Genomic DNA, 143,715 nt, shown 5'->3' with positions numbered 1-143,715 from the left:
GCCACCTGACATGTGACCTCTTTGGGGAACTGCCGGAACTGTGTTCCTGTGTGTTCCCCCTCGAAATGAGCCCTGATGCTGATACATCCCTGAGTACCCCGGGCGGGGGGCATAGTTGGGAGAGGCTAACTCCTCCCCCGCTCCCCAGTCTGGTCTTAGAAATACATGCCAGATCAGCCCTTTCATTCAGAATTATATCCTGGATGGCTGCTGTTTTGCTGGTAACTCACATACCATTTGAAAGCAAGATATATAACCCAGTGGGATGTTGATATGGTCACCAACATCATCCTAGCTGGAAGAAGAACCAGAAGGGGCAAGCACACCCCCAAGCTCTGAACCTGCTCCTTCCCAGGGAGCACAGCCCCCTTTAGAACAGGTTGACTCCATAGTCCTTGAGTAGTTTCTCGATTGACCAGCAGTACCTCAGTTTTGTTTGGATTGAGCTTTAATTTATTGGCCTTTGTCCGTTTCATTACCTTATCCAAGCCCCTGTTCAGAACTTCTGCAGACCCACCTGGCTCAGCTATTAAGGAGAAATAGGGCTGGGTGTCATCTGTATATTGGTGGCACCTCACTCCAGATCTTTGGACAATCTCTCCCATTGTTTTCATGTAGTCATACCAGTATCCAGAAACATGATATAAAATCCCACCACCAGCAGCCTGCTACCACTGGTCAGTCACAGGGGAATATTGTCTGCCCAGGAGCTCTTGTCCACATATGTAGAATAGAATGTCTCCTTCTGAGCTGTCTGTTGTCCACTCCCAGTCTTTTGGACTCCAAGTACTGCTCCTACCGATTGCACTGTATTGCAGAGATGGCTCTGTTCAAGCACCTGTCAGGGTTTGGAAGAGGTGACCCCACCAGTTCAAGAAAGAAGCAGATGGGTGTCTCATTGGATTAACTGGGACATACTTCTGAGTAAACATGCATGAAATTAGGCTGCCTGGATCTATCTTTAGAGAGGGGAACCTGTGTTCTAATTGACTCTGATATGAATCATAGGGCAGTAAGCAAGGCGTTGCAATTTTGTATGTTTCTATTTCCTTATTCTTAATGGAAATAATTGCAGTTACTTATGTCCTAGAAAGCTACAAGTATTAGTTGTAGGCATGGGGCAAAGCAACAAGCTATTGCCTACTCCCCATTTAACCTAAGCTGCATTTGAAGTATGGCTTCTTTTGGAGGGGGGGGGGGGGTAGAGCTGCAAGAGTGACTATGGAGTTCAGACATGCTGGTTTCCCCATCCTCTGCCATTATAATGCCTGAAAATTATATAATCTATAATGCAAAATCAAGATAATATGTTCAATCAGTCTGAAATTTGGTACAGAGATTCTGCCTGGAGAGAGTAATTCCACTGGGATTGCTGTGTTACAGCGCCATCCTAGAGTTGCACTGTTCTTAATCCATTGAAGTTAATGGGTATAGAAAAATGAAATGCTGCTTAGTGCTTAAGATAGCACACGTCCGGTGGTACTTTAAAAGCTAACAAGATTTATCCCAGCATGAGGTGAGTTTTGACTCACAAAAATTTATGATGGAATAAATGGTTTTAGCCTTCAAGGTGCCACTGGAGTTCTGTTTCATTGTATCTGGAACGAGTGTGATGTGGATACATTTCAGAAATATCCAGTGGATTGCATTCTCCTACCTTTTTCATTCAGTCTCACCTGATTCCCCTCCTTAATACAATCCTCACTCCACATATTCATATTATTTTAAAAAATTAAATTCTAAGTTAAGGCTGATACCGTAACTTCAGTACCGTATGAGCATTATAGATATGTACAATCTAATATTTCTTGTTCACTTACTACTTAGGCTTCATGTAACTACATTTCTCCACTTCTTTCATCTCAGTTCCCTTCCATAGCAAGTTGAGGGGTGCAAGATATTCAGTGCTGAATATGGGGTCACTGCTATATAAATATTTAAGAAGGAATAGAATTTAGACTGTTTCAAAATGATTAATATAGAACCATCATTTGATGTAATCAGGAATTCCAGTTTTGAGGACCAAACTAATTGTTATGGAGAATTCGAAAATATTTACACATGTGCCCACCTGGGAAATATAATAAAAAAAACTTTCCATGCAGTTAAAGGGAGCTAAAAGTGAGTCAGACTGGAAGAAAGTGCTCAAACCACTGCAACATGCCAAGGTAAGACAGGGGAGGAGGCAGGATTTAACTTTCCTTTCTTGCATGCTATTTTCTGTATTTAAGAATAGAACCTCACATGCGCTTTAGAAGCAAATGTCTGGATGTGGATTCCCTTTCCCTTCAGGTGAAATCTAGTCTGGCCCACAAAGAGCCAGGAATAGCATAACTTCATGAATCCTGAATCGCGAAACACCTGACTGTACAATGTCTGTACTGCTCACGTGGTGCGAATGTTACAACAGCCTTCACTTACAGTTTCTTTTCTTTTTCTTTTTTCTTGTGGATCCTAGAGGAGTTTTAGAAGTGCATTAACTCTTTGATTAAATCAAATTTGTTGCTTTTTAAATTATATATTGCTCTAGCTTTTGGCAGCCAAGGTACGTATTAAAAGTCACTAGCACAATCCAGAAGGTCCCCCACGCTTCTACCATTCCACAGAATGTGAAAAATAGAACCATTTAGAAGGACATTTTTATAAAGGGATTATAGCAGTCCATGATACTGCAATTATAAGGGGAAAGGATAGGAGGCTGCAGCAACGATTATTCTAGGTATCATCTCGCTTTTACTGCATTGTGTTCTATCCTTGTAATTCCACTACATCTTGCCTAGGCAGCTGTGGTTCACGTTGTCTAATAATTCTGTAATCCTAGTCCAATTGCATTGTTTTCTGCATGTCTTATTCTGTATGACTGCTTTGTATTTTACTATGTTTTCCACCTTGAGTCTCAGTAAGAAAGATGCATGAATAAATGAATGAATGATATCAGAGGTGCCTCTCCAGCCTCTTAAGATCACAGAAATTTCTATCGGTTAATCACTGTAATAAGACTCACATGATTGCTCCACTTGGATATGACTGGGATCAACTGTATTAAGCAAAAAATATATTCTAGTAGAGGATCGAGTGTTCTGTCTGCAGTCTAATGTTTTGAGGATGTTGGAGCTTCTACCGTTCTACCGCTCTATTATTTCCCTCACTGTCAGTTTCAGAGTGTAAAGGTCTTGGGGCAGGAACTTTTTACACTTTGCTTATGAAACTCTATAAAAGATATATACTTTGACAGTGGTGTATGAATATATAACAATAAACAATGATAAATTATTGCATAACTTGCAATACCAATTTCTACTTTCCGCAATAACGTATTTGGTTAAAATGAAATGAAATATTTGGGGTTTTTTTCCTAATTATAGTTTCCCAACATATAATACAGAACAGGGCATTTCTAAAATGTGAGCAAACCTATTTTACTTGTGACATGTTACAGAGAAAAAATAACAGATTGACAAAAGGGTTGCTTGAAGCAAAATGTGGCTATGCACAATAATGGATGACCTATTTCCCCAGCAGTCAGACACAAGAGGCAGCACAACATGAGCAACAACCATTCCCCCACTCCCCTGCAGTGTGCTTCCATGGTGAATAGAAGTTAGGAGCCAGTCATGACCGCCCTGTAGAAAGGGTCTTTCCAGGCACCTTGACATTGTGCCATGGTAGGTCTGCATTTGCAGGAGTGGCGTTCTCTGGAGCAGGAGTGCCTTGTGGTTGGTGGGGCCAAGACAAGGGCAAGCTACAAGGGCAGGGCCCGTGGTTGGGGAGAGCCACCTGGCAGCATAGTTGGCAAGTGGTTGGGGTCAGAGGAGAAAGAAACCTAAACCACTTAACTGTGAGGCTGTGAAGTGTAACTCAGAGCCAAGCTACAAGTGACACCTGACACAGGTTGGACACTTGTCAGCTTCCCTCAAGTTTTGATGGGAAATGTAGGCGTCCTGGTTTTACAGCTTGGCTCTCCATTACAGCTGCAAGACCAGGATGCCTACATTTCCCATCAAAACTTGAGGGAAGCTGGCAAGTGTCCAACCTGTGTCAGGTGTCACTTGTAGCTTGGCTCTCATTCTGCTGCCACCCACAATAAAGGTTGACTGTTACTGGACCTCTGGCTTGAGTGTTCTGTGGAAAGAGGTTGTTATGGAGATCACAGGTGATTCCGCACGAATGGTTTTCCCTGCTTCAGCTTCTAAATGACCTCAATTTTTTCTTGTGTTTCCACACGTGGGAAGGCAATCCTAGCAGCAGATTCGAAGTCACTGCATGTTTTGTCCGTTTTTTTTCCATCCTGCTTTCCCCCGACTTATTTGTCCATGCGCAGCAGATTAGGGATTTTAATCATGCGGAATTCTTTATCCGATGTTCTCCCCACCCTTGCCCTTTTCTCTTGCCCTTCGAATCAACTTAATTTGATTGGCCAATCATGTTTTCTAAGCTACACCCACTACCCTTTCCCTTTCCCTCTTTTTTTTTAAAAAAAGTAAAAAAACGTTGCAACGTTTCTACAAATCTATGCAGAAACATATCCTGTGTCACATGACAACAGCTGACCAATAACGGGTCCATTTTACAACATGCCAAATTTGTTACTTGTTGCTTGCTGACAGCTGACAGCTTCTGAGGTAGAGTGAAAGTGTGATGGAGGGACTTCAGCGTTCAACTAGTGGTCTAGGCATTTCATGGAGGGAGAAAGAGATCGTCCTCAACACAACACCTATCACTAAACCACACTGCTCACGAAGAAAGCGGGAAAGATAGACGCGGGGTCATTGGTAACAATTTTCCCTCCAAATGTCAATAGCCAATACTCTTCCACAATATCGGCGGGAAGTGCTCTAGCCTATCCAATATGTTTATTTGATGCAACGTTTATGTGTAGCAACGTTTTTTTGTGAGAAATGTTTTTCTAATGTGTTGGTTTGATGCAACGTTTATGTGTAGCAATGTTTTTTGGGGGGGGGAGTAAAAAAAAATGAAGATGTGCATCATTCGACACTTCCCCCGGAAAAAGCGATGAGGAATCGATTTTTATCCTGTCAAAAATTCCGCATGATGGACTTTGAGCCGATGAAATGTGCAAAACAAAAGCCTAATGTGGAATCGGGGAGAAGTGGATTCGTAGGACTCCACCGCAGCATGACTGCTCAGAAAGTCCGATCAAAACTGATCATGCGGAATCCCCCCTAGTAAAAAATAAGCCTGTTACGGAACACCACATTATTGGCTCCATGTAGGATGCCCTCTGCACTGGACACCCCACCAGTAACTACACAAAAGCTGCAAGATCATGAACTACTTCCTGTTGCAAACAATCTTGTTCACATTCTACCGTATCCATCTGAAGCTGAATAAATATTGTTTGTCATAGGGAAAGCAAACAGGGTGGGGGAAATAGTTTTAGGGTTATTACTAGGGGTGTGCAGGGGTTTCCTGCTTCAGGTTTCCCACTTTGGGCAAGCCGCTTTGGGATTCAGGTATTTAAACTGCTTTGGTATGCTCCATAAAGATTCAGAGCTCATCGAAGTGAAAAAGTCAGGGGAAACTTTGTCCTGGCACAGCCCCCCACCCCCTTGCTCCAGCTGACTGCTGGTGCCCGCCAGTCAGCTGGAGCAACTGGCGAACTTAAAGCGCCCTCCATGCCTCTCAAGATCCCGCCCCCCCACAGGCCAGCTGAAGTGCAGAAAGGGCCCTTTAAACTTCAGCTGGCCCACAGTGGGAGGAGATCCTCCTCTGTGGGTTAGCTGGAGCCAGCCAGGGTTTGAAAGTGCCCCAAAACTTCCCAAAGTGACCCAAATTGCTTCAGGAAGCTTTGATTCAGCATTTCCAAATCAGGGCCAGCATGCTGGACTTATCTTGAATTGGAAACTCGAATTGCACACCCCTAATTATTACAGTACCATCCTAAGGTACTTATATACTTCTAATACCACTGACATCAATAGGTGCTTAGGCTGGCACTTAGTATATGCACTCATAAATGTGTAACCTTGCTAAAACCGTTAAACAGAGATCAGATACAATGAGAGTAAATTTTAATCAAGTGATATTTTCTACAGCAAAAACACAGACAAAATTTGGAAAGTAGGAAAAGGCAAAAGTAACTCTCACTTTCTAAATGATCTGTACCCATAGTTTAAAAGTAGATACTTTTTTTTGAATGTTCCTTTTCTGTGCTAAAGCATGTATGTGAATCTGAGTTGTTAATACAGCTTGACAATATTCAGATTTCACATAGGAGGGATGTCTTCTTAAGACCTTTCTAGATGATGACAAATGTCCACCCAAGCATCTGTATAGTACCAGCTCAGTCTAGCACCAGTGGCAGAACAATCTAACTGGCATGAATTAACAGCATGATTGGGGTGGGGGTGGGGGTAATTAGCTTATTTATTTTATTTTACAAAATGTATACCTCACCTTTCTGCACTCTTAAGGGCCACCAATGTGGTTAATACATTAAAAACATACGTAATAATATCACATCTTAAAAAATACTAAAACAATAAAAACAAATCATTAAAACAATTAAAACCAGGTCTAAAATTCATACAAAAACAATTAACACATAGGGCATGAAGACAGGATCACTGAGGGAATGCCAAATGAACCAAAAAGTCTTCATCTGTTTGCCACCCATCTAATCTCAGAAGGCAAGGGCACCCAAAACAGAACCTCAAAAGATTATTGTAGCAGTCTGGTAGGTTTGTAGGGGAGTAGCTGGTCCTTCAAGAATGCTGATTCCGAGCCATATATGGCTTTAAAGGTCAACACCAGCACCTTGAATTGTGCTGAGAAACAGACTGAAAGCCAGTGTGGATGAGCCAAGACTGCAGTGATATGGTCCCTATTACTCATTCAAGTCAATATCCTGGCTGTAGTATCCTACACCAACCAAAGTTTCTGCACTTTTCAAGAACAACCTCATGTAGAGTGCATTGCAGTAATCTAATCTAGATGTAACCAGAGAATCTGGTTGGCTGGCAAGATCTTTTATCTCCAGGAAAGGTTGCAGCTGGCTAATCAGTCAAAGCTGGTAAAAGGCAGTCCTGGTCACAGCTGCCACCTGCTTATGAAGCAGTAGCCCTGGGTCCAAGAGCGCTTCCAAATTATGTACCTGCTCTTCCATTCACCAGTAGCACTTCCATCTTATCAGGATTATGTAGGAAAACAGCCTTGGTACTGTTTTGTTGTACTGGGCATGGAGAAGGAACAGCCTGCAAATAACTATTTTTAAGGCAGGATAAAAAAAGTCTACAAAATGGTAGAGTATAAGTGCATGGTTCAGATGAAGCAGCCTTTGCCTAGTTCAACTTCATTTTAAAAAAGGCTTTGTCAGCTGACTCCAGCATCTCTCTGGCATGAGTGTTAATAAAACCCATTCCACTCTTATAATAACACATTTGTTTTATTCCACAGAACTTCATAACTGTTACATGTGTATGATCTAGATGGCTGCACTTTTACATTATGTTCACAAGGGAATTAAAGAACAACTAACACAGGTTACACGCTCTTTTACAAAACTCTCTAATGGACTGATGTTGTCTTAATTCTCCTCAAAATGTATTTATTTATTTATTTAATTCAGCATATATCCTCCCCCCCCCCTTCTTGCAAGCGGGCTCAGGTGGCTTCCAACAAGAATATACAATTAAAACATAAAATAAAACCTCATAATAAGGTAATTTGTGCTAATATGTTTATTGCGCTATAAATATATTGTTACAGGCTCTACACTTCTCTGAGAAGTTCCAGGGCAGCACTACCCCATTTTATAGTCACATCATTGGCTTCCCATCAGGTACTGGGCTCAATTCAGGGTCCTGATTATCACATTCAAAACCCTTCATGGTCTTGGCCTTTCATATCTGTGCAACTGCCTCTCTCCTTATGTTCTGCCATGGCATCTTTGCTCCTCTGAACAGGGCCTTCTACAGATACCACCCTGCAGTTGGACAAAATCACCAGCTGCCTGCACATGTGCTTTCTCTGTGGTGGCCCCCACCTTATAGCTGCTTGAGGAGGTCAGGAAAGCTCCCATTTTCCTGGCTTTCTGCAAACTATGCAAAACTGATTTATTCAGGAGGGCTTTCTACCCAGATTATAGGGTTATGTCATAAGAAATAGTTCTGAGATATGCTCTGGTAGGGACAGGGAGTATATGCTATGCTATTGGATACTGTATGCTGATGCAGATATCTGCCACTAGGGAGTTTCCACATTGCCTGACGTGCCAAGTAAATTAGTTACAAGTTGTTTCAGAAAAATCTCATCTCTATGCTTGACTTTATGCTTATTTTTGAATTTTCTGCTACTGTATCCTATTGTATCTGTTTCACTGATTGTCCTCTGTTCATTATTGTACTTAGTCAGTGAATGTCCTACCTGCTGATTGTATTGTATTTCACTTGCACTGTGAAATCCACATTGGGTGACAGTGAGAAAGGCAGGCAATAAACAAACAAACAACCTGGGTTGGTGCCTTTAAAGGCAAGCAATAGGGTCTTGTATTTGTTTTATTTCCAAATATACAGGTGAAAGTACAGAGGCACTCCTAGAGGGCAGAGATAACAACAACAACACAACAACATTCTATTTATATACCACCCTTCAGGACAACTTAATGCCCACTCAGAGTGGTTTACCAAGTATGTCATTATTATCCCTACAACAAAACACCCTGTGAGGTGGGTGGGGCTGAGAGAGCTCCAGAGAACTGTGACTAGCCCAAGGTCACCCAGCTGGCTTCAAGTGGAGGAGTGGGGAATCAAACCTGGTTCTCCAGATTAGAGTCCAGCACTATTAACCACTACACTAAACTGGCTCTCCACTATGCCACATCAAATCCACGTAGATCTACTATGCCACATCAGATCCCCAGAAAAAGAGATTATGTGCCCCAGCGTAGGTCCTTCTGCAAGCTTTCTTCCATACTCAAGAAAAAAAGAAAGAGGGTCATGAAAAAAGTGAATACATTAAATATAATCCAAAAGGTATGCACTTTTATAAGCAAAGATATACAAATATACACAAAAATTGGTGGAATTAGTTATAAAGGGTAAGATCAAACTACACACACAAGCTTACAAATGACAAAACTGGGTTATTACTAGGGGTGTGCAATTCGGTAATCTGATTACCGAAAAATTACCGAAACATACCTGTTTCGGCTTGTTTAGGCATTACCGAAATGTTTTCTGATTACCAAAATTTTTCGGTAATGCCGAAACAGCTATTACCGAAACGTTTCAGTGTGTTTCGGTAATCGTTTCGGCAATCATAGAATCGCCATTTTGCTAGCCGTTTGCATTTGCAAGCAGCTAGCAAAATCCTGCACGAAGCTACAGCTTCCTGCAGGCTCTTTGAAGAGGAGAGGGTGGGGAGAAGGAGTGAGTGACTCACTACCTCCTCTTCACCCCTCATCCCTCTTGCTAGGAAAGGAGGGAATCCTTGCTTTGCAAGGTGCTTGCTTGCTAGCATTGCACTTTGCAATGCAATGCAAAGCAAGCAGCAAAAGATTCCTGCCAAAATTCCCAGGTAGGGGAGGGGGGAGCAGGAAGGAGTGATAGAATAGGAGTGTGGGGGGGGTAAGGCAAGGGAGAGGGGACTTAGGAGTGACCAATCCCACTGCTGCATCCTTCTTCCAGCCAATAGATTCAAATCTTTGGCAGAAGCTGCAGCAGGGGATTTAAATTTGAGGCAGGACTGGGTTAGCCTTTGTTGCTGCTGAGAGAAGAGAGAGAGACTGCTTCTTCGCTGCTTGCCTTCGTGGACTTCTGGACTGCACCTGGTGGACATCTGCCTGCGGAGTGGACTTCTGCCTGTGGAGGATCGACTCGGCTAGACATTCATCAGGAGAGGACTGGTAGGATATCTTTTTTTTTTTTTTTAGGGGAGAGATGGGAGTAAGGGAGGGCACAGAGTAGAGTTTGGTTAAATTGATGCTGGGCCAATTTGCTGGCCTCTGCTAAAAAATGTTTCACTGTGACACTGGCTTTGCCTTGCAGGGTGGGCCTTTAGTTTTCTCATGGGCGGCTTGGATTATTTTTTTAGGGTGTGAAACAGGATTATTTTTACTGGGGGGTGGGTGGGTTTCACCACTGCTTGCTTGCATGGTTCCTGCCTTTAACTCTCTTGCCTGGCTCTGCACACTGGCTTTGGCCCTGTGGGCCTCCTCTGTAGGGTGGGCCTTGGTTTTCTTATGGCTTGCCTTACCTTTTCAGGTTGAGAAACAGGATTATTTTTACGGGGGGGGGGTGTTCACCACTGCTTACTGGAACGTTTTCTGCCTTTAAAGTCTCTGGCCTGGCTCTGCACCATGGCTGTGGCCTGTGGGCCTGGCTAGGCCGGAACCAGGCCTGGCTCTGCACTGCAGGATAGGCCTTGCCTTTCTCATGGCTTGGATCACTGTTCCGTTTCATCTTTCTGGGCCAGCACAGTGGAACCGAACTGGGAGCGTGTTTACTGGGGGGGGGGACGGTTTACACAACTGCTTGCATGTTTCCTGCCTTTTAACTCTCCGGCCTGGCTCTCCACTGTGGATGTGGGCCTGGCCAGGCCCAAAACAGACCTGGGCCTTGACTTTTGGGGGTTGTTCAGTTTATGAATCTCTGTTAACATCCCACCTTTCTGTTCCCAGCCTCGAGGAGGAGAGGAAGTTGCTGCACGCCTGTCTGTCTGAACATCGCTGGACTGCAGGACTGGTGAGTCTGTGGGTTTACATTTGGGTGGGCATAGGGGTGGGTTTTTGCTTGCCTGGGAGGGGGGAGGTACATTTTCAGAACACCGCATCCACACCCCACACAGACACACCACAGAAAATTTTTTTCTGTTAAATAGTGTCTTAAGAAGGTAGGCCAGTTTGTAGGCGTTCAGTGGCTAATTGCCCTCAAGTTAATCGATAGGGAACCAAGCGTAGCTTGTTTAAAACAGTAAATAGGGATCAGTAGGACAAGCAGTAGTTAGAGTTAGGTTATATTTGATTTCTATTCATATTGGTATAGCTGTTAATAGGCTTCCCGTTAGTGCCCCCATAACTAGGGTTCCACTGCCCATCTCTGGCACCCGTGGTGGAGCCAGGCCGGCCCAGGCATACTAGTCTTGTAAGTGTCTAAGGCTTTCACTTGTTATTGGGGTTTAGGGCCAGCTCAATTCCAGAGGAATTCAGCTGTTTGGCAGGCTGAGGTCCCCCACCATAAATAGGGTTGTTTAAAAAGACATTAGATGGACCGTCTCCAAGACAAGTTACAGAGCCACAAGAACAGATTTAGAAGTAGGTAGATAGGTCTTGAAAACAAAGTTTAGCTTTGTTTTCCCTTGATTACAGAATAGTCAGAGTAGCTTCCGCATAGGGAAAACATGGCAGAAAGGAAAGCAGAGAGGGGCCCCGGGGGAAAGGCCAGAGATAAATCTAGACGGGAGGAGGGGAGGGAGAGGGGGACTGCTGCGGCAGCCCTCCCATCTGAGCGGAGGAGGCCCTCCCCTGCGCTGCTGCCGTTCACCAGCTTGGCTTCTGGTGACAGGAAGAGGGTTCGCAAGGCTGTCTTTCCTGAGGCAGCTGCTGGAGGGCCACCCCCAACCCAGGTGTCTCAGGCAGGGGCTGGAACTTGGCAGGGGCCTGCTGCTGAGGCTCATCCTCCTCCAGTGGTTGCGAGCCAGCTGCTGGAGGAGGGGCAGCATGTGGTGTCTCCTGGGATAAGCACGGGGCACATGACTTTCCCTGCGCTCCCGCTCACCCAAGGAACCTGGAGGATGTTGGAGGAACTGCCCGTGAGACCCCCTGTGGGGCGGTCCACTCCAGTTTCCTCTGAGGCCAGCAGCAGGCCTCTCGCGGCTATGCAGGAGGAGAGGGTGCAGGAGGAAGAGGAAGAGACTGTGGTGGAAGAGCCCACATCTCTGCCCCTTCAGCCTCGTCCATCCCCGACTGCCCGGCCGAGAGTGGGACACGGTGTGTCCAGCCAGAGCACCTCACAGAAGGTGTCTCAGGGTGGGCCCGTGAGCGCTTCTCCTGTGAAGCGTGGGCAACCCTTTAGCTCCGAACTCTGGAATCACTTCCAGAGAACGGAGGACCCCCGAGTTGCCCAGTGCCTGCATTGTAGGCAGCGCGTCAGCCGTGTCAGAGATGTGAACCATCTCTCCACGTCTGGGATGAGGACCCACATGAAGAGGCACCACCAGGCGGTGCTTCTTTGGGGGGAGAGTTTGAGTGGTACCACACGGCTGCCAGCTAGCCGGAAGGAGGCAGGCTCCTCTGGTGCTCTCCCCCCAAGGGTTCCTGTAGGGCAGGGACGCCAAGCCTCTCTGCCGGAGATGCTTGGTAAGCAGGGCCCTAGTGTGCCCAGAGAGGGGATCCAGAGGGCGAGCCGGTGCGTCACGCGCCACATCGTCAATATGGTAGCTGTGGATGGAAGACCGTTCTCCATAAATGAAGACTTTGGCTTCTCAGGGCTGCTCCACGATTTCTTTCCCTGGTATGCCGTCCCTGCTCGCACGACGTTGAGCAGATCGGTGTGGCCCTCATTTTACAGGGCTGCCAGGGACCATGTGAAGGCACAGCTGTCCTGGGTTGCCGGAAGAACTGTGCACTTCACATCCGACATCTGGACCTGCCCAAGTGTGCAGCAAGCATACCTGTCACTTACTGCTCACTGGTGGGAACCCGAGGCGGATCTGGGTGGGGGGGAGGTACCTACAGCTAGCCAGGGAAGGATGGGAGACCGCCAGGCCGGCTACTGCAAGGCCTTGCTTCACGTCAAGGTTCTCAACGTGTCGCACACGGCGGAGAACATCGCTGCCACCCTGAGGAGACAGTTGGAGGAGTGGATAGGCCAGGGACCCGCCACTGTGGGATGCATGGTGACGGACGGTGACAGCAACATGAGGGCAGCAGCGGATCTAGTGAGCCAAGGGCGAATGTACTGTGCGGCCCACAAGCTTCACCTAGTGGTGAGAGATGCGCTTGGGGCGGGCTCCTCAAAGGAACCCCATGATCCCCGGACTTGTGAATTCCAGTTACTGCTCCAGAAATGTCAGAGGCTCACGAGTCACTTCTCGCGCAGCGTGACAGCCACTCACGAACTGCGCCAGAAGCAGGTCAGGACAGGTGTGCCGGAGCACGCACTGTTCGCTAACATCAGCACTCGCTGGAACTCTACCTGTGCCATGCTTGAGCACTTGGTGGAGTAGCAGGCCGCACTCCATGCATGGCTCTCCGAGAGCCACAGTGCGAGTCAGGTGGGTGAGTTCAGCCGGGAGGATTGGCTCACCATCACCCAGACAGTGGAGGTCCTGAAGCCCTTCAAGGACTTCACTGTGGCGGTCTCATCAGACACGGCGACCCTGGGTCTGGTCATTCCCCTGGTGCACACTCTCCAGAGGAATCTGGCCACCCTTGTAGATCCAGACGCACCTTGTGCTGACCTCGTTCCAGCAGTGCACGCACTAGTGAGAAGGCTGCAGCATGGCATAGTTGCCAGGCTAACTCCTCTCACTCAGAACAAGTCATACATGTTGGCGACTATGTATGACCTGCGCATTAAGGGCACTTTCGCCGAGCGGGACGGGAACCTCACCCAAGCCAGAGACGCCCTCTGTACTTGGGTGAGGTGCAGGCAGGCCAAGAGGGGACGCCTGTCACCAGAGGAGACGGGAGAGGGGCCCTGCCGTGCGGGTCCCTCTCATGCCCCCTCTGAGCAGGCTCTCCCTGTGGCCACCACTGGAGTGCCGATGGAGATGGAGATGCTCCGGTGGGCCCTCGGCCCCTTTGGGATCGTGAGAAACGTGAGAGAGGATTCAGCGGAGGCAGTGGTCAGGGACTACCTTGCGGAGCCCTGCGAGTTGCTCTCCACCAATCCGCTCAGCTACTGGGCCAAGAAGAAGTTGGTCTGGCCGGACCTCTCCCTCGAGGCGCAGCAGCTGCTCTCATGCCCTCCAACGAGCGTGGAGAGCGAGCGCATCTTTTCTCATGCGAGCGACATTGTCAGCCCACATCGCTATCGCCTTCTCCCATGGAGAGTCGAGCAGTTGACCTTCCTGGAGGTCAATTCTCGCCTCTTTGATTTCTCAGGACTGGACTACCAGAGTGACTGAGGTGAGCCTGACTTGTGGCCTGCATCCTCTGCAAGTCCAGTCCTTTGGAATCGTGCTCTCCCCTGCATAAAACTCTGTAGACGCAGTTAAAACCGGCCAGCAGAAGGAGGGTGGTTAGGTACCAGTGGCAAAGGGAATCCACCCTGCAATTTGAACACCCCCCCAAAGGGAATTTAAAACATCTCCCAGTACTGTGACAGACCCTGTGGGACCAAATTTATTCTGAAACATAATGACATGCCCCAGTAATGTTGATTGCCGCTGGAGGGAGAAATAGTTTAAGATAGGGACTGCTTAGGTAGGGATGCTGATGTGCAGTGTTAAAATGTTAAATGGTTTTTGAATGTTTTAAATGTTTTTTCAAAGTTAAAATGTTTAAAAAAACAAAAAAAAGTTGAAATGTTAATGTTGGGTGTGCTTGGTGAGGTTGGGGGACAGTTGGGGGAGAGTTGGGGATGGGCGCCAGCTGATGATGATGTCTCACAGATGTTTCCAGGTAGATGCTGAGGCTGATGGGGGGGGAAACCTTTGCAACACTGCTCCGGAAATGCCACTGTGTAGTGCCCGTGGCAGTGCCTGCCCGGTCCAGCTTTGTGTGGCTGAACTGAAAGCATAGCTGCAGGAAATGACAATGGTTCTGCTGGACCTTGTTGCAATGGTTTCCCCCTATTGAGTTTGGTTTGGGAGGGATGGGAGATGGCCTCACGCGCCAAGAAATAAAGAGATTTTGGGAAAAAAATATGTGTGTGTGGTTTTTGTTATTCTGTCCTTGTTTTCTGAAAAGGAGGATGTGTTATCTAGAGGGGTTGGTTAAGCTAATAAGTTGTATTTTCAGGAATTGTGTTGTGCTTACTTGATGTGAAGTGAGTTGTGTTATTTTTTGGCTAGGATAATGCTGGCATGCCCTTTGGTGTGCCCTACTACTGTGTAACCTAAATCTGTTCAAGAAATAAAGTGTTTTTGACAGGAATTGTGTTTTTGGTGATTCTCTGCTCTGAATAGAGTTGTGTTACTTTTGTGTGGTGAACTGCTTTTGTGCCCTATTGTGGCCTCCCGCTGTGTAACCCACATCTTTTCCAGAAATAAAGTGTTTATAATGGTTATTGTGTTTTTGGTGATTCTATGATATGAACTGAGTTGTGTTATTTTTGTGTAATGAGCTGCTATCATGCCCTATTGTGCCCTACTGCTGTGTAAATTAAAGCTGTTCAAGAAATAAAGTGTTTTTGAAAGGTCTTGTGTTTTTGGTGATTCTCTGATTTGAGGTTAGTTGTGTTAATTTTGTCTAGTAGACTGCTTTTTTCATGCCCTGTTGTTCCCTCCCACTGTGTAACCTAAAGTGTTAAAAAAATTAAGTGTTTACAAAAGTTTTTTGGGGGGGGGATTATTTGATGTGAAGTGAATTGTGTTAGTCTTTTGTGTGGGGGACTGCTAGTGTGATGTGCCATGATGCTTTGCCTAATTGTACTTTGAAAGTGAGAAAATAAATTTTTTAAAACTTGATTCAGTGTGTGTTCGTGGTTCATTCTTTGTTGTGAGGCTGGTTCCCATCATAGGGAACAATGGGGCTGGCTGGCCAGCCATCTCTGTAGGAGGTGGGGGAATTTGGGGGAGGTGTCTGTGGTTCAGGTGCTCTTTCACAGGGACAAGCTGGCACTCAGGAGTGTGCCCACCATGTGGCACCCCTGGGCTGTGCAGAATTGCCTTGGGAAAGAGAGTTTAAAAGTTCCCAGCATAGGGAACAATGGGGGACGGCTGGCCAGCCTGCTCCTGGGGTTCGGGCGGGTGTGGGGCTGCTGGGGGTGGATTTGGGTCTGTGTGTGGCTGCTGGGGGATTTGGGTCTGTGTGTGGCTGCTGGGGGGGATTTGGGTCTGTGTGGGTCTGTGTGGGGTGGATTTGGGGGGCTGAGAGCACCTACTTGGGGAGGCCATAAAATGGCCCCCCAAAGTGGGAGCAGGCTGAGCCTTGGTGGAGGGTGGGAGGACAGGTGGGAGAAGGGCCCCTGAAGGTTGGGGGCATTTTGCATGCAAAATGCCAACCCTAGTAAGACAAGCCTCTCCTTTCTTTCTCCATAGGAAAAAAAGAAGAAAAGGAGGGGCGTTAAGGGCAATTTCTTTGGGAGGCCATAAAGTGGCCCCCCAAAGTGGGAGCAGGCTGAGCCTTGGTGGCGGGTTGGAGGACAGGTGGGAGAAGGGCCCCTGAGGGTTGGGGACATTTTGCATGCAAAATGCCACCCCACGCCACCTAGCAAGATGAGGACGTTTTTTTCCCCATAGAGAACAATGGGAAGTGTAGGAGGATGGGGGCACCTTGTTTGGGGGGGCATAACATGCCCCCCCAAAGTCCAATCGTTCTGAAACTTGGGGGGTAGTTAGAGAGGAGTTAGGTGAAGGTCCACACCAAGTTTGGCCTGATTCGGTGGGAAAATGCCCGGAAAGCCGGGAGAGGGTTTTCCCATTGAAATCTATTACCGAAACAAGCCGAAATACTGAACGGCTTGCCGTTTTGGTATTCGCGATTACCGAAACGGTTTGCTGTTTTAGTAATAACCGAAACAGGAATACCGAATCTCTCTGGCCTTGCACACCCCTAGTTATTACAACCTAATGCAAGGGTCCTCAGCCTTTGTGGGGATGTGAGCGCATTTGGAACCCTGACAGAGGGTGATGGGCACAAGCACAAATGGCCACCGTTAGAGGTGAAGCCAACCACAAAAAGGCAGCCGGAAGAGGAAGAACTAGAGTTTATAAATACTGTGATGCTGGTATGTGCCTGATATTATTGTGACTGCATGAGTCCATTAATTATTCCCCTCAGTAAAGCTCTGTTTTACCATCCTCAGGTCTGCTTCTTCCAGACTTATACTAGGAGCGTTTTCACTTTATCAAATGATCCCTTGGCTGCTGTTTCTCATTGCCCAGAGTGCGTGCATTTCTTTACACTGAGCATACAACTCATGCCAGCAGCTTTTTGGAGGGAGATGTGACAGGACGGAAGGTTTCTTTCTTTATTCCTAGGCCTCATACTGTGAAGTTTGGACTAAATTAGAAAATGGACCCATTAATTGGGATATGCGTTTACGGCATACGTTTTCCAAACTACACACAGTCATTCCTATTTCAACAATAAGCCTTAATCATGAACCAAACATGATGTTTTCATAACGTATCAGTACACAATCCTATCTGAGGTTTCCAAATGAATCCTAGTAAACTATTATTGCATAATTCCATGCTCACTACAATCTCCTTAGTACCTAACAGCTCCTTCCCCCATAGGGACTGTCTTGCCTTTTCATTACATGCATACTCCTGTCCCCTTAACCTGGGAGAGGTCATTTCCTGCAAGCTGTGATTGGTACTTGGCTGTTCTATCACTGAGCACTCACTGCAGAACATTAACATTAAACAGGAGTCTAGCGGCAACTGAAAGATTAGCAAGTTCCAGCAAAGTTTTCATGGACTAAAGCCTACTCTGTCATTTGCATTGTTTTGTAATAAGCCTGGATTCCTCTCGGTATGCCATTTTAGGCCAAGCCCATAGCAACAGGCCCATTAACAGTACTCAGACAACATACAGGCACAGATTTTTAAAAAGTATTATTTTATTTATTTCATTTATCATCTGCTTTTCTTACTGAGATTCAAGGCAAATTACAATAAAACTGCATCATGCCATTAGTAGTAGTAGTAATAAACAAGGGGATCAAAAGCCAGTGAAATGTAAGAGGTAATGCCTGTAACATTCTTCACACAAATTTCAAATGTATACAAGAGAATGTGATCATTCAGGGGCAGTGATAGGGGATGACACAATCTAGATAGCCTTGCTAACCTAATTTAACACTTGTAGTGAACAAAGAACTAACAAATATTACTCAGTCTTAACTGAAGAGTATCAAGCTTCCTGATAAATTCATCAAGATTGTGTTATCACTTATTACTACTAGCGTGATTAGTCTTTAACATTCATGCATATATTATAACTTGTATACATAAAATACCACAGGCTGAAACAATTAAACATTTATGGGCGTTTGTTTACTACCTTTCCCCTTCTATACTCGTTGGGTTTGTAAGCACACAATGCATCTGATCAATTGGGCTCTTGTCCACACACACACTCATGTCAGATACCCCAAGAATCCCGGTTTTGTTTGCAACAGTCGAACATTGTTCCGACTCCCCACTTTTTACAATCAGGGCACGGCACGCTGCATTGATAGCCAATGAAGAGCAAAAAGCGAACAATCCAGGCATTTCAATAATGAGAAATAAACACCACTGAAATCAACGGGCTTCCAAATAAATACCTTCAAAACCGGGTTGCCTATCCATGGTGAGATCCTTATCCTACCCACATGACCTGTAAGTAAACCTCATTGAAATCAAAGGGATTCACTTCCAAGGAAACATGGCCGGGATCGGCTTGCGAGACCCCCCGAGCCGGACCACCGCACCTCCCTTACGAGCAACCCCCAAAGAGCCCAGCAGGCCGCAGGCGCTTCCAGGCTCCCCACCCCGTCGGCACGCGTTTGCGTCACTGCGCAGAGTGCGTCTCGTGACCGGAAGGGGGCGAGCAAGAGGCGGAAGTGAAAGCTGGGAGGGTGTTTGGCCCCATTAAAGCGGAGCCGGACGGAGCTGAGCGGAGGTGGCAGTGATTCTTACCAGAAGTGGTGCCTCGGCGGCGTCTGGCCTTTTCTTCGGTGAGCGCTGTGGGCGTTGGCGGGGTTATGTGGCCTCTGTAGTTGCCGGACCCGGCGCCGGCTTTGCGGCCCTGGATGTGGGGGAGGCCGGGCCGGGGCGCGGTGGTAGCTGACTCGTTCCCTGTGGGAGAGGAGGGTACGGTAGGAGGCCCCCTAGGCTGCTTTTGCCCACCCGCCGTTCCTTCGCGACTGGGAAGCGGTTGCCTGTCTTGGCCTGGCCCCTTGGAGAGATGCCCGGAGGCGCTTCCCTTTGGGGAGAGGAGGGGCGGGGGCCACTGATTCTCCCTTTCTTTCCCGTGCGAAGAGAAGCGGGCCTCTCGAAGAGCGCCGGCGAGTGTTTCCGAGAGAGAAAGCCCGCAGGAGAAATCCTTGTGCTGCTTCCTCTTTCTCCTCCTCCCTCCCCTCCCTTTCCTGGGACAAAGAAATGCGAGATCCGTAGTCTAACGCCCATCTCTCGATCGCAGTGTGTATAAGTAACGCTCCGTGACGGGCCCGCTGGACCTGCTGAAGGTGACCAGGACGCTAAGTACCCAAAAGCCCACCCCAGGTTCAGTCCTCCTCGCTGCTCAGAGCTAAACAATAAGGATTCCTGTAGCCCTCGTCTGAACCGTTCGGAGATAGAGACACACGCCTGGGCTCACCTGCCCCTCACAGGTGTTTCATAGGATCTTTGTGCTTTTTGTATTGAATGCTTAAGTACTTCAGTGTTTCTACGTAGTACTTTACTAATGAGTGTGGTTGTAGTAGGGTCTAGAGTTGCCTAATGGAACTCATTGGTTTGTTTGCTCTCTAGTGACATGTGGCAATCTCCTGAAATGCGTCTGCTGCGTGAATAATGGGGTGAGAGAGTGGGTGGTTGCAGGACAGCTTTTCTTAGTGGGAAAAGCTATATACTTGAATCTGTCTTTCAATTGTGAATTCTATGCAATCTTAGTGCAAGAGGCTTAATGCATGGATGTTAGATTGGGATACTAAGCTGCCTCATTCTGTCATCTTAATGGTTAAATGTGAGCTCACTGCTTAAACTGAGTAGGTTTAAGATGTCATGCTGTCTTCTCGAATGTTGCCTATAACTTTGTTTTAAAGCCACCATAGACTAAGCAAGACTTTAGATGGTTCCAAGAGTACTAGTACTAAACACTGAGCTAAGACTCGGTGTCAGATGTCCTTGAGTAAGAACTCTACGTGTTACCAGTGTTGTTATAGGTATGCAATAAAACAGATGAACTCTGCTTCTTTTTAAGGCTTGGTGTCTTAAATATCTTAAGCATGACACAACAATCAGACAATAGAAGTGATAAACAAAAATTTCTAAACTGACTGGCTAATATTTAACAACTATGCTCAAAATGTTGTACAAGACAAGCAACATTGTTATCAACAATGAAGTCACAGAATTTAAAGTCAGCCAGCTTTCTGTGTGGCTGTAACTGTCAGTTTTATTATCAGAGATTAATCCAAACGCTTCTGTCTTTGGGTAATCCAGCAACTGCTAGTATCTCCTGCAAAGTATTTTGATGGATGGCATAAGCTCTCAGAAAATAGGTATTATTTTTTGTTAGTGTTTATCAGCTGCTAGGGAGTGAATTTGACTCCCAGTAGGTGGAGTCTACTTCCATATTATAAACCATGCCCTTTTAGTTGTGGAATAACAAGCATACTGTCTTCTCTTGTGATTGTAGCAGCTGATGAAGCACATGATGCTACTAGGTATAGAGATTAAGTGCCAAAAACCTGAGATGTGAAGGAACTATCAAATGCTGCTTGTCCCATTCTACTTTAGATATCCTGGCATGTTAACTATGGGGGGTGGGGGCGGATTCTGTAAATGATTAAAGGACTGTGTCCTCTGAATGAAGGATTTAGTTTGTCTTTTTTCCTCTTCTAATCTGTACAGTTGAAAACTACAAATACTAGGTTATACCTTCTGTATCTTAAGTAATACAAAAGCTTTAGAATGACTATAGCAGTAGGTATTTCTACAGTATTTAAGTAGTGGAAACATGCTCTTTGCTGTACTTTTGTGCTTGGTTATAAAAAATCCCACCAAAAATTGTTCTTGGTATTTTGAGTTCCTCCTAATATCTATAATTCTGTAACCCAGAAATATCTTTTCTTCTGAATTTCTGGTGGTTAAACTTCCAATTGATAGAGATAACTTCAATTAATTGCTAACTTATTAAATCCATTTCTTCTTGTATCCCAAACAGAGAAAAAGTATGTGGAACTCGATGTTTTTTCATGTATTAAGTATTGGTGTTGGCAATTCGATGGAAAAGATGGGTTTCCGCTTGAGCTGGCCCCCATGAAAGGGAAAGCAAACATTGCTCTAAAACTGTTTTTGGACTTAAGCTGTGTTCAACTCAAAACAATATATACTGTGAACTACATACATTCTTAGTATCTATCTACATTTTAGAGCCAGTTTTGTGGTTAACAGGTAATGGATTATACAATTCCTAGTTTGTATCTGACTCGGAGTAGGTACTCAGTAGGTACCCTTGAGCAAACCGCTTTCTTGGCCTCAAGTCACCCATGCCTAGTCTGCAATTTGGGGGGCATTCAGACATTCCTTACATTGGGCAGTGTACATGGTTTTCCATTTCTCATTTTATTCTCACAACAACCCTGTGATTCTTCAAAGGTCACCCAGCAAGTTTTCATAGCACAGAGGGGAATTGAACATGGGGATCCCTAATCCTAGTCTGAACTGCTAACCAAAACACCAGGCCTGACTAGCTCTTCAGTGTGCATTGCACATTCCAAAGCACTGTATAAGGCTAAGTGTTGAGATTGCTCCCTTGAAATTGGTTGGCTTAGTAAAACTTTTTTAGCTGTAGGAAAGGTTTTCTGGAGTTCTTCCAACATAATCTGGAGCTATGTGCTGAAATTTCGGGAGGTGATACAAGTTTTTTTCTGGAAGGAAGAATATACTTGGATACAGTTGTTAATCAAGCATCTGATTCTTAGCCAGGATTGGCTCATACTTTCCTGGTAAGATTGGCAAAACCATGCCTAGCATGTCTCCAGAATCCTCCATGATCGCACAGAACTTCCAGTTTGCAGGGAACTAGCAATGTCATGCTTGTTAGCTATGTCATACTATAGAGTTGTTTTGACCCGAATGATCTAACCAGACTGTTTTGTCTTAACAGCTTTAAGATCTGGATGCTTGTTGTGTTTGGCTGTTAAGGGACAAGAGACTATTTTGGTAAGGGTGGGGCTTTTAAGTGACCTCTTAATATCCATGCTCACTTGTAGTTTCCTTTACTCCAAAGGTCATTGGGTATATGTTCATTTAGTGTCTGAGTATACTGTTGACTCTTAATTGCCCTTCACCAAACAGAATGCAACAACTTGATGGCAATTCTGTGAGAATGCATAGCAGCCAAACTCTGGCGTCACTGAAATGGATATATTTGGCATGGCTGTCACTATATTCAGCCTTTCTTGGCCCCTTCAGTTTAGCCTTGGAGTGCTTATGAGTCATGGTTGTGCCTAGATGCCAGAGTTCCAGGAACGCTGTGCACATGACCCAGTCCTTGCTATCATATGCAGAACTAATGACATTCATTGCTTGTAAGCTTGAGACTTCTGGTGTAGATTTGAGTGCAAGAACATACACTACTGCAGGTCATTGTGGCTTGCCATCTGTAGGGTGAAGTATTTGGGAGCGTATTGGACCAATAATGTTGTCCTAGTGTATTTTATCACACTAGAGTTCCCTCACTTGGGCTCAAACATCTTGAATAGCATACCAGAACAATTTTTAATTTAAATAGCTTATTCATTTAAAGTTAGTAGTAAAGAGTTTATTTGAATAAAGTTTTCTATTGACACTTTGCATTTCTTAAACAATAATTAATGGGTTAGATTACTTGCAATATTTATAAATCCTTTAAGAGGGAGTACTTTTCTATATTGCTGCTTTTGCTTTCTGTTTCACTTTTATTCCTAGATGTTGTGACGTTTCCCTGCCTTGTCTCAATCCCTCAGAAGCCCCATGTAGCCAACAATCTAGCCTTGGCTCACTGTTGCCCATATGACTTCATTTGCATATTCCTTGCTGAGGCTAGACACCAATAGAAAGTCACACCTTTCCAAAAGCAAGTCTTGGTAACTAAGAACTGTTCTGGCTAGAAATTTATCAAATTGTAAGGAAATATCCATGTTTCATGGAGTTCATAGTAGGAAAACTGAACAAATTGTAGAACTTGAGTGGTGGTGGTGGTGGAGGAAAGTCCTGACTTACAGTGACCCCTATTGATATTTTCAAGGCAAGAGACTAACAGAGGTGGTTTGTCATTGGATGTGTCCCATCCAGTTGCTTAGCTTCTGAGATCAAGTTTGCCTGGGCTGTCCAAGCAGAGCAGAACCTGAATAACTAGCATTAAAAATAGGCTTATCAATGTAGACAAGCAAGTGATCTTCCAGTTCATATGCAGAGGGGTATCTCATGGAGGCAGGGGCTAGATACAGTGCCTATGAGTTGTTGGTCTCTGATTCCTAGAATCTAGCCAAAAATATGACCCATTAAGTTACAGTAGTTGACCCTTTTCCCCATGTTTCATTTACATAGAGAAGCAATCTGTAAGTAGCTTAGACATCACACCAAAGTATAGCAAGCAAGCTTAATTATAATTCTGTATGAACAGAAAAAAAACATAGTTACAGCTGTAGCTTTGCCTCCAGAGGCTGCTGTACTATAGAGACAAGTATGACTGTATGAAGCTGAGTGCTGAGAAGGAAACTAAAGTAGTTGTGCCTTGTCCCTGATTTCTTAGTTTTGCCAATTATATTTATTTGGATAGCTGGATATCTGGACATCTGGATATATGTCCACTCTTTTAATGTCCACGTCTTTAGAAGTTAAACAGCTGTCAAAATTGAAAGAAGAAAAAAGAACTGGTGAATTTTTGTGGATGGTACACTCTTATTTATTTATTCACTTACCTTCATGTAGATTTTTTCTGCATCCTTTAAAGGAATAGTGACATGGACTGTGATATTATATAAGGACATAGAATTGCTGGTTGTTCTGGAAGTAATTTATGTAACGGATACTACATTTTTGCTAATATTTATGGCTACTACGAGCCCCGTGGCGCAGAGTGGTAAGGTGCAGTACTGCAGCCCAAGCTCTGCTCACGACCTGAGTTCGATCCCGGCGGAAGCTGGGTTCCGGTAGCCGGCTCAAGGTTGACTCAGCCTTCCATCCTTCCGAGGTCAGTAAAATGAGTACTCAGTTTCCTGGGGGTAAAGTGTAGGTGACTGGGGAAGACAATGGCAAAACCACCCTGTAACAAAAAGTCTGCCAGGAAAACGTCGTGATGCGACGTCCCCCCATGGGTCAGTAATGACTCAGTGCTTGCACAGGGGACTACCTTTACCTAGTCTATATACTTATACCATCCATTGTATTTATTGACCTGTATATGGTAGGCACTTTAGCACTGTTGCACTTTGATCATATTAATAGGCACTATTATATTTATTATAATGATTGGTTGCTTTATTGTGTAGCTCCCCAGTTGGTTTGTTCTCTTTGTTTCGTTAGATTGCGTTCCTGGAGAGCCCCCTCTTTGGAGTACTTATTGCTGCATTGGCAACTGCAATCCCTCTCACCCTTGGACTTCTCAGTCTAACATTCAGAAGTGGGCTTTCAGGATTGTGGGTAGAGAATCAGTTGAGAGATTGATAGTTCAGTTTAAACTCATGTTTTCTTATGAAGTTGTTATGAGCATTTGACAGAGACCAGGCTGAGTCAAGACTAGATTGCGTCTTGAACACATTGTACTAAGATGGAAGCAATAATTTGATCCAGTCCATAGCTTTATCATAATTTAGTTATTTATTTTTAGCTGTTAAATGTATGGAGTGAAGACCTGCAATATAGCATGTGTTACTCATGCAGGTATTTCTTGGCCAGTCCTCTTATCTGTGATTATCTTCCAGGCACATCCTATACTGCAAGCATATCTGCTGATAGATATTGTGATTTGCTTAGCAAGGTTGCAATATCTGTTCTTGCTCACTGCCCTGCCCTGGTCTGCCCTGGGTGATGTCATTGTTGCTGTTAAGGTCTCCCATCTATAAAGTCTCTTTATAGAAACGCAACCTATAGATGCTGTAAGTAAATAAATGGCTTGCTATTAAAGCTGAGCAGAATTTGCAAAGCAAATAGCAAGCTTAGCTGTTAATGCACCATGTCAAAAGTGGTGAGACCAATTCTTGCCAAGGCCTTTGATAATTAGTAGCTAATCAAAGGCATTGTTTTGCCCCCTGTAAATGTATTACAAAAGGCAGATTATTTTGAATCTCTTGTGGAGGCTTCTGCAAGATGATAAAATTACTGAGTGTTGTAAAACTTGTAGGAAGGAAGTATTGAGTGCATGAGCGACTGTGCTGGCTACCATGACAAAATTAGTGGTTTGGAATTTTTAAGTTGAATGTAGAGTTTATCAAAGTGAATTACTTAAATTTGAGGTATAATAGTTATTAAGGCAGCGTTGCTATATCATGCAAGATCTACTATTGCTAAATGGTGTCTAATCCTTCAATAATCACATAAAATGACATTTAATCCCGGTGTCTGGTAACACATCATCCAAAGGAAAAACTCCTATGAAATATTTTTTCTTAGAATGCATAAAATCTTCATAAGGCACTCTTGTGAAAAACCTAATTTTCAATAACTTCTTTGTTTTAATGTAAATTGTGCCAACAATTAATATGCTTTAATGTGTTTAATGGTAATATATTAAAGAGTTCAGTATTTTTAGTGTTGCTTAGCTTAATATCCTACTTAATGTGACTGAGAAATTTTCTATCTAAATATTTCTTAACTACAGTACTTTCTACTTTCAGCTTTTATTGTTTCCTGCCTCTCAGATAACAACGATCAAAGCTACGTTTCCTATGGTAACGTAGGATAGCAACTTTCAACTCTTTTGCAAGTAATGGGTATACATGCAATTTTTCTTATAGAAAATGAAGATGTTTATATTTTTAAATTCCATAATTATGCCAAATAATATAATGTATATGCTAATGAAGTTCTAAATGTGTTTTATGATGTTCAATCAGTAAAATAAGTCTGGGATTGATAGGGTATTGCATATATTTGAGTTTCCTCCCAAATTTCTATTTCAGGTTTCCCCCCAACTTTTATCTTTTCCTGGAATTTTTTTGCCAAAACTTCCCAGAATTTCTACATCTATATTTGTTACTGGTTCTGTATCTTGTGCAACCATGCCACATAAGATATTCACAAGCCAAGGTTCACTAAGAAGCAGCATTTTTAGACCGCTTACTTCAAGTTACTACTTCCAGACTTGTTTCCTTTGCTCGCTTTCCTGGCTTTGCATTGTGATTTTCCTAAACGCTGATAGGATTCAAAATGCATACCTTGTTTAATTTCTATAAAGAGGCAGCACAGAAAACCAGATCAATGTGTTGGAGACCTTCCTTCCTACTTTGTTTGCTGCATTGAGTCTATTTTATGCTTGGCACAAATTGCCTGTACTGCCTAGCTTCTAGTCAGTCATGATATATTGCTTTCACACATGTTGAATAAAGCACTTTCAATGCCCTTTAGTGACTGTTCGCAAAGTGGATTTTCCTGTTTCATACAGGAAAATCCTCTTGCAAACAATTGCTAAGTGTATTGAAACTGTGCATTGTTCAACATGTGTGAAAGCAGCTAGTGGTTAAGCATCAACTAGAAGTGTGCATAACAAATTGTCCTCTTTCTTGTTTAGTGTAACTGAATACATGATTGGGAAATAACCCTAAACCCTTCATGCAACAGTTGGCTGTGGCAGCACAATACTGTGAAGTCCAATCAGTGGACAGGATTGCTATTCCCAGTTGCTAGGGAACATTTGGGAGGCTTTCCATTTTGACACTCATCTGTTTTAAGAGAGTTAGGATAATGAAGTACTGCTTGCTTTGGGATAATGTACCCCATGACACTCGGTATAAGTTTACACCGTTTTGAAACTTGGCTGTTCTGTAGCCGCCTCCAACATTACTTTTGGAAGAAATGCTAGCTGGTTAGGAACTTAACTGGTTCTTTTAGAAGCCATAACAGTTATGTTTAGTTTATAGTACACAGATTTTAAAAAGGCAATTAAAGAGAAGCAAGATTTGATTCTTGTGTAGGTAAAAGCAGTCATGGAGCACTTTCCTTGTGAGGGAGGGCAAGTGATTAAGTACCCTGAGCCCACACATGATGCTGTAATCTGACTGTGCAGCCTTGAGCCAAGTACTGTTCCTATGGACACCACAGGGAGGGAACTGAAGGGGAAATCTAAGAAGCCAAGAAGAGTTAGTAGTAGGAATATGCTTAATATGTGCCGAGACTGGTCTGCAGTTCTATGAATCCATATTTTATTTTTTTCAAATAGCATAACCAGCTCCATGTAGCTTCTACATCAGATCCTTCCCCTCAGTTCTTCTCACTACCAGTTCAAACAGCACAATCCTACTAATGATGCAATAGGTTTCCTGACAAGTAACCCACCCCTCAGTGGAAAGGGGAGCTTTTGATCAGCAATACACCTGAAAAATTGCAAAGCCATGGGGAAACTTCTTTGGAGAAAAACAAACTTGGGGGAAAATTGAAATATATGCAGTACTTTCCTATCTAAACATTTTGGTGCGTTGACAAACTGTATTATTTATAACAACATATGCACTTGTATTAAATGACATTTGTGCAGTTAAAAATAGAAATGGTTTGGTTTTTTATAATCAAAATTGCAGATATACCTAATACGTGAGGGACCTGTAAACTGCAGCACCCCTGTATTATGAGCACATGTTTTTGTTTTTGCTGCCTTAAGAGGTAGGAAAAATAACGGTTGACATTAGAATACAAACTTTGTATTAAAAAAGCAGACAGAAATTGTCTCTCCTTGTCACAATGGGAAAGACTACCAGCATATTTGTGCATCACATTAAACTTCATAACATTGATCTCTTTAATTTATTGTCACACTAGCCTATTGTTGTCAGAACAAGTTCCACTTACACAAAATATCCTTGGAAATGTTGTCTCCAGTATACATTGAAGTTATCATCTAACTAGCAACCAAGGCTTTTTTTTTTAAGGGCTCTAGAAAATGGAGCGCCCTCTGGAGGGACAAGCAGCCTTGCCTTGCCTTCCTGCCACAGCAACGCCCTCTGGAGGTGCGCCAGGATAAAAAGTGATTCATCACCAATAGGGCTTGCCTTTTATATAATAGGATGCTGTAGATTTTGTATAACATTTTCCATGTTATACATTTTGAGTTGGTAAAACTCCTCTTCTAAAGCATTTAAATAATTCAGAAACAAAAAAACAGGAGTTCCTTCAGTGGTCCCCTGAATTTCCCACTAGAAAAAATTAAGTCCAGGAGGGTAGGGTCATGGTCACAGCCCCCACCCCTTCCTGGCCTTCTCTAATTACCTTGAAGGAAAAAATGGTGTTTTTTTTCACATGGTAGCAGAAATGAAGGAAATGAAAGCAATGAGTATCAATAACATAGAATCCATTAGAGAACTCTTATTTGAGGATGGGAACAAAAGCTCTGAGTGTGTATAGTAAGATGAATGCTTTGTAGACACACATAGGCTAAGACTTTCTGTGGGAACATAAGCAAGGGATCTCTAGCAAATGTAAATCAACATCTGGCAGAAGGGCCATATTTACTGGAGCCAAGCTTGCCATGCACCATAGGCAGGATTGCTGCTGGACAAATGTGTGCTAGTTCTCCCCCCCACCCCACCCCGAGTTTCAGTCTAGAATGCAGAGTTGAAAGGCCTGACATGTAGGTTTTTAAGCAGCAAATTGGCAGCAGTATAAAGAATGGTTAAATGCAAGGAAGCGCCAAAGTAAGACTTGTTGCATTGCTTTCGTGAACACTTGAGCATGGTACAATTCCTTCTAAACAGTTTGAATTGTTCCATACTAATGTATCATTTGGCTTGGGAGTAATTCTGTAAGTTCATTTACTCTTGTGAACATATGGATCAAGTATGTAGCCTCAGGTCTCTTTGGATCTTACATGAAGGAAGCAGAACTTTAGAGGCGATGGAAGTGTCAAATGACAACCAACCCAATATAGATTTTCACAGCCAAACCCAATAGATGTCCCCAAATATTTACCTTCTCCCCCTGCCCCCAAACTCAGTGCTGATCCATGTAACACAAGCATGTGACAAGGTATGTGTACAAACAGCATGAAGTAAAGTGTACTTGTTTCAAAATAGGCTGAGGTGCTTGATAAGAAACTTGAGTATCCACATCCATTGCTCAACTTACTTTAGGGGTGTTCTAAAGTTTGTGCTTGATACTCATTCAAGATTTTGTCAACCCAAACTGCCTTGCCTGAAGGCCAACTTGCATAACCTTTAGCTTTTATAAAAGCCTGAATGTAAGCTTGGACCACACCTGGGATTTCCGAAGGCCAATGGAGGGGGAGACCATGCAAATTCTGTCCTCCTGTAGCAGCTCAAAAATCCCCTTAAAATGTTCCTGGGGATGGAGGACCCCCAGGAATTGCTAGGAAGGGGGAATTTCAAGTCTCCTGCAGAATGGGCAGATTGGTGAAATCTCCCTTGTGTCCACCAAAATTCTAGGCAGGACCCAAGTCGTAGTTCTTAAAGATAGCCGAACGTTCTAACTCATGACTGTTTATGGTCTTTGTGATGTGCATTTGGTATTTAAAGAAAATCAGATATAAGGCTTTAAGGTACCCATGCCAATCTGTCCTAGAGAAGAGCTGTAATCTTAAATCTGGCTAGCCAAGCCCCTTGCATCTTAAAAATGAAAGTTGCCACCTGAGGAGAGGAAAATAAGCGTTTTTGTAGCCCCGCATTCCCTGAAATTGTCATCTTCATGCCTATATATATATCCATGAATGCTAGAAGCTCTTTGGTTGTGATTTAAAAAGCTGCTTTGGCAGTAGGTTCAGTAATAGAACATCTGTCTTGCATGCAGAAAATCCAACTTCAGTCACCAGCATTTTACATCTGATCCTTTTAAATGGAAAAACCTCTGCCTGAGATCTGGAGAGCTGCTGCCAGAAAGTCAGTACTGACCTTGGCAGACCAATGGTCTAAGTCAAACACGCATTATTGTGTGTTCTCTAACAAGTGTCTGTAGATTATGCTGCCCTGCCATATTCCTGTAAATTTGTCAACTTAAAGTGGATTGAAGGTGCCCATATATACCATTGATCACTGGTGCAGGTCTAAACCTTTTCTGAAGTACGTTGTTTAAATTGGAAGCTGCAGTGGAAGAAACTGTCTTAGCTAATCAAACCCTTTATGAAATAGAAGAAATGTGGTTATAATTTTGACTAATGAGGAAAATAATTTGGAACTACAGAATATGGAGTGCAGTTAATTGAGCAGGAAATAGGACCAAGTGTCAGTAGAGATCAGTAGTTTGCAAGTTGTTGCAACTCCTTTCTCTCTACTTAAGAGGCACCTCCCATTCCATCCAAAGCAGCTATTCTTTTTGGCACTACATGTCTATGTTTGACTTCAACAAAATAACTACAGTTGATAGAGGAAGAAGTGATAGGGAATTTATTCCTTACAATAGCCCAATATTTAGGAAAGTGTCTAGACATGCCGCTTAATAATGTCTTAATCTCTTGATGGCAGTTTGGATGTGAATTCAAGGCATTCCTGAACTGATGATGCATTAGAAAGCTTAACTCTTGGTATTCTACAAATAGATTACATATCTTTTGAAGATTTAATATAAAATTGACATATTAAACATTCTCATCTTTAATTTAATACTGATGGATGGCCTTCCTGTGCAGATAAAAAATAAGGACGAGATGACTAGAACGTAAAAATCTGCAAACCTTGATCACCCCTATTTTCACAGAAAAGCACAAACTTGCAATAAAGTTTGCATCTGATGAAGAGAACTTGATTCTCGAAAGCTTATGCTACAATAAAATTGGTTAGTCTTAAAGGTGCTACTGAACTCTTTTTGATTTTGCAATAAAGAGTTAACCCTCCAAAAGTAATCTGCCTCATCTATGATGTACAGAACGTGTGTACATAAAACTATGGGGAAAAGAAATCAGGAATGGCTGGGGAGGGGAGAGAGGGGATGAAGCAGGGAAATGAGATTTTTTTCCCCTCATGAATTCTCATGCGTCTGTTGCTTGTTCCTTATTAAAAGGCGTATGTCAAGTACAAAGCTGTGTTTTTCTGTGTAGTCTTCATAATATGCTAGCTAAGTTTGATGGCCAAGGTAGTAGGTGTGTCATAGAAATATGGATTAGAACACATTATACTTAGTAATACACATGTATTCTAGTGAACTCTGTATGAACTTTCTGGTAACTTTTTCTAGCATGTTGTATAGCTACCCAGGTGCTTTCATTTTTGACAGCCAATTAAAAATAGTGGACAGTATCAGATAAATGTTATCTCTAATTGTTCAAATAGACCAATGATGATCTGCTCATTTAACTTTTCCTGTCATCTTTACTGATTTATATCTCTTACCTTGCAGCTCACATAGTGTCATTTTTGGCTAGGTAGAATGTCACACAATTGGTTTCAGATTTAAGTAATTACTCATGTTTTCAGTCATAGCTTATTTATGCCAGCACATGAAAAATTATTTGACATCAAGTCGCCTTCGACCTGTGGTGACCCTATGCATGAAAGACCTCCAAAACATGCTACCAGTGACAGACTTGTTCAGATGCTGCAAACTGGAGGATGTGACTTCTTTTATTGAGTCAAGCCATCTTGTTTTAAGTCTTTCTCTTTTCTTACTGCCTTCCACTTTTATTGCATTATTGACTTTTCCAGAGAACCTTGACTTCTCATGATATGACCAAAGTACAATAGCCTCGGTTTTGTCCTTTTAGCTTCAGGCTTAATTTGTAGTTCCCACTTATTTGGCTTTTTGGCCATCCATGGTATCCGCAAAACTCTCCTCCAGCACCACATTTCAAATGAATCAATTTTCTTCCTGTCAGCTTTCTTCTATCCAACTTTCACATCCGTACATAGTAATGGGGAATACCATAGTTTGGATTATTTTGATATTGGTTCCCAGAGAGACACCTTTATCTTTAAGGATCTTATCTAGCTCCCTCACAGCTCAAGTCTCAATCTTCTGATTTCTTGGTTGCAGTCTTCTTTTTGGTTGATGATTGAACCAAGGAATAGAAATACAGAACCATTTCAAATTCCTCACTGTCAACTTTAAAATTGTGTAATTCCTCAATAGTCGTTACTTTTGTCATCTTGATGTTCAGCTGTAATCCTGCGTTGGTGCTTTCTCCTTTAACCTTCGTCAGTAGTCATTTCAAGTCTTCATGATTTTCTGCCAGTAACGTGGTGCGATCTGCCCATCTCACATTGTTAATGTTCCTTCCACCGATTTTCGCTCCACCTTCTTCTAGATCTAATCCAGCTTTCCCTATGATATACTCTGCATAGAGGCTGAACAGGTAGGGAAATAATATGCATCTTTGTCTGATACCATTGCCAATTGGAAACCATTCTGTTTCCCCATATTCTGTCCTGACAGTCTCTTTTCCAGAGTACAGGTTGTGCATCAAAACAATCAGAAGTTGTAGCACCTCCATTTCTTTTAACACTCTCCCTAGCTTTCTATGATTCACATAGTCAAAAGCTTTTCTGTAAATCTATAAAACTCAGGCTGATTTTCTTTTGAAATTCCCTGGTATGTTCCATTAGCCATCGTAAATTTGTAATGTGGTCTCTAGTGCCTCTTCCTTTTCTGAATCCAGCTTGAACATCTGGCGTTTCTCGTTCCATATATGGTAAGGGTCTTTGCTGTAGAATTTTGAGCATCATTTTGCTTGCATGGGAAATTACCGCGTTAGTCTGATAGTTGCTGAACTCTTTGACATCCCTTTTTTTGGAATTGAAATGTAGACTAATCATTTCCAGTCCATGAGCCATTGTTTTGTTTTCTGTATTTGTTGACAGATGTTTGTTCAGATTTTGATAGACTCTGTTTTTGTAGCTTGAAATAGCTCTATTGGTATTCCATCTACTCCAGGTGCTTTGTTTCTCCCAATTGCGTTGAGTGCAACTTTTATTTCACTTTCTAAGATTTCTGGTTCTTCATCAAAAGATTCTTCAATTTCTGCATAAGATAAATGAAAGCGCTAACCCAGATAGCAGGTCAGGATTTTGACTGAAAGAAATCTCATGAAGATGTAGGTGAGAAACTTTTGTGACGTATGTTATGGGAACTTTTACTTTTACTATGCATTTCATAGTAAATCTGATTGATTTAAACTTAAATTTTAATTGAGAAATGTTAGACTTAAATCTTGTTGCCTTTATCTGTTCCGTCTTTGTAGATTTTATCTTAATAAACCTTTATATTTTGATATTTAGCTTTATTAAAAAGACTAGAGTTATAGGCATCTGATGAAGAGAACTTGATTCTCGAAAGCTTATGCTATAATAAAATTGGTTAGTCTTAAAGGTGCTACTGGACTCTTTTTGATTTTGCTACTACAGACTAACACGGCTAACTCCTCTGGATCTATTTTAATAAAAGAAATCGTTAAACTTTGTTTCTCTGTGGGGAGAGTACTGCAAGAAAAACACTATAAATTATTTTGTACTGACAAGCAATATCTCTAAGAGAAGCGAACGCTGTTTTCAGGTCTCACTTCAACATCTGAACGCTGCTCAGAATATAAGGTAAAATCTTTAATCTGAACAGTTGGAAGCCTTAATGAGATGCAGATAAGCATTCCGTTACAGTTGCCATATCTAACTCCAAACACTGTTCCCTTCTGTTCAGAAACTGGAATCCATAGTTGTAAACTAAATCATGAAAATAGTAAATTGAAAGCATGAGGGAATGTCTAATAATGCTCAGAAAAATTGACCACTGATAGTTGGAAACTTGAAGCAGTTTAGTCAGTTTTAAATGAGCCAGTCTTTAAGAACCAGAAACTGCAGTGCTTCTTTAGCATATTACTGAGAATCGCCTTGCTCAGAGGGTGGTGTTTCCAAGACATGTGACTCTCTATGTGTCACTTTTCAGTGCTAGGAATGCTTGAATTACTGAGTAAGGCTAAGTCTAGCATGAGGCAACTACTTAATTTCAGGAAAGCAACCAAAATGATAGGGTCCAAATTCTGGTGTCATGTAAACCTGACTTTAAAACATTTTGGGCCGTTTAGGCCTCAATTGGGGTCAAAACAGCCACAATCGGGGCCAAAACAGCATGGATCGGGTCGGTGCCAGGTGGGGGAAGTGTCCCCTGCCCAGCACCAACCTGATTCCAGCCATCTTGGCCCCGATGTGGGCTGCAACGGGCCTAAAATGGCCATTTTTCGCCATTTTGGACCTGTTTCGGCCTGTATAAGGCCGAAACAGCCGGAATCGGGTTGGTGCGGGGCAGGGGGAGCCTGGATTGGCCTGGATTGGGGCTGTTTTGGCCCAGATCATGTCAGTGCTGGTGCCCAGCACCGACCCGGTCCTGGCCTTTTAGGCCCCAATTTGGGATCAAATGGCCATTTTGTCACTTTTAGGCCTGGATCTGGACCGAAACAGCCTGGACTGGGTCAGTGCTGGGTAGTGGAAGGTTCCCCTGCTCGGCTCCGACCAGCTCCGGTCCTTTTCGGCCCTTATTCTGGCCCCAAATGGCCTCTTTCGGCCATTTGGGCCATTTTCTGCTAGGATCGGGGCCAGAACTGCCAAGATCTGGTTGGTGCCAGGTGGGGGAACCCTCCCATGCCCAGCACTGATCTGGTCCAGGCTGTTTTGGCTGTGATCCGGGCCCAAACGGGGCCCAAAAGGCCATTTTTGGTTTTGGTCCTGATCCTGGCCAAAGAGGGCCCCAAATGGCCTATGTTGGCCATTTGGGGCCCTTTTCAGCCAGGATCAGGACCAAAACTACCAGGATTGGGTCAGTGCCTGGTGGGGGACCCCTCCCCTTCCCGGCACCAACCCAATCCGGGCCATTTGGGGCCTGATCCAGGCCAAAATGTGCCCAAAATGGCCATTTTGGGCCTGGTTTGGCCTGGATTGGGGGCAAAATGGCCCTGATTGGGCCACTGCCTGGTGGGGGAATACTCCCCTGTCTGGCAGCAGCCGTATCCTGGCCATTTTGGCCCGATCAAGGGGTGTGGCATATGCTAATAAGTTCCTGCAGTTCTTTTTCTAAGAAATGACCCCTGGTCTTAACACAAGTAATTTTCAAAACCATATTTCTCATTGCTAGTTTAGCATTATTCATCCTCTCTGAATGATATATTTGATCACCACTTACTGTTTACTCCTGGGGTTATGGGCCCCATGTAGACTAACAGCCCACATAAGTCTGGAGATTGCAGTGGGGAGGGGATGGAATCTCGCTTTCCAATTTCAGTATAGTTCTACTAAGGTAAGAGGCAGAGATGCAATCTGTTCCCCTCCTCACTGGAGCCTCCCAACCTATATGCCTGTTAATCCATATGGATTTACCATCTGGAGAATAAATTTTTCTAAGGTAAGAAAGGACTGCTGAGGGAAGGGAAGGTCTGTAATCCTTGTATCCATGGATCATTGGATCTAGTCTCTTCAGATAAGTTTGTTGTGCTTGAAAAGACAAATGGGCCAATACCAGAAGCTGCCATAAACGGTGTGTCTAATGGACCTAGAAACAGACACACATCCAGTCTTGAGTGTTCTGCATACCTGGTACTCAAGAGTATAGTTCTGGTGCTTATGGTATTTGCATTTAAGAAGTCTGAGATTTACTTTGTGTGTTCTACATACTTGACTTCTTTCTCATATCTGATCATTACAAGGCAAGCAGTACATTTTGGTAATATGCTAAGTCAGGATGTTACAACTTGGATAAACTGGCAACAGACAGTATAGGTAGCAAAGCATAGGAGCACAAAACTATCATTAGCTGTTGGCATGAAAATGGTGGTTGGCCTTATCACAATAATTCTGCTATCTGTGTAGCTCATCTGATAAAATAACAGTCCTCCTCATTCCTTTCTCATCAATATGTTGATTTCTTTAAATAATCAGTTCTCCTAACCTAGCCACCCATGAACCTCTATTTTGATTAACTTATTTCTTTCATGCCTTTTTTCTTCCTACTCGTTTGCCTAGACAACACATTGAAACAATAGCTTGGATTTCTGTGGACAGAAGGGATTTTGTCTAGGTTTGAAACTGCTAATAAAAATAGAAATGACTGGTATCTCACACAGTCTCAGTTTCCAGTATTCAGTTGAAAATAGCCATTGGATATTGAATATATGTGGAAAGTAAAGTCTAGAGGTGTAGCATTTCCAGGAATTTTTGAAACAATAGAAACTCATTTTTTCTATAGAATAAATATTACCAAAAACTTGGAGAATATTGAAATCTAGACAATACCTAACCTACTTAAAAAGTTTCAATATAAATGTATTTATACTTTAGCATAACATTGTATAGCTATATTTATGAAGTTTAAAAATATAAAAGCAAAACTATTAAAATTATACCTTTTATTTTAAATGGTGAAATATTTTACTGTTTTGATGTTTACAGCCTTGGATGCCCATATTTGAGTGGAAAGGCAGCATAAAATTTTAAAAATAAAATAAAATATATGCCCTGCATACTAATTATGATAAAATTAGTCACACTTAAAAAACTCAATATACCCTTAAGTTCTATATTATAGACATAAAGAATTTCTCATCGTCACATAGATTGTTTTAAATATCTTCATGCCACCCAACATGCGTAACAAATGGTCTTAAAGTTATGGTCATTCCAAAAGAATATTTCATAGGAGTCTTCGGTTCTCTCCAGGCTTCTAACTTCTGCATTAGTTTTCTGGACCCTTGCATCTCTGGTGCCATCTTTCTATCTGAAATCCTTTGCATTGGGAAATAGAATGAAAGGCCGTGTAATTTTATATCAGAAATAACCCTTAGCACTGTACATCCTTAATGTCATGCAACCAATTAGTTCTTTGAGTTGAAATGATGGTTCCCAGCAACCAATCAATATGTTTTTTGGCTAGTACTCAAAGGTGGTCTGGAAGCTAGGGGATTGTAGGCAGTGCTTCTCCATGAGCGCTCTCTTTTGCAAGACCGGGGAGTGGGGTAGTTAGTGGTCCCTGCCCCCATTCTTAGAGAACTGAGAAGGATCTATTTTCATGATAGCCAAATAGATGCAGGAAAGGCTTGCTCTCTGTCCTTACAATGGACATAAAGGCCTTCTGGAGTACACTTGCAGACCTTCAGGGATCTGAGTACCACGGCTTAAGAGAAGATAGTAAAAACTGGACTCTAAATATAACAAATTTGCATGAATATAAAGTTGGTAAGGTGTTTTCTTCCTGCCATTAAGTTGTTGAAGTTTTTCTTGCAGATAATAGTTTATAGTGGCTGAAATTAAATGCTGCCAAGTCCAGAAGGGCTAGAGAGCCATGTGTGCAACTTCCATAGCACAGCCTGTGCAAACATAACCCTTTCCCTATGGGGATGTGCACGGAGGCAGTTCTTGACTTGCCCCTATAGTGGCTTGAATTATTGAATGGCATAATTCCAGCATTTACACAAGTGTTAAGCAGTAGTAGATGGCTACCTTATTAGTAGTGAAGGCAGTCTTTTTGAAACAGAATGTTCCTGGATGTTGCACTGTACATTTTTGCAACTAAAGTGCCTCTTGTTGTCTTGGGTTTGCCACTTGTAGCAGTATTCAACCAAAAACAAGTCTTATTTAACAGGCTGCAGTATGCCCACAGAACACTACTAATTGTTGATATTGTCTCACTCTGCAGACTTAGGAAGCTTGCGGAACTTACTTTTCATTAGCAGAAAATTAGTAGCAAATTAAGCTTGCTTTCCAATACAGATTTGGAATCTTTAAAAATTAACCCATTATTGGACTAGCCATTTCTGAGATCCCTTACCTTCAGCCCTGTAAAAGCTTTCCCATCTTGTTGTTCTAGAATTAGCTGGCTCAGATGCTAGGATGCTGTGTAAATAGTGAGCAAGAGGCAGATTACTACTGGACTTGATTCTCCATTTTGAAATCGGTGGAGATACTAAAAGTGCCTGGTGTTAGGTTCAAACAAGTATGTTCTGTGCCTAGGTTTAAAATGCTTTTTGCAATATGACTATCTAGTTTACTGTTAATTTAACATTTTTTGTTTGAGGCCTGTTTCCAGCTGTCTGGAGCATGGTAACAATTGTACTGTAGTCTGACAAGAACCTAGATCTGAGAGCTGTCTTAAATCTGTCTTGCTAAAATAACACTGAGGAATAAGGTGATAGTGGCGAAAAAAAGGTAACCTTCATTGCTCATCTGTAGATTAAAGCTATAAAGCACACTTGCATACGGAAATGTTACAGAAATTACTGGATTGGTGTATGGTGTGATGCCATGCTAAGGGTCGTACTGCAATATTGTGCTATCTGCAGTTCTTGATTTCTATCTCACCAAGCAAGATGGCAGTGAGTTCAGTTACTTACTGCTTGAGATACTTATACAGTATTCCTGATTGGCCATGCATTCTCCATTCTAGCAAGCCTGGTAGTTAACTTTCTTTAAAAACTTGTTTAAATGAAACTGGTATGCTGCAAGAGGCTGCTGTCAAAAGCTGGATACACCTTCTAGCAGTGGATGGAATAGTTAGACTGCAAGTTTAATTGCCTGCTTTGCTTTACAGTAACTTTTCCCCATTTTTTTTGCTGCCCATTAAGTAGTAGTACCTAGATAAGAATACTTATTCTTATGGATCATATAGCATCTTCCTATATACTTGCAGATTATACTATCCTAGCTGTAGATAACTGGCCAGGTTCCAAAGTGTACTTCAGTCAAACTGTCAGCTCTCAGCTTTCATTCTGCTGCCTTAATGTGCCTCCCCCACCCAGCTTGGCATGCTTTACTGCCCAGCACTTGTCTCTGTGCCCCCCCCCCAACAATATACAACTTCTCCTGTTACTCTGACCAGCATGTGACTTTAGTTCCTTCATGACTACTTCATTTGGCTTCCTAGCAATGATTCCTTGCTGCCCATTTCTATTCACAAACATTATGAAACATTAATTGCATTAACGTGGCCAATAGGCCCAAGCGCTTTCCCTGCCATTGAGACATTGACAAAACTGGTTGAGGCGTTTTATCATAGATTATGTATACTCCTCTCGGTCAACCCTGAATTTTGCTGACATCTTCCTTCCTGCCCCTGGGTTTTAAAAGCTAAACTGTTTGCTAAACATGGGATAATGGGCCCTAGTCATTGCAGGAATCGCCATTGCTGGAGCACAGGAACAGATATGACTGTCCAAGTAACATCCAGTTTAAACCGGACTAAAGTTAAGATGACTATTACTTAGTCTGTCACAAAGAGCACTTCAGATGACTATGGCTGATGTTCTAAACTTTTAAGCTATTAATAGTTATTGTGAAACTAGCAACAAAGCCTGTTGTGTGAAAAAATACAACAGGCTTTAGAAAACTGTTGGTCATTTTTTTATTTTTCATGAAATATAACATTGGTTATCAGCGGTGGAAGATTTATTTATATGCAGTGTTTTTTGTAAAGATTTTATTGGAATTAGGAAGTAACTTGCCACACTCTGGTCCATGGACAATTTGAGCTTTCACATCATCAAAGTGTTGCACTCTTGACAATGCATCATAAAGTTGTCCATTGGTGATAAATTTCTAAGAATGATAGACACGATTTACTCACAAAATACAGCTCAAATTAAAATCAATGGTTTCTTTTCAAATAAAATTGCCATTCAGAGAGGTACGAGACAAGGTTGCCCACTTTCCCCCATTTTATTTATTTTGGCTATGGAACCCTTAGCAGAGACTGTTAGGAATGACACCCAAATACAAGGGATTACCACCAAAATTTACAACTTTAAATTAAGCCTTTTTGCTGATGACCTATTGCTCTATTTGGTAAATCCAATTAAATTGATTATTCCCCTACAAGAGACACTAACAAAATTCAGTAATATTTCAGGGTTAACAATTAACCAAATGAAATCTCAATTGCTCCCGGTCTATATTCAAAAAGATTCAATTACCCATCTAAAAAAAATCTGTAATTATCGCTGGGTTTCTAACTACATAAAATATTTGGGCATTAATATCTCTACAGATTTGAAGCAACTGTTTAAACTAAATCATAATGCAGTTATAGAACAAATAAAATTGAACTTAGGCAAATGGAACAAATTAAACCTCTCTTGGTTTGAAAGGTATCATATAATTAAAACATTTATTCTGCCAAAACTTTTATTTCTTATGAGAGCAATTCCACTCAAGATCCCGCAGAAAACGATGAAAAATTGGCAAAGTTTGTTAAATAAATTTTTATGGAACTATAAAAAACAGAGAATTGCTTTTACCACACTCCGACTGAAATATGGGAAAGGGGTTTTTAATTACCCAGACCTTAACACATACCAAGTAGCTACCAGGTTATTGAATGTAGTCCAGATTTTACGAACCCCAACTTCTTTGAATTGGGTTACAACAATACATCCTAATTATGCACCTCTTATAATACAGAATTTAATATGGAATGTTAAAAATGATCATTTATGCAAATTGATAAATAATCCTTTTTTAGTGGATATACTGAGCATATGGTCTCAATACAAAAAAAAGATTTTGCCAAAATTATCCCGGTTTTCATCCTTTTTAGGACAAACATGGTTTCCCCCAGGCCAATCTAATTCTTTTGTGTCTTTCTGGCAACAATAGAATTTAACTCGTTTAATTGATATATCCACAAGTACAGGTTTTTTAAGTAAACAAGACTTAGAACATAAATTACAACAAAAAATGCAATGGTTTACTTATCTTCAACTTTCTCACATGATGTATCAAATTGGAATTAAACAGATCCTTAGTAACCCTATGACAGAATTTGAACAGCTCTTAAATCAAACAGATTGGACGCAAAAAGGTTTGATATCCAAACTTTATAATTTGCTTCTTAATACCTTTGAATTAAAACCTCAGAAATATCAGCTAGACTGGCAAACCGATTGTGGATCTGTAATTCCCCCAGACCAATGGGAAAAAATTTGGTCTTCTAATATAAGAGATTCTTGCATAATAAACAACAGAATTCAAGCTTATAAAATTATCCACAGATGTTATTTAACACCAAAGAGACTCTCATTATTTTCACAAACTCAGTCACCTTATTGTTGGAAAAGATGTAATTTGATAGGTTCTTTCGATCATTGCTGGTGGAATTGTCCCCTAGTTAAAAACTATTGGATAGAGATTTTAAAGAATATAAAAGAAATAACAGGTTATGAAATACCCTTTGATATTAAGCTAATTTTTCTAAATCAATGGGACAACATGGATATCCCAAGCATTAGGAAAGAATTAATTAATGACCTCCTAATGGCCAGAAAATCCCTTTTGGCAGCTAACTGGAAGTCCCCCAAGATCCCATCTATCGACAGTTGGTTTTCCAGAGTCTGGGATTATTATATCCAGGAGAAGGTTTATGATTCTATTTATATATCTCAGCATTTTCCAAAAAACTGATTTTATGACAAAATGGCTCCCTTTCTTTGACTACTTATTAACCAATGATATACACCCTCCAAAGCATTTATTGTTTGTCTCATGGTGTTTCTGAGCAATATGTTAGGTTCCATACAAACTGTAAAGAACCTCCTTCTCTGCTTAGGTATATTGCAATTCTCTAAGCAAATTTTCTTTTTCCTTTGTTAATATTATATTTGAAAACTGGTAGTATATTATAAGCTATCTGTTTTTTCTTGTATTATAGTTGACTTTAATATTGTGTAATTTGTTTTCCTGTTTACGCATTGTATGTTGTTTTTTAAAGTTAATAAAAAGTTTATTAAAAAAAAATAAAATAAAATAAAGTTGTCCATAGGTAAACACTGGCTGTTATAGAAGTAAACTAATGTGTTTTTCATGTATGTACATGTATGTTGAGAGCAAGAGAGAAGAAAAGAAAGCAGTGGAGTGGGGGGATCCTTAAGAAGGTCTACTTGGACATAAGGTCCATGCTACTCAATAGAGCTTACTCTGAGGAAACTGTCTTTAGGCATCCAGCGCCACTGGGGCTTCTGCCTTCTCCTCAGTGACTCTCCGGTGAGGCACAAAGAGGAGTGCTTAGGCCATCGATTCAGCAGCCCCCCTCCCAGCAATGGGCCTGTGTAAAGATTAATTTGTATTCTGCTCTTCTTCCCCTCAGTGCCCTCTTGCTTTGACCTGGGGGCTGCTGCAAAGCGCCTGCTTGATGCTGTGAGGGGGCCTGGTGACTCAATGGCCTGCGCACTCCTCTTGATGGCAAGCGGGTGCTTCACAGTGGCCTGAAGGGTGCTGAAGGAAGGAGTGGAGAGGAGTGCTTAGGCCGTTGATTCAGTGGGCCCCCTCCCGGCGGCAAATGAGCACTTTGCAGCGGCCTCAAGGCCAGAGTTGTTGGCAATGTGCCTGCATGAGAATAAAAGGTGAGTTGTCGCCAATATGGGTTGCCTTTTATATAACAGGATGGTAAAATGGCTTTAGCATGCATGGCTTTATGTTTAGGATGCCTAAGGCTAGGCAGCTTACCAGTTGTCTATCAGGACTTATTTAACTTGTTCATTACTGTTTTCAATTTGGGAGTAAGCTGTGAAGTGGCTAAGTTTGCAGATGACACTAAATTGTTTAGGGTGGTGAGAACCAGGGAGGGTTGTGAGGCACTCCAAAGGGATCTGTCGAGGCTGGGCGAGTGGGCATCAATGTGGCAAATGAGGTTCAATGTGGCCAAGTGCAAAGTAATGCACATTGGGGCCCAAAGTCCCAAATATAAATACACAATGATGGGGTCCAAACTGGCAGAGACTGACCAAGAGAGAGATCTTGGAGTGGTGGTAGATAACTCACTGAAAATGTTGATACAGTGTGCGACGGCAATAAAAAAGGCCAATGCTATGCTGGGGATTATTAGGAAGGGAATTGAAAACAAATCAGCTAGTATCATACTGCCCCTGTATAAATCGATGGTATGGCCTCATTTGGAATGCTCTGTACAATTCTGGTCACCACACCTCAAAAAAGATATTATAGCACTGGAAAAAGTGCAGAAAAGGACAACTAGAATGATTAAAGGGATGGAACACTTCCCCTATGAAGAAAGGTTAAAGCGCTTGGGGCTCTTTAGTTTGGAGAAACGACGACTGAGGGGTGACATGATACGAGGTTTACAAGATTATGCATGGGATAGAGAAGGTAGAGAAAGTATTTTTCTCCCTTTCTCACAATACAAAGAACTTGTGGGCACTCAATGAAATTGCTGAGCAGTCGGGTTAGAACGGATAAAAGGAAGTACTTCTTCACCCAAAGGATGATTAACACATGGAATTCACTGCCTCAGGAGGTGGTGGCAGCTTCAAGCATAGACAGCTTCAGGAGGGGATTGGATAATCATATGGAGCAGAGGTCCATCAGTGGCTATTAGCGACAAGATATAGATGGAACTTCTGTCTAGGGCAGTGATGCTCTGTATTCTTGGTATTTGGGGGAGCAATCAGTGGGAGGGCTTCTAGTGTCCCTTCCCCACTGGCAGATCTCCTGAGGATACCTGGTTTTTGGCCACTGTGTGCCACAGTGTTGGACTGGATGGGCCATTGGCCTGATCCAACATGGCTTCTCTTATGTTCTTATGTAGTGATACAAAGAGTAGCCCCCGCCCCTGACTTTTGTGTCTCTTTTCTATGGTATTTAGAGTTATTGTCCTAATTGGCCTCCTTGGTCTTGAAAAGCCATTGTGGAAGCTTCTACTAGCGATTCCAAACCTACAACTTTCATCTTGTAATTGGGAGCATAATACTTAATACCCAGCTTATGCAAGACAATGTAGTCTTGTGTTTTGAAAACTAATAACTGTTATCCTGCAGCTCAACTTCTGATTTCTTTCTCTGTCCAGCAAGTGCTCTTGAACTGTTCATCAGAACGCTATTCTTGAACGATGACTTCTAGAAAGAAAGTGTTACTCAAAGTCATCATCCTTGGAGACTCGGGGTGAGTGCTGTCTGTACTGTATTAGTAACTATGACTGATGTAGTTGGCTCACAAAGGTCACCTGAGATGCATCTAACTGAGAATACTATAGGTTCTTCAGGAGACCTATAGACCTATATCTTGTCTATAAGACACTAGGTATAGAAGCACTAAATAATTAAAGCTTTGTAGTTCAGAGAGCAGTAGAACAATGAACCATGTCTGTTCTCCATCCCCACTAGTAACAGAACTGAAATGTAAACTTTTACTGAACTGAATTCTGAGTAAATATAAAGGAAGACATCTGGACCTGCAAAGCTGCTTGCATTTTATGATTACCTAAAAACAGGAGTTAGGGACTGAGACTAGCTCTCAAGTCATAGGAAATTCTCTACCACATCATAGATGGACAGCATTTAACTTTTAGGATACTGTCTGTAATTAAGAGGCAGAGACTACAAGATTGACCTTCTAAGAGAAGACTAGAAAATTTAAAGACACGTTGTAGTAGAATTCTAGGGCTAAGTGTTGATTGAAAAAAATTCCAGATTTGGCTGCCAGGCCTGTAATCTGACTCCAGTTGTGCACTTAATAAACAAATCTGATGTCATTTAGTTCAGAGTTTGAAACAAGATGCTCTGAAGTATATATGACCTCCTAGGCTCTCTGGAGATCCTAGTTATCTCTGCAAGACATACTTGTGGAATGAAATCACGATAATGAGATGTGCCAATCTACATAAGGCTTGCTTCATTAGTGAATGGAGTGGCTTTGCTGCTACATGGATGGGTTTGAGTGCAGCACAACTGATAAGGTTCAGGAGGGCATCTGCAATGAAATACTTTAAGGCCAAATACTGGTGTATGCAGCTGCAGTACTCCAAGCTGTGGATGAACAGCATACATAACTTTTTTAAAGGAAAAGCCTTATGATCAGTATGATGATATACTGCCATGTGTCTTATTATAGGCTTAGGCTAACAGTGTTTCCTGAATTGTCCAAATGCAGTCAGTATGATTGAAGTCTGTGTCTTCGGCAGGGTGGGGAAGACATCTCTTATGAACCAGTATGTGAACAAGAAGTTCAGTAACCAGTACAAAGCTACAATAGGAGCAGACTTCCTCACAAAGGAAGTGATGGTGGATGATAGGCTAGTCACGATGCAGGTAAGAACAAATGCATAATTCTAGTTCTGTCCATATGGTCTGCAGATATCTACAAATTTTGACTGGCCTCAATATCCAGCCAAAAATTGTGCTTGCTGTCATAAACTTGAGTGTTGGGAATGCTTCAAGACTCATCCTAACAGGGCTACGACTTGCCCTTCCCTATCTTTTGCTTCGAGCTGCAGAGGTCAGATAATTGCCCCCAGTTGCACTGTGCTTTGGAGGTACTCAGAATAATGGTACTTTCTTCAGTATCCACAAACAGCAGTGGTGCTTGCCAGTAATGTGCTTATAAAGGCATTTTTGGACTCCTGCGTTTGCAGGAACACTGTACAAAAATCCAGTATAACTTTCAGCATGCAAGACAGTTTAGGGACTGATAGGGGGAGTTTAGATTTGAATAGCAGCAATCCCTTAAGGTACAGAAAAGTAGGTTTTTGTACTAGGCTTTGGAATGGGTGGAAGTAGAGCCCACCCCGTCACCCCTGCTCAGATTTGATCTCCCATCTTCAGAGCTCAGTGCAAAAAGTTTCCACTTTTGCAGAATTCTCTAAGAGTTCATTAAGGATCTAACCTGCAACTCCAGAGGGTACAGTTGGCCCTGGCAACATTTGGTTTCAGCTATCATAATTTCAGTGCAGAAGTAGGAGACTACTTCATTGTGTAGATATAATCTTCCCCTAAAATAGAAGTCTGATAGATGTCACTGTTCATGCCTCTGGAAAATGATGATGTTGATATATTTCCTTTCAGAAAAACTGGATATGGTCCCATCCCTAACTTGGCAATCTGTACTTAAGCCTTTATGTTCTGTTATTTCTGCAGATATGGGACACAGCAGGGCAGGAACGGTTTCAGTCTCTTGGAGTTGCGTTCTATAGAGGAGCAGATTGCTGCGTGCTGGTTTTCGATGTGACGGCCCCAAACACATTCAAAACTCTTGACAGCTGGCGAGATGAGTTCCTCATTCAAGCTAGTCCACGGGATCCTGAAAACTTTCCTTTTGTTGTGCTGGGAAACAAGATTGACCTAGAAAACAGACAAGTAAGATGAAGGATATTCTGATTTTCCACTGGAATCCTTTTACCAGTGAAAAAATCTGAATCCACCATCACTATACTGTACAATAACACAATGTCTTTAGCCTGGGTGTTTGAACTCAAAGAAGGATCTTTTAATCCTTCTGCTGTTCAGCAGAATGTTTATGATATGCTTTAATCTTGGGAATGAGCACTTAAATATGTATGGTTGCCTAAGAACTTGCGCAAGATGCTGGGCTCCACAGTTTAAGTAATTAATTCTTGTACTTTTTGATACCGCACATAAATGGGAGTTGGTTGACGTGTACATTCTGAACTACAGTTTGGTTCAGAGAGATATAGTACTTAATGGATCCTGTCTGTGTTACAGGTTACTACAAAACGAGCACAGGCCTGGTGCTACAGCAAAAACAATATTCCTTACTTTGAAACCAGCGCCAAGGAGGCCATTAATGTGGAACAAGCTTTCCAGACAATTGCACGAAATGCACTTAAACAGGTATGACAATTGCTCAATTCAGTGCCCTCTTGTGGCAATCCACACAATTCTAAGGAAGATCAGGCTGGGGATGGAGGCAGAGAGTAGATATGATGGGAGCATTGCTGCCTCTGTACACAGTTGTTTGTTTTGCCTTGGTGTAGCATCAAAGCTCTGTTTGACCAAAAATGCCATGCGTCTTATTTGACAAATTAAAAAATGGGTTAGTGTGTGCCCTGCACACAATGACCAACTTTATAGTATCTTCAGCACTTGAGGAGCTCTCTGTTGGGTCTTGAATGTATGCCACATCTAGGTGCACTGAGTGCGATCTTGTTAATTCATTTTGCCTGGCCTAAAGTAACAGGCTTCTATCCTGGAAAAGATACCTGCTTCCTATTGGCCTCAAGTCTGGTGTGGGAGGGGAAGGGTTTATGGGTAGCTTCAGAATGGTAGTATGCCACTATATCCTATTGAAACCATTCTGTTGAACTTGGGCAGAACTGTAGTTGGTGACTCCTTCTTCTTGCTTAATAGGAAACTGAAGTGGAGCTTTACAACGAATTTCCTGAACCTATCAAACTAGACAAGAATGACCGAGCAAAGGCCTCCGCGGAGGGTTGCAGCTGCTGAGGTGGGGCTGGAGGGGTTGAGCACAGTCCTTCACAATGGATATCACACTTAGGCCTTCAAACACACAGCCCCTCTTTTCTGTGTAAAAAGAAAATGAGTGATCCCACTTTCAGTGGCCAAAATCACCCCTCTACCATGAGCGACTTGTAAGCCCATTCCTCTACACAACTCCTATCAGTGTCCCTACATCCCAATACATTATTTCATGGTAGCAGACCTTTCTCCTCTAGTTTAAAAAGGAAATTCTCATGTATGTTTGGAACTTAAGCTACTTTCAGGTGTCCAATGGAAAGAAACAGTGTACAGATGATCTGTAACAATTTACCTTAATTGTCTTGTGTTCCCACCCGGTGAAGGATGCAACAGGAAAGGCTGATTACCCATAGTTCATTGCAAGCTCAGCATAGTCCATCTAGGTTGAGTTTTGTATGTATCTGTTAATGCTTGTTACTTTTAACTAATCAGATCTTTTTACAGTATCCACGTATTATGTAATGGCTTCTTTAGGAAAAATCTTATAGTACATGTTAATATATGCAACCAATTAAAATGTATAAATTAGTGTAAAATTCTTGAATTACATGTTTAAGTACTGAAACACAGGTCTAGGAAATGGAACAGGACACTTGTGGAGTACCATGTGCTAGCAACACAAGTCCAGATAGAGGCAGTATTCTGTACAGTAGAAGCAAGAATTATGTAAACATTTTTATTGATTTAAGAGCCAAAAAACTTCCTCAACTGGCAAAAAAGTCTAGCTTCTTCTTGCTAAAACCCTTCAGAGGATGATTTGCATAACTTTGCATTCTGGATTATTGGACTTCAAAATTAAATACAGCTTTCAGAATGATCACTGTCTGTGTTTGCCTTTTACCCCTTTTATGATAAGCTTTGCAACTTTAAAGAGGCATCTAATACAAGATCTCTGACTCTTGTAGGAAAAGCTCCATCTGGGTTGTGATGGTCATTCTTGATAAAACGGCTAAAACTCCCTTTCTCTCTCTTCTGTCTTACTGTCCTTTAATATAGATTTTCTGGAATGGAAAAACTTGGCAACTTTGTTTCTGCCCTCTTCTTTGTTCTTGCATTTGTAGCTTTCTTAAATGGAGCACTTCTACTCTTTTCCAGAGGTCTACATTCTAGTATGTAGGCAGAGCTCTTCTGTAAAGAAACATGCCAATAAACTTAACAAGAACAAAAACTACTTGCTCCCTGTTTCTATTTTCTGTTTCTTTAGCGTAGTTCCAGAGCTAACTTTAATCCATTTTTGGTCCTTTGCAAGTTTTAACAATCTAGCTCTAATTTAGTATGTCCTTGTATCTCAGAGGACCAGGTTTGTATAATGAACACCAGTAAAGACTGGGAGATCAGGAGTTAGATATAAGTGCTATAGAATAAATATCTCTCTATTTTTAACAGTAGAGTCCTTTACTCTCAAAATATATAAAAACATTACAGTAAACAACTAACATTTACTTCTTATTACAGAGATTAACATACTAACACTTCTAATGATTATCACAAAACAGCATGGCTGTTGGTTTGTTTCTGTATCAGTTGGTAATATCACTCTAGATCATGCTAATTGCATCTTGAAACATTGTTCGAAGTCATAGAAACTACGAAGATGACTCAATTGGGCACATAGCTATTTCCACAGCAGAAGAAACATGTTTTGTTAAACATTTTGCAAAATAAATGTATTTTATTTTGGAAGGTAAGATTTAGCTGTATTGTGTAGAGCTGTTTGAACCGACTATTTAGTGCCAAAGGCTGGTAGCTACAGAATACTTTTGAGCTCTAACATTCCTAATATATTCTGGCAAGCATCAAGGCTGGTGGCTTCAAAGTGAACATGATGCAGAATACACAGCTCTCATCAATGGCTCTTTTGAATTTTTAAGGACCATTTAACTATTGCAAGTTGTAAGAGAGGCTGTTTCTATATATTTTGATCCTGTCTAAAACCTACCTTTCAATTACTCCTAATCACATATTTAATCATTAGGTAGCTCTGCACTAGAGCCAGGATATCTAGAAAGTAAGAGTGCTGTAAAACAAATTTTACCACTGAGAAGGAAGCACCAGACCTGTTTTATGTTCCTTCTCAAAAGGAACTGCTTGCTAGGTAGAGTTGTGGGAAGCAACTCTATAGACTTGGTCCTTTGGAGTATGGCTCAAGGCCTCATGGGAGATGTGGATGTTGTTGCACTGATTGAGAATGCTGACCACAGTAACATTAAGTTCAGCATTCATGTTAATGGAAAGTTGCCCTCAAAGCCCAAAACAATAACTTCTGATGTCAAGAGGCAACATTGCTAGTCAAAAAAGTTAAAAGGGAGAAGTAAAATGCCTGGTCTCTACTTAAAACTACACTGGGGCCCAGATGGAATGTGTACCTCAAATCATGTCTAAAAGAATGCCGGTGTGCAGTTATTTATTTTCAATTTATACTCCATCCTTCCAGCAACCAGGCTCAGGGTGGCTTCCAACAAAATATAGTTTAAAAACATTAAGACATTAATCCAAATAGCGTAAAGAAAGCCATAAAATGAAAACAAGGACTTCTTCAATAGTGGAAGGTTTCATGATTGAGTTGAACAGAAAGGAGCAGAACAAATTTTAAGTTGACAAGAAGGCAAGCAGAAGGAGAATCTGAGGAGTATGTGCTCCAAAACTTCGGGACAAAAAATGTTTTTTAAAAAATATATTAAGGGTAAGAAAGCAGCTATCCTTCCATCTGATTAGGATTTGGACATTTAAAAAATGGTGTGCAGAGCAGGGGTGGTAGGGAAGACAGTAGGCAGACAGCCTTATCTCTATGAAAAAAACAAATTGGTGAAAGTGAATGAATTATGTAAAGCACAGCAGAAGGGAAATACATTGCAAGAAATCAACTCCTTCCATTTTGGTCCAGCTGATGAAAAATCACAGCCACTTATTCCACTGTGTCCTAAGGGTACAAGATGCTGTGCTCCTCGGCAACTATTGATTCACTGGGAGTCAGATCAATGCAACAAATCAAATCAGTATGTCATTATACCCCATATAGGTCCACTTTCAAACCAGTATGGATTGTATGTGCCATGGTTCCCCTTGAATTGCTAGAGGCTGAAAGTTAGGTCAGAAACCTCATGTAATTTTCCTTCAATATGCCATAATAGCTTGGATCTCAGTACATCAATGCCTTAATGAACTCCGTCAGTACCAGCAGGAGAATTTAGTGGTGTGCTTTTCCTTGCAAAGATCACTGGAGGTTTAGTTTCCATGTGATAATTTTACTGTGATAGAAGATGGGATGTTTAGCTTCAGTTTATATTGACTCTCTGTATGAAGGGTGTGTTGTAATTCCAAGGGGACAAGCAAAAGGTGCAGAATTTGGCTTCCTATGGATCTCCATTATGCTTTGTAAAAGGCAAATTTATAGTTCTCACAGTTGTAAAAGTGCCCTTGAATGTGTGTGTACACAGTATTTATTGAAATATCAGGAAGATGAAGTCTGGGCAAGCTGTTGTACCAGTGGTTGGGAGCAGGTGTCAAATGCCTATTACAGTTGTCCTCTGCTAGCTAAACCAAAATCATGCAAATGAAGTAAATTTGCATAATCTAGATAGGGTGAAGAATTCTGCCTTTTCTTAGCTCTGCATTTGGATTGCCTCCATGCAAAATTTTAACTCTGCAGTACTGAGATTACACACAGCTAACTGCGTTGAGATCACTGGTTTCAAAACAAAGTGACCCTGTATATTCTTCGGAGTCTCTTCCACAGCATGAAACTCCAAATTACAGGCTTAGCACTGCTTGTGTCCAGGGGTGTGCATACTTCCCTTAGGTACAGAAAATGCAATAAAATACAACATTGCTAGGAAGAAACAAAGCATGAAGGAGCTTTTATATTCTGTTCTTGAACAGCAAAGCAGCATCCACCATCTCTCAGTGGGTATAAAGTATTTTTCCATTGTTTGCATCCATTTATATGTGTATCTCTCCTCAGCTCTCATCTGTAAACTTGACACAAACTCTAAATAATCTCTATAGAAAGCATAGATGCAAGATTTAATGAGTCTTCAAGAGCAATTAGAAAGACTGATGGCAATTCAGTGCATTGATAGATTGAAGCACTCTTAATGCTTTGCTATTTTGTGGTCTCTCACTGTGTACTCAGCCATGTTTGGGGAGGTGGTGTGCCCATTACAAAACTGGGATGAGTAAGGCTTCTTGAGTCATGTCACCCCTCTTTGGGAAAAACAAGCACTTGGATCTAATCGCTTATGGTCCTGACACAGACATGGGAAAACGTGAAAAATGAAAGTGGTTACTACAATCCCATTTAGAGAAACTAGCTCTAATTCACGCAGTCAATGTCCCCCAGCCTAATGAGGATCATGTAGGGCCAATAGCAAGCACCAGCTCATACACAACCTGGATGCACCCATAAAACTATCACTGAGAGATCTCTACTGTTGTAAGCTGATGTGATCATAGGGCAAGGTAGGATATACATTTTAAATAGAGTAAATGTATGGAATGTTTAATTGTGGCAGCTCAGATGGCTTGCTGGGATTGCTGAGCTGTCCATGGGATATTGGAGTGGCACAGAAGGTTAACTGGATGAGCTGATTCTTCAGTGGGAGTCCTGCAATGTGTACCATTCTAGAGGTTGGTAAAGGACAGCCATAAATATAGACCTGTGGGAAGGTGCCCATTTGGGTTCCTTGAACTATCCCCGAGACGACAAGTTTCAGGCTAGGGTCCTTGGCCAACTTGCCCTCCAGCTTTAGGGGGAAATCGAAAAGATTGCCATTGTGGAAGAGATTACAATTCTCAGGAATTTCTCATGGTGGCCTCTTTATCCTTTGACAAGAAAAAAATTGACCTATTCCAAGTATGTTAAAGTCCTGGAAGCCTTGCATAGCAGCAGTGGTAGAATGTACAGTCCTATGTGCAGGACTGTGTCCTATGTGCTGGTGTTGCATAGGTTTGCTTATGGGGCACCTCTGCTTATCCTGGCACCAGGTGGCAAGTGACTTTATAGTATACAAGATGTGTCCAAAGGGAGGTAAGGTTTTTAAAAAGTCCAACAGTGATAGTTGCTTGATGCTGTACAGTCCAGCTCCAAGTAAGCCAGCCTTCTAAGTCTAATCTTGTTTTTAGTTTGTGAATCTGAACAATTGATTCTGAACTACAACATGCAAAGGGCCCATTTTACCAGAGTCACTTCCAGGCTCAAAATAGCAAGTTCTCAGTCCTTTGAGGGTCTGTTATAATTAGATTGTGACAATAGCTAATAGCAATAAGATTGTCACACAGATCTAAAGTATCACATGTCCAGGCTCTTGGAACATTTGTTCCTTGCATATGGTACACAGCAAACTGCTTTTGAAATTCATGGGAGTCGGGAATCCCACTGGATGTGTGGATGCTTTTTGCCATGCCAAAAGTAGCATCACTCCCCTCCTGGGTTGAGAGAAAACATTCATAATGTGCATTAGTTGTCTATCTTCAGACAGTTAAAAGAACTGTTGCTTGTTCCAAGACCTGTATTTAGATTCAAGGAGTGTATATTCTATGTGCTTGCCTAGTGAGGGGTTTTGTGACATCTGTAGCAGAATGACTTGATTTGTACATTTCTGAATACTTGTGGGGAGCAGGTGAAAGAAAATAGACAAATAGACATTGCATAAATACCGTTTACCATGAAGATAAATCCAGAAGAGCTTGCTTGCTTGTGCAAGTGAATACAATATAATCAACAGCTATGGCATTCACTGACCAAAATATAGTATGATCCACCATTAGGACCTTCAGTGAACAGATACAATAGGGTATGATAGCAGAAAATGTGAAAACGAGCATAAAAGTCAAATGCAGAGATGAAATCTTTCTGAAACAAAGTGTAACCATATCAAGTTTTCTGCTGTTACTAACCATACATATAGCACAGTGTAAGTCCTTTAAGAGCTGTTATGATTTTAGGTATATGGTATAAACCTATGATATATCAATATCTATTTCTCAATGCGGCAAAATCTATGGATACTTAAATCCAAACAGGCAACACTGCTCTTTCTACCAACCTGAACATCACAGGTTTGCAGAAAAATATGAAATCTTAAAAAAAGGGGGTTCAAACCACCCTCTCCAAATAATAATCTGCACCTCTAGCTTTAAGAAACAAATGTCCTCAGGTGCCCCTGGAAGTTATTGACCCAAGAACAATTTACAACAGAGAGGAATGTTTGTCATATAAGGAGGTGTTGAAAATGGAGCAAAATATGATTAAACTTAAAATAGGAGACGAATTATCCTCTCACTATGGATGGTTCCAATACAGACAGATTAAAGACTTATATGACAAGGATCGTTTAAAATCGGGATTTACATGGAAAAACTCTGAATTGGAAGAAAGTATACTACAAGAAGGCAAGAAAAAGATTTCTAAAGTCTATAAGATTTTGTTAAAATGGTATACAGAAGACGAAATTGGTAAAGTCCAGATGGTGAAGTGGGCCATAAATTGTAATAGAGACATAACAATGGAGGCATGGGAATACTTGTGGAAAAATACATTGAAGATATCGACTTGTACCAATATTAAAGAAAATGTTTATAAGATGATATATAGATGGTATCTAACGCCGAAGAAAATAGCGTATGGGAACAACAAAATGTCAGACAAGTGTTGGAAAAGTAAAAACCATGTAGGTTCATTATATCATATGTGGTGGACCTGTGAGGTAGCAATGCAGTTCTGGGGAGATATTACAGAAGTTATGACTGAAATTTTACAAATCCCAATAAATAAGAACCCAGAACTGTTGTTGCTAAATCTGAAATTAGAAGAGATTCCCAGGCAACAAAGAACTTTATAATTCTATATGACAACAGCGGCAAGAATTTTATATGCTCAGAAGTGGAAGACGCAAGAAGTACCATCTATTGAAAATTGGATACAAAAATTGCTGTACATGGCAGAAATGGACAAAATGACGAGAAAGTTGAGAGAACAGAATCCAGAAGGATTTCTTAATGACTGGGGTAAACTAAAACAGTATTTGGAAAAGAAGTGGGACGTAAAGGGACAATTATGGTTGTTAGATAACTATTAATTTTGCAGAAAGGAGGAGATACTGATCTTTACAACAGAAGAGAGGAGATAAGTTAGAAACATAATGTAACTGATAGCTTGATGTTAGGTTTTGTTTAATCTAATATATATTATCTATTTTAGTAGTGTGTTAAGACCGTTAAGAATAGAAAAGGGGATATAAGTAGTAGATTCAGACAGCGGGTTGGAAAACTGTTGGAAGTCTTAGATTAAGGGGGGAGGGAAAGGGGTGCGAGAACATGGAAGTGAGGGTCTTAATTGAAAATCTGTAATATTAATTTTTACTCACCCAATAAAAATTTCTTTAAAAAAAAGAAGAAAGAAACAAATGCCCTCAGTAGCCATTGCTAGGCATCCACTTGGCATCGGTTTCCCAGACTTGGTTTCTAGCAGTAAAAAACAAGGGAAAGGACGGGGCCTCCCTCAAAGGTAGTTTTGACCTTTGAGGGAAGTGGAGGGACAGATGAGGGGGTGATACCTCCCTAGCCTTGTTTGGGGTTTGGCTGCCATGTCACCCATAACATGCAGCCCTTGGGTGGGCCAGATGCAGCCCTTCTGGCCACAGTGCTGGCCCAGCCCTGGTTGTTGGGGTGAGGGCATCAGCCCACCAAGATGCTTCCTGGTGCCCATAATGGCCAATCTGCCTCTGAGAAGAGGAATCCTGGCCAGGCCTCACAGCAACCATAACACAATTTGTGACCGCACAACTTGTGTGACTCATCCAGGCCCAGCTGTTTGCTGAGCAGCAACCCCACAAAAGCTAGTGTGGTATAATAGTTCAAATATCCACTCTGTTATCGAAGCTTGTTGTGTGACCTTGGACCAATTGTATTCTCTCAGCCTAACCTACCTCAACAGGGTTTTTTGTGAGGATAAAATGGAGAAGAGAATAATGTAAACTGCTTGTGTTTCCTATTATGGAGAAAGGTGAGATATAAATAAAATAATAAATATAACTGAAGATCAAAGGCAGAAGGGTGGGCAGGCGGGCAGAAGAGAAGGAAACAGGGAAAGGTAATAAGAGTTCTTGGGAGGAGAGAAAGAAGGTGGATACAAGGGTAAATGCGGTACCCCTGGCTAGTTTTTGCAGGTTCTCCACAATGCAACTGGGCCTGGCACTGTGCAACTCAGCCTTAGTTTTTCCTGGTAGAGACTGCCAGAGGAGGGAAGGAGAGAAAGCGGGGGTGGGGGCGGGGCGGGAAGGAGAGAGCTAAAAGTAAGTTGACTGGTGCATAGAAAGAAGAGGCGGGGAAAGGGGAGATGGTATGGGGTTTTTCCAGGAATGAAAGAGGAAATAGTGGGGGAAGGGGGAAATGAGCTGTGCACTGCTGCAGCCCCTCCTTGTACTTTGTAAGCCTAATATGAGCACCAGGGAAACGGGGGGTGGGGGGGTGGGGACAGGTGACTTTAGACCAGATTCTCCAGCAAACAGTCTGGGGAGGTAGAAGGTCAAAAAGCATGCAGTTTGAACATTATAGACATGTTGCCTACCTACTAAAACTGAAATATGTGATGTATCCCCAAATCCATTACTTCAACAGGGGCGTGAAACTACAGTCATATAGTCTTCAGTTGTAAGTAGGTTAAGATAAAATACATTTAAACAGCATCTGGTCCTACTACCTCTTGGGCTATTTTTTTCCTGCTACAATCAACTTGGTCCAACAAATGGGGATCTCTTAAAGAGTTATAACTTACTTGAGTATGCACTTTTGCTTAAGAACATAAAAGGCACCTTATTAGAGTACAGTAAGGGCTTTCTAGAGCATTATGCTTTGTGAGAATTGCAACAGCCAGTATGTACCTAGGGGTTCTCCAGAAACTGACCAGCAAAGGTCACCAAAACCAAAACGAAGCATTATCCACGTGCAGGGATACAGCAAGTTGCAAACAAGCCAGTATTTCTAAGCAGTCTCAGACCAGCTGCTTCAGTAAGGCAATTAGAGCATTAGTCTGAATATATGCAATTACTCAGAAATTATTTATTAAATTTGATTTTTAGCCCACCCTCCCTGTGAATGGGCTCAGGGTGGGGTACAGTGAAATGCTTAATACACATTAAAACATTTAGAATACATTTAAAAATCAAAACCACGATACATATAGTCTCATGGTTATTAATGAGACTCCCATGTAATACTACCCGTAGTCTTAAAGGTTAAACAAAACGTACTGCAGAAGAAGGGAAGTGGCAGAGAAAAGGAGATGTGGGGAGGGATACTAGAAAACGGATCCACGTGGGTTTTTTCTTCAAATCCAACATCAAATCAGGTATCACAGCCAGGTCCACAGACTGAACCATAAAAACCAGATCCAGCACTGTGGTGGCACAATGGGTAAAGATATGGATCCTAGTCATGGATCCTCATGAATTCATATGTTTTCCTCTGAAACCAAACCACCATGACACTGTTGTTCATCATGGGCAACAAGAAGCACCATAAAAATTACAGATCCACTTTGTGGTATAAAAACATGGCTCTAAGGTGTGGATCCCCATGATTTTTGTGTTGGGTAAACACATTCAATCACTCATTGCATCGATGGTTGTTGTGGGTTTTCTGGGCTGTATTGCCGTGGTCTTGGCATTGTAGTTCCTGACGTTTCGCCAGTAGCTGTGGCTGGCATCTTCAGAGGTGTAGCACCAAAAGACAGAGATCTCTCAGTGTCCCCAAATCCATTACGTGGAGGAAGACACTGAGAGATCTGTCTTTTGGTGCTACACCTCTGAAGATGCCAGCCACAGCTGCTGGTGAAACGTCAGGAGCTACAGTGCCAAGACCACGGCAATACAGCCCGGAAAACCCACAACAACCATCGTTCTCCAGCCGTGAAAGCCTTCGACAATACACTCATTGCATCTTTGGTCACAGATTGTACCATAGAAAACATGGATTCACCTTTTCCTGGAGCCCTGGTGATGCAAAAGTGTGGATCCAATGCACAAATCCTTGTGATTTTTGCATTGGGTCTCTCCAAACTCGCCAGCAAATCGCATATCACATCGATGGGCACAGAGAAACACGAAAATTACAAATCCGCTGCTTCATGGCGCTATTGAGGGTGAGCCCATGTAAAAATCCTGAGATTTTTTATTATTTTTGAGCAGTGGCGGTGCTACAGTGGTAGCTCCTCGATTGTTACGGTGTTGCCTATAGCCTAAAACACAATCTAAAATATGACGGCGCTTTGATTTTCTTTCCATGTAAAAAATCAAATTCCTCAGGAGGCGCCGATTTCTACTCAGTCCCGCTGCGCCACAGAGGCGCAAGCACCAGGCTTCGCTGCGCCCCCTCGCCCAAATGTCAGAAGCCTTTCTGTTTCGAGGGCGAACTTTCTCTGTACGCGCTGCAGTTGCGGAGTGTAACGAGCCGCCCTCCGCTAGCACTCCCCTGTCAGCTTTAAAGAAGCGCGGCGGCGGCGGGCGAGAAGGGCTTCGGCGCCAAGGTTCGCAGAAGAGCGAGGGAGCGCTCGACGCTTGCTTCCCCGCGCAGGAAGGCTCCCTCCCGCCCCTTTCTCAAAGGAAGAAAATGCCGCAGCAGCCTCGTCTGCTCCGCGCTCCGGTCGCTAGCAGCTCGAGGCTGCCCCAGTGCCCCCGCCGCCCCGCCGTTCACACTCGTCCGGATTAGGCAAGACTCAGCGCCTCGCCTTCAAGAGAGAGCGGCCGGAGAGCGTGGGCAGAAAGGAGGCTAAACTCGGACCCAAAGCCGGCCGTGGAGGAAGGCTGGGCGAGGCTTTTCCAAGCGCATCTCCAGGGCAGCGCAATCAACCCGACCCCCGCTCCCCACCAATCGCGCTTACGAGCTCCCTATTTATATGCCCCAGAAACGAAGGGCGCCGCCCCCTCCCTAAGTAGCTCAGCAAAAAAGGGACAGAGGGGCAAAGCGAGAGAGGCTCGCCCTCTTCTCCCCAAGTGCGACCGAAAGCTGGAGAATCCCATCCCGCCCTTCGAAAGAATAGCAAGCAGTTCCCTTTTCCTGCTAGAATTCAAGGGCGGACATTCCATCCCTCTCCAAACTGGGGCTGGAACAATTCACAAATTACCCCCCTTTGCACACAAACCCTGAAGGCAAAGCAATAGAGTGGGCGAAGCCCCAAGACCGTCCTTCCAGCCCCGGCTGTTCAAGACGCAGCCAGGTCGCTAGTTTGTGGGGCTCGGGTTAGGGACGTCTTTGGGGATCCCCGACAGTCCGACTTAGGCACCTCCTTTCCCTTTCCCTATTCGTTTAAGTGTCTCCATCAGGATTCAGGACTATCCGAGGCGGTGGCGGGAGGGCATCCGACCGAGCACCCTGGCTCCAAAAGGGGGGGGGGGCTGCCCCTACTAGCGAGGGTCCCCGGCGGAGCCGAAGCTCGCCCGCTCGACGCCCCGCAGCCCCAGCAGTCAGGGCCCCTCCAGATCGGGCGTAGACCCCCCCCGGAATCGGCGCTCCGGCTCCGTATTGCTGCAGCCGACCACGTGAGGGCGTCCAGTGTGTTAGTTCCAACAAATTAACCCCGGCCTAGCGCGCCCCCTGAGGGCCGCCGGCGCCCCAAGAGCGGCCAGTGGCCCGCAGCCCCCTCTTCTCTTCCCGAGGCGCGCACCGGTTGGGGCCGGCCGGCCTTTCCAGGGGACGCACGGCCCTCCAAACAGGGCGCCCCCATCCTCGGTCTCCTCCTAGCATAGGGTGCGCCTTTAAAATCGCCTCGGGGGGACTCTTCCGGGCCCCGGGGGCGCGCGGCACGCAGGCAGCTGGCTCGGGCACCGTCGGGAGCGGGGGCTGGCGGCGGCATCGCGTCCCCAGGGCGCCAGGCGCGGGAGGGAGAGGCCGGCGAAGGGGCCGCAAAAAGCACAACTTGGAGGCGGCCTCGTCGCTCGCTGTTGTTGTTCTCAACGTGGTCCGCATTCTTCCTATATAAGGAGCTGCGCCGGAGCCCGCCCAAGCAGAGCGCTTTTTCGGAGCTGCTGTGGATAGTCGTGCTTGCTTCCACTGGTTCGAGGCGCCCCTTTCCTCTCCCAAGCGAAGCGCCGAGGCCAACCCGCCCGCCCTCTTACCGCACTCGGGCGCTCTCGTTGCGCAGCATGTCGGTCGAGCTGGAGGAAGCCGACCTGCCCCTGACAGAGGCGGAGGAGGCGCCGCTGGCTGCCGAGAAGAAAGGCGCCGCCAAGAAAGCCAAGGCGGGCGGCGCGTCCCTCTCGCCCTCCAAGAAGAAGAAGAACAGCAAGAAGAAGAACCAGCCGGGCAAATACAGCCAGCTGGTGGTGGAGACAATCCGCAAGCTGGGCGAGCGCAACGGCTCCTCGCTAGCCAAGATCTACAACGAGGCCAAGAAGGTGGCCTGGTTCGACCAGCAGAACGGGCGCACCTACCTCAAGTACTCCATCAAGGCGCTGGTGCAGAACGACACCCTGCTGCAGGTGAAGGGCACCGGCGCCAACGGCTCCTTCAAGCTCAATAGGAAGAAGCTGGAGGGGGCGGGCGAGGGGGGGCCCGCCGCCGCCGGCGCCTCCCACGCCAAAGCCCTCAAGAAGACGGCGACCGTGGCCGCCTCGGCTTCGCGCAGGGCGGAGAAGAAGCCAGTCGCCAAGAGCAAGAAGCCCGAGAAGAAGTCGCACAAGAAGGGCGCCGCCGGTGGGGCGGCCAAGAAAGAGAAGGGCAAGGGCAAGAAAGCGGCCAAGAAGAGCGCCGCCTCGCCCAGCGCCAAGAAGGTGAAGAAGTCCGCGAAGCCCAAGGCGCTCAAGAGCAGGAAGGCGTGAAGGGCCGGCCAGGGGGCGCGGGGAGCTAGAAAAGCCCCCGAGCCGCCCGGCACTTGGCGCAGGAGCAGGGCGGACCCCTTTGGCCCCCGCCCGGGACTCTGGCCCGCAGAGCATTGATGCTGACTTGGGCTCCCAGCGCAGAGCCGCCCTCGCCCGTCTCGGTTTTCTGTGGCTGACCTGACCCCCTTTCTGCAGCTTCTTGGTGGGGACTGGGCGGGGGGGGGGGTTCACCTCCACTGCCACCCCCTGCTCGCTCGGGGTGTTGGAGAGGAGGCGGCCCTTGGTCCCGCCTGCGCTTTCAGGCGTAGGGCGGGCGTTGCTTTGACAAATGGCTTTAAAAGAACCGTCTCTTTCCTCCCTTACCGCCCCTTCTCCCCGAAACGGTTCCGACTCCCCGGTCCGCTCCTAGCCGTTGCTCTTGGAGAGCCTGTGAACGTTTGAGAAAAGCATCCATTCCTCTCGGATGCAACGGTGGGCGGCTGGGACTTCCCGTTATAGCTGTGTTTCCCCAGGGGTCTCCTCCGTTGCATGCGCGGCGGGCGGGTACATGGGACCAAGTGACCGACCGCAGGGCTGGTTTTGCCCTGGGGAGACCCGCGTCGTCTCTGCGGGGCGATTGCTGTTGTCGGGGGGGGGGGGGGTTGCCGTTTGCCCCGTCCCGGGAAGATCGCGTGCGGGCTTTTCGGGTCTCGTCTACAGTTGCCTTTTATTTCTCCCCGTGTGTGCGCGTATGTGTGGTTTTGGTTCAATAAAGGATATAAACATTTTTTTCACTTGATGCTTCCTCGCTGTATTAATACGCAAGAGGGAAATGAAAAGCAGGTGGGGAGGAGGGAAGTTGCTGAGCAACGCAGGGCTGGCTCTGAAGAAGGGGGGATGCGCAGAGAAGGATGAGACGTGGGTGGCGATGGAGAGATCAAGATGGGAAGGTAGCCGGGTGAGGGGACAAACTGCAGGGGAGTGCGTTGGCTCCATGGCGGGAACGGTTCTGGTGGGGGCGGGTAGCCTGCTTTGTTCGAGGTAGGCTTATCGTGGGGAGAGGAAAGCTGTCTAACAGCAATCCGCGTTTCAGGTATACAGCAATAGAAGAGCAAGATTCAGGTCCTATAGCACCTTAAAAGACGAACAAGAATTCTAGGGTATGAGCTTCCATGACCCCAAAGCTCATATTTTAGTGCAATTCGAAGGTTACTTTCCCGGGAGTAAGCCCTATTAAATAGACCCAAGTCGGCTTCTGAGTAGACTTGCTTAGGATCGCTTCCTAAATCGTCCCAGCGGGGTTGCGGCTGGAGGGAGCAAGGGGCTGGCCTTGACCCCGCCCCCTCGCATCATACTTGACACTTCCTGAAGCTCCGCCTCCAGCCGGCCGGCCGGAGGAACACGGCTTGCCCTCGCCCGCGAAGAAATACGTCACCAGGCGTCAGTGCGCACGCTCGGGAAGACGTTCTCTGCCGTGATTGGTCACTCAAGTCAGCCGCTCTACGTTTCTGCGACCGCTGAACGGACGTCGCGGCTTCCGCTGTGAAACTGGTTGTGCTTTTAAGTCTTACAGCGCTGCGTTTTGTTTTGAAGTCCAGCTCAGCCCTCCAGAACGCCCCGTCTTCCTTCCAGGGCAAGAGTGCGTGATAGAGCGACGTTTCTTCCAGGCAGCCGTCAGATGTCCGTGGCCTGGGGAGAGCGCTTCGCTTCATCTTGCATGACTTGGGTTAGCCGAACATGAGTCAAGGTGAAAGAGCGACGGGGCTGAGTCCCGATATTCGAGCGTTGGGAAAAGAGGGAAAACGATGGGGGGGGGGGGTCGGTGCCTGGGGAGAACCACGCCAAGTTAACAGGTCCGGCGAGGTCGGTTAACGGGCTCTGGGTAGCGTTTTCAGGCCGGGGGCCTAGGAAGAGCAACCTCATAATCCTAGTGTAGAGAGATTTATTTTTGCATAGGTAATTAAAGAAGCCTTATCCCTAAGCAGTTATCCAACCCCTGTATGCAGCAAATTGGCCTACTTAGCCTTCAAAACATAATTAGGACAAGGATCTCTGGGCCCAAGTATTTCAGATTATCATTGCACACTCCCCCTGTGAAACAAAGCAGGAGTATGGCTGTAACATGGTGATTAAGTGGTTTGGTTGTGAATCAGCACTCTGCTGGTTTGAATTCCATTATTACCATGACCTCAGTAGGTGGCCTTAGGTAAGCCACTCATCTCAGCCCCCGCTCACCCGCTGTATTGTGGGGATAGTAACACTAACTTTTTAACTACTATGAGTGGGGCAACAAGCTGTCTAGAAGAGCAGTATGTGTTTGTTTTTTAAAAAAAGGCAGGGATTGCACCAGAAGACATGCAAAGGGGTCTAACGTTTACAAAAAGGTGATAGGAAACAAGATACATCACCATAAATGCAGAAGAAAATAACCACAAAGTCACACATAACAGCTACTAATGTGCTTAGTTCAAAGATGTTCTTCCAGCTCTAAAGTATGATCATAGAAAGCAAAATTTCTTCAAAGGTGCAACATTCAGGCATACCTAGATTTAAGAGAAACGAGCAATAGCTGCATCTATACTGTAGTAAAAACACAGTTGTCCAAAAGAATCTTCAGAAAGACCACTGGAATTGGCTAACCCAAGTCATGCAAGAGGAAGTGCAGATCTCTCCCCAGGCCCCGGACATTTGACGGCTGCCTGGAAGAATCCGGTTGAAGAGCCTCCTGTTTTGTATTCTGGAACACATGGCAGGCAGTGAACAGCAGAGAAAGGCAATGAAAGACATCATTCAGTTCTGTAGGAACTGCATGCTATCATGTGATTTATGTTGACAACAGTTGCATGACTTTCTCACACCTAGCTTCCTTTTCCAAAACAGACCACAATCATTGCCAACTGAAAGTAGGTGTAGTGCAAATAGCATATTTTTAGTAGCATCTTGCATCCAAAAGGTATAGGGGAAAGAGAAGAATACAGTCCCTATCACTACAAGGTTCTTGTTCAAAGAGTGATGGAAGCATGGCTGTGTTCAGGCTGAGGGAGGAGTGCAATTTTAATTGCCACCATTTTGTTCCTATTTATCTCCCCCCCCCCTTATTTTGATCAAGTTGATTTTTATAGCACTTAATAAAAACTGAGCTTTCTGCAAACCTAATAGGGCAATACTACTACAATACTGATTTACTCTGCTGCAGCTTATTTCACTATCCTGTAGTTTAGGGGTTTCCAATATTTTTGAGTCTGTGGGCACCTTTGGAATTCTGGCACAAGGTGATGGGTACAACCATAAAATGGCTGCCATGGGAGGTGGAGCCAGCCACAAACTATCAGGGAGTGAGATTAAGCATAACTAACAGTAACTCTTTAACACTGCAGGAATAACAGGATCTCCTCCTAAATGGGCATATTGTTTCAAAATATTTTCTTGCAGTTTCCCTTTAGTAACACAGTGAAGATCCTTGTGCTGATAACCTTGGGTCAGTTATTTTCTTAACCCACCTCACAGGATTGCTGTGAAGACAAAATGGAGGGAGAACCGTGTATGCCACTGAGTACTCTGAGGAAAGGATTGAATGTTGAGGTACTAGATAGAAAATATTTTGCCAGACTGGAGATTCAAACCTGCATGCACAGTAAACCACTGAACAGACTTAACCCACCTCACATAATTTTTGTGATGATAAAACCGGGAGCGGGGAGACACACTGTGGTAGAGGGAAGGCAAGATTAAGGAAGGTACTAATCACTCTTTGGACTGAGAATAAACGTGAACCATTATTAAAACTTTTGTCTCAAGTCTGTTTAAATTGGTTTATTGACCAAACACATTTTTCCTGCTGTATTCTCTTCCAGATCTTATTTTCCACACACACACTGTTCTCTTCTGTAGATTATTCTTAAAGTAAATTTTGAAAGCCCTACTAGAGGAATGTGGTGTTGACAAGATAGCTCACAGGCAAGCCACTATTTTTCAAGCAAGAGAAACCATTTTCTTGAGAAACAATAATCTGGCTCGTTTTCAACGAAATCCAAGATTTGATACCCCGCATCATGTACTGGAGGAAGAGTGAGACCACACTGTATTAATGCCACTGTTGTCTGTTACTGATCTAGAGGTCATCCCCACCATTAAATCAAGATGGGTAACTGTGTTTGTCTGTTGCAGTAGAAAAGAGCAAGAGTCCAGTAGCACCTATAAGACTAACAAAATTTGTGGTAGGGTACAAGCTTTTGTGAGCTCATGAAAGCTCATACCCTACCACAAATTCCACCATTAACTGACAACCAAACTTGTGCTGCACAATCCATTTCATAGCAAGCAGAAACTTGTGCAAAGGACCTATGCCAGTAGCTTAGAATGGCTATGTAACACAACCCACCCACCCCCAAACCCATGAATGACTCCTAATGAAAGCTGGTGTCCCCCCCCCCCCCACCCCAGCATCAGTACAACAGGCTAGTACGAGATCAACCACCCAACCCTGTTTGTACTCAGAAGTAAATCTCACTATATTCAAAGAAACACACACACCAAGAACCATGCATAGGGTTGCAGACTTGAACTGGACTCTGCTGTGCCTTAAAGGCCAGAAAGTTGGCATGAGCTTTTCTGGACTAGATGCACATAGCATGTTTCCTTAATGTAGTCTCACATTTATGTATATGGTCAGGAAAAATTGTTACCAGCAGAGTCAAAGCTGTATGAAATGCATAACCCTCATAACTGCAAATCTATCTGTAGAGAATATTCCCTAGATATGCTTCTGACAAAATGCACTCTCGAGTCCACAAAAATTTATGCTAGAAAAAGTTTTTTAATTCCCAAGACTCCTGTTTGTTTTTGCTGCAGACTAACAAGGTTCTGCCTCAGACATTACAATCTTAAATAGTTACTCCTCAATGCAGAGTACAAGCTACTGACTTGCTCCACATATATCAAGTGGATTATGCCAATTCTACATAAATTGTAATAATGATCCAGCAAATTGTTAGTTGATAAAAAACTATATTCATATTCTTATTGAAGATACAACACCCACATGTTGTACAGTTGGTGGATTAAGTGATCATGAAGGTTGCTGCACCATTTTACACCTTTCATATAGCTTGCTGTTGCATGCAAGGTCAACTCTTTAGATCATTATATCCCCAAACAAACTCCTTATTCAAACAAGAGGCTAGAAGCCACTATTCAGAAACTTCACAAACTTATACTAAAGATATTTTGTGAAGAGCTAAAGAATCTGAATAGTGACTTCTAGCCCCTTGCTTGAACCATTACAGCCTCATTTGACAAACAGTATTCAGTGGGTTTAGGGAAGGCAGCTATTCAGTCGAGCAAAATCTGTTCTCGCATCCCAAGAGGTAAGTTAGACTGATAGTATGTAAGTGGCCCGAGATCACATAGCGAGCTTCATCATTTAATGGATATTTGAACCCAAGTCTCCCAGATCTTGATCCAACATTACTGCCACTATACTACACTAGCTCTCTAAAATAACCTTTTAGCAGCTTACATTATGGAGCAAAGGATGTCTTCACACTGAAAAAGGGAATTTTCTTGTAATTAAAACTTAAAAAGTTTTGGCCAGCAACTGATGCAACCAAATTCCTGCCAAGGTTAGCTGCTTGTTTGACAGTTGTTAAAAATGAAGAGTCTGATCTAAGACAATTTCAGGCAGGTAGCTGTCTTGGTCTGCAGTAGAACAGCAGGATGTGAGTCCAGTGGCTCCTTAGAGACCAACAGGATTTTCAGGCTGCAAGTTGTCAAGTTAGAGCTCCCTTCGTGAGTTGAAGACAGGAGCTCTAACTCTTGAAAGTTTATACCTTGAAAATCTTGATGGTCTCTAAGTTGCCACTGGACGCAAATCCTGGTGGTCTGAAACAGGTCACAAGTTACCATTGTTGAAGCTAAACAGGCTTTTAGTTCTGGTCAGCGTTTGAAGAAGAGTATGAGAGCATCATACAAGTTGTTTTGAACTTCCTGCAGAAGCATTTTTTAAAATTACAAAAAAATTGTGGGAGACTTTTCACATTAACTTTGATAAAATACACACTGCATCCATTTATTTGAAAGTTTTGTTTCCAAATGAATAGGCTTGCTTCCTTAGGACTGCACAGGTGTGTATTCATGCTATATACTTTGAAGACTGGCTCCAGCCTAAAACTGGATGGCGCTCTGATAATGGTCCTATGCACAACACAAGTACATAGGAAAATCCCAATTTTCCTTACATTTCTCTAACATTAAACAGGTTCACTTGTACAGAATTCTGTTCTTGCACTAAACATTTGTATCTGGATACTAGTTGTCAAGAGGGAGAAGGGAGATAAAGAAGAAGCAGGGCATTTGGTTATTTGAGTCAGACAGCAGTTCTAGCATCACTGCCTAGACCATTCAGTGATAGTTTGCTTAAAATTGATTTCAAGTTTGATGCCATTCCGGTGGTAATTTGTCTGCATTATTTAAATCTGCTCTTTTGGATGGAAAAGGGGAACTTTTGTAAACCATCTGCCCTCCCCCTCCTTTTGTCCAGCAAAAATTCGAGGATCATAGCGTGTAAATGCAAATTTCTCATGGATCCAAAAACCTCGAATGACATGTTGATGTGACATCAAGTTTTATGTGCATTCAAGACTGAACCAGTTTAATAAGAATATGGTTATCCACTTTCTCCAGTATTACAAGTTCTGCATTTTCTAATAAATACAAAGCATTCTTTGATTTGACAAAACAAAAATTACTGAACTTCAAAACAAAGACAGAAAAACACTGGAATACAGAAACTCAGAATTTCCCACTTTTTAGCAGTTATTTGCATTTAAACAGTCCCTCTCATCAATGATGCAATCAGTGCTTTTTGAAAGAAAAGCATGAACCACACGCTGGCCCAGTGCCAGAGGAATGAGATAGCTGTTTAGGAACAAGAGGCCTTTTTCTAGGTCTGCAGAGGGAGACGGGGCGGGGGGGACCAGACAAGGGCAGATCAAGGTTCTTCTACTCAGGTATCACTGAAGAGACAATATGCTAGCAATGTAACATTTCTCCTGTACTGTAACTCGCAGTGCAGTCCTAAGCAGAGTTTACATGTATGCAAGCCCATTACTTCAGTGAGATGCATCTCAGCTTAGGATTGTACTGTGTGTGAACAAACTGCTTTCTTTTTCCATTTATTAAAGAGGCTTCCAAGTTCCACTAGTCTAGTTATCATCAGCTGAACCAGAGCAAGACAATACTTCATCCACAGATTTACAGCTCACTTGATAGCTTCAACACATGCTACTTAACAGCACATACACAGTTGCCCCAAAAGTATTACAAGTGCCACTTGTCCCATAGCCTAGACACTACTGCATGCACGTGGTTCTATCTTTTACCTAAGCAAGCAAGATTTGACTCCAGTACCATTTCTAAAAGATCACAGTTACTATGCATCACAGGACCAGTGAGGCCAACTTCCATGCGCATACATTACCGAAACACCTATTTAGTAAACCACTACATTAACTAGATTCTTACTCTTGGATAAATTATAGATCTTTCCCCCACCCCCAAATCCCAACCCCCAAACACTAAACTGATACCAAACTTGCATGTCCTTTTAAAAACTAGAAGTGAAATGCTGAACAGAGAACACTGTGTATAGCTTAAAGTGCAAACTAGGATACAAATGGTAACCTCCAGTATTTGCAGGAGATACTACAACAGAATTTACAGTTCAGTGGGAGGGGTGGTGGTAAACATACTATAATTGCTGCTGTTTCAAAGAAGCAGTGAGCACTGTTGACCTTATACTACTGTCTAGGCCAAGAAACAAGCAAGCATTCTAAAAATACTTTTATTTTAAATTATTTTAGTGCCAGTGACGTCAAAAGGACTGAAATAGGCCTAAATCTGAGGGTTTTTTGCTTTCTAGCTAAGCTGTTAAGTGCATTTAGAAAATCTGAATGCGCCACTTCAAAGCTCAAGACAGAAAATCATTTTCAGTTGAAAATGCAGGTTGAAAAGGAGGCTCCTGTTCACAGGGGCCACCTTCACCTCTGGTAAACAGGCGTTCACATTTTTTTTAAATAAAGAAGAGTACCTGTTTGCCCAGAGGCAATTGTGATGAACTAGTGTGCACACACCACAGGAAGTGAAACCTCCTTCAGGTATCCTTACAGACTAGTGTCTCAACGCTTGTGTATTCAAGGCTCCTGAAATACACAAGAGATTTAAGATGGCTCACCAACGACAAAAATCAAAATTTAACAAGAGCACACAAGTAGGATTGCAGTACAAATACAGTAACACAATACCTCAGCATACAGCAAACAAGAAATTTTTTTTAGCATGTGCATTATTTCTTGATTTTTTCCACATTATATCCGGGCAGCCTCTCCCCTTCCTTCCCCATTTATCCTTAAGTTTGTGATCACATTAAATGAGGATGTGCAGCAACATCAGGCAGATAGATCCATCACCATCTTGAGCTCTAGGACAGAGCAGTTTTAAGAGATTAGGCTAAATATTCGTGCAAAGCAATGAAGAGGTCACCCTTCCTTCCTTCTTGAGACTTCCCACCCTTTTCCAGGCAGGCAGATTCACAAACCGCAGGCCAAGCAGAGTCCCCTGCCTTCCTGCAGGGGGCTCGAAGCTTCCTTGGGGCTAGGTGCCTTCCCATTTTCAGTTAGTCCCGTTTTCCAGTTCATCAAGGGGGAAAAAAATAAACAAGCACCAACCATTCTTCTGGTTCCAGAACTGTCTCTTCTTTCCCGTTCTCCCCCCAACCCCTAGGAACTGAAAGGGATTTGAGGGAGAAAAACTTAATCACACAGGTGCCGTCGATCAAGCAGCTCCAGAGCAGTAGATCTATAGTTAAATCACTGGGGGGGGGGGGGAATCAATTTGTAGGGCAAGGGGGTAGCCAGAACCGGAACACGTGCCCTTTGGGTGGCCCAGATTTGACACTGCTCTTCCCACACCCGTCCCTGGGAAGGAAAGGGGCAGGAGCGACAAGAGGAGATGGCTCGAAAGTGGGAATGGCGACAAGGGGGGGGGGGGGAGGGCAGCACCAGGCAGAAGAGGAAGGGAAAGGGTGCGCGCGGAAGGCCCAGCGCTGGCTGCACCGAGCGCAGCAGAGAAAGGAAAGAAACGTCCGGTGGCCGCAGCGCCAGATTCGGTGGATGGGGCGCGAGGCGCACGTCGCCGATCGGCCGCTTTCTGCCCGGAGGCTCATTTCTTGGAGCTCTGGGTCTTCTTGGGCAGCAGGACGGCCTGGATATTGGGCAGGACCCCGCCCTGGGCGATGGTCACCCCGCCCAGCAGCTTGTTGAGCTCCTCGTCGTTGCGGATGGCCAGCTGCAAGTGCCGAGGGATGATCCTCGTCTTCTTATTGTCCCGCGCCGCGTTGCCAGCCAGCTCCAGGATCTCCGCCGAGAGGTACTCCAGGACGGCCGCTAAGTAGACCGGCGCCCCGGCGCCCACACGCTCAGCATAGTTGCCCTTCCGTAGAAGCCGGTGCACTCGACCCACGGGGAACTGCAGGCCGGCTCGGGAGGAGCGAGATTTAGCTTTGGCCCGGGCCTTGCCTCCCGATTTCCCTCGGCCAGACATGGCGAGAAGACTGGGAAAAGGGTGGACACTCGGAAAGGGCTATAATCTGATCTTGGGTGCTCGCTCGCAGACGGCAGCAGCCTCTCCTGGAGAAAGAAATTTAGAAAAAATGCCATAGTTACAAAGGAGCGTGGGACAAGAGACTGTCTCGGGACGCGCCATGCAGACAACCGGCAGTGCTGACGCGTGTCCCGCAGCGACTCCCCCAACCTAGCCGACTGACGCCACAATGCTGGAACCATCAGGGAAATCGACTGCGTTGCAACCGCTACCGCTGCTAAGGAACTCTACGCGCAGGTGTCTCCCCCCCCCCCCCCCCCCCGCTCACCGTTGGCCAGATTTGTAGCCTCTGCTGACCACGCAACCCGCCCTCCTCGGCAACCACAGCTGCAGTGACAATAACAAGCGCGAGATGCTGGAGGATATAAATCCAAGCCCAGCCTGCCGACGGCTCCCCATTGGTGTTGATGAGAGCGAAGCCGAGCTACTATTGGCGGGTATTCCGATCCCTGATTTGCATAGGCGCTCGCGTCGTCCATGTTCGGACTCGGAGGAAGCTGGAACAGCAACAGAAACAGGCTGCGCCGCCTGCAAAGAGAGCTGCTGGTGAAGCATATTAATGTGCAGTAGCAGCAGCTTTGGGAGATGTGGGGGGCTTCAGCTCGGTGTGACAAAGGAATGCAACCTACAGGCTTAGAACTACGGTGCAACACAGCCTTGAACAGTCAGCACCATCCCTGAACTGCGGATGGGAGAGGCCCCAACTGATCTACAGCCTCAGAGAGTTCATGGTAGAAGTGACATTTGAAGCAGGAACTTCTTTTTCAGTCCCTGCAACATCACCTCTTATCACTAAACAAATGCATTACCCAAGTAAACTAGGCCTTATTCTGTCACCACTCTCACACAGAAACAGCCAGTATCTTGCTTTTAAAACCTACTGATCCATTCACCCACCCACAGGCTTTTCAGCTGTTAAACCAAGTAAAGTATGCTTAAATTAGAAAGGCTTACTCCAATTAAGTTTCTAAGACCATTGTGAAGCAGGGCAGAGTACATGCTGTCAGAGGAGACTATACAGCCACTGGAATAATTTTTTTAGCAGTTAATTCAGCTGAAATGGAGACCAGTTGAGCCATATAGAAACCATTAACTAGTGGTATACTTGCAAAATTTGAAAGATTTAGCAACTCTTGTGATAGAGATATAAACACGTCACCCTTTCCCAAGAAGACTCCCCAAGATTAGGTTGCATGAGTCATTATGTGCAGAATTCTCTCAAGTAGTCCAGGCAGGGAAAGATGCATTTTTAGACAGTTTCAAAAGCTGAGTACTGTCCCATTCCATCCTATGTTGAGTTTGTCTAAATAAAACATTCATGAGAAATTGAAATGCTTGCTGTATTTTCTTGTAAATCCTCCTGCTGTGGAAAAGCATGAGGCTTCTTTACAATCCTCAGGAAGGTGGAGAAACAAAATATATTCATGGACATTTCAACTTTTAACCGAATTGCTGCTCTCTCCCCACAGCCATTCTTGTATCCGTATTTCTGAGGCGCAGGAATCCAACTGAAACAGAGACATTATGAACATGCCAGCAATTGTATAAAGAAAGCTCCTGTAGCACAGTGGTTAAGTGGCTTGGCTACAAATCAGTACTCTACTGGTTTGAATCCCACTACTGTCATAAGCTCAGTAAGAAGTCTTGGGTAAGTCACTCCTCTCGGCCCCAGCCCACCAGCTATATTGTGGGGAATAACACTAACTTTTTCACCACTCTGTGTAGGGCACTAATCTGTCTAGAAGAGTGGCATGTAAGCGCTGCTGCTGCTACTCTTATTATTATTATTAAACTTTCTCTTTGCCAGGAAAGTAGCAGAAAGATATTCCTCTATAGACTATTGCCTCTATAGACTAATTCCCTCGGCAATTATTTTAAAAGTTGAAGAACTACTTTATTCTAATAGGTGAATTGGGTAGTATCTGCTTCATGCAGCCATCTCCTAAAAATATGGAGTACAGAACAGATATTTTACCTAGAAAATAAATTATCCGGCAGGGAGAGAAACCACGTTACTATTTTCTGTGGGAAGCCTGTGCCTGGCATTCCAGCCATCCAGGAACTATAAAATCAAGGCCTGTTGTTCTGACACAAGCTGGAAGGGAATAAGAATAGCCATTTCCCCCCCTCCATGACAGATTCATGAGAAGACAAGCATAGTGATAAGAAAGGGGTTTCATACATGGCTCAGGGTCAAACATTTCAGTCAGCAAAGAAGGGAGCCGCTGAAGACCCTTTTTGCTGTTCATCAGCTAATTGATGGTAATGGCATTCTTGCCAAGGTCTCCTGGGCACTTCTACCTCAGCAGGAGCCACTGACACTTCGTAAATGTTGCTCACTGTGTCACAGGTGCACAGGAGAACCCAAGAAAATCATTATTCATCAGACATTTGGGGAAATTGTCATAATTGTCACAAAAGAGGAAACTATAGCACTGGGAGGAAAAGCACAGTCTCTCTCAAAAAAGCTAGTTTGGTATAGTGGTTAGAGAGCTGGACTAGGATCTAGGAGAACCAGGCTTGAATCCCCACTCTGCCATGTCAACTCAGTGGGTGATCTTGGGCCAGTCACACACTCTCAGCCTAATCTACCTCACAGGGTTGTTGTGAGAAAAAATAGAGGAAAGCAGAATTATGCAAGCCACACACTGGGTCCCACCTGAGGAGAAAGGTGCGGTATAAATGAAGTAAAGTCGGGGGTCATTTTGTAGAAAAAGAGCTGAAGGAACTCATTAGCATAACTCATTAGCATATGCCATGCCCCTTGACATCACCAGAAATGTGTCATTGGCATAACTGATTTGCATATGCCACACACCCTGACATCACCTATCCCGGCTGTTCTGGACCTAATCCTGGCCATTCAGGACCGAAATTGGGCCCAAAACGGCAAAAAGGGGCTGAAAATGGCCGAAAAGAGTCCCAAAATGGTCAGGATTGGGCTGCTGCTGAACAGGAGAGTGATCCACCACCCATCAGAGGCCCGATCTAGGCCATTTCAGCCTCAATCCAGGACAAAACGGGCCCAAAATGGCTGAGAGTCAGGTGGGCAGGGCCACCTGATGTGTGACCTCTTTGGGGAACTGCTGGAACTGTGTTCCTGCGCATTCCCCCTCGAAATGAGCCCTGAGTAAAGTTTTAAAAAAACCTTGTTTCATAGTACTCAGAAATGAGTGGGCCAGAAACAGCAAATTCCATCCATTAAAACATATGCAGCATCACAAACTTCTACCAGAGGAGGACAAGAACATGTCCTTTAACTAGGGCTCTGGAAGGTTCTAGAGCTCTTCTTTATACAATAGCAGAGGGCAATGAGGGAACTCCTATCTGGGACATAGTAGGAAAAAGATGCTCTCCATGCAGTGTGGAGTCTTCGGTAAGGAATGCCATCTTCCTCTAAATCTCCACTGTCACTGTTCCATATATCAGTATCTATTATATATTTATATATACACATACACACACACACACACACACACACACACATGCACCCTCCCCCAAGGAAGCAATAAAAAGACTTCTCCAGTGTTTACTGCCTTGAGGGGCTGTAGCTCAATGCTACAGCATCCGCTTGGCATGCAGAAGGTGCCAGGTTGAATAACCAGCAACTCCAGCTAAAAGGATCAGTTGGTAAGCTGCAAGGATTGGTTGGTAAGTGATGTGAATGTGTGTGTATATTGCTTTCATTATAGAATGCTGTCTATACTTCAGGGGTATTTACACAGTGGTTTAGGACTGGGCAAACCCAAAGGGCAATGCCATCTTCTAGGGAACTTTAAGATAGTTTCAGACATAAATTGATATATCCTTCTATGTTACAGTGCTGCTAATGTTAAATCGTGAAACAGGTATAGACTAAATGGAGCCAAATTTTTCACAATTTTTGTAAGATTACTCATCTTCCTACTTTGCAAGATACAGATAATATCCACAATGCTTCTCGACTTGTTTTAATAACTAAGCAGAATTGTGTGATAATGTTCTTGTGTAGGGCAGCTGAACACTTTATTATTTATAACCATTGTGGAAAACGTAACTAAACAAGACTCTCTGGAAGTTTCGGTCTCTTGGCAAATTCTTGGTTCAACCATCATTTTTGATAAATTTTACTTAAGCTTATTTAAAAAAAAATTAGAACAAACCCAAAATTATCATTCTGGAACATCAACCTCAGCAGGAAAACATTTTTTTCCACAAGGCAGAGAATAATTGTCTTCCTTGTAGAATTTAAATATTTTTCATTCTGCTTAAGTGCTCCTTTTGACAAGGAGGTCCCATGAGGTTAGCACTGAGAATCTTCAATGGACAAAACTTCCTTTCCATCATGTTAACATTGGATGTTTTTGCCACTGATCTTAAACTGTAATTGCCAAAACCTGATAACACAATAGCTGTTGAAGTTATACCTTAATGGAGCAGTTTCCCCACTAATATAGTTCATCCTTAGAAAAAATATTCCAGGATACAAAACGGCTAACATATTAACTGGTTTAAGAACACACCTAGGTAACAGTTTCATTTTGCAACAGAAGCTCTCCAACAAAAGTGATCTGCTTTCACTCTCAAGAATTAGGACATTGATGCAAAAAAATAAATCTGATTAATACTAGGGCAAGAAACATGACACAGAGAATCCAACTCAAATGCCATTCAGCTGCTGAGAAGGTAGGCAATGGAAAGTCAGTACCATACATAAAATCCCCACCCCAGCTTGCACTGAAGCATTAAAGTATTAAGTGATAAGTCCAAACTGCTGGGTATCAGTAAATAGTGAGAAAATCCCACACCAGATTTGAAATTAGTAGAAACAGCCAGATTTAAATATTCTGGGCAGCAAGCACAAGCCTCAGAACTCATTTGTTGGGCCTGTTACCTATTTGGGAATGAAGTCCAAGGGCCCACAAATTATTGATTTTTGCACTGCTTTGCAGGAGGTTCCCCTTCTTCCTTTTCCACCCCCTGGTTCATTAAATTTATACTGGTTTTCTTGGATGCTGCTGTGTGAATGAACTGACTGGACCATCTTGGCAAGCTATCATCTTCCTCTTTCTTAGATGTGCTTTTTAACCAGTTCAACATCATTTTGCTGCTTCCACTAACTTTGGTCTCCTGGAAGACAAAACAAATGGAGAAATAACTAGTGAAATCAGAAGATTCAAGGGAATCAGCAGACAAATTCAGTGAACTTGCATCAGCCAGATGGCTTCTAGGAGCATTTCAAACGTTGTTAAAACGAAACACAGCTTATCAAGAGAACTAAACCTAGTATTTTTTCAAGATAAATTATGCAAAGATATCATTGTTATCTAAGAGCCCTGTGGTGCAGAGTGGTAAACTGCAGTACTGCAGCCCAAGCTCTCCTCACAACCTGAGTTCAATCCCAGCAAAAGCCGGGTTCAGATAGCCAGCTCAAGGTTGACTCAGCCTTCCATCCTTCCCAGGTCGGTAAAATGAGTCCCCAGTTTCCTGGGGGTAAAGAGTAGATGACTGGGGAAGGCAATGGCAAACCACCCCGTAACAAAAAGTCTGCCAAGAAAACATCGTGATGCAATGTCCCCCCATGGGTCAGTAATGACTTGGTGCTTGCCCAGGGAACTACCTTTACCTTTTACCTATATCATTGCTAGGCAAAGACCTTTATATTTTCTTTAGCTCTTGTTTGAACTTTGCGTAGTGAGCCAGTCTTATCTCATTTGTTTCTCTATTCTGCTGCTGATTAACTGATATGTAGTTCAATGGGTAGATTTTAATGTTGAGCACTGTTGTACTGTAAGTCATTGTGGACTACATTAACTTCTGGAAAATGACATGTAAACTTCTTTAATAAATACAATAAAATGAAATTAAAATTGGCTTTTTGTTTCCTTCTTAAAATATTAAAATGTATAGCTCTTGGTTTGAGGTTGGATGGTGCAGTTCTTTCCAACCTTAGCAGGGACTTTTGAAAATCATCCAGGATAGCTTTTACAGAGGCAGATAAAAAAAGCACAATCTCTCTGGATAACAGGCAACCAGCCCGGCCATGTTGAACAGATGCAGAACAAAAGTTCAGAACTTGCTGCCCCCTTTGTCTGTTAAAGCAGACAACAGTCGCTGCTTCAGAGGGCTTAAGTCAGTGACTAACATGCAGCTATCTGATGAAACATAAGAGACGATATCAAAACTAATATATCAGGAAAGTAGGATCCCTATATCTTTACCTTCTTGAGGTCCAACTGAATGGGTACAATGCATTCTGGTGTATTGTTTCGAGAGTTGTTTACTATACTTGAGACTGGATGGAAGGCAAGATTCTGTGTGGGGTGAATAAGCTTAAGTGCTTCTTGTGTGGGTATTTCTGCAAAGTCCAACCATTTTCCAACAGCCTCCTCCCCATCCAGAATAGCTGGCATCCTAAGTAAGTGGGGGGAAATTAGTGGTCAGAAATGCCCAAACTAGTTCAGAATGTGTTATGACTAAAAAACAAGCACAATCTAAGCCTTAGTAAGAACCAGATTACTAAATAAATAAATAAAAATCAAGAACAGTTTTGTCAATGCTGCAAAGAGCAAAGAGTAGCAAACAGTTACTATTTGCATAAACCTGCAGTACACATTCACCAAGGTAACTCGGTTTCTCAGGCCTGAGTGACAAAGCCATGCAATGGGCTCTGAGTATTCAAAGGACTGCTACCTGAGATAGTGAAAAGAGAGTTATTTATGACAAGGCTAAAACTTGGCACCTGAAACAAGTCATTGACGATCAAGTGTTCTTCCCCAAGGGGGACTATTTCAAAGAAGCAATTAAAGCATATTTGGCCTCAATGATCTGATCCACCTTTGAAGTTATTTATTCAGGGGGGAAATGCATCCACACTAGCACAGCAATATATAAGGTGATAAGATGTTTAAGCCGTGTAACGGTTTCATGTTACAATTTGCTCTACAACAAACCAATATCCAGTTGTTTTCCCTTGCCTGTTATGGATGAAGCTTACACTTTCAGAAGCATTTACTGTGATGATGGTGTAGCTGTACAATGCTTCCCCTCCATTAGGGGGTTCCCAGCAATCAAAAATACCAGCCATTGTGAGTAACCTCTGGCCTTTTGGCTCTTCATCTTCTATGCCTGTTTTGTTGAACTGGAAAAAGAGGGGACTACATTATTTAAAACATCACATACATAAAGGACAGATGAGTACTTCTGTCACTGGGGCGTGATAAACTTCCAGTGAGACCAAAGGATGAGATAGTCACATTGTCTTTAGTAGTGGCTTCCTAGGATGGCAGGGCAAAAGGCAATCCTATAAAAGCAGTGCCTGAGGTTTCAGCCACCACCCAAGAGTCTGGGTGTGGCATTTGTATCCTATGCACCTTTCAAGGAGGAGCTGAGAACAGTGTTTCAGCTATCTGGGTTAAGAACAGAAGGATAGGGAGAATGTCCTCTCCTCACTTCACAACCTTTCATCCAAAACTATAGGTAGTTTTCTGCACGTAGGGTTGTGTTGCAGGCCCAGCCACACGTCTAGTTCACATTTCATAACAGTGGGTGATGAGGACTGGAATGGGAAACAAAGGGAGGCAGCTGCACACACACCCCACACACCCATGGACTGCGTGGTGCCTCCCAACCCCATCCCCGCTCTGAGAAGCGCATTCCGAACATATTAATGTATTTTTTTCCTTAAGGGAGTAATTGACGGCACACTTGAGATACTGAAGATGGATTGTGAGAAAATTATTGCTGGCCCTGTTTGATTTAGTGAGTGCTTGTATATGTTATTTTTGACAGTCCCCCATACACTATCTTGCATATATGTCTAAACAGAACTCAACATATATACAAGCCCGAGCTCTTTCAACATTTGCTGCACATGCAGATCAGTTTTATAATACAGCATCAACTTTCTGAAGGAAGTTGAAGTTTAAGAGGAAAAGGTATAATGAATAAAAATAGCTGAACATTTTAGCACTGAATATTAATGAACAACTGTTGTACCATTTCTTGCACAGTCTGGGGGAAGTAAATGAAATAGGGCTGCTTCTGTCCATTGCGTTGTTGCCATTCATAGTAGCCATCAGCCAGCACCACACAGCGCTTACCCTTGACAAGAGGTCCCTTTGAAAGCAGAGAGAGAGAGCACAAACAGAGGAGGAGAAAATATCAATCCAGGCATGTGGCAGGGTCAGATGTAACACACATTTGAGTTGGGAGGATTTCAATAGCATTATACACAGATTACAGAAAGTGGATTTCTGAGTAATGAGATCAATCAAAAAGAGTCCAGTAGCACCTTTAAGACTAACCAATTTTATTGTAGCATAAGCTTTCGAGAATCAAGTTCTCTTCGTCAGATGCTTATGCTACAATAAAATTGGTTAGTCTTAAAGGTGCTACTGGACTCTTTTTGATTTTGCTACCACAGACTAACACGGCTAACTCCTCTGCATCGATGAGTAATGAGAGTTCACACTGGATCTGTGTTGATAAACTGATGCCCTGTTCCCCTTGTCTTCACTGAGGTTTTGGAAGGAAAGCAAAATTTTAATAACTACAGTTATAGTTATTGTGTCTATGACATTGAGAAGAAATTACAGGTATTTCCCAAACATTCACTGACAATACAAAGATAATATATAATACAATAATCACAATCCCAGAGAAAGGAGTGATTTTAGTGTAATCCTGAGCAGTTACTCCAGTCTAAGCCCATTGATTTCAATGGGCTTAGACTGAAGTAACTTTGGTTGTTGTGGGTTTTCCGGGCTGTATTGCCGTGGTCTTGGCATTGTAGTTCCTGACGTTTCACCAGCAGCTGTGGCTGGCATCTTCAGAGGTGTAGCACCAAAAGACAGAGATCTCTCAGTGTCACAGAAGTAACTTTGCTTAGGATTGCACTGTTTGTGTCTTTAACATTTTGTTGGTGATTATAATAACCAAGGCAATATTACTGTGGCTTTATGTCTCATCCTTTGGATGCTGCAGAATAGCTTTTTTGGTTAAATAAGAGAGCAGTGACTAGTAAAAGATCATTACCAGAGTCCCTGTGTGCATATTTTGGGATGAGACTTTAGATAGCTTCCTTATAAAAGTCCTAAGGATCTTACTGAGGTCCCTGTATGAAGTAGTAGTCCTGAATATTTCTGAAAAGCCTCATTTATATGAGAAAATTCAAAATTTCCCACATTAACTTTCATCAAAGAACAGATAGCTGAAGCCACAGACTGGGCTACTGACATTGCCATTTGTTCCTGTCATAAGGACATGTATAAGGGCAACTGATGCATTATGCTCCCCTGGATTTGCTATATTCCTGTTCACAGCAGCAGTCAGGCAGGATGGCTGGGCCACGGCAACTCGAGGGCAGTTCATCATAGATTTGACTAAAGCTTTAAGCTATGTGCCCTCTCAAGTAGAAGGAATGCTTTATTTAGAGAAGAGTCTAGTAAGGCCCCAATAAAAAGCACTTTTTTGGAGGGAAGGAGGTTGGATTTTTAAAAATTAACCATCAGTCCCAAACATTGGCATGTCCCTACAGCCAAGTCTATGTCCTCTTCTAAAGCGTCCTTTCTCAAGTAACGCTGTCAGTTTTTCCATCAATCTAGATTGCAAGGAAGACTCATACATGGAAAATGGTTAAATTCAATTTTATAACCACTGTTGGTAACTTCTAACAACCAAGTATCTGTGGTGATGGATGGCCAAGCTGCATAAGAGTGGGTCAGTCTATCACCAGTGGTAATGGGTTTCTCCTGTGCTAAGTCAGAATTGTTTCTGGCTTAGGCCAGACTCCTTGCTTCCTGACAGGAAGATGCTTTGTCTTGGTTTACCAGCAGGCTTGCGCCGTTCATACTGCCCTTGACTGGTAAGGGCTGGCCGATTATGAGAATACTGGGGTTGGTAAGGATGATATCTGGGGTAGTGACCCCTGTATTGCTATTGTTTATAGAAAGGGCGAGAATGTGATTGTTGGGATGATAGCAACACTCTATAGGATCTCATGGTCTGTCAATCTTTTCGCTTTTGAGATAAATATTCAACCATCTTTGTGGAGAATAATATCTCCCTCTTGAATAGCAAATCTTCCATTCTGCTTCTTGTCTTAATCAGTAGGGCTGTGGACCAAAGCCATGCATGCCTCCAGAGTACTACTGCAGAGGCTAGAGCTCTTATGGAAGAGTCAGCTACATGCCTTTTGGTGTTTATCTGCTGTTTGGACAACCTGATTGCCTCCCCTTGAATTACTTTGACTAGGACTTTCTGGTCCTCTGGCAGATGCTTGTTGTACATTGCCATCTTGTTCCACTGGAAGATCTGATAAACTCCCATAATGACGGCATAGTTAACGATTTTGATGTTGAGGCCACCGACATATAAACTTTATGAATGAGGCTATCTAACTTCTTTCCCTCTCTGCCAGCAGGGGTTGAGTGGTGACCTTGTCTGTATCTTGAATGCATCTCCTCCATGACTAGCAATGATGGAGGAGGATGAATTAACAGAAAAGGACATTTGTCCTCCTTGGTCTTATAAAGGCCTTTGGCCTTCTTTGATGTAGGGAGAACAGAAGCTAGTTTCTGACACAGTGTAGACATCAAGAATCCCTCAATCACAGGGAACGCGATATTAGCCGGTTTCCCAGAATAGAGATGTTGTAATATTTTGTCCTTGGGTCTCAGCTCCAAAAAGGCTGTGTCTATGTCCAAGGATTTTGCCATTGAAAGCATTTATTCTGTATAAAGTTAGAAATCATCCATGGGGAAAATAGGCTCCATGTCTCCCCCAGTCTCATCTGATGATGAGTTGGAAGGTAGGCTTGGGCTCCATTCTCCTGGATAGAATTCTGGGTTTGGATCAGGCAAGCGGAACACCATGGGTGATGTTGGGATGGAGTGTGTTCGGTGGTACAGTCTGGACTGCGTAAAGTCAGATGCTGATTGCACAGACTACGTTTTGTGAGGCTCACCCCAGTTGACTCCCATAGGTGGGAGTACTCCCTGACAACAAGCTGGACATTTGTGTTTACAGCAACTCTGATGTAAATTCTTCTCACAACCCCTACAGTTTGTGTTGGAAGATTCTCAGGATAAGTTTTCTTCCTGTTCTGAGGAGTAAACTGAACAGGAGTCTGAATGGGGCAAAGCAGTAAGTGGAGTATCCACTATGTCCAGGTCCCCAGTCTCCAAGTCAATGACTTGCATTCTAATGAGATCTCCTTTTATGTTTGGAGCACTTTCGTTTAAATTTTGTTTTCTTTCTGGGTGCTTCCAGAGTATCGGTAAGGGGTCCCCATCTGTTCCTTTGAATCTGTACTCCACTGGGTCCGAGCGTGTACCTTGATCTGCCATAGCAAGTGCCAATGATGGAGTTAAAACTGTTGTGTCCAATGGCTCTCCAGTTAAGATGGGCATGAACCGAAATATGAATCAAAATTTGTGATGAACCAGGCTGGTTTGTGGTTTGTGAACCAGTGTTTCATCAGATCCCATTTCTGATGAACTGCCATGAACTTTAGGCTGGTTCGTTTGGTTCGTTTTTCAGTTCATCACTGCAGACAGCCTGATGCCGATCAGTTTCCTAGGCAACAGGGGATGGACTTCCTGCAGACCTTCTGCTGACCTGGAAGTGACCTTCTGCTGACCCGGAAGTGGTGATTTGCTGGCCCGGACGTGACATTTTCATGAACCAAAATGGACTGATTTGCGAACCGGGGCAGTTTGTGGTTCGTGAAACGTGACAAACCACGAACCGCATGGTTAATTTTTTTCTGGTTCGTGCCCATCTCTACTCCAGATTCGGAACATTTTTGGATCCAAGCAGCAGAGCTTGGAGTTCCTGAAGCTCAGCAGTGTTGTTAGATCTCAGGCAATGTTGGGTCCAAAGGGCTCAGAGTGCCTTAATCTGAAAGTTGGTTCTGTGATGGAGTCAGATCCAATAAGCTTGGTGTGCTTAAGGTTGACTGATGTTTTGGGATCCAAGGCACTGTGGTTTGAGTCGAGTGGCTTGGTGTTTCCGAAGGTGTGATGGCCTGTGTTGTCGGATCTGATTGACTGGCAAGCTCTGCAAGAGCAGAGGATTTGGCCAATTTAGCAGATGGACTAGTCACAGCCAACAGTGTCCTTTCTCATAAAATGACTTTAAGCATGAACTTTAAGCCTTTGGCTCTGGCTTTACGGGTGAAGCTCTGGCAATGTTTGCATGGGCTAATGTTATGCCCCTCTCCCAAGCAGACAAGACACAGCAAGTGCCTGTCAGTTCTTCTCATCTTGGTATCACACTGAGTGCATTTCTTAAACAAGTTTTTCAGCCATTCTGACCGTTGTTTTCTCTGTCTTCCCAGATGAAGAGTGAAATCGACAGAGGATCTTTGCAGAGAACCTCTCCAACCAGCAGCAAAAGAGGAACTGAGAGTCGGGAGCGTCACTCCTCCCAGAGAGTGGACTGTTTTGGTGGGAAACAACCTGCGTATGCACTCTGAGAAGGGGCAGGCGCCCCCTTGAAGAATTTTAATACAGAACCTACTGACTGGCAATCCTGAGCACACAGTCCCTCCATGCATGCCTGCACAGAAAGACCCGAAAGCAGAGGGCAATACCAATGAAGAGAATTTAAATAGATTAAAGGTGTATTACAAAAAGTATTGCTATTGATATATAAAGTGCAAGGTGCTACAAAAACATATTGTAAGATCAAGTACAGTATTATCATACTTCTAAATATGAATATAAAGGAGTACAAAATTTATAAAATATCCATAAGGCAGTGGCAATTACAATACACTGTTAATTTCCATTGCAGGTACTGTGTAAAGCCAGAATAGGAGACAGGTAAGTACTTAAAAGGAATTAATTCTTCAATAATCAAAATGTTTTCTTTATCTTTCTTTTTCCACAGGTGCTGTGGTCTAAGAGGCACAAAGATCTCTGCTACTTAACAAGGAGCCGGCTAATAACTTGTTTCGTTAATCCTTTCTCAGGAGACGCACCAGCAATTACACTTGAAAAGAAAAGAAGCACTCTCTGGTGGTACATCATGCACTGCAGAAATGTCAGGCCGCTGATGTCACGTTTTTCTAGGTTCTCTCTTTGAGGGGTGATCCTTTAGTTTGGTTATGCACAGAAAGACTGGCAACAAATCCTATTTTTTGTTGGTGGCAGCTATAACCAAGCTACATTCCAAATGATTCTAAAAGAAACAGCCCTTTCATCATGGAGGAGCCACTTGCCACAGTGTAGTCACACAGAGGATCTCCTCCGATAGCTAAGGAGCCAGAGGTATTTATAGCTTATATTCAATCTTTCATCTCCTACTTTAATACTAAGGCACTTAGTGCCGGTGAAAGCCACCTGCATGACAGCATACTAAAGTGACATTCTGATCAGTCTCCAAAAACACAGAAAACAGTGTTTAAACCTCCATTCAGGCCCACACCCCAGATCTTGTTAAACCAGACATGAATTGGGCATTATGTGTTGAAATTTAATTCTCATGTGAATGGGGGCATAATTTGGATCAGGATCACAGAGACAAGGGCATAAATACTGCCCCACACACTATTTTCCTGGGTTCAAAATGACTCAGGGATTTGCTCCATTTGCTGCCATTTGCTCCTTTGGGAAAATTATGCATATCAATGGACTACACACAAGTTTTTCCAATGGGAAAAAATAGCAGTTCCCCAAGGCCGTTTCAATTTGTAAAAATCGTGTGTGGAAGGGTGCAGTCTCAATCCAAATCTGATCCCTGTGTATCTGAGAATTAAGTTTCAACACTCCCAGAAAGATTGGCTTGACAGGGCTCAGGGCAAACCCAGATAGTGTAATGTGCAGTTAAGCCCTTGGTGATCGTTATTTTAGGGTGCTTACAGAGATACAAATGAAGTATGAAACATGAACATTGCTAAAAAGAAAAGTAGTTTTAGTAAGTTTCCAGAAATAGTCAGATGAATAGTCAAACAAAGCAATAAAAAAGCTAGAGTGTCTCTCCTCATGGTGCACTCCAGGTTAGAGGGAAGGTGAAGAAAGCGAATGAGCAGCAGCCTTAAGAGGAGCAGCAGTTCAGGTGCACAGAGGAAGGAGAGTCAAGTCAGTGGCCAGAGGTTGCAGTTAAATGACTTTGCAAGAGATCCCTTCCCTAGAACTGGATCTGGTGGCTAGGCTCAAGGCAAGTAACAATGTTCATATATTGTTACAGTAAGGAAGTCTCCTTGCCTTAGTGTAGCCACTAAGTCCAGAAACTTTATTTAAAAGGGGATTTATCTACTTCTCTGGTGCCCAGTTGTTATCGTGGAGGTTGGAGGAGCATGGGATCTCCCAGTGGGGATGAAGCACCTGACCCAGAGCATCAAACAGAGAGACACAGTACAGCTGTTTCCCAACAATTCTATGCCATCTCTAATCTTCTCACTACGTGACTAGCATCAATGCAAGAAACAAAAGGAAAAGCGTTTTAAAGGATACAGGCCATGGCCTGAAAAAGAATAGATGGAAAAACAAATCCTAGAGAATGGGACAACAGAAAATACCAGATGGAAGGAAGCAACAGTCCTAAGTGAGGAAGAGTAGAGGAATTAGGGGCACATAAGAAGGATGGATGGAAGAAATGGTACCAAAAGAAGTGAAGAGCAAGATAAGAGAAAGAGGGTAGGCTAAATTATACACACTTAATACTATGGTGCTCTGACTACACAAAAACATCCAAGAAGTGGATCTTCCACCTGGGTATAGGGACTGACAAGGCTGTATATTCCAAAAAGGATGCGGTCATGGAGAGGCAAGAAAGGTTAAGTGTCCAATGTGCTTCCTCAGGGAAGTTTGCAACACTTCTTGCTAGTGGTTTGGTTGGCCTCCACATACATAAATATGCTGCTTGTTGGAGTTGAGACTGAGAGATGAGGTAGGATGATTGTAGAACAATGCAGTTGGAAACCTTCAGTGAATGTTCATGAACTTCCACTAGTACTATCATGTTTCTAAAAGCCTGTCATGCAGCTAGTCTTATTTTTGTTTTCTTTAACCTACAGAACAGTCGAGCAGCAGGTTATCTCAGGGCTACTTTGTCAAGCGCAGCATGTGAAAAGCTATCACCTGCTGGGCTCTTCCCTTTCAGGAAGATCAAGACACTGGGTTCACAGCATGAAGTTCAGAATTGTTTACATTTGGTGAGTAAGGGCAACTGTGGCTAATACTGCTAAGAAAAAATATTCCGTGTTCATGTCTCACTCAGAAGAAATTAATGAGACAAATATAAAAGGGTTGGTTTCACACAGAAGGCTGCACAAAACTGACCTTGTATGAGAGTTTCTCCATCATGGTGTCACTACGACAATTTGAAGTGTTGTACTGCATTTTAGATGGGTCATCTTCCTTGAACCAGCCTGGAACAAGCCCCCAACGCATGGCTACAAGGACACGCTCAGAACTAGAATCCTTTAACAATGCAGAAATAGAAAGAAAACTTGAGAAGCACCCAACGGAGAGACTAAGAAGATTATGAAGCAATCAAAAGCTCCTGCTCAACACACTATGCAGAGAGCTGCCAGCACTGTGCACACGGAGCCATTTTCAGAAACCAAAATCCTGCCAATCAGTTGCTTAACAAGGAACAGAGGCTGAATGCTCTACCCTACTCACCATTCCAATCAGTAGGATGTTATCCTTTAAGAAGCACTATGTATGCATACTCAACTGATTTCTGTGAACTTAGAATGGTATAAATTCTGCTTAGAATGGTTACTGCAAGTTCCCTCTCCATTTACAATCACTCTGCTAGTAACAGTTCACAAACAGGCTGCTCCAGTTCTAGCCTGGAGTTAGTGTGACAGCAAAAGATGCAGAAGGAACCAAAGATGCAATGCTTGTAAATTTAACATAAATTATGGCCCAGCAAGCCACAGCATAAGATAACATAAAAAACTAAAAAAAGATGACAACAGAAAGGCTGAAGTTGTAAACAGCAAGTCAGTTCTACTAAGACATTTCAGCGACATTTTTACCTCTAGGCTACTTACAAACTTGCCGCTGCCAACTATAGAGCAGTTATAGCTAGTTTTGTTATAAGAGATTACATGCACTCTTGAACTACATACACACACTTGCAGTCCAATTCCTTTCCAAACCCAGTACTTAAGGATTTTAAAATTGCTGCATAACCACTTCAAAGTTTACCTTCCATTGTTTATATTACTTATTACTTTCATTTTTCTCAGTTGAAACAATTGAAACAGACTAAAGAGTTTCACTTCTGCTTTTTATCAGTTTCTAGTTAAATTCACTTTTAGTATTACCATGAGCGGGTGGCTTTAGAGATTTATTTATGGTTTTAAGCGGAACTGAACCCAAATATCAGAATAACGTTTCTGGTCTTAAATTTTACAGGCATATATTCAGTTCTAAACTTTCTCATTTCATTTGGCATTCCCCCCAAAACTGTTATTGGCTCTCCTTCCTGGTTTTAATTTTGCATGTTTATATATTTTTATTGAATTATTTTATATATTATTTTACTTTGTTTTAAAATTCAAATGCTTTAATATTTTCATGTTTTGGCACCTTGGAAACCCAATTTGGGCAGCATAAAAATGTTTGAATTTAAATAAATTAATATAAACATCAGAAAATATGACACAAACTCTTTGTTTCTGATTTATCAACAAACTAACACATATTGTACTTCTCATGGTAAAATGCACTGAAACAAATTAAATGAGAATAGCTTCATAGTCTAGGCATAGGGCTGCAGAAAAAAGTTGCACACCCCTTCCTCTCCACATACTACTGCTGAATACACACTTTTTTCTTCTGCCTAGAGAAAGCATGCTCTGTTGCTCTTGCCCAGCCAATGAAGCACAGCAAAGCAGCTGCCAGTTTGGGGTCCAGGAGTGGCAGGTGCAGGAGAGGACACAGAATGGTGGGCAGTGAGGTCCCCATTGTGCTGGCTTGGGGACAATGGCTACACATGCCAGGAGAGTGGAAAAAACTGAATGACTGTTCAGAAGTATATATATCAATTAACAAAAAGTATCAATTAGCCAGCCATTATAGCATCTATGTGAACTCCTATGCAGAGTCTCTAGGCAGGAAAAAGAAAGAGGAAGCAGTCTGAAAATTGTTATGCTTGAAAACATAACTATATGAGCATTTTTACATTGTGCATGTGCACTGAAATGCAGCGCAATTATTTAAAAATGTAACAACATCTTTGCTTCTAAAAGTGACATCATGACACAAAACAAGCCTGTCTTCCAAGGTTCAAGCAGCCAGCCTCTGGTCAAAGTGAAAAATACAATGGACTACCAATACAGGTGCATGAATGTATTAACTCTGAAATGTTACTATACATTCATTTTTTAAAAAATCATATTATAGCACTCAAGTGGAGAAAATAATGTATTTAGACTAATACGTCACTGTAAAGAGATCAGCATCTCTAATTTCGCCAGAACTTTTCCCACTCACTCTTCTGAAACAGATGGGAAACTCAGTTCTTGGGAATTCAGGAACATGCAATATAAACAAAAATTATTTGTCTGCTACACCACATAATTCTGCTGTTAGCATCCACCACTGTGGTGGTGCCTGAACAACAGCCCTATTCAAATCCTTTATTTTTGCCCCCTTCATTGGTGCTGTTGCCTATACTAATCAAAAACGTCTGAGGAAGGGATAACATTAAACAAGGATCATCTACACAACAAGTTGCCTTAATCCATGCTACAATTAAAATTTCTTCATACAAATTTTACATCTTTAGACAATTTTCATTCTTGTATATCAACCCTGTATTTTACTACAAGAAAACACATGGTTTAGCAGGACTTGATTCCAAGACACTGTTGAATTACGGTGTAAGCAACTGCTCGGGAACTAAAGCATCCTTGGAAATATAAACATTTACATTCCATGGTAAGGTCTTTATCAAATGCAAGACCATGACAGATATCCTCATTTCACAATGCTAAAACTCCACGGAAACCCACAGATCATATACAATTCTTCCACTTCCTAATGATACACCCATCAATAAAACACATTACCTATGACTGTAAAATGTCAGAAGTCTGACTAAAATGGGGTTGTTTTAAAAAATACATTAATACAGACTAAACACAATTTATGAGTTCACCTTCTCAAAGTGTTGTCGGGAGAGAAGCACAGGATTGTTGGATTGTGGACACTTATTGTAGGACGGACTATATTTGTCAGCATTTTTCCATTCAGGATGTTGCTGCCTCCCCTGTTTATCATGGTATGCGCAGGCCCGACGGATGCCATCTGCTCCCAGAGAAACCGCTGTGCGACCACACATTTTTCACTAGGGACCTACAGAAATCAGGTGTAGTGTCAGTGGTACACCAGTTCTAGAACACACACACACATACGTTCGCACACACTGAGCTTTCCATATATATCTTTCAGGCTACAGCCTTTAAAGTAATGCACTTACTGCTCTCTGTTCCAGAATTTGCTGTTTGAGTGATTTCCCCTAGACCCAAAAGTTCTCAAGGGTGCAATATTGATTTTGGTTAAACATAAAAGGTATCAAAAAAGATCCTCATGTGCTTTCAGGATAGGCGGTGTACTGCCAGTAGATCAGCTTCAACTCGGTAAACAACCTGGGGGCAAAACGGAATTAGATCAAACATTCACAGAAACGCTCCTCATAAAGAAACTGCTTTAATGCACTTTAATCACGGAAAATGTCCCTGCTTAGAGCTAAAGATCATTTACGGAACAAAACTTCTTGAGTCGCCTACAGCTCAAGTCAGCAAGAAGTTTTTGTCAAAACTCATGATGCTGCAGAACCGGCAGCCCCCCAAGAGTGCAGCATCTCGGTCACTGCCCTCTTGGCTCTGAAGTCAAGAACCTGAGGTCAGAGGGGGAAAGAGAAGGGGCGTCCTTAGCTACGGGGGCTTGAAACGGGGGCGCTGACCTCTGCTGAAGGAAAGAAAGACTGATCTTCCATTGCGAGAAGAAACAGCGTTTCCTCAAAGGCGCCTGCCTATCCATATTTACCAGCTAGCGGACTAAAGGCCATTCCCGCAGTCCCATCCGGCTCAGTCGGCTCGGCTGCTCCACGCCCTCCGCACGGGCGTTTACAACATTCCCGCTCGACAGGGCCAGAGAGGGGAGATGAGCAGGCCTCCCCTCAGAGCCGCTCCCTTACCCCGCGACCTTCCCGCCTTCCAGGGCTCGGACCGCTCGCTGGCCTTCGACCTGCTGACGTCAACTCGGCTCGGTGGTTCCTCCTCGTCTCCCGACGAAGCGCCGCCTCAGAATCAGTTTTGCGCAGCTTCGTTTTAGTCCCGCTTTCAGAGGGGAGCAGGGCAAGTCCGTTTGCGTGTTGCTGGAGGGAAAAATTGCGCCTCCTTCTCGAGCAACCGCGCTACTACAACTACTTCCAGGGCTCAAGCCCTAAAGGGCAGTTGCAGTACAACAACGCCTTTGAGCATGTTCAGAGGATTTTTCACACTGCTTAGTAGTTCGCTGATTGTCTTTAACCGTCACGCAGAATTAGATGGTAGAATTCTCGACTGGTATCCCGTTCACACTTGACCTAGGGTGTAATTTTTAATTATCTCTGCAGCCAATCAAATAGAAAGCGCAACTAACATATTTTTGTCTAATTTACTAGTTTTCTACATATAGGAAACCTTTTGAGGAGGAGGGAGTAGTCAAAACTATTCTTGTCCAAGTGCAGTTCAGAAGTCTAGCACATCTTTCTTGATAAGTTGTAGAATAGCTTCGGATATCAGCAAAAACACACCTCAGAGGGTTGCTGGCAAGGTCGAAGTGAACCCTTTGGACAAAACTCAAGGCACCTTCCCACTGCCGCTCAAACAGATGGTTACCCGTCTACTAATTAAAAAACCATCCCTAGCCCAAAATGATGTGGCCAATTATTGCCCAGTCTCTAATGTGACCTTTCTGGCAAAGTGATTGAGAGAGCAGTAGCTGACCAACTCTAGACTTTCTTGGATAACTCTAGTGCTCCGGACTCTTTCCTGTCTGGATTCAGACCAGGGCACGGGACAGAGACTGCACTAGTAGCGTTAGTAGATGATCTCTGTCAGAATGTAGACAAAGGCCATGCCTCCTTATTGCTCCTCCTGGATCTATCTGCAACATTTGAAACAATAGACCATGCCATCTTATTGAAGCATCTAGAGACAGAAGTGGGCATCAAAGGATGTGCCTTGGACTGGTTTAAATTGTTTCTCATAGAATGGACTCAAAGGGTTGCTGTCAGAGATCAGCTATCTCCAGAATGGGAGCTACCTTGCAGGGTTCCACAGGGTGAAATCTTATCCCCCATGTTACTCAACCTCTTTTAGGAGAACTCATTCACAGCTATGGAATTGGATGTCATCAATATGCAGATGACACCCAACTCTGTATCTTGCTATCCAGGTCCCCACAAGATTAAGTAGAAATCTTGGATCGCTGCCTGACAGCTGTGGTGGAATTGCTGAAAATGAACAACTTGAAATTGGACCCAGACAAGATTAAAGTGATGATTGTTGGGAAGGCAGAGATCCTGAAGGGCATTGTAGTCCCCACTTTTGATGGAGTTCGTCTGACCCTTGCAGACTTGGTTAAGAGTCTAGGGATTATACTGGATCCAACGCTATTACTAGAAAAACAAGGCAGCCACAACCTCTCCCTAGCCTGAAAAATGGCTTCTTACCTCTATATGGCCAACCTGACCACCTGGATCCATGCTATGGTAACATCAAGACTTGACTATTGCAATGCACTATATATAGGTCTCCCATTTAAACTAGGAGACTCCAGTTGGTGCAAAATGCGGCGGCTCGACTGTTATCAGGAGCGACAAGGAGCATGAACATCACTTCCATCCTGTAGTCACTCCACTGGCTACCCATTAGTTACCGTACTCAGTTCAAGGTATAAGTTATCAATTTCAAAGCTCTTCACGGTCTTGTTCCAACATACCTATAAGACCGCCTCCCCCACCATGCTCCTCCATGGCAGCTTTGCTCATCTGAACAGGGTCTCCTGCAGGTGCCACCCTGCATATCAGCAAAATTGACAGCAGCCCATACACGGGCGTTCTCTGTGGTGGCCCCTACCCTGTGGAATGGCCTGCCTGAGGAGGTCAGGAGAGCCCCCACTCTCCTGGCTTTCTGCAAACAATGCAGAACTGAATTATTCAAAAAGGCTTTTTTACTCAGATAGGAGGGCTGTATTGTACGGAGGGGATCTCAGATGATCTGCTAATAAGTTAAGAACCATAGACCTCACCACTATGTTGTATTGGATTCCTGCTAATGCTATGTTTTTGTGAACTTGTATCTATTTACCCTATGGCATTGTTTATGGAAATGTTCCTGATACTGACTATACTAATCTCACACTGTGTAATCTGCCTTGAGTCTCAGTGAGAAAGGCAGACTATAAATGACATAAATAAATTAAAAATTAAGTATATTGGTTGGGATTAAAAGATAGGCTTTCAGAAAATTGGAAGGCAGGTTTTCCAAGCATCCTTGCATTTAGAAATTTATTCTTAAACATATCTCATACAATCACCCATGGTATTAGTTGAATAAAGGAGAGCACCATTTAGAGGCATACTAACTGCTGATGTGTACCAAATCTATGTTTAATACTGAAGATAGGAAATCACTTCCAGATGCAGCTTTTTAGGTTACTGGAACAACTTCTTGCTTTTAGTCATCAATTTAGATGTGTTTTGCGTGGTAATCAACCCTGCACTCTGGCCATTTCCACGTGTCCTTAAAGGGAACTCACTGAAAGTTGGCGGCTTTCCCCCTTCACTCCAGACATCCCCATTTTCCAACTGATTTGAAAGGCTGTTTGGGTTCTGGTTTTTTAAGCACCTTTTCTCGGAACACACTGGCCATTTCCACACATCCTTAAAGGAACAGCCCACTCACTGAACACTGCCAGCTTTCCCCCCTCACGCCACATGTCTCCGATTTCAAAATGGTAGCAGGCTGTTCGGCTTCCATTTTTTCGACACTTTTTCTGAGAACCCACTTTCCCAATGTCCTTAAAAAGGTGCTGACAAAATCCGGTAATCTAGTGACACCTTGGAGGCTCCAGTCCTGCCTAGTTTCCCTCCCCCCACCCTCAAAATCACTCTGACAGGTCTGCTGGTGTCTGATAAGCCCGGCAGAAGACTGCTGCATGCGGGCAGGAGGGGGGTGGCGAGGTTGATGCCAGGATGTCGGGGGAGGGTGATGTGCAGCAACATCCTGGGATCTCTGGGGCTCCTACCCCATGAGGTTAGATCACTCTCCCTTTTACCGTCTGCGGAGGCAGGGATGGACTTCGGGGATCTTGAGCTGGGGATGGGACAATGGCCCCTGAAGCAGTTTCTCTGGTCCTGGAGGCCATCAATCCATTCTGGGGGCCATCATCCTGGCACCAGAGCACAGCTCTCAAGCTCCACCCAGCATTCCCCTCGCATCTTTTTTCGATGCAATGTATTTCAATGGAGCCGCTGTGAGTCCTCTCCAGTTGTTTCCAGTGGACGTTCTTGTCATTCATTTCAGAACTCGTCTCCTGCTTGCCTCTAAGGAGCTGCCTCTCTGAGACTTGGGGGACTGATCCTGAGTGCCAGGGGCTGGCGGTGCAATCCTCGCCAAGTCCCATTACCTTTCTGTTCTTCTAGATGTTTCTCAGAGCGGTGGCAGTATGAGGGAGGAGTTTGCAAGCAGACAGTGCTTCAGCTGCCAGCCTGGCCCTTGTCAGGAATGGGGGTTGGGCAAGTGGGTGGGCAGGCGACCTGTCTGCACCAGTGTTACTCCCCGCCATGGGGTAGGGCTCCTCTCGAGGCAGGCACGTCTGTTGGGGTGCAGCAAGCACATTTGCATCTGTAGTCAGGCTGTTCCTCCCCTTGCTAAAGCCATATAACTATGAAATACAGCTGTGTATCAGTCATTTCATAACCATAATGACCATCTGCTCATAAACTATAGTGTAGCGTCATGTGATACAGCTTTTGTGTACAAAATTATGCAGAATCTAAGCAGTGGGCAATCCATCTTTGGAGGACCCTTACACATCAAGCTTAAAAGAACCACCCTGGCAGATACCCTATCAGGGAATAAAAACTCTGGCAGGCAAGTTAGAATAAACTGTTAGTACATATTGCTTTATCTATCACTAATTTATTTGGACATTCTTTTTTCCCCAGATACTGTTCAATACAAAAATGACAAGCATCACACAGGAATTTTAGTGACACACTAAAGGTTGTCATAAACTGGTAACTTGGGGAATGAAGCAATGCTGTCTCCCTCCCCTCACCCCCTGTTACTGTCTCCAAGTGGATTTTTCCCTACAGGCCTCAAAAATGCTTGTTTGCAAGGGCACAAACATGTTTAAAACTGTATTAGGCACTTCAAATTTTTGATAGACTCCAAAGAAGTCTTTCTGGATTATTATATGGGGGCACCTGAGGGGAATGTAACAAATTTCTTATTGATGCTATTTCTCTCTGGTGTGTGTGTGTGGGGGGGCTCAAAAGAGAAGACAGAAAGTACTACTTCAGCCCCTTTCATACTGATACTCCATATTGGCTCATAATTGTACAACGTGGGAGCCCATATATCTGGCAGGAGCAGATCCTAATACTTTAAAGGGAACAAAACTCTGATGGCACAATCAAAAGAAAATACATGCTTTTATTTTTATAACCTATTTTGAAGGGCTTTAAAAAAATCGTAAGCACAAATCAAAACTGGCAATAATTAAATGCCAAGGTTGGAGATGTTGTTACTGCACAGGAAGGATTAGATACACTTTTACCACAACAAATGCTGGTGAAAGGAACATAATTTGTCGGCAGTGAAGAACCTGCATTGTGGCCTGAAAGAAAGTGCTCTTGCAAAATGGCCTAGAGAGCCTGGACAGTAACCCATTTGGTGTTTTATAAACACCACAAGGCTTTCAGCTCACACCACTATTTTTTTTCTACATCAATGCCAAAGTGATTCTCTCTGTGTCCAGAATACAGGGAACAATATACCAGCATTCCCCGGCTAGCAAGTTTGAAGGAGAGTCCTAAAGTTCACTTAGCCAACAGAGGCCATAACAGCATCCACAGGAAGCTCTTCTCCACTTCGTGCTGTGACTTGCATCGTCACAGTGTCTGTCAGGACAAGGCGAGAACGAACCAGGAGGTCATGACCACCCCGAAATACACCTGGATCAGATACAAACATGGGGAAAGATATTGACAATATTTTATTAATCAACATCTCCAATGCATGTGATGCAATCAACATCTCAAATGCATGTGTTGCAATTTTTTTCTTTTGGAAACTATAGGCACAATGGGGGGGGCAGGGGAGGAAGCATTAACTACTCTACTCCGCCAAGGCCCTAATGCAAATTCCCACCCATGATTGCTTCTAAAGAAAATTAAAGATGTCTGGAGGTCAGATTACAAATCTACAACATCTGTTCTAATTGCACTCTAAAGATTAAAAAACACTCAAGATAAATGTTCTTTTGGATATAGTGTAATAAACATTTTAATAAATGATTATCTAGAGTAATACCTGAGTTGTTAAAAAAACTTGGGCTAATGCATAGTGACTTTCTGAAGGTAAGCACTCTAGAATCATGCACAGCAACTATATTAATCCACGAAAAAGGATGGTTTGGGTTATTCCTTTCGGAGAGGTTTCTAATCAAACCATAAAGATGCTATTCTAGACATTTTCTTTCTCCTAGGAGAAAAAACTGTTCTCCTTTTAGCCATGCGAAAAGATATCTCCACCTCAGTGCAGTGGGAGGGACTGATGAAGGGTAAGGATGGTCTTTTTTAATTTTAATTTTTTAATTGTAGGTGATAGCTGCTTAGGTGTGGGTGGACAACTGCATAGCATGTTCAAAACTGAACTGAGGAAAGAAGGCAGGATCTTTTTATGCATTTATCTTTAATGCTTTAGGCACATTGAACAGAAATCTGCAAAACCAGCACACGTACCTTCCCTACAGGAGGGGGAGGAACCCCTATGCTAACTGGGACAAAGATCACAATTTCCCAGCAACTTCCTCTGTGCTGAAGAAAACTGATTTACCAACAACAGAAATGCTTGTTAAGGGGAATGCATTAAGGTCTGAATGCATGAAGCTGCCTTGCACTGAACTGGACCATTGGTCCACTGAGGTTAGTATTATCTACTCAGACTGGCAGCAGCTCTCCAGGATCTCAGGACATTTGACGTCACCTACTGCCCGATCTTTTCAACTGGAGATGCCAGGAATTGAACCTGGGACCTTCTGCATGCAAAGCAGATGCTCTACTACTGAGGCCCTTCCCCTAAAATCATGACATATTATTGATTGTTGTGCTGTTTATCTAGTGTCTGGAAAGGCCCTAAAGTGCTTAGTTAATATATGGCTGATTTTTTTAGTCAACAGTACATATTAACATTTGAAGCAACAATATCTTACCTGCCAGGTAGAGTGCATGAGAATTCTTGTTTTCAGGCACTTTGTCTGATCTCTCACAAGGCTGCATCCCCAGGAATTTCACTATATTGCCTACTGCCTCTGTGGGGGGGAAAATTCATATAGATGCTCACTTTATTTTTAGGGATATTCTCTTCATAACTTCATTGAATAATTCACGTGATTGCAGAAGATGAAGTACAGTGAGTTTGTGACATCTCCTGAGAACTTTGGGTATCAGTGTAATACAAACAATACAGGATACATAAAAATTTTAAAAAGTAACCAACATAAATACCATTATATATGAAGATGACTTAGGAGGCAAGCATACAGGACTAACAAAAGATATCTGTAACAGTGTGTCAGCAAATCCTGTTTGACAGGATTAATGTAAATTCCTGATAGGCTCTACAGGTATTATTTGAAAGACAGAAAATCGCGTCATGGAAATGCTTAGTAAGGTCATTTCATGCACTTGTGCTGATGGTGGAGGAGGTCAAAAATGGGAGGGGGGGGGAAAGAGGACAGAAAACAGAAAGCTAATGTGTAGACAAGCAACTGCTGTCAAATTAGTGGAAGCAGCAAGCTACTGATTTTTGGCAGAGCCAGTTTGGTGAAGTGGTTAAGAGCACGGGACTCTAATCTGGAGAGCTGGGTTTGATTCCCCACTCCTCCACTTGAAGCCAACTGGGTGACCTTGGGCGAGTCACAGCTCTCTGGAGCTCTCTCAGCCCCACCCACCTCACAGGGTGTTTGTTGTGGGGATAATAATGACATACTTTGTAAACCACTCTGAGTGGTGTGTTAAGTCACCCTGAAGGGTGGTATATAAATCTAATGTTGTTGTTGTTGTTGTTATGGATAACTATTTAAGCATGTGTTTTTATGACACCAAACATTACGATTTATTCAAGAAGTTAATTTATCTTCTTTAAGGGGAAAAAGTCATAAAGGTGTTTCTTCATTTCAGGTTTCAAATGTCATTTCCCAGGTCTCTACATTTTTTGTGATCATCTCTATCTGTATTTTATTTGTGGAATTTTACTACTTATAATCCTTTCAGGAGAACATGGTTCACTTCAGGAAAAGGGAGTAGCTCTAGAACAACACTTCTATGGATCCAAATTTTGAGGTATCAAACTAGATTTATACCACACACACAGACAAAATAACACTCAGAACCACCCAATTTTCATCTCATCTGAGATAAGGCAGCGGAAATGCAGTAGAGGTGCCCTACTAAACAACACTGTCTTCATAGGACTGAGGACTGTTCAGATCAAGGAACAGAACTGGATCATTAAGAGATTATGCTTAAAAAAAAGGCAGTGCTAACATTTTTGGAAGGAGGGAAATTATCAAAAGTTCTGCAGTAACTATATGCTTTCTCACCTTCCAGAGTTTTAACAGTGGATAACGTGAAAGTCTCTTCTTTTTCAAATTCATCACCAACTTCGTCCCAAGCTGCTCCAAAATTTGGCTTTAGAACCTTTTGAATGTGGTCAGCTATGGTCACCTCAATGTCTTCCAGCTGATACAATAAAGGTATGTGATTGAAATAATATTGTTCTGAACCAAGCTTTACCAATACTGAAACATTCATTTGAAAGCATGTTCTCACTGCTTCTTCCAAACACCCACAACCCCCAGCTATTCTAATATCTCCTTCCTGCTGCAGTATCTGTGAATGACACAGTCTCCCTCTTGTGGAGTTAGCAGACTCCTCACCTGAAATACGAATATGCAAAAATTACAATGCATGATTTGATGAAGATTCAAAGAACCACCCAAAGGAAATGAAGATAAAAAGCAAAACAGCAATCATTTGGGTGAGTATTATTTTTTAACCGTCTGTTTGTTAAGCTCAAGAAAGCTCAGCAGGGAGACCAGATATATAGAGAGCCTGTCCTGTTAACAGAGTTGCCAACCTCCAGTAGGTTGCTTGAGACCTCCTGGAAATACAACTGATCTCTAGGTAACAGAGATCAGTTCCACTGGAGAAAATGTCTGTTCTGGAAGATGGACTCTATGGCATAATACACTACTGAGGTCCCTTACCTTCCCAAATCTGCCCCCTCCAGGCTTCATCCCAAATTTCCCAAACCACAGCAGGCAATCCTACCTATTAAACATCAATTGAATGGCAATTCTCAGAATAAAGAAGGTTGCCTATACTGAAGATATTCACAAACCATCTACCACCACACATGAAAAATTAGAACTTCAGAGCTCCTTTTGTGTGTGTGTCTGTGGAAGTATTATTTCCTCCACACCCAAGACTCTTGCACCCACATATTCAGCATGCAACCATACAGTCTCATCTCAGATATGAAATTTAATATCTTGAGAATGTGAGCTTTCATATAGTTGAAAAGGAGGATAAGGTAGACCTGACCTTTTCACACACCCTGCCACCTACCCTCAACCTCCCTTCACAGGTTTGGGACTTCCCAGGCAGGTAAGGACTGGTCACTACACACCACCTTTCTAGCCTCCAATTTAGCAGGCAGAGAGCCTTGCCCCAAATCAAGGCAGAGAGCCTCCAATTTAGGAGGCAGAGAGCCAGTTTGGTGTAGTGGTTAAGAGCAGTGGAACTCTAATCTGGAGAACCAGGTTTGATTCCTCACTCCTCCACTTGGAAGTCAGCTGAGTGACCTTGGGTCAGTCACAGCTCTCTGGAGCTCTCTCAGCCCCACCCACATCACAGGGTGATTGTTGGGGGGATAATAATAACATACTTTGTAAACCACTCTGAGTTAAGTTGTCCTGAAGGGTGGTATATAAATCAAATGTTATTACGTTATTATCAATCACAGGGACCCCTTTCTTTTCTTTCAGAAGCTTCACCAGACAGGCAATTCCCTGTATATACCTCCCAGCCACTGCCCAGGGCTATTGGGGAAAGGGAACTTAGAGGTTATTTTCCCTATATACACTGCCACCATTTACTTCAAACTGGCCCATTTAATATGACCGGAGCATTTGAAGACTCTGTGTGATACTTTCCCTCAACCATCAACTTCAATCCAACCAGGGGTAAACAAAACAAAAAGAAACTTTATTTAATGATGAAACATAGGAGTGAACGGTTTTAAACTCAATACACTGGGAAAGTTTAAACTCATAAATAAACAGGGAATGTTTCAATGTAACAGAACAGGTTTGCTCACTCTCTTCAATGGAGTCCAATTGTCCCTGGTTCAGTATTCTGCCCCCTGTCATTTGTTGGTTTCTCAAGAGAGGTGGAGCTGAAGCCACTCCTGTCTGTCACAGAGGACACCACATTTCTAGTTTCATTGGTATGAGGAAATAGTTTGTAAAATGTGGCCAATGTTTATGAAAGATGCACCAACTCAAAGGTTGGTGCAGCCAAGGATTTTAACCCTTACTGTTCTCAGTATCTCTCTTCTCCCCATGGTTAGTTACTTGGCCCCTGCACCACTGGAGGTTATAAATGGAAACTCAGTAAATTAGCACTCCCCTCCCCCTTGCCTTCTCTTATCCCAGAAAGCTGAACATGCCCTCCAAACAAACAAAACGTTTCAGTCACATAAAAAAAATGTATGATGTAAGTACAAAATTATGATTTCCTTCACGAAGAATTTAATGTTTTTAGGGAATCACTTCCACGTTGTTCTGGGTATACCAAAGTACAACCCGCATTGGGTTGGTACTCCAAACCATGCAACAGAGATGCAGAGCACTTTCCCCCTTTTCTATACACACAATACCACCTGTGAGGTGTAGGTACTTTATTATGTATTAAGAAAAATGTTATGTGGCTTCTCCAAGAACCTAACTGAGGCAGCTCATAAAATAAAAATAAAAACAGGACATTAAAATGTAGGATTAAAAACCCAGCCCAGCATAAAAACATAGACCATAAAAGCAGACTACTGACAGCTTAAAATAAGAGTTTCCAGTCTAAAAGAATATTAAAAGATCAACCCCTTAATTAAAAAACTGGGAGACTGGGAATGTTTTGGTCTAGCACCTGAAAGAAAGCAATAATGGCTCCAGATGAGCCTCAAGTGGAAAGGCACTCCACAAGGGAGGTGCCACTGCTGAATATTCCTGGTTGTCACTGGCCCCATCTCTGAAGGCAGGCACATAGAAAGAAGGGCTTGTGAGGTAGATCTTAACTGATGGGCTGGACAACATGGAAGGAGTTGGTCATTCAAATATCTTGGCCTCAATCCACTTTACAACAAAAGACCATATATGCACAGTGTGTTCTACATCTCCCCCCTCCCTTTGTTTATGCTTTTTTGAGGAGGAAGAATGGCACAATTAGGCCTTTCCAGTTCCACACAGACATAGTGCTACGTGTGTGGGAGACGGGCTTGTACCAGTCCAGGCCAGGATGAGATGCCATTCGACTTCAGCAATGTGACATGCAGCTGCTTGACTGGATTTTAGAGGGAAAATAGATTTCTTTCTCCTACAGCACAAATTCCTAAATTTCAAATTATTAATGACAGCTTTTTGAACAGCACATGTGGCAGACTTAATTCTTAGTTGAATACCCAGAGTCATACTCAGCAGGAAGGAAGATAGAAAGAATCAGACAATAAATCAGTACAAGGTTCAAGTTATATTATGCATCCAGAGGTTTTTTTTAATCCCATGTGAAATGGCAAAAGCTGCTGGCATGAAGCCCTCCTGCAACCAGCTTCTTCACAGGTTCTGGTATTCTATACAAAAGCTTTGTCTGGAAACATCAGGGGTGGAGGTTAAAAAGCCCCATGCAAAAAACAGGTGCCAAAAACATCCCTTCAAGACTGACACTCAGTGGAGACATTTCCATGATGCCCAAGCTAACAGGAAATCAATCACTGACACGTATAAAGTAGCCCACTGAGTATAGAAGCTGGTTCATCCGTTTTCTTCACTGAGGAGATATCAAAAGTTACCAGTATTTGAAATGGGTGGGGAAGAGGTTGCTGGAAGACTCCTCTCCAGACTAAAACAAGTAACGGGCAGCCAAGCCATTTTTATTCATTAAATGTATGGATAACTTGGTAAGCCCACAGTAATTATCCCTAAGGGAGATGTCATGGCTACTAAGTACATGACTGCCAAGATTCAGCTGGTTACAAGCCAAGTCTGCTTGAGCAATGCTGACACGACATTCCAGCCCTGAGATTCAGCCATCTGGAAAGAATGAGATTCAACAGCTTGTTAGCACAGAACCTAATCAAGCGTATCCTTTGGCCTTGAAGAAACAGAGTTTCTGATATATTTGCTGGATCAAGCCTCAGCTATCCACTTAATTTCACCTCCTGAAGTACTCTTTTAAGCATACCTAACCATGTTTTAAGTGAAAAGGAACAGGAAAGGAACCAAAGCTACCTTACCACATACTCATCCTCATAGCCTTCATCATCAGCTTCACCTGTATTTGGGTCACAGTCCTTGATGGTGAATTTCATCATACAACTGAATGTACAGGCCACTGCAAAGAGTGCAACACATATACCGAAATCATGACAATGCCTCTTATTCTTATTTCTGTCATTTCTCCAAGGTCCAGTCTATACATTTATTAAATAGCTATTGCGCGCTATGAGAAGGACTTACAAAGTACATTTGCAATTCTCCACCAAGATATAATGGCCAAATCTGTGGATACTTAAATCCAGAGATTGGAGCCATGAACAACCCTGAGAAAAGCTCTAGGTTTGTAAAAAATGTGAAATCAAAAACAACAATACATGGATGTGTGTGTAAAACCCTCCAAAATGATAAAAACAGCGCCTGTAGCTTTGAGAAATAAATGCCCTCAGTGGCCATTGCTAGGAAACCAAAACACTTTTGTTAGCCTTCAAACCTTGGTTTCTGACAGTAATGGGCAGGGAAAGGCGGCAGGGCCCTTTCCAAGGTTGTTTTGGCCTTTGACGGAGAACTCATCAGAGCTAGGCCAGGCAGCAACTACTAGGCAACTTGCTACCACATGACTTGTATGACTCACCCAGGCTCAGCTGCTTGCTACTGTTCAACAGAAGCTACCCTATGAAAGCCAGTGTGGTATAGTGGGTAGAGTATCAGACTTGGATCTGGGAGATACAGGTTCAACTCCCTACTCTGCTATGACGCTTTCTGGGTGACCTTGGGAAGTGACACTCAGGCTAACCTACTTCAGAGGGTTGTTGTGAGGGAAAAAATGAAGGAAAAGAGAATGATCTAAGTGGCTTTGGGACCACATTGTGGAGAATGGCAGAATATAAATGAAGGAAATAAATAAATGTAACTGAAGATGGGAGGGGCAGATAAAAGGTAAGTAGGTGGATGGATAGGAAGAAGGAAGCAGGAAAAGCTGAGGATATGGGGGCTGTCAGGAAGAGATGTTGCAGAATATTGCCTGACAATAAGGTACTGATTAAACAACAATTGCTTTAAGTTTTATATGTGCAAACATGTTTTTTTCAGATATGTTTTTCTGTACATCCTAGAAAAAGTTACAACGGATGCCCAGAATCCAGTCTGTACAGCTTGATCTCAATTAGAACAAAGTTTTTTACATTTATTTGCATGAGAAAAGTCTTAAGTTCTGAAAGGAACTCAAGTCATACCATAGGGAAGCAATAGGCCACAGCAGTTAAGTGGCTGAGCTGTGAATCAGTACTTTGTTGGTTTGAATCCCACTACTGCCATGAGCTCAGTAGGTGGCCTTGGGTAAGCCACTGGTCTAATCCTCAACTGTATTATGGAGATTATAATATACTGACTTTGTTCACCACTCTGAGTGGGACACTAATTTGTCTAGAAGAGCTGTATATAAGCACAGTTGTTATTTTAGTATGGCAATGTGGGTTTCATGTCATTGAGCCTATATTAGATAGTCACCCCCAAAGACCTGTGAATCTCTCAAGACTTGAATTGTGTGAGACTAACTTTTCAGAACGTACATTGGTGAGATTCTTAAAATTGGATTTTATCTTTTAGATCTAAGATATATAGAATATTACATGTATGCTCAATCTGCTACTAATATCTTTTACATATGGAACTGTGTTTTTTATTTTGTGATTCTTCTATATGTGACATTTCAAGATTAATTAGACTGATTTTAAATAAAAATGTTAACAGACAATTATGGGTGATTTTTGGCTGGGATATATGGTTTTCATTTTACAACTGGAATAAATACACTTCTGACCTTTTCAGTCAGAGGGGCTGTTAGCCTGTAAGAAAGAGGATGAAGAAGAGAACAGCCGTTTTAATACAGTTCTGTAGTTTAGTGGTTAACAGCATTGCTTTAAAATAGATAAAGAGACTCTTTTGTTTCCATGTGCCTATTTTAAAAGAAATGCTCTCCTTGCTGAAGAGATATACTCTGCAACAGAGGGAAAGAAATAGTGAGAGAGGGGAAAATGGGATGCCCCCTACAAGTTCGTGAAGGTCCATGCTTGTAGTATCTAATGTTATATGTGGAATTTTTTTAAAAAAGTCTTAACATTCTTCTCTACATTTTCCATTTGGAATTTATCATAATATATACAAACAGGGCAGGGAGCAAGTGATAATGTAAAGTCTAAATAGAACTCACCTACCATCAGAAGATATCAATAGTACAGTACTAAAACTCACAATTGTCTGTGAAAAAGAGGAGACTGGGCTGCGGCAGCCTCCCTGTAAGCCCATGCAGCTCATCCTCTCTGTGCAACATGCTTGCTGGAAGCAGTCTTGTTTCTCCAGCATCAAAACTGCACACTTCCACTCTAGTGTCTATGAAAATGGGCTTGGATATGGCTCGGAACTGTGAGAAAGTAGGTTTACAGAGAAGGGAACAAAAGTTACCTGCTGTTGGGTCCTCTTCAGGCAACATGACCAATGTGTAGCAAGTACCAGGTTGGTTGTAATGCAAGCTTTTTGCAGGTATGTAACCAATAACCTCATATCCTTCTGTTGGCTCCATCTGCACAGTGACATTTTCCAGGATCTGATCATTTAAGGTGTTTGTGCAGTCAAACTGTAAGGGAAAGTAGAGGTACATCACAACCAATGTTCAGTCCATCTGTTCCTGAATATACATACTGACAGGTTTAATCTGAGTTAGAAGAGTCACTTGATTGCAAGACTTAACGTAACTAGGGTTGGATGATCGAAGAGTACTTTCCAGCAGTACTTCTATGGACTCACTGCTTAAGATCCACATTTAGGAAGATCTCCAACACACAGGATTTTACAGGAATCTGAGGTGCCTCTGATCCTTGGAAGCATTCTGGCTGTGCTGAAGAAAAGTGCAGTTCCTGAGTTGCCAAGGTACAAAGCTTGTTCCAAATGTTATTTCAGTAAGATGCCAAACTGCACTTGCTTCCTGAGCCAACTTTCTGTGTGTGTCCATAGATGTTTTTTGCTGGTATAGTAGTCCCCCCTCCCCCCAAGTTTCAGTTTTGTAATAATGGATGTGAGCAATGGATGTTTTGATGTCTTAGGATTTTGAGTGATTATACTTTTATATAGTTTATGATTTTAAAGTTTGTAATCGGCTTTGAGTCCTGTGTTCCAGGAGAAAATGGGCATATACATTTGCCCAATAAATAAATAAGCACATTTTCATAGAGTTATACTGTAGTAATTGTTTTAACATGTCAGGCTAAGGAATGATCCTTACGCAATCCCTCTGGAAAGTGTAATTTCTATAGTCGCAAATGAGTTACTCCAGCCAGTGAACTATCAAAGTAGCACTAAATGAGTGCCTGCATTTGCTCTTATAACTCGCTGTAGAACATGCCAAATACCCTCATGTTAGATCTTTGTTGGAATCAGAGGCTGAATCTTCAGGAATCAGAACCATTCCTTTATGTCTACTGAGTTCCCCACTTGCAGACTTTTTCCACCGATTATCACTGGCTATTTCAGTACAATACCCACCTGGAAAACCATGTGGTTGGTGAATGTGTGCTTGGTACAGTGAATCACGTACTCTGTCTCCAATTCTGTAAGAGCTACTGGCTCAGAAGAAGACTTAAACAATGGGCCGAGTTCTCGGAATTCAGGGATGGCAGCAAGTTGCTCTAAAATACAATAAAAGAGCAATAGGATTTCCATTAATTGTCAGAATGAAATAAGACTGCATAATCTTCTTCAGTCACGTGCAAAGAGAGAAAGTCATCAACAGTTAAGCCTGCTTTGGGAGAGGAGCCATAGCTCAGTGAGAGAGCACACAATGAAGGTCCTATGTTCAATCCTCAACAGCAGGGCTGGGAAAGACCTCTATGAAATCTCGGAGCGCTGCTTCCATAAGAGATAATACTAAGATCAGGAGCACATGAACTCTCCACTTTAGTGCTTAGACAATTTAAGTTCTGTATCACCTTTCAAAACACAGGGGAAAATCATACCTTGGAATATTTCCTGTCGGGTTGCTGCCACTTTCTCTGGCTGCTTGACTGCAGAGATAGGAACATTTTCTATATAAGGGAAAGAAAAATACTGCGTGTTGTTAGATACTTAGAAAAGGGAAATAAAGAGACAGTTACGGAACAAGCAGTAGGTTTATTACCATAATAGAAGATTATTTTACCAAAATTCTAATCAGACCACAGTGCTGTCAGACTAGAAAAACAGGCAGGCAGGCAGGCAGACTAAACTGTCCCAAACATCTACCAACATCAAATTAAGCAATTTGTAGTATCACAGATGTTGGAGCTGAAAAAGTTGTATGAAATCTTAGCTAGAGCATCTTGAGAGAGCAGAGTGACTGAGAAAAGCCCCAAGAAATATTCTGGACACTGTTGAGAAAGTTTTCTCTCATGGTCCTACAATTACCTGTTCTTTGTTCAATGATGGTGGTGGTTGCCAGAGGAACAGACTTCAGGTCAAAAGGCTTCTCTGAGGGCTCCAGAGTATACTGATGTAATGCCCTCTCTAGGCCAGGGATAGATACGGTCAGTCCTGAAGAGAAATGGAGACAAAACCAAAAAATAATCCCATCTACAGGAAACGAAACAGCTCTTCGCCAGCTTATAAATCAGAGCACAATTAACACTCTACATCTGCTCTTCCATATGTTCCCATCTACAAATGTACTTTAAAAACTTGGATTTTAGCCAATTTAACCCCCTACAGTTTCACTGGGCTGTAGATCAAGCCATAAACAACGACCCACTGTGAATCTCTATCTAGATGCTGGTACCTCTCTACTCAGCAGAAATTCATTGCCAATGAATACTTCCATTTCAGAAAAAAAAACCCCTCACAAGGATGCCTATAGAAATGGCTCTCCTCTCTACAGCAGTGTACGAACATCTGGCATACATCTGTTCCCATTAGGACTAAAGACAGGGAGGACAGATGCGAGGCAATATATCATTATATGGCCTAATCAGACAACACTCTGTCACATAAAGGGGAGCCATTCTGGAAATCAAGATCAAACCCCGATCTGCCTATGTTAAACTATTTCTACTGACTAACATTCATAAGATGGCATTAACTGCCTGTATCTTATCAAAGCCTTCTGGCCCCCAACTGAACCAGCAGACATTTAAATCACTACTGCTGCACTGTAATCAAAGGGTACCAGCTGTTGGGCGGGGGGGGGGCATTTAGGCCTTTCATATTGTCATTGTTCCTGCTTCTTGCAGAACTACAATGTTCCACTTTAAGATATAAGTAATGAGTTAAATCGAAGAATGAAGGGAAATCAGCCTGCATGCACTTTCATGAGAGCTGAAGGGGAAAATGCTAATGGTTGTATTACATGAGGAGGAGCCAAATTTTTATTGATTTAGAAAATCTATACCGTATATACCATGTTTCTAGAGACCGGTCTGTGGTGATTCACAAAGTAAATGAGCTAAATAAGAATTCTGAGTTCCTAATATAAAAGAGTCCAGTATCCAAGGAAGATGGATACTGCATCTTTTCTTCAGCTTCTCTCCCCTACCCCCCTGTGCATCCTCTCTCATACATGATTTTGAAGAATGTTTGTATTTATAAAAAACTTGCTGTGAGCCCTTAGGCTAGGGCAAGCTAAACAAGCCAACCTTCTCCAACTATAGCCTGGCCAATTTCAGAGTTCTTTTTTAAAGATTCTAATAAAAATAAAATACACCCAGAAAGCAAAAACAGTACATTTGATTTTTAACCAGCTGTGAGACCTGTAGCCTGTTTTACCCATGCAGAAGAATGAGGCAATAGAGGTCTAATTTAGCAGAACAGCCTGAAGGTGAGGAGTTATATTTTGCAAGGTTCTCTAACATTAATAATTCCCTGTAAATGGAACACTAGCATAGAGCATGCTAAGCACTAGGATAGAGCTTTTGTTCTGATATATCTTTATACAAACAACTGTGGATAGTTTTTCATAGGGGGTGCTTAGGAGTGCCTGGAGAAAAAATACCCAGTCCCTTTAAATAAGAGGCTTAATGTGTGGAAATGGGAGTGTGAAGCTTTTCATGGCGTGGAGGTAAATGACAACACCTTGTAAATAACTTCTTGCTAAGCTTCGTTTAATAACAACAACTGTGCTTATATACCTCTCTTCTAGACAGATTGGTGCCCCACTCAGAGCAGTGAACAAAGTCAATGTTATTATTATCTCCACAATACAGCTGGGGCTGAGAGGAGTGGCTTACCCAAGGCCACCTACTGAGCTCATGGAAGTAGTGGGATTTGAACCAGAGTGCAGACTCACAGTTCAACTATTTAACCACTGCCCTACAGCAGCTCTCTTTTATTATTTTTTAAATAAAGTTTTATCTAAAAAAGAAATAGAAATAACAATAGAAAGTGCATAGAAACTTATACAGAATACAAAGCACTACATTTGAGCTACAACAGAAAAGTATATTCAAAATATGTGACAACACAACTAGCTTATATAACATTTCTCTTCTCCCTCTCGATTGCTTACACCTAAACTTTAATGTCAATAGTTTTAAATCAGTCATCTCTTCCATATTTTATACTCAACATTTTTAAGGTCTCTCTGTTATGATTACTCTATTTCCATATTAACTACTTTTAGTTTTTCTTAGCTTTGAGCTAGGCAACCAAAGAAATCTTTCCACTTTTTCTGGAATTCCGATATTGGTCTATTATGAACCGTTCTCTTTTAAAGGCTGTTGGCAACCTTAGGAATGATGTAAAAATGTGGCTTTTACCACCTATGGCTTGAAATGGTACAGCCATTTTGTCAGTTCAAAATCCTACCATCTCATTCTGGGGTGTGTGTACTCTAGGTCCCTCTCACAACCCCTAGTGTTTAAGCTTCTAATGATTCCTCTGCTTTAAATCACTGATGGCAGGTATGTATGCATGTGTGTATGCGTGTGTCAGGCAATAAACAATTTTATTTTTTAAAAGCCATATGGACTTCAAAGTTACCATTCAGGATGTAGCCAGCATTGAGGGCTTTTTGTTTCTGCTCCAGGACACTTAAGTAGAAAGTGGCCCTGTCTCTGACTTCATTGTCATCATCCATCACACATCTGAAATCAAAATCAGAGTGCATTTAAATTCACATGCTCTTATGTACCCAAAGGTGACCCAAAGTGGCTTAAACTGTTCTCCTCTCCTCCATTTTATCCACACAACCACCCCATGAGGTAGCTTAGGTTGAGTGTGTGTGACTGGACCAAGGTCACGCAACAAGCTTCCATGACAGAGTGGGTCTCCCAGATGCGAATCTAACCACTATACCACACTGGTTCTCTGGAGATCGTACCACCACACTGGGATGTGGAAATCATACTTTCCTTGTTCACCTGCTAATTTGCTATTTAGATAAGTGGGAAAAGATGAAGAATCAGCACAATTTCTTTTGTGACAAGTGAGTATCAGTTGCCAAATCAATGTGCTTCCTGCCCCTGATCTTCATCTGGTCGCACAGCATTTTTTTTATATGTTAACATTTTTTTGTTTATGTTCAGGTCCCTGACAATGTCCCCTGTAATCCATATGGGGTATCAAAGCTTTGCAAGTATGATTCTATGCAAAAGAATTTGAATTCATTAAATGTCCAGCACAGCTTTTATTTCCACTAAGTTTTCACTAATTTCAGAATTTTACTTTACAGTTTTATATTTTTTATATTTTTACTTTTTAAAAATAATTTTGCATTTTACTTCTTCTAAAGAGTGTAGTTTTTGGAATCTCCAAAGCAAGAGCCAATTATTTCTAGAAATAGACTGCTTTATACATTTTCTTATACCTTAAGTTGATTATATATTCAAACTCAGCCAACTGAAATCCTATGCTTCAATACTGCCTGTAGTGGCTGCATTCAGATGTCACAATAAACTATAATTAAACTGCGATTGAACACAAGCAATCAATTGCCATGGCTCTATGCTGCACTGGTGACTTGTGGAGCTTGACTGAAAACCTAGCTTGGTCAAATAACTCATTCACCCAGGTGTCTGCATTCAAACTTCATGGAAAATTGAAACTTGATCAGACTGGGAAGTTTTCAGTCAAGCTCTGCTTGCAAGAGGAGGATGTAGGAGGAATGCCTAACCATGCCAATAAGTTGTGTTCATGCCCAATCACAACATCACAGCTTGTTATGCCAAATGCAGCCAGTGTCCAAAGACATGGCTCTAGCAGTCCTAGATGCAAAAGGACCCTGATGAACCAGATAGCTTTTCCATGTCAGAAGGAAGCCAGAGTACATGATAGGGAGACCTATAGCAAGGCTGTATATTGTTTATTTGGAGAAAGTTAGTTACTACATCATACCCAGTCCCTACAGTCCAAATAGGTAGAAAATTTCAATCTACATTGGTCATCCTCCAGTCCACACACTACTAAGAATAATTATAATGGGCTTATGCCACACTTGTTGCATATCAGGCATTCAGTAGGGCCGTATAGACACAGCCTCAAATGTTTTTGACTGACGTTCCAAAACACTGCACATAAACTGCTATAATCACAGCTCACCTCTTCAGCAACACTGTGATGCTTGGTAACATCTCCTCATTCTGAGCCCCAAATTTGGCCAGAGCACTCACAGCACCTATAGAAGAAAAAGAAAAGGGGAAGCTCAGTTGGGAAGGACAGTCTAGGAAGATCCTTAGAGGTTCTTCTTTTCAAAAGCCAAGCACAGAAAACAGCCACAGAAAGGTTCTCATAATCACCTAAAAGCTTCAGAACAGAATTATATTAAAACAAGCGGGAGACACACAAGAAGAGAGGCATGCCATTTTCCTTTTCCCCTCACTTCCCTTTCCTGCAAGCCCCCATAGCCACTCCCTTTTTCCTGCTTCCTTCTCTTCTTCCCACCCACCAGACCACCCACCTATATTTACACCTTGTCTTCAGCTCCCTCTCCTTTTCTCTCCCAGGCAGCCTCTCCCAGAGAAAATTCGGGCTGGGTTGCATGGTACCAGTCAATGGGCTGGGCTATGTGGTGCTGGCCAAGCTGGGCCCAGTTGCATGATGCTGTCCCCTTAAGGACTTGCAGCAGACATGTCACTTTCCTTTGCGTTTCCTTTCCCACACTATTCCCTCTTTCTCTCCTCCTGGCAACCCCCATATCTACACCTTTCCTTCCTTCCTTTCTTCCCACGCACCAACCTGCCATTTACCTGCCCCCCCCCAGCTTCTGCTATATATATTTACTTACTTCATCTATACTTCAACCTTGGGAAACCAAAGAAGCTTACATCATTCTTCTCCATTTTATTCCCGCAACAACCCTGTGAGGTAGGTTTGATGGGAATGTGTAACTGGCCCAAGATCACACAGTGAGCTTCCACGGCAGAGTGGGATTCGAACCTGGTTCTCCCAGATTCTAGTCCCAGATTCTAGTCTAAAACTCTAACCAGTACACCACATGGCTTTTGTGTGATGGCTACTGTTGAGAAACAGCAAGCACTGGGCCTGAGTTAGTCATGCAAGTCGTGCAGTATCAAGTCATCATTGGCTGTAGGGGGGCTTGGCCCTAAGAGTTCTCCCTAAAAAGCCAAAATAGCTCTGGAAAGGACCCTGCCTCTCTCCCTGCCTTTTACTGACAAAAAACAAGAGTTGAAGGCTGGCAATACTGTTATGGCTGTCTAGCAATGGCCACAGAGGGTATTTCTTTCTTAAAACTACAGACATTGCTTCTATTTGGTAGGTTGGGTTTTTTTAAGGTCTTTTTTAGATTTCAGAATTTTTTTCTGCAAACCTGGGGCATTTCCCAGGTTTACACAAAGATATGTTGTGTCTGTTCATGGCTACAGTTTATAGATTTGGCCATGCTGAGAATTATATATACTGGCAAGTGGAGGACGTGCAAGGATTTGTTGGGGGTATCTCATTTTACCCCTCCCCACTATTTCCTCGCTCCCTCCCCTGAAAGCCCCTATAGCCTCTCCCCCTTTTCTGCTTGCTTCTGTCCTTCCCATCCGGCAGCTTTCCCTCCCCCCTCCCTGCAGCCTTGGCCCTGTTGTGCAATGCCAGCTGCTGGGCCCAGGCCAGTTGCGTGGAAGAGAACCTGCACGGACTTGCAGAGGAGATCTCTCTTTTCCCTCCATCCCACTCCCCACACTATTTCTTCTTTCCTTCTTCCAGGCAACCCCCATATCCTCACCTTTTCCTGCATTCTTCTCTTTTTCCAACCCACCAACCTTTTATATGCCCCCTCATCTTCAGTTATATTTATTTTTAATTTACTTCATTTATAGCCCACCTTTCTCTCCAATGGGGAACCAAAGCAACTGATATTCTCCTCTCCTCCATTTTAATCTTACAACCACCTTGTGAGCTAAGTTAGGCTCAGAATGTGTAGCTGTCCCAAGGTTACCCAGTGAGCTTCCATGGCAGAGAGGGCATTCAAACCTGGGTCTCCCAGATTTGAGTTTAAAACACTAACAAACGGCACCACAATGGCTTTCATGGGGTTGCTGCGGTTGAGCTACAGCAAGCAGCTGGGCCCAGGCGAGTCATGCAAATTGCATATTAGCAAATAGCCTAGCGAGTGCTGGTGGTCCCGGCCCTGATGAGTCCTCAAAGGCCGAAACAGTCCTGGAAAGAGCCCTGCCCTCACCTCCTGCCTTTTACCAAAAGAAACCAAGACTTTAAGATTAGCAGTGCAGTTGTGACTGCCTAGCAACAGACACTGAGGGCATTAATTTCTTAAAGCTACAGGGGGCTTTTACTCCCCCCACCATCTTTATGTCAGGTTTTTCTACAAATTTGGGGCATTTTTCATCTTTCTAGAAAAGTCTATCTTGTCTATTCATGGCTCCAGTCTTCAGAGATTTGGCCACAGTAAGAATTAGATAAATTGATACCTGAACTCGGCCTTGCAACCTGGCCTTAGGCAGAGAATGCCAGCATTGGCTAGTGGTGCTTCTTTACATGGAAAACATTCAGAGGAAAGCACACAAGTGTCTATTTTAAAATTCTAACTCAAGTGATGTGCTTCTGTGTTCTAAATTTGATTCTGAGCCAGAGAAGTCCCATTACTCCAAAGGGCACACATCTCTCTAGTTCACGTACCTGCCCTGACCTCTTCGTGCTCCAACACTACTCTGTTGTAAATGAATCGAATATATTTTGAAGGATTGTTGGTCTTGGGCCCTTCCTGGCCCAGGAGGTGGAGAATGCGGGTAGCCAAGACCGTGAACTCGCAGTCCTCGATGAACTCGCACAGGTGAGAGAGGCCAGTCTCTTTGCTCTCAGAATTCTCCTCAATGATGCTGATGATGCATTCAACGATGGCCCGTTTGTACTCAAAACCGCCCTAGCAATCAAGTAGGCAAGTCAATAAGGAAACTGAATATGCCAAACTGTAACTGCCTACAACATCCAAACTACTCAATCATTGATCTTCAGCAGAATTTCAAAGCAAAAGGGGCAGCAGCACACTAAGATACTGTCTGCATTGCTTAGCAAAGAGCTTGGGAATCATGAGAATTGAAGCTGTCAGTTTTTTAAAAAATTCTTCCACTGGCTTGCTTTATTTGTATTTCATAGTTCTTTCCTTAGTCAACCTTTTCTATCTGAAAAGGAAACGTATATAAATATAATGATAATTTTCATTTTTACTCTAATTCTTATGAGTGAGGATAGAAACTAGCGAAGTTTGGAGACAGTTTAGTGGAAAGCATAGTCTCCTTACAGCCTCCAGGAGTCTAAGCACTGTACATCTGGCCCTCTTCTGCTCCAAGCCCCATTCCTCTACTAAACAGTAGAACTGAGAGATCCACTGCAATCACTTGAATCTGATGAAAAGAACTGTGATTCTTGAAAGCTTATGCTACAATAAAGTTGGTTAGTCTTAAAGGTGCTACTGGACTCTTTTGGACTGTGATCACAGAATCTGTATCAAAAATACACGTCAAATAGAAGGCAAAGAGGTGTGATAAACATCAGCACAGAATGCTGCCTTATACTACAGTCTTTCAAGGTCCTTACTTTTTCCTCTGACTGACAACAGCTCTTCAGGATCTGAGACAAAAATTGGTCACCTCACCTACCACCTGATCCTTTTCACTGGAGGGGGCAGGGATCAACTGGGAACCTTCTGCATGCCAAGCTCATGTTCTACCGCTAAGCCACAGGGATGCACATTAACATTTCAGTGACTGCCCCGTTGAAAGACATCATGGTTTCTGAAACTCCCAAAATAGAATATGGGAAAATAATATCTTTTTCATCAAATATCTGAGTGTGTATACATTTAAAGGATTAAACAAACTACACAAGGGAAATGAGGGAACTCTATCCTTCCAGACATATCCCAAGGGCCAAAACTATACAAACTGTTTTTGAATGATCCCTGTCTCCACAGGCACACATTAGGTATGGAAAATGCCCTTTTTAAAGTCTGTGGGGCTTAATTCAGATCAGGACAGCAGTGGGGGGTGGTGGTCCTGCCTTCTCCTCTGCACTGTTTTCCTAAGCAAAATGGCCATGGGGCGAGAAGTTACTTGCCTCATTTTGGAGCTGTGCATGGAGTATGGGGCAAATAACTCCCCTTCCAGAACCCACACCCGCCACCCCATGGTCCCAAACTACATTGGGCCCACACAGGGTTTAAAAATGATGTTCTTGGCATCTGCTCCGTGACTGCAGAGAAAGTGAGGTGGGTCCGGGGAGAGAACACAGATCAGACTTTAAACACATTGTTTAGTCTGGCTCCAAGTACAGTATCATTAGATCCATCATTTCTATCCCACAATCTTCCAATCTGAGCTGTGAAACAAATCTTGCCTCATTAGCTAAAAAATGATGAGACAGATTTGCTATGCTTACTTCTTCACGGAGCATTGTGAAGAGGAAGTTCATGAGGACTGAATGCTTGCGTGGATACTTCTGACACAGGGCATTGATAGCCTGCACCACAACGACCTAGACACATTTCAGAATGTAAACAAACATCATATTAGTTCCCCTTCACAACACAAAGTGGAAAAAAGACCTATATTAAAAGGAAATGTTATCCATGCCTTGAACTCATCTGAGATTTCAGACATGAAGGAGGAGATCTGCTTCATGAGTCGGTCAATGCTGCTCTCGCTGCCAGTTTTCAACAGGGTCGTGATTGCTAGGGTGGCAATGCTGCGGTTGGAGTCAGTCACGAGGTTCTCCAAGTCCAGGTTACAGGCAGTCACAGCAGAAGGGTGCTTCATAGCGACCTGGCAGAGAGGAAGCAGAGTTCACTCCATGCAGGCAAGACATCTAGGTCACTCTTACGCCTGCACATCAATACATGTACCACAGCTCTTACATGTTACCTACACTGACACATTTTGCTCTTATTTTGTAAGCAAAGAGACAAATCCGGTTGCTGTAAGCCTTCTTTAACCCAGAAGCCTCCCCGCACCCTTCCAGTTATGTTGGAATAGGGGAAGGAGGATGCCACAAAAGAATCAATATTATTTCCAGTGGTTCTTCCTTTTTTAAAAAAAGTACCTACTCCAGAAATAAGCCTTGGCATACAAGGCAAAGCTCCATTGAGCACTGACTAAAATGAATCTCCATCTACATAGGCAAATGCATTGGCCGCAGAGCTCCTGATTCTCTTTACCTTGTTGAGGGTCCGAACTGCTGCATAGCGAAGTGCTGCTTTGGGAGAACTGCAGAACAACTGCAACACTGCAAGGGATGACAATTTTGTTAGTGACACAGACACAATAGGCTACTTTGCGATGATTCAGATTTACTCTCACAGTCTCCATGTGGAGAAAGTGGAAAATGAGAACGTGAATGAGGGAAGGTTTCTCTATTCAAAGAACATGGAGAGGTTACTAGTCTAGACAGCCAGTGTCATGTAGCAGTTGTAGTGTTGGACTAGAACTGTTCTTGCCTTGAAGTTTACCCAGTGACCTTAGATCAGTCATCTTGTCTCACAACCTAATCTAGGTTGTTGTGAGGATAAATTAGAGGGACTGTGTATGCTGCCCTGAGCTCCTTGGAAGAAGGGCAAGATAAAAATAAGCAATAGTCTATGCATGACATTCTCCTGTGACCTTAACTGTCCACTGGATATTACCTGGATATTCACTGGATATATATTAGCTACTTTGGAACAGAAACAACCTTAGTCACCCTGACAGATTATCTTCTCTGGGAGCATGATAGGAGAGTGTATCCCTGTTGATTCTCCTGGAAGTCTCTGTGGTGTTCAGTACCATTGACCATGGTATGCTTCTGGGGAGGCTGATTTAGTTGGGAGCAGGGGGCACTGTGCTTTGGTGGTTCTGCTCCTGGCTGATTCCAGAAGGTGATGCCGAGGGACTACTGCTTGGCCCCACGGCATTTATGCTATGGGGTTCCACAAGGTTCCATCTTTCCCCCATGCTGCTTAACATCTACATGAAACCACTGGGAGCAATCATTTGGGGATTTGGAGTGAAGTGCCACCAATCTGTGGATGACACCCTGCTCGGCTTCTCCTATAACAGCTGAGCTGTGGAACTCCTGAGCAGGTGCATGGAGACAGTAATGGAATGGAGGAGGGCCAATAAATTGAAGCTCAATCCAGACAATTCTGCAGTACTGCTGGCCAATGAAGAAGCTGCTCAAGAACTGAGGCGTCAGCATGTCCTGGAGGGGGCTGCACTCCCCCTGAAGAAAACATTTCTAGCTTGGGGGTGCTGCAGGATCCTTGACTACAGCTGGAGACCCTGATGTCCTCTATAGAGGTGTGCAATTCAATATCAATATACTGATTAAAAAAACAGATATATGCCTACTCAGCACAATCTGGCTAAACTGGAGTCAAACAAGAGAATCTCAAATCAGATTAGAAGAGAGTCCAGTAGCACCTTTAAGACTAACCAACTTAATTGTAGCATAAGCTTTCGAGAACCACAGTTCTCTCCATCAGATGTAACTGTGGTTCTCGAAAGTTTATGCTACAATAAAGTTGATTAGTGTTAAAGGACACTACTTTTTTCTATTTTGCGACTGCAGACTAACATGGCAAAATCCTCTGGATCAAATCAGATTGGGAGGCCAGATTCTGATTGGCTGGATGGAAGTTCATTCAGTTGTATCCCGCAAACACTGGTTGGCTGACTGCTCTGAGCCCCATCTCCTTGTTTTCTTTCCAGGCATGGCGGCGGGGGGAGGGGGGGAAGAGGCAAGACCATCTTCTTCAGTCTGTTGCCCTCATGTGTAGCAGCTCCCCATGCTCCTGGCTGCTCCTGTCCCAGCCTCTCTGCCTGCTGCCTTCTGTCCCTCGCCAGCCTCATGCCGCTGTCCTGTTGTGGAGCTTGCCTCAGTGCTTAGAGCCACCACTTCTTTGCAGCTCACACCGCTGCCCTCTCACTGCTGCTCCACCTCTGCCGCCTGCTTTTCTCCACAAGGGCCATGGATTCCTGCCTCCATCCTAACACTCCAAAAGAGCCCTTCAAGCCACCAGCCACCTTTTAAACTTCATGGTTTGCCCCCGTGAGCTTTACCCCCCCCCCAGCAGCATCCTTTCGCCCCCTCCCACCCAGCTGCATTTACATTTTGTAGGATGGCAAGAGGTTTGGTGATGCCACATGAACTTCAATTAGAAAAGTAATCTCATATTTCATTTTAGTTTTGGTGGGATTCTCTGATTTGACATTGGTTCCCTTGCTTTGGTTTGGCTTTGTTGGTTCAGCTTGCATAGGGAGTGGGACTGGCTTTTGGCCTTTGCTTAAGTTCCCTTTGCCTGCAAAGTCCTGGAATGTTTTACCCCATAGGAAACAATGAAGTGGCTTGGGGGCACCTCATTCAGTGGCCCATAGATCTGTACCCCAGGGTCCAATCTTCCTCAAATTTGCAGGGTCTTCAGTGGATAGAAAGGATTAGGTTCTCTGAAAATTTGGTGGAATTTGCTTGAAAAATGCCTCCCCTCAGTTTTTTCCATGAGGAATAATGGCCAGAGAAAAAAATCTAATTTTACTGAACCAGATTATAGAATCTGACCCAGATATCAGAGATACCGTATATTCATTGTATTCCTGATACCCGGATCCATATTGAACTTAATTTTTGGAGGTGGGGGGTGCACACATCTAGCCCTCTGTGGCATGTAGTGCCTTTTATCAGCTATGGCTGATATGTCAGCTACTATTGTTCCTCTAAAAGCATGACCCAGCCACGGTGATCCACGCTCTGATTAAATCAAGGTTAGGTTACTGTAAAGTGCTTTATATGGGGCTGCCTTTGAGAATAGTCCAGAAACGTCACAGGTCTTCCAAAATGCAGTATTATCGATGGCAAGATACAGGGATCATATCATCCCTGTGCTGAAAGATCTGCTTTGGCTACCCATTTGTTTGGGGGCATAATTCAAAGTGCTGGTTCTTACCTTGAAAGCTCTAAATAGCTTGGGGCCAGAGTACTTGAAGGACTACTTCCTAGTATATTGTCCAGCCTGCCAGTCAAAGTCTGCCTCACAAGCCGTGCTCTGTGCGTCACCAACTTTGGAGGAGGTGAGGCCAGTGGCAACAAGAAACAGGGCCTTTTCAGTTTTGGCACCTTGCTTGTGGAATACCATTCCCTCTAAGGCTTATCAAGCTACCTATGTTGCTTTCTTCTAAGAGCCAAGCCAAAACTTTTCTGTTCACCCAGACTTTTAATTAAGTAGTTGATTTTTTAACCTGGAAAACATTTTAAGCTGTCTGTGGTCTGTTTTTATCATCTATGTTTTTATGCTAGAGTGGGGCTTTTCTAATTCTGGATTTTAACTAGAATTTTTTAAAGTTTTGTTTTTATTATTTTTTATTTTGTAAACTGACAGGTTTGGTGCAATTTCTTGTTCACCCTCTAGCTTAAGCACCTTCCCCCCCCCTACTTACAGTAGATATATTTTTTCCCCTTTCAGTGCCATTTTTTTTATTGCAGCTGTTAGGCAGGAGTGTTCTTATCACATCTTCCCAGTGCTGAAATGCCTGAATGCCACTCCACAGTATAGACCCCGCAACAAGGCTGAAAGGCTTGGCAGCCCTACACTGAACTCAGCAGGGAACCGACGTCTACTGACAGCCAGATTAGCCTTGCCCTATGGCATTAGCAAGCCAAAGCAACACACACAAAAATTCAACCAGCAAGCCTCTCCTCTTTGCACCCATTAAATGATCAGAAAGCAAAGGAATTACCGGACACAGCAGGTGCTAGCTCTTTGGCTGTGCAGGTGGGGAGATTAACAATGGCAGATGCAGCTTCATACACCACCATCTCATGCTTGTTCCTCAAGCAGTTCTCGATGAAATCAAACAGTGGGCTGTCACGGCTAAGACAGTCAAAAAAGACAATGATGACTGATTTACACATGTGTGCTTCAATACGTGGAAAGACAAGTCAAGGAATTAATTTATTCCACTAAAAAGTATTGTAAAGTGATTCAGAAATTCTACCAGTGGCATCCCAGGCCCTGAGAAATTGGGAGAGGAGATAAGGTATTAATGGGTTCAAGGCCATCAAGAGCAGAGAACAGATTTTATACTGTCTTCTTCATAAGATGCAATAAGGCAAAGGCACATGGGAGAACAAATTTTACAGAATGACCTAAGTCTTTGGGAGGAGCTGTAGCTCAACATGTGTCCTGCATACAAAAGATCCCAAGTTCAATCTCTGGCATCCACAGTTAAAGAATCCTGGGTAGGAAGTATCTGGAAACCCTGCCTGAGATCCAGGAGAGTCACTGCCAGGCAGAGGAGACAACACCAAGCTAGATGGAAGAATGACCTGGCTTGGTATAAGGCTGCTTCATGTGTTTAAATACTCCTCTACAGGAGGCAAGCAGGGAAAATTTGGACACGTGAGTCTTACTTGCTGTTTTTTTCTCAAATATGGCTAGGTTGAATATCAAAGAACAATCCATTTCATGACAATAGGGAAGCTAACAAGCCTCATAGCTGTACCTTCTTTGCTCACTTTCCTCCATGTGCCGCATAAGAAGTTTGGAAAGTGTTTAGATAACAAAGCAAGCAACAAACGATCATTGTTGGCCAGAGATCACAGGATACACTTCCAATACGTAGTACAGGATAAGACATGAGGGGTAATTTTATGAGATATGACAAGGCCCTTACCCTCCAGCTTCTTCCTCAAGCAGTTTGCTGGCTACTCGAATCATCATGCAATAGGCAAACGGTGATTTCAGGCCTTGCCGCATGAACTTGTTAAGCATCTTGTTGACAGCCAAGCGGTCATTCTTGCGCACATGATAGAGCAAACCGAGTGCATGATACTGAAGAGGTAAGCAAAGAAAGGGGGGAAGGAAGCATGATATAACCAAAGGCATAACACAGCCAACGTTGTTCTCCACCCCCTCCAACAAAGGAGCCCAGAAAGTCACAACTGAAACCCAATCTATCTCAATAGGGTGTGGAGTGGTTTTAAGTTTCTTACTTGGACCATGATATTATCACTTGAAGCAGCCTCCTGAGCCTCGTTCACCCAGCGTTTGACCACATCAAAACTGGTCTTCAGAAGGTGCTGTAAGGAAAGAAATCAAGGAAGTGCATCAGGAATGGGCACTATGTAATTATAGAGAGAGAGTAATTCCAACATAGGAGGGATAGCAGCCTAGGAAGATCTAGAACAAACTTTAGGCTCTCTGTCTTGTGTTGAATCAAAGCCATTCTATGTTCTTTCTCTCTCCATTCATCATTTGAACGCAAATCATAAGCAGGTGATGTCTTTAATGCCATTTGAAAAAAGGCATAAAGCATCAGAATGATGCTATTAGTACTACTACCCAAAACAGAATGGCCCACCAAGCTTCTACTCAGGATTCCAGAATTCACTTTCCTCAGCTGACAGTGGGCAATGATCCACGCACTTTCCATCACGTTTCCACTGTTTACTACAAGGACTCCATAAGCATCAACTTACCAAAGAGGACACAAGGGCAGAACTGGACACACTGGGCACCTTGTCAACAATCGCCTGCTTCATGTAGCGCTCAATGGCCTGCAGCATGCTGCTCTGTGGAGAAGACAAAGCAGCTCCTTTTGAGAGAAGGCAGAAAAAAAGGTGGCAGGGACTTCAAGGAAGGGGTGACGAGCAGAACGAAGAACCAAGCAAGGTGGAAGACAATGGAAGAAATCAGAACCCCTCCCTCAAAAATACCCCAAAAGAGATGCATTACAGAGATGGGAAAGGCGAAGTTTCGTGGGGAGGGGTGGGGGAGAGAGACATACAGAGAGGAACACCGAGCAGTATGTAAGTAGTTGACACTTACATCAGTGATCTGGCAAAGAGCTCGCACGGCAGGGCCTCTGTAATTGTCATCCTTCCCAGTCATATCTTTAGTTAAACTGGAAGAAGATGTCAAGGAAAGCGTTTAGTGTTTTGAACTTATGCAACCAGCTTTTGAAATGAGCAGACAACAGCCAAAAGACTTTCAAGAACTGAGCAAACTAAGCATGCTCATGGCAATTTGGCAAACAAGAAAAATAAGATAATGTGCATAAGTTGAATAAAAACTGCAAAACTTTATGGCCAAACAGTCAGCATCTACAAACCTGAAGTGGCAGATCATGCAAACAACTTGTTCCAGTTTGCCTGAAAACAGTGATAGGCCACCAACCTGTAAAACTTTAGCTAAAATGTTTCATTTCATCCCTTCTTAAGACAGAACACACTGAAAAATCCATAGAAATTGTGGCTTGGAGGGTGAAGAAAGATCAAAAGTGGGCAGGAGAGATCCGACTCAGCTATTAAATCTTCAGCATCTGTGTTTAAATAGCCTCATGCCTTCTCACCATCTGTGCTATTCACCTTCATAATTCTCCGTAGGTAATGCTGCCAACCCTGCAAAGCTAAGAGGAAATATATACAATTTTTTTAAAAAGTAGGGAGATCAACTAATTAAAGTCTCACCTGCTAGTTACAATGATGACATCCTCAGCGATGCTAGACATCTCTTTGATGGTCAGGTAACACATTCTGCGGAGAGTTGGCTGGTGTGAAGAACCATGAACAAGAGTATTAGGGAGCAAGACTGCTGGTGAGGCATAATGTTGCCACTGCTGTTGAAATACCCAAGAATTCCTAACCATTTTCCTTTTGAGATTGCATCTTTTGAGGCTGCATCTGATAGCATAGTATTGGAATTTTAGCAAGCGTCCTACGTTGAGTCATGAAAAAAATGTTGTTCTGTTTGTTTAGTTAGATAGCTAGTTAGCACAGGACCACTTAGCTGTCCAGTAAAAGTTCTCGCCATAGAAAGGGGGGTCTTTAGTCTTAATGAAGGGCTCTAGGATTGTCTATTGAATGAACTAGTTTACTGGGGGCAATTAACTAGTAACATATACTAGGGTTTTATTGCTCTTTGTTCAGTCTGCAGTCCAGTCTCTCTTCTCTTCTAGTCTGATCACCAAAATGTAGAGATGTAGGAGTTATTTAGCAGTTAGCTATTCTTGATTTTCTTACCAAATGTACCCTTTTCCCTGATATGTAGTACAAGTATTTTTTTAGAGCTGAACAACACAGGAGTCTGTCTACTTATTTCCACTGCACTAATATTTAACTCTGCAACTTTATCCACCAACACACAGAAACTAAGGGGACAATCCCTAAGGCATTAGGAGTAAGCACAATGGAATCCAATAGGACTTACATCTGAGTAAACATGCATAGGATTATACTGTAAGAAAGCTTCAAGTGGGTAATCGTGTTGGTCTGTAGTAGAAGAGCAATAATCAGGCCCTGTAGCACCTTGAAGACCAGCTAGATTTCCAGGGTATGAGCTTTTGAGAGGCAGAGTTCCCTTTGTCAGCTCTGACTCTCAAAAACTCATATCCTGGAAATCTAGTTGGTCTTTATGGTGCTACTGGACCCAAATCTTGCGATTATCTGCAACTCACTCTTTCTGCAGTTTTATGAGATGCTAAACATCATCTCAAGGGAAAAACAGTGCAATCTGATGCAGAGTTACTCTAGTCTAAACCCCCTGAGATCTGTATAAAATTGCACTAAAAAGAAGGCAGTCTGGGCAAAAAAGGAAGTTATGAGGGCACATATGAAGATGAAAACTCACCGTATACGGAATCAGACCATCTATCCCAGTATTGCTGCCTCTGACTGTCAGTAGCTCTCCAGGCTCTTGGGAACCAAAAATAATGATGATCTGTTTTGGAATCTTGGGCATGCAAAGCACGTGCTCCCACAACAGGAGAAATGGCAATATTCACAAAACAGATCATATAGGTTTTTCTCCCAAGAAGAAAAAAAGAAAACAGGAGGCCAACAAAGCTATCTTTCTATGAAGTTAAGAACATGAAATGGGTTTTCTGAGTACTAGGCACAATTGCTTAAGCCATCCAGAAAGCTCTGCAGTAAGTCAGCATCCTCTACTGGGCATTGTGCTGCACTCAATAGGTTTAGGCCAGTCGTGATCTCTTGGCTGCTGTGCACCATTTGTAAAACAGGAGGCTTTGCTGCGCAAGTATATGGCACTTTCCTCTTTCCCATCTTTCGTATAAGCATTTATCATTTATACCATCGCATAAGAGTAAGCATGGAGCTCCCTTGTAATCTTTCAAGGAAATGGATTCTTGACAAGTATTTAAACCAATAGTTTTAAAGCAATGCTTAGTTTTGCTCCTTGCATATAAAACAACGACGGAGAAGAAAGCAGGTGTTGCTGAAACAAAACGATGGAAAGAGCGGAACTGCATGTTTCACACTACTTTTACTTTCTTCACTTGGACTTTCCAAAGAAAAAGCTATGGACTAGAGGGTCAGCAACCAGAACTGTCATCTGGTTCCATCAACTGCCCACCCAAGAGGCAAAAGAGGTGGTGGATGAACAGCAAATGTGGCATGGAATGTTACAGCTGCCTTATTTGGTATAGGCAACATGGAGCTTTGGTCTGCCATCCCTATTCATTTGTCAGAGCAGCTCTCTGGTTGATGTTGAGCAGGGCTATACATTGGTCTGGAAACCATGTCCTATGAGGAAAGGTTAAAGGAGCTGGGTATGTTTAGCCTGGAGAGGAGACGACTGAGAGGTGATATGATAGCCAAATATTTGAAGATCCAGAGAAGTTAGCTGTGTTAGTCTGTAGTAGCAAAGAGTAAAGTGTCCAGTAGCACCTTTAAGACTAACCAACTTAATGCAACTTCGTGAGATGCATCTGACGAAGAGAGCTGTGGCTCTCGAAAGATTATGCCTCAATAAAATTGGTTAGTCTTAAAGGTGCTACTGGACTCTTTACAAATATTTGAAGGGCTGTCACAGAGAGGATGGAGTGGAGTTATTTTCTGTTGCCCCAGAACCAACAGGTTAAAATTAAACCCAAAAAGTTTTCAGCTGAAAATTAGGAGGAACATCCTGACAGAGCAGTTCCTCAGTTGAAGAGGCTTCCTCGGGAGCTGGTGGACTCTCCTCTTTCGGAGGTTTTTAAGCAGAGGCTAAATGTTCATTCGAGAGCTGTGATGATTCTCTGTCTCAGTATGAATTTAGGCAGATTGTGAGAGGGAGGGATGAGCCAGTTCTAGGCTCTCATGGCCCTTTCTTATATGCCCAGGTAATGCCAATCACCACTTGCAGGTCAGAAAGGAATTTTCCTCGAGGCCAGATTGCTGGGGGATCCTGGAGGTTTTTTGCCTTCTTCTGGGGAACTGAAGGGGTGGCTAGTCCAACACCCTGCCCTGTTGGTCTCTTTCAGCTCTACAATTCTATTATTCAAGCTAGGAGCCCCACACTCTTGCACCTCTCCCTCTGTTGACATTTACGTGCACAGTTATAAACACAAAGCTTACATCATTGGACTGGAAAAGTTTGGTCATTGCAAAGAAAGATTCAGTGGCTTCCATCACGCCAAGGTGTTCCCCCTGGAATGGAAAAAAATATTACTAGCAACTGTGATTATGACTGTGCTAGTGGGCAAAAATCAATCCCCTTAGTATTTCCAGAAAAAGCACAACAGCCACTATCAGCAATTGCCTTGAGCAGCAGAGAGAAGCTCATGTCAATCGTTTACCTCAGCTGAGAGGCAAGGTCAGCAAAGGCCAACTGCCTACCCACAAGGAATTACTTTTACAATGTGCGAGTTGTTTAAAGACAACGCACAGCTGCCACCTACTTCATCACCCCGCCAGCCCAGAGGAAAAACAGACAAAACTACCCTGCAGTTTGCAACCTGCTTCTGAGGTTGTTGAAGCAGCAGTTTCCCCAAGCAATTCCGTGTTAAGGTACAAGCCATTCAAAGTTAACAAGCAGACAGGTTCCATCTACAGAAGAAGCGAGTGTCAATTTAAAAACAATGCTTCTCATTACCTGGTTGATCAGATACAAAATCTTGGTGAGGATATGAGCACATTTCCGAGGGTTTATAGGTGTCTCATTGAATACTCGAGCCTGTGAGCAAAGAGGTGTGCAAATAAGATCTCAGCTTATGCCATGGGGAAAAGGCAGTTTTTAAGCAGCATTTTAAAGGCACTTACTTCTTGCAGCACAGCACTTTTCTCCAAGTGTTGGAAAGGGTTGGAACCCCCACCTGCAACACAAAAACACTGAATTCTGTAATGACTGAGGATTCTGACTAGGTACAAAGCTCATAGGTGGCTGAGCTGGACAACAGCCGACATTATTCAGTCTGTTTAACAGAAACAATTTTCTAAAGGAAAGGCATCAGCAACTACAGCTGGAATGATGAGAAGAACAGAAAACATAGTTACATTTAGCGTTTATTACATGTCCATTTTAGGCGTGTGAACTGAAATTGGTTAGGAATAGGCACTTGTTGATTACTGAATGCCAGTTCTCCCTCACCTCGTGGTGGTTCAGCCGTCACTCAGAATCAGACAAGCCACACAGTTCTGCCCAGGACAACCCTATACTTTTATTTAAGCTGCCTTTCCATACAGCTTAGGTCCCCAAGGTGGCAAAAAGGCCCGCAAACTTTAAAACAAAATTAAAAACATATAAATGTATACAGCGTTTAAAAACAGAACACAAACACACACATGAACGGGAGGAAGGGTTAATGAGAATCAATGTGGAAATGGCAGACAAAACAAAGAACTCTTCACCTGCTGGTGGAAGACAATGATAGAAGGGGACAGACAAAGCTCCCTGGGGAGAGAATTCCACAATTTTCAGCGTGGCAGTGCCCAGAATAGTCTGCGCTTTCTAACATGCAAGGTCCTTGTCATCAGATGGATCTTAAACACTGGACGATGCTGTGAACAATTAGAGCCAGTCCATCGACAGGGTGAAAAATAGAGAGGATGATGGTCTGGGCAGGGCATGGAATATCAGCTACCATCCTTGGCACCAACAGAGCTCAGATTAGCTCAGATAGTAGTTTTAATCTCTGTCATGGAATGAGGAGCAGGTAAGCCGATGGGAAGACAGAACTGATAAAGTAGCCCATTGGAATCTCCCAGGTTGGGAACAGGCTATAACATCCCAAATGACTTCCCTTTATGACCTGCATCCTTTTGATGAGTTAATGCCTCACTATTGGGCAAGTGGATCTGGCCCCAAGCCCAGACTGGTTAATGTCTCTTTGGTACACACGTGGAAAACCCTGAACAAGGACTGACCTTTTGGATGCATGTGTGTGTGTGCATACATGCTTGTGTGTGTAAGGCCTGCATGTAAAGCTGCGCACCCACTTGTGGGCTCCTGCCTAGGATCCCAATGCACAGAACTTTGGCTCTCTTAGTAACATTTTCATGTTTCTTTTATTTTATTAGACTGCATGCTGGACTCTCCTGTATCTTACACTAGGAGTATGTGCCTCCTAAAAATAAAGTTGAGAATATTGCCTGATTTCTAACCCTGACTTTTCATTACATGCAACTGAATGGAAATCCTGGGTAACTGATTTGTCTGGGAGAACCCCAGCAAAGGGGGGATAATAAATTCCCCAGAGACAGTGATGGCTCCTGAAGAAGCACCCCAAGATCCTACTTAATGATGATTTGGGGAGGCAGCATAGCAACAGGTTCACACTCTAGTTTGCTAACTGGCTGAGTGTCAGAAGGCCTCATTTGGAGGCAAGGCAGAGATCATTCTCAACAGTCTTTCACAACAGTGGTAACCAAACTTTTTGGTATGGTGACTCATAAGTCCAAATTTACTTGGTGAATTGCTGACCCATCTAGGGTTGATCCAAGAGATTGAGAAAGTGTGGGTAGAAGGGGAGACGCATAGTTGAGGAGATGTGGGAAGATGGCAGATGTCCACAAAGAGGTGGGTGGGGTGGCAAGTGGCTCAGTGCAGTACATCTCCCAGAGCAGGCAGAGGGCAGTGAGGCACGACAGAGGGCTGGGCAAGAAGTCAGGCTGCTTGAAGGAGCAGTGCCAAGAAAAAGCCTAAGCTCACGCACACCTTTTTCTGTCCTCCTATCACTTCTCCATAAGCTGAACAGCTCCCCCCTCTTTCTTCCAGGTACTACTGTAAAGTCACTCGTTGCCACATAACTTTCCCCCCCTCAGTGTCACAGAGGGGGACGGCAAGGCAAGACTGCGAAAAGCTGGCAAGGAAGAAGAGGAGAGAAAGAATGGTGCAAGAGGCAGGAGCCGCCATTAGGGAGGTTGGCAGCTCCTGCCTCTTGCACCATTCTCTTTCTCTTCTTTCAGAAGCTTCACAACCCACTTTGAATCCCGACCCAAAGTTTGGGAAATACTGCTTGACAATCTCTATGATTGAGGGGTGTGTGTGGAATTGAAACTTCACATATCTAAAGCCTTTTTTATTTCATCCCTTTTCTTCTCAGTATCAAGCTTATTAGGTTCTGCCCTTGTTTTTGGACATAAACATGGGAAGATGCCTGGAACCAAAACAGACCACTGGTCCACCTAGGCCTCTCTGAAGACGCAGGCAGAATAGCATCTCTCTCCACACTTGCTTCCTAAAATACTTTAATTAGAGTTGCTGCGGGTTTAACCTTGGACCTTCTACATGCAGGTCAGGAAAGTTCCCACTCTCGAGGCTTCCGCAAACTATGGCGAAACTCAATTATTCAGAAGGGGTTTTTTACTTAGCTTATAGGACCACGCTGTACGGAAATGGTTCAGAGCGATCCTTTGGTAAAGGGGTTGTAGACTATACTACTCGGTGGTGGTGGAGAGTGCTGTCAAGTCATAGCTGAATTATAGTGACCCCTTGTTGGGGTTTTCATGGCAAGAGACCAATAGAGGAGGTTTCCCATTGCCTGCCTCTGCAACCCTGGTCTTCACTAGAGGCCTCCCATTCAATTACTAACCAAGGCTGACCCTGCTTAGCTTCTGAGATAATCTTGAGTCTAGAAAACCTTGCAACTATCAGAGTTTTATCACACCCTTCCCCCAAGGAACTCAGGATTACATACGTAGTTCTTCTCTCATCTATCTTATCCTTATAATGATTTAGATATATGAATCAGGTTAAGAAAAAGTATTGTCCAAGATCTTAAGGGCTAATAGGTATTTGAACCTGGGTCTTCTAGCTCAACGCGAACTACTGCACAACATTGCCATTTACCACAGGACAGGAGAAAAAGTTAAACACTTTCCTGTGTGTGTAAAGTGCCATCAAGTCATTGCAGACTTATGGCAAGCCCTGATAAGTTTTTCAACGCAAGAGATGTTCAGAGGTGCTTTGCCATTGCCTGCCTCTGCACAGCAGGTCTTCCTTGCTGGGCTCCCATCCAAGTACTAATCAGGGCTGACCCTACTTAGCTAAACCTCAAAAAATTCTCTAAGTAGCAGCCAGATCATGTATTCATATTTATAAATAAATGTATTTATAAATAGTGTAACGTGCTTCCCACTGAACAACTGAAAACAAAACCTGCCAATAGCTCACAAGCTTCAAACGAGACACAAAGAGGAAGGGGAATATAATTAATAGAAACGAAAGAAGATTTTTTTAAACGCCCTGTAACATTTATAGACAACACATCTGCAAGTCAGACTAGAACAATGTGATATTATTAGAATCGAAACTAAACAATACTCTTCAGTCAAACAAAACTTGCAAAGCCCAAACTATACAAATGCATTTAATCCATATTACTATAAAACAGAAAATCTGACATATTAATACTTCCTTTAAGATCAAATGTTGCTACAGGTAACAAAAGGAACAGCAACAATGATGAAATGAAATAATTCAAATTAAATGAAGATAACATTTAAAATGTGCATCCTTTCCTATAATTTTGTAGATATTTATACTGGGATATAGATCATTCTGCAAAAATAACACACCTAGGGCACATAAAGGAAGATTTTGCAGCATGGCCATGACTTTGTGGTAAACTTTAAAGAAGGACAGTGTAGAATACTGTAAGCACAACTCCTGGAGACGTGACTGACTAAGGGTATCAGGTGGGTGTATTACACATATCTGGAGTCAATTTCTTCCCTTAAGCCCACACAGTGTTCACATGTTGGCAAATATCTCCTTTCTTACATTGGGTGATACAGCCTAATAATGTTTCCAGAAGGACAATGATAAAGGGAGAGAGTTGCTAGTACCTTAAGATTTGACAGAAAGATGGATAGCCATATAATCTGCATATCTCAGTAAAGTCAGCTGGAAGCCCTTGAAACCAGACATTTGTATAAGAGCAGGTTGAAAATGTAATTAGTAATAACCACAATGCAAATGCTACAGTGTAGTTAAGAGCCACTGTTGTGTGGTGGTTAGTGTTCACTAGGGAGAGCTGGGTTCAAATTCCCACACTGCCATGAAGGTCTCTGGAAGACCCTGTGCCAGCTATGCATTATCAGTCACAGGGGCTGCTGTTAGCGTAACAGTGTAACCCTCAGGTCTATTCAGAATCCTACCCTATGCTGCTCTATTCAGCTGGACTTACTCCCAAGACAGTGTTCTTAGGATTGCACTGAAGGAGAGAGTAAAATAAGGATGAATGTACACCCCTTTGAGATCCTTGGAGGAAGAGCAAGATAAAAAAAGTATTTACAATTTCATAGGAACCCTGAAATTTTGTATCACCATGGCATTGTTCTTCACTCTGAAAATAACATTCTGAATAGTATGGAGACTGCCCTGCCTAAGATAACTCATTGCACAGGACAGTAGTTCAGCTGCTTGATTTTATTGTCCACATTGCTTCAAATGCTGCATGGCTCAGAGAGACCAATGTGCATCAGCTACAATAGTCCGAAATACATACACGTTCAAGCCAGCTCTGTTCCAAAGCAATAACCTTGTAATGGCATCATGTGCATCCAATGGTCAATATTCTACTGGAGCAACCAGTATGTTGACCACAGCGAAAAGCAATTGTGACAACAGGCAATCCACTACCATCTTTATATCATGATCACGCTTGACAGTGTGAAGTTATCACCTGAATAACATTTTGTTAAAAAGCACTCACAAAATGTACACAGCACTAGCTGCAATGATATCATACTAATGCTAGGGCAGATTTTTCTGGTAGAAGCAGTCACCAAGGAAACTAGATACAACTACACGCAGCTAGCATAACCTATTTCTGGCCTCTTTGCCACATAGCCTTGCCATAGAAAGGACTCATATAACAACAAAACAACAACAACTGGGCTTATAACTAGGATTCCACCCCTTGAACCGGGAACTGGCAGAACCAGGCAGGGCTGGAGCTTGCGGTGGGAGCTTCCTCCTTACCCCCTAAACGCCAAGCCCTCCCAAGCACACAGCCCTTCATCTCCACGTCCCTGCTCTGCACTGGGTCTGATGCACACTCACCCGACTCCTCATCCTTCTTATCAAACTTCTTCAGCATCTTGCTCCTGGAGTCTGAGGAGGTGGAGATCAAATTTTCTAGCCCAGCAGAGGAAACCTAGCCAGGGCAAAGAGAGAGAAGCAAAGCTCCTCAGGGAGAAGGAAAAGCAATGCCAGCGAGGAGGAGGAGGAGGGAGGGGATACACCTGAGTCAAGATGCTGAGGGGACCCTTGTGAGCGTTTCCCAGAAGCCTTCCTTCCTGCTCAGGCGCCACTTCCTGCCAGCTTGTCACTGAGACACCTCAGCCTGACAAAGACACGCAAGCGCACTCCTCGGCTGGTGGGCTGCAGAGGGCACTACGTGGCTGCCAGAACTAGGGAGGAGCCAGAGTGGTGACGACAGCGTGTCGTCCTCAACATCTAGCCAATGGCTGCAGGCAACGCTTGAACAACGGAAAGGATTTGGAGCCTCCTGAGTCTTCTGTGATTGGCCCAAATGGTAAGGGGCGGGGGGAGTGGAGACTGGGAAAGGGCTGAGAGGCTTTGGGAAATGAAGCGAGGAACCGGCTCAGTGTTTCTCTTCGAGAATAGCCGAGGTATCAGTTCTTTGCTATTAACTTTATCGTGCCCGGCAATCGTAAATTACTCGGAGGCACTTTTCAAGAAATAGCCCCAACGTTCCGGTGTGGGGGGAGCACACTTTCTTACTGAAGAATTCCCAGGTTTTTTTTCTTGCTTCCGGCTGCCATCTGAACCTTTATTTGCCTGAAATGTAGTAATTCTGAAACACACAGGCCAGATTGCACCGCAGATCACACCAAGAATTTATTTAGAAACCGGCAAAGCAAAACAGGAGCTTTTTAGCAATTCAGAGATTAAGAAGCCTTTATTCCAGCACGAGCTTCGGTGCACTGGAGCCCACTCTGTCCGAGGCATGTGGACTGCGTAGAGATGACCCACTACATGCATCTGCCGAAGCAGGCTCTAATTCCCAAACGTTTTATGTAGAAGAAAAACATGTTAGGCTTTGACGTGTCCCAAGACTGATTTATATTAAGTGCAATTGACTAACACGACCAACTCTGTAAGTGAGATATAGGGTGAGGCTTTTGTCCAGAGGCTAGCTGGCATAATTAGGACACCTGCCATACTTAGAAGTGTCCTAGCCTGCTGCTTGCACTGTTTCAAACTTTCTTCCGACTTAGGAAAGCGTGACCTCGCTCCAGTCAAAGACAAAGGAGCACAGTGTGCATGAGTCCAGCTAAAGGAAATGAAGGCTGCACACAAGTACAACAGTACAACTTCCTTCTTCTGAGACAACACGCTGTAAAAGTACTGACCTGACTGGCATGATGATCAGAAGAATGGTTGTGCTACAACAGATTGCTGAATTGGTTTCATTAGATGGCCCCTCTTTAATTGAGTTTAAGTGTTTGCAGAGTCTACTGCTACTATACTACTATGATGATGACAATGACAACAACTGTTGCGGCTTTTTTCAGGTGGTAACCACTGGTACAGAGTACCAGCACCCCTTTGCAGAGTATCCCTTGGGCATTCGGGACTTAGGCTGAAAGGGGAGAACATCATGAGCACTGACATCTCTTTTTTAAGAAAAAAGTACTATAATAATAATAATAATAATAATAATAATAATAATAATAATAATAGCAACAACAATATAGCATGGTTAGACAGTAATGAAAAAATCCTGCAATGTATTGTGAAATGTTGATTTATTCCTTAAATGAGGAAATAAGCAGAAAAGCCCATGCAAACAACCTATTCATGCTACTCTCCTATCAGTTGTGAACATACGCAAAAAGAGATGCACCTACTGTAAGCCAAGTAGTCCTCCCAGAACATGTTAATGTCTGTGGTGAGCTCCAGCTGGTGTGAAGAAGGGACTTTCTTTTACCGATTAGTCCTTCACAAATGGCCTGTGTACTTTGCACCAAACTGCCAGCGGCAACACTGTTATCTCACAAACTTACTAAAGAAGTTTGACTCAGGGTGCAGTGAGAAAAGGTGACGCTTCACTGTTTCCTCTGTTAGCTTTGCAACCCCAAAGGCCTGAATTTTACAAACTGATCTAGATGAGTGATGTGGGGAGGGGGTACACAGGATCTGGTTCATCACCAGTATAATTTGACTAATTTCATTGTTTTAAGGTAGTCTTAAACAATGTTTTGCCTGGCACTTAAAAAGACAGCAATCACAGGCAAGTTTGAAGGTGAAGTGTCACCAACAAAGAAGCCCTGTCTCAGTTTGACACCCAAATCACTTCTGAATGTCAGGGGACAGAGAACATGCTTTGGGAAGAAGATCTTAACTGGTAGGCTGGAGCTGGACGGCTGGAGATGATCCTTTCAGTACCCTGGTTCTCAGCCATTAAGAGCTAGAAAAGTAATAACCAACATTTTGCATAATGGCCAGAAACATAATTAAAAGGAAAGGAAAAGCAATAATGTCATTTAGCGTGCTGCTCATACAATAAATATTGTTTTTTTCTTCTACATTGTGCCTTTCTTCTATCATTGAACTCAAGGCAGAGGAATTCTATCTCGAGTTGACTCAGCAAGATTGCAGTTTTGTGACTGGATAAATGTGCTGTAGAATAATACAAGCTTATCTGTGGGAATGAGGGTTGCTCTGAAGCTTAAATAATACAAGTTTATTTGCTGGAACGGGTAAGCAGATTCCCCAGCTGTGCTTCAAGAGGATGGTGGAAGTTTCCAGCAGTGCAATCTCTGAGCTGTCAGCTTTTCTCTAATGGAAGATCCTACCCTAGCTTTTGAGGTGCCCAGTGCCAAATAGTCTTAAACTCAAACTGAAGGTACAATCAGTAAGCCTCTGATCTGTAACTGGAAATCTTATAGGTAAACTGGTTTGTGGTGGGAAAAGGAGAGTGAGCCCCTTTGGTCCAGAGAAGTGAGGGAGCTCCCTGCTGCAGTCCCAGAAATAACGATACCCATACATGTGCCCATTTGTCTCATCTCTGATTTATTCAGTCCTTGAATCTCAAGAGGGCAGATGCAAATCTGTCCCTCAGACTGTGTGTGGGTGGGTGGGATGAAATAGACTGATATATAAATGTCCAGTAGTTTTGTGCATGAAGCTGTGTGTGCAGGAGCAGTGGGAGAACACCTACCAAGGCCAGTCTCATTGTCTCACCCACCATGGAAGGTGGGCCGCCAGTGCTAGCTTGCCACTTGCCCAGTCCAGTCCAGCAAGACTGCCTCTGGCCTTGTGGTGAATCCAGAATTCTATTGCTCGCTTGCCTGCCCGGCCTCCTACCACTGGGGGAGTGGCCAGCTAGCCTGCCAATGCCCTGCCACCTTGCCCTGCGAATGAACCAGTGAGGCTGCTGTGGTGGTGGCCCACCAGGACTGGGCTGGCAGAGGCGTGCCTGGAGGGCAAGTGCAAGGGAGTGTGCTTCAGCCAGGCCCTCAGGAAGCAGGGCTCCCTGCAAAAGCTACATCATTGCTCTGGGACCAGGAGCATGAGCACACCTTGAGTACAAAGCAATTTACTGGGTACAATTTACTTGGGTACAAAGCAAAATACCCCTTTCTAAGATTTCTCGATTGGTGGTGGCGGCACTACCCTGTCTATGATCCAATTTGCACTGAAGGAATTCAGATGAGTTAACGTTTTCCTGTACAAATCCTGCTTTCTTAGTGCCTTAGCTCAAGTGCTGAACCCAGCAGTGGCAGATGAAGGTGAGCTGTATGCCTAAGGGGAGGGACTCTAACAGCTGTCACATGTTTCAGGCCTTACCCTGAAACAAAGTTGAAGTGCTTAGATGTTATCATCTCAAGGCAGGGCCTCTTACTGTAGGAAACAAAGTTTTTAAAAGTCAAGTTTCTAGGGGCTGGGTGTAACGATCTTTCTTCTCCCTCAGAAAAAGCAGATAAGCCTAGTCTTTTTTCAAAGGGAGAACTCCAGGAAGAATATAGGTGCAACTTAAGGTTCTTTCAGAAACAATCAATGGAGACCTATCTGATGTCCAATATTTCTCACAAGGTGGGGAATTTTAAAATTTGAAAACTTCCAATAAAATATTTAATCCTTGTGTAATGATTTTAAGTGTGTGTGTGTGTTTAAATGATTGGTGTGGTACAAATGAAGAGTGGGAGTGAAAGAGAGGGATGAGTGAGAGATGATTGGCTGATGACTGAGAGTGTGGGCGGAGTAAATGCAGGTTTTAGTTACTGAGTGGAGAGAAAAGAGTCAGTCTAGGGAAAGTCTGTGTGCAGCCCGAGCATGTTTCAGGGCCAGATTGAGGGGGGGCAGGGGGGGTAGCCTGCCCCTGGTGCTGCCAAAGGGGGGCGCCGGGCACAGCTGCCAGCCACCGGGAGCGTGCTGCGGCTTGCCATGCGGGAGGCTGAGTGCAGGGTTGGGAAGCCCTTGCCTGCCCCGCCAATGGGGCAGCTGGCTTGCCACGCAATCAGGACCTCCCAGCCCTGCGCTCAGCCACCTGCACGGCAAGCCAGCTGCCCCAGCGCACACCTGTGCCGCCGGCGCCAGCTCTGCGGGGCACGGTGCGCTGGGGCGGGCGGCTTGCCGTGCTGGCGGCATGGGGGAGGCAAACCGTGCAGAGGGCCTCCTAGCCCTGCACTCAGCTGCCCGCATGGCAAGCCAGCTGCCCCAGCAAGCGTGTGCACGCCCGCACCACCGCTGCAAGTTCCGCAGCACACCAGGCGCTAGGGCAGCCGGGTTGCCACGTGGGTATGTTTAAGCATTTCTGAGAGAAATACTGAGTCAGGGCAAGATAGGCAGCCTGAGTGTGTTTAAGCATTTCTGAGAGAAATATAACCTGTGTGGAAGCCTGAACTGTGTATGTTTGTGAAAGAACATTCAGTCAGGGCAAGAGAGGCAAGTTGTGCGTGTGCCTGAGAGAAAATCTTGTGTATTTGAGTGAGAAATTGATGTCTGAAGCAGGCAAACTGTGTGCGCGGCCTGAGAAGATCTGAGTGACTGCGTCTATGAAAAGAAACTTTAAGAACAGATAATACTCTTTGAAACCTTCAAGCTTAAGAAATAATATGAAACTGATACGCTTCTTGTAAAAATAAAAGTTTATTTTGGGTTTGTTTGTTTTTTTGGTTTATCCCAGAGTATATGTTATTCCTATATCCCAGTCCTATACTCAGGGCCACATAGTCCCATGAAGGAGCCTGACGCTTGGGCACGTTATTAAAGGGGAAATTTAAGTTATTTTGGAATATAATTCCTGGTGGCAGCAATCTACCCAGAGGGGGCAAGAAGAAAAGGGTTAAAGGCAAAATCTAACTGAGAGAAAGAGGTTCATAACACCTTGTTTCCAGGCAAGTGCAGGATAAATGGGATTAAGGAACTATAAATTTCAGCTGAAGTAACAACACAAATATATACTAAGTAATCCTGAAGTCAGTACAAGGAGACAAATGTCTCCTTTTCTGAGCCTTACTCATAAACACTACAAGAATCCAGATGATCTCTTTGGATAATAGCAATTGGGAAATGTCCTAGAACAGGGCTGGACAGGTCACTCAGGAGGGACCAGTCACTTCTAAACAATTAAAAACACAGCTTTCTGCTCCTCCTCCATTGCTACTGTAATCACTTTCTTATCCTTCCCTTTAAAGCTACTTAAGCAGCTTCTCTCCTCTTGTGCAAAGGAGGGGCATGCATGCACTTCTGTTTTCAATGGGGAAATGATAACACTGGTACCCCTTTGCCATCTTCCGCTCCTCCTCCTTTGAAAAGCACTCACACACATCTTTGCACTAGAAGGGAAAGGAGCATGCTATTTACGCTTCCCCAGCATCACAGCTATTTGCCTCTTCCTAAAAATATAGACATAACTGTGTGTATTCCTTGCAATGCAAGTTACAATTGGGGGAGAGGTTTACTTTGTGAAAATAGCAGAGAGAGGTTTCCTCATACAGGCATTGCAGACCTGCTTTGAAAAGCTGTATTTTTTGAACAATTTTTGTGACTGGCTCCATCTACTAAATTACCATTTTGTGACCAGTAGCTCCTAAGGCTCTTTGAAGAAAAAAAAAGTAGCTCCCAGAAACATCTGCCTTGCCCTGCTAATGACTGTTAAGGTAGGATGTTTGTGTAAAGGTCCCTTTTAAAAAGTGTCCTGAGGACCAAACCCCCACAACTGTAGGGGTTCTGTAAGGATTGAAGAGCACAAGGAGGTTGTTTCTTCTGCTGACCAGCTTCTTAATTGTTCCACACATTTTGTTCTTCAGGAATAACTCTACTTTTCCAGTAATGACAGCGCCTTCTTAGAAAATACCTCAGCATTTTCCACAACAAACTCTTTCTCCTTCCACCTCAAAAGTGAATCCATTTTTTGTGTTGCTGCCGGACAATTATTCACACTATAGCAGTTTCCAGAAATTGCTTCCCAGTAGATGGCAGTGTTCGTCAAAGTGGACCCACTGTGCGGGGCAAAGCAGGCTATGAATAAAATAATGTGTAAACACTTACATTTATGGAAGATGTATTTCACCAGCATATTTCAAATTGTGTATATTGTGCAGCATATTTCAAAAAAAGTGCTTGGGGTTTACACATTATTTTATTCATAGCCTGCCTTGTCCTGCACAGTTACTTGGTTAGTTACAGAGCCCCATGGCACAGAGTGGTAAGCTGCAATACTGCAGCCCAAGCTCTGCTCACGACCTGGGTTCAGGTAGTTGGCTCAAGGTTGACAAAGCCTTCCATCCTCCCGAGGTCGGTAAAATGAGTACCCAGTTTCCTGCGGGTAAAGTGTAGATGACTGGGGAAGGCAATGACAAACCACCCTGTAACAAAAAGTCTGTCAAGAAAATGTTGTGATGTGACATCCCCCTTTGGGTCAGCAATGACTCGGTGTTTGCACACGGGACTACCTTTACCTTTTTTTTAGTTCGTTATGTCATTTATAGTCCACCTTTCTCACTGAGACTCAAGGCAGATTATGCAGTGTGAGATTAGTACAATCAGTATCAAGAACACTTCTATAAACAATGCCATAGGCTAAATAAATACAAGTTTACAAAGACATAGCATTTGCAGGAATCCAATACAACATAGTGGTGAAGTCTATGGTTCCTAACTCATTAGTGAAGCATCTGAGACTCCATCCCTATAATACAGCCCTCCTATCTGAGTAAACATATATAAATTGTTTTCCTATTTTGCTAGTCTTATTTATGACTAGCTTTTTATTCATTTACCACATTCAATTTCTGCACCATACACAGAAGCATCATATAAAGAGAATAAATTGTCTTTCTGCATCTGCATTCAATATCCCAGGTATAAAATAGGGCAGCTAATACCAAGAGGGATGGTGCCTTTTTAAAAAAGTAAACCCATCAGGCAGAGGAGAACAGTCATGAAACATGTTGAATTCTTCCCTGTAGTTCATCCAAGGAGTCTAGCTACAGTCAAGGCCAGCTGTGGGGAGGGGGATAATGGATACCTTGAATGGCTGAGTTACTTCCATTCACAGTCTATGAAAAGTTACGTTTCAATAATGTTGTTAGTCTTTAAGGGTTTGCAGAACTTTCTGATTTTACTACAAGAGATGGGCAGCCCAATCCTAAGTGTGGGGGTGGAAAGCGCTCAGGGAGCGGACTAAGGCTTATGCAGACGTAACTTGCACTTACGTGGGCGTAACCCCCCTCCGCTAGCAGTCAGCCAAGGAGCGCTACCGCAGACAGGCTGCTGCCAGCAGGCACACTTGGTGGCCCAACAGAGGTGTACATGGGGCGCAAGTCCCTGCGCCAGTGCCGGGGGGGCGGGTCATGAGTTGGTTAGATTCCAAAGCTGCTCCAAGCCCAGGAATGCCCCCTGCAGAGATGGAAAACGGAGACGTAGCCCATAGGTGCCCACTGAACGGGAAAATCCAGGTCCCCATTCCGGGCGCCCAGGCCTGCCCCCGCAGCGTGAAGGGGCATAGGACCTTCCTGAATGCCAGCATTTGCAGGTGAGGCTCGCCGGTGGGGTGATGGCAGCAGCGCCTGCCTGCCACGGAGGCCATTACCCAGAAAACCACTCTTGACACACCCATTTTCGGGAGGCTACCCATTAGGGGACTATCTGTGATGTGGGCAGCGATTGAAAGGGAACAGTTGGAGACATGCAGGGCTTGGGAGGAACCAGTAGGGCAGGGTCAGGAGTTCATGACTGGCAAAGTAGAGGTAGCAGCAGCAATCAGAGCCTCCTACCATGAGGAGTGTGCCTCACAGGCAAGGATGCAGGGCCTGCTGGAAGCCTTGCTGGCTTGGGCCATCCCAGTCCTGCCAGTCCGAGTCCTTGCGCCCCCCCCCCGGGTCTGGGGAGCTGCCCTGGCCAGGGGGCATGGCCGCTACAGCGGAATTGGCCACCGCCCATGCCACTGAAGCCCATCACTTCTCCTGTCCCCTCTAACAGGGAATGACACCACAGGGGGTGCAGCAAGGATGAGGGGGACTGAAAGGACTGATGGCAGAACCCTATGGTTCTGGTGCTGCAGAGCTGGCTTCAGTGTATTGTATGGGGCTGAACAAGTGGGTGTTCTCATCGGGGTTTAATAAACAGCTGCAACAACTTCACCCATTTGTCCACATGATTGATGTTCAGATACTTCCTTGGACTTCCCTCCCCAGATGTAGGTCATGCATCCTCTGGGATGTACTATGAGAAACGACCAGATTGCCCAGTGGAATAAATGGAACAGGCTTGAAGGCCCATTGGAAGGTACGGGGGCCATGAATGCCAATTTAATGGCACGAGCTCCATTGACATACAGAAAAAAAACACGTTGTTATAGACAAGTGGGATAGAATTTACAGAAAGGTCTCTGGGCCCGGATGAACTGCTACAGGACTGGACTGACAGGTGCCTAAGTGACATGACAGCTCCAGGGAGTGACAGAAATGCTCTGAGGCTTGTCGTTCCAGTCCCAGAGTGCCTCTGTAACTCCCTGGGGCTGGCAATCTGATCAGGCACCTGTCATTTCAATCCCATAAAGGTCTATCTGGGGCTGGAGACCTTGCTGCAAACTCCATCCCTCCATAGCAACTTTTTGTTTGTGCTGTACTGTATTTTAATGGAGCCTGTGACTCCTGTACTCTTCAATAGGCCTTTGAGCCTTCCCGTGTTTTCCAATGGGCAATCCGGTCATATCTCTCAGTACATCCTGTATCACCTAAGGGGTCCTGATGGGCATGACCGGCCCAGGAGGGTGGAAACTCCCGGGAGGAGCATGAGCCCAGCTGCTGCATATTGTCCCAGCTGCAGCCTGCTGCCACAACCCTCAATGCGTGGTGGGTGAGGGTGGGGTGCCCAGAAACTGGCAATTCTAGTCATGGAAGGGCTGGCCAAGTAAACCAGCAAGCTGAATGTCGGTGTAGCTTTTCTTTCCTGAGGGGGGGGGATGGGGACAGGAAATAGGGTAATGTGCGAGCCAAGTTCCTTGATGTGGGTGTATACAAAGGGGACTCAGGGCCACATGCTGTGTGTGGGGGGGTGGGCAGCGACTGAGGGAGGGTGTGATTCTGGCTCCCTCCATCTGGCAGGGTGTGAGCGGTCAGGCAGGCCCAGGGGGGTGAGGATTGGAGAAGAGCTGGTGGGACCATGGTCTTTTCCGGCCCATCTGTCACCAGGGTGGCAGAGGTGACTCTGTAGCTCACTCTGGCTTGTCACCAACTGGGCAGCTTCCCAGGCATCCCTGACTGCGGTCTGTCTAGTAAGATTTTCCGGTGGCCATTCACATGGGCTGGGGCCACGTGGGTGGGGCCAGCCTGGTTCATGCATGTGACTGCCTGCCCACCTGGGGTCCACTCAATGGGACACCTATAAACTCATGGTGTCTTATTTCTGCCCACCTGCCAGCGTGCACGGTTTTGCAGCATAGATGGTGGTGGCTAGCATGAGTAGCGGGCTGAAAGCATCATAGAGTACCCGCGGTCCAAGGGCTCCAAAAACCCCATGCTCACCGCGGAGGATGAGCAGGTGATGCAGCCGCTGGACTTGGGCAACCTGTACCCGGACTGGGCAGAGGTGCTCTGCCACTGCCAGGACATTCTGGATGCTGCCATCAGGGACGAGGAATGCTGCTTCCTGCACAAGGAGGACATGGAAGAACCCGACTGCAGTAAGCGAAGGGTCCGTGGCCATGGGCAGAAACAGTTGGAAGGGTGGACCTGCTGGCTGAACCCCAGGAATGATAGGTGGCAGCTCCAGACCCCTGCTGCCAGAGGCAACTCCCCCAGATTGGAGACTCAATCCTGCATCAGGTGTGCAACTTGCCCTCCCTCACCGGCAATCATGGTCACCTCCTGCAGAGGACCGGGATGAGCACTGGTGCCTCACCCTCGACCGGGTCCACGCACTGGCAAAGGGAAGAGTGGGGTGATTATGGGTGGCCATCACTGGACTGGGTATGAGAGGCTGAGAAGTGGGCTGCCATGGCTACGTGCAGTCTGGGAGCTGCCACTGGACCACCATTCCATGAATGGCTGGTGGTGTCAAGGTTGGCTGCTGCCTGCATCTAGACTACATGCTGTTCTCGTGGCCAAGTGCATACCTCTCACTGACCGACATGCACTGGCCTCAGTCCCGCCAACCAGTGGAGCACCCACTATGAATGCTTTGTTGCTGCCTCAAGCCTGCAGCCTGCCATCACACCCTCTTCCACTGAGCTCTGGGGTTAGCAGGGGACTTTACCATGGACCTGTGACAGAGCTGCCCCTGAGGTATAGTGGGCATGGACTGGTGGGAGGTGTGGCCAGTCTGTGTCCCCCAGGTGCTCGGGACCAGGGGACCTTGGGGACTCTGAGGGTAGGCAGAGCAATGGCGTCTGTGCATCCTGTGTGTCTAGTGACTTCTGTGTCCAGAGGAGGGGGCCTGAGCAGGGTGGCTGGCGTGCCCAAGGTTGGACCATCCGGCCCCCAGGGAGCCTTCCCATTGACTCCTCCCCTCCACCTGCTGGGTGATTGCCTGCAGCAGTGGCACAGCCTTACCGCCCATGGAGCCTGGCCACTCCACTCCCCCCCCCCATCCAGACCATGGCGGGGTGTCTCATTGGGAGCCACGGCAGGAGATCACGGGCAGCACCCGCCACCCACCCATCACCAGGGGCATTGGCCCACCCCCATGGCTGACACCTTGGCTTCCCTGCAAGAGCACCCTTCGGGTGGCAGGTTGGTAGCCGCCATGGAGCCCGGCTGCCAGAGCCTCCTCAGCTGCTGCTCCTTGGGCCCTCCAACCCCAGCTACCTAATGGGCCTGCGTCTGGGTTCTGCTTCTCCCCATCCCTTCACTGTTGCTGTTGCTGTTTGACTGGAGCTGGCATGCTGTCTGGCAGTTTAATTTGGGGGGGGGGGGAGTGTTCAGTGGACCGGATTGGGGCACCAATGCCAGAGGTTTTCTCAACATCCCAAGCTGAAATGGTCTGAATCAATAGAAGGGAGCTTTATAAGCTCATAACCTGTTCCAAGAAAAAGGCAACAAAGACCAGATACAGCTGGTTTATCATTAATTAGAATGGTTGCCCCGAAGAGTCTCATGTGCAACTCAATGAAGTTTCATTCCCCATTTTATATTTACAGCAACTTACCCTGTGTTCAAAAAACAACAGAGGTAGAAAGGATTATTGTACCTCATGCAGCCTTTCCAAAGCCAGCACCATTATGCACCAGTCCCAAACACATAAATCCATCTGCATTGCAGACATCTAGTTTCAGAATGATAAATGTAAGATTATACAAGTAAAACTTGCCTGTGGATCCCAGCCATAAATTACCACTAGACCACTTTTGGTTTGGATTTGTTGGGCTTGCTATGTTCTGTTTTCAGATAATGGAACATTACATTTGATCACATATGAATTGCAGAAATACTAAAAAATGCAATGTCTCTTCACGGATTATGAGAATTATAGGAATAATCCTTTTATTTTAATAATGAAATGGCTGAAACCCCTCTGAATTAGGGCATCTTGCCAGCGGGCAGCATTACAAACTGAGTGACATCCCGTATGACCCTCTACAGGCCCTTTACACAATTCAGCAAGAGAAACATGGGTCTTAACAAATACAGCATCACTGTAATAAACCAATGAGTTGGCTATTGCCGTAAAATAGAGGAGTAGCATTTTGCTCAAACAGATTTTCAGGGTAGAAATCCCAACTCCCTCCAATAAGATTTGATGGTAACACCTTGAACTCTGATCTAAAACATACTAGCTATATCTTGAGAAAATTTTAGTAAAGGTTCTGTTGAAATCCAACAGGAATTAAGACTAAAATTCATCACAGACACACTTAACCATTGTACTTGTGGACATGTGGGTTACAAAAATTGGAGGGGTTTTTTGGTGGAGGCATTTAGTACAGATTAACAGATAAAAACAAAAAGTTTAGGAGAAAGGAGATATTAAAAACATGCCTAGGATGTCAGTGTGTTCACTGGATTTCATGTTTAACTGTATTCTCAAACCTCATTGACAAAACAAAATTTTCACTGAAATTAAAAGTGTTCACTTCTATAAATGTGTTTAGGATTGGACAGTTAATAAAGGCTGTATTCCTAGGCCATTTACTCCAGAGCAATACTGTGGGTTGTGAATTATACATCTGTCTAATTTTTTCAAGTTATTGCTGCATGTTCACCCATGGGATTGCTGAACAATTAATTAATTGCTCCAATTGCTACTCATTAACACATAGATGATATACACAGCTTCTCACATTTATTCCCATATACTTTCACAGCAGCAGCAGCAGCAGCACATACCATATATTTGTATATACAGTTGCTTCCATTTCCCCCACTTTTCAACAGAGTTTTAAGAAGCTGACAGATCTGCATTTGCATTTGACACACATAACAGATGATGCCACAGGGTGAAGTGGGAGAATGGGAGAGATTAGGTGTAGAGACAGGATGGTAACAAAATCAGTGCTGAAACACAATTTTGCAAAGCTTTGTAAAATGCCCTATAGTGGAAGGGAAATAACAACACCATAGCACCATTCTCAGCATTTCACTGATTATTTCCATAATATAGTTCAGCAGATTAAGAAAAAAGACTATTAACATGGATGTTCCATACAAAATCCACCCATACAAAAACATGCTCTAATTTTTTTGTGTAATGTTCTCCAATATGTTGTAGTTTATTGAAGACTGTTGCTTGCTTGTCAGGAATAAGGTGAAACTTCTTCAAATGAAATAATTTTTGAGGAGTAGTATTTATGCATACGAGTGTTACTCTTCTGGGTACTCTTTCAAAGCTGCCCCTTAGCCCCAAGCAATAAGCAAAATATACAAAGTTTTGACAGCCTCACTAGCCTTTCAGCATTCTTTGATACTGTCTACAAACATATAGACAGGATAGTATAGTAGACGTGCAATGCCATCCTAACGGCAGTGCCATCCCGTTGACTCAATGGACTCAGATGTATATAACTATGCTTAGGATACCACTGTTGAACTTCCAAAAAATGTTAGACACTGTCCCTCACCCAGAGGCTCATGAGGTAAGAGACCAGCCCTCTTATTGATTATTAACTATTTAAGCAACAGGAAACAGTTGCCACAATGAAGACAAGTAAGTAATGGGTTATCACAAAGATCTTTTCTGGGTTCATTATTATGTAACTTATTTGGTAGCGATCTGGAGCCAGATAAAAGAAGTGAGATACCCAGATTTGCAGATGGCATACATTTTCAGGGATGGTAAAATACAAAACAGATTGCCAAGAATTACAGAAAGAACTCACTAGACTGAATAAACTGGCAACTAAATGGCAAATTAAATATAAGTGAGTACAAAGTGATGCAACACTGAGGCAAAAGGCCCACATTCATGATGGGGCCTGAACTGGCTGCCGCTACCCTAAAGAAGAGATCTTAGGTTACAGACAGCTCCCTGAACATTTTGTCAGTGTGCTGTGGCACTGAAAAAAGACAAACAGTGTTGTGATTAGGAGACAAAATAAAATTGCCAGTGTCATAATACTTTCATGTAAATCTGCAGCGCTGCACTGTTTGAAAGATCGTGTATAGTTCCTTATCATGGACTTGGTAGAGCAGGACTTTCCCACTTGCCTCTCCTGCTGCAGCCCACTGAGCCTTCCTCCCCAATTTTGTTCTTGCAGGGTCAGCAGATCCACACAAATACCACAAGGGGCTCTGCAATCAGCAGCAATCACCATCCCTAATGCACAAATGAAAATGCCATTTCATTGGAGGCACTGCAGGGTTTGATACACCCTGATATTGTGGCACTGGAAAAGATACAGAAAATATCCTCTGAGAAAAGGCTTCTGCATTTGAGGCTACTTAGTTTAGAGAAAAAATGATGGAGGGGAGGACATGACAAAAGTTTATACAGTTACTAGTATCATGATGTTCCTAGAACTTGGTTACCCAAATAAATGGATTAGCAGGACATGCCACAGGGATGCCCTGCTTATATATTTTCTGAAGGCATATGGCTAGCCATGGATTGGAAACAATGCTTCACTACATAAATATAATCTGATCTTGCAGGATTCTTCTAATATTCTCATCTGAAAGTTCTGGCAACCAACAATGGTGAGATTTTGGAAACCTCAGATCACCAGCTCATGAGAATATTGCCATTTTCCTG

At 43.5% G+C, this 143,715-nt stretch overlaps 5 protein-coding genes across 8 annotated transcripts; 2 read left to right on the top strand and 3 right to left on the bottom strand.

The window, feature by feature from the left end:
- The first annotated feature begins 18,669 nt into the window (after positions 1-18,669).
- Positions 18,670-47,984, top strand: RAB7A (RAB7A, member RAS oncogene family). Of its 2 annotated transcripts, XM_054977085.1 has the most exons (7): positions 18,670-18,794; positions 25,662-25,715; positions 43,744-43,838; positions 44,857-44,983; positions 45,809-46,027; positions 46,394-46,522; positions 47,039-47,984. In XM_054977085.1, exons 3-7 carry the CDS (start codon positions 43,786-43,788, stop codon positions 47,132-47,134), a joined length of 624 nt encoding a protein of 207 aa, XP_054833060.1. In that variant the 5' UTR covers positions 18,670-18,794; positions 25,662-25,715; positions 43,744-43,785; the 3' UTR covers positions 47,135-47,984. The 2 variants fall into 2 exon arrangements, with proteins under 2 accessions (XP_054833060.1, XP_054833058.1); XM_054977083.1 differs by lacking the exon at positions 25,662-25,715.
- Positions 47,985-59,158: 11,174 nt separating this feature from the next.
- Positions 59,159-60,077, top strand: LOC129328248 (histone H1.10). Its single transcript, XM_054977187.1, has one exon. It carries the CDS (start codon positions 59,305-59,307, stop codon positions 59,977-59,979), a length of 675 nt encoding a protein of 224 aa, XP_054833162.1. The 5' UTR covers positions 59,159-59,304; the 3' UTR covers positions 59,980-60,077.
- Positions 60,078-64,776: 4,699 nt separating this feature from the next.
- LOC129327454 (histone H2A type 2-B-like) lies at positions 64,777-70,121 on the bottom strand. The gene is made up of 2 exons (XM_054976110.1): positions 69,884-70,121; positions 64,777-69,641 (listed from the first exon to the last, which is right to left on the bottom strand). The coding sequence occupies exon 2, from the start codon at positions 69,553-69,555 to the stop codon at positions 69,175-69,177; it is 381 nt and encodes a 126-aa protein (XP_054832085.1). The 5' UTR covers positions 69,556-69,641; positions 69,884-70,121; the 3' UTR covers positions 64,777-69,174.
- A 3,469-nt stretch (positions 70,122-73,590) lies between these two features.
- HMCES (5-hydroxymethylcytosine binding, ES cell specific) lies at positions 73,591-88,894 on the bottom strand. 2 transcript variants are annotated; one of them, XM_054978694.1, is made up of 8 exons: positions 88,608-88,894; positions 88,039-88,207; positions 87,718-87,914; positions 84,882-85,022; positions 77,593-77,712; positions 76,572-76,735; positions 75,816-76,008; positions 73,591-74,724 (listed from the first exon to the last, which is right to left on the bottom strand). In XM_054978694.1, the coding sequence occupies exons 3-8, from the start codon at positions 87,898-87,900 to the stop codon at positions 74,521-74,523; spliced, it is 1,005 nt and encodes a 334-aa protein (XP_054834669.1). In that variant the 5' UTR covers positions 87,901-87,914; positions 88,039-88,207; positions 88,608-88,894; the 3' UTR covers positions 73,591-74,520. The 2 variants fall into 2 exon arrangements, with proteins under 2 accessions (XP_054834669.1, XP_054834672.1); XM_054978697.1 differs by having other exon boundaries at positions 88,759-88,894.
- Positions 88,895-93,243: 4,349 nt separating this feature from the next.
- On the bottom strand, positions 93,244-131,024 carry COPG1 (COPI coat complex subunit gamma 1). Of its 2 annotated transcripts, XM_054976824.1 has the most exons (25): positions 130,929-131,024; positions 129,115-129,208; positions 123,870-123,922; positions 123,703-123,783; positions 123,186-123,257; positions 120,300-120,379; positions 119,659-119,734; positions 119,310-119,402; positions 118,824-118,910; positions 118,505-118,662; positions 117,569-117,702; positions 114,019-114,086; positions 113,438-113,626; positions 113,244-113,339; positions 111,486-111,729; positions 108,942-109,017; positions 107,385-107,488; positions 104,823-104,948; positions 104,396-104,464; positions 103,926-104,068; positions 102,849-103,020; positions 100,406-100,503; positions 96,441-96,579; positions 95,049-95,147; positions 93,244-93,789 (listed from the first exon to the last, which is right to left on the bottom strand). In XM_054976824.1, exons 2-25 carry the CDS (start codon positions 129,149-129,151, stop codon positions 93,659-93,661), a joined length of 2,625 nt encoding a protein of 874 aa, XP_054832799.1. In that variant the 5' UTR covers positions 129,152-129,208; positions 130,929-131,024; the 3' UTR covers positions 93,244-93,658. The 2 variants fall into 2 exon arrangements, with proteins under 2 accessions (XP_054832799.1, XP_054832801.1); XM_054976826.1 differs by lacking the exon at positions 129,115-129,208 and having other exon boundaries at positions 130,929-131,004.
- Positions 131,025-143,715: the final 12,691 nt, after the last annotated feature.

The sequence above is a fragment of the Eublepharis macularius genome, chromosome 4 (genome assembly GCF_028583425.1).
Source record: "Eublepharis macularius isolate TG4126 chromosome 4, MPM_Emac_v1.0, whole genome shotgun sequence".
NCBI lineage: Eukaryota > Metazoa > Chordata > Lepidosauria > Squamata > Eublepharidae > Eublepharis > Eublepharis macularius.
This window is presented reverse-complemented; position numbering and strand designations above follow the sequence as displayed.

Coding starts and splice junctions, on each gene's coding strand:
- HMCES (XM_054978694.1), bottom strand. CDS start 87,900: ATGTGTGGTCGCACAGCGGTTTCTCTGGGAGCAGATGGCATCCGTCGG. Junction 77,713..84,881: donor TGGAGAAACTCTCATACAAG/GTCAGTTTTGTG, acceptor CTGCTTTCAAAG/GGACCTCTTGTCAAGGGTAA. Junction 76,009..76,571: donor GTAAGCTTCATCCATAACAG/GCAAGGGAAAAC, acceptor CCACTTACTTAG/GATGCCAGCTATTCTGGATG.
- RAB7A (XM_054977083.1), top strand. CDS start 43,786: ATGACTTCTAGAAAGAAAGTGTTACTCAAAGTCATCATCCTTGGAGAC. Junction 43,839..44,856: donor ATCATCCTTGGAGACTCGGG/GTGAGTGCTGTC, acceptor TGTCTTCGGCAG/GGTGGGGAAGACATCTCTTA. Junction 46,028..46,393: donor TTGACCTAGAAAACAGACAA/GTAAGATGAAGG, acceptor TCTGTGTTACAG/GTTACTACAAAACGAGCACA.
- LOC129328248 (XM_054977187.1), top strand. CDS start 59,305: ATGTCGGTCGAGCTGGAGGAAGCCGACCTGCCCCTGACAGAGGCGGAG.
- LOC129327454 (XM_054976110.1), bottom strand. CDS start 69,555: ATGTCTGGCCGAGGGAAATCGGGAGGCAAGGCCCGGGCCAAAGCTAAA.
- COPG1 (XM_054976824.1), bottom strand. CDS start 129,151: ATGCTGAAGAAGTTTGATAAGAAGGATGAGGAGTCGG. Junction 119,403..119,658: donor CTCTTTGCCAGATCACTGAT/GTAAGTGTCAAC, acceptor TCTTCTCCACAG/AGCAGCATGCTGCAGGCCAT. Junction 104,465..104,822: donor CATCATTGAACAAAGAACAG/GTAATTGTAGGA, acceptor TCCCTTATATAG/AAAATGTTCCTATCTCTGCA.